We start from the raw sequence: 139,535 nt of genomic DNA, 5'->3' as shown, positions 1-139,535 counted from the left end.
AGGACAGACACAGTTTCTTAGATATCACTATCACATGAAACTTCAGTTTTCTAAACCTGGATTCAAATAACGAGACTATCTACACTTCAATTTTAGGAGAAAGACAAAAGAAACAGCTATCAGAGATTTAGTTAAACAAAAACTCCCAGGATCTGTCCTGGAGTTTGTATAGGAATGGCTCAAGGTCCAGACCTTCCACATTTGCTCAGTTTCCCTGTGAAGAGAACTGAAGATTGCACAGATGGCTCTCTCTCCTAGGAGAGGACTGCATTCTTACAAACAAAATCTCATTACATTCAGTATATTCTATTTAATTACACAAGAAAGGTTTTAGAAATTTCTTAAAAACCAGAGCAATCTCAGGAATAAGACTTAGGAATAAAAACACTAACAAAAATAGCTTATTCATCAAATAGATCATCTATTTGGCCTTTTATTGCACCATCAATTCCTCCATCAGTTTCCTCCTACCCACCCCCCACCCCCAAAAGAGAAAGGGATCATCAGGGGCTCTAAACTATCTCGTCTGTCTCTTTAATTTTATAATTTACATGTCATAAAATTTACCATTTAAAATATATAATTCAGTGTTTTTCAGTATATTTATTGACTTATTTTTTTCGAATTTTCAAATTTCTTTTATTAGAGAACATTTTTAATTTTTATTTATTTTTTGTCCTGGCATAATTTTTTTTAATTTAGTTTATTTTTTAAATTTACATCCAAGTTAGTTAGCATTTAGTGCAACAATGATTTCAGGAGTAGATTCCTTAATGCCCCTTACCCATTTGGCCCATCCTCCCTCCCACAACCCCTCCAGTAACCCTCTGTTTGTTCTCCATATTTAAGAGTCTTTTGTGTTTTGTCCCCCTCCTGTTTTTATATTATTTTTGCTTCCCTTCCCTTATGTTCAACTCTTTTTTCTCTTAAAGTCCTCATAGGAGTGAAGTCATATGATATTTGTCTTTCTCTCACTAATTTCGCTTCGCATAATACCCTCTAGTTCCATCCATGTTGCTGCAAATGGCATGATTTCATTCTTTCTCATTGCCATGTAGTATTCCATTGTATATATAAATCACATCTTCTTTATCCATTCATCCATCGATGGACATTTGGGCTCTTTTCATACTTTGGCTATTGTGATAGTGCTGCTATAAACATTGGGGTGCATGTGCCCCTTCGAAACAGCATACCTGTATCCCTCGGATAAATACCTAGTAGTGCAATTGCTGGGTTGTAGGGTAGTTCTATTTTTAGGTTTTTGAGGAACCTCCATACTGTTTTCCAGAGTGGCTGCACCAGTTTGCATTCCCACCAGCAGTGCAAAAGTGATACTCTTTCTCCGCATCCTCGCCAACATCTGTTGCTGCCTGAGTGGTTAATGTTAGCCATTCTTTCAGTATATTTAAAGAGTTGTTTAGGGGCGCCTGGGTGGCGCAGTCGGTTGAGCGTCCGACTTCAGCCAGGTCACGATCTCGCGGTCCGGGAGTTCGAGCCCCGCGTCGGGCTCTGGGCTGATGGCTCGGAGCCTGGAGACTGTTTCCGATTCTGTGTCTCCCTCTCTCTCTGCCCCTCCCCCGTTCATGCTCTGTCTCTCTCTGTCCCAAAAATAAATAAACGTTGAAAAAAAAATAAAAAAAAAATAAAAAAAAATAAAAAAAAAAGAGTTGTTTAGCCCTCAATTTCACGACCTTTTTTTTTTTTATCCCCCAAAGAATCTCCTTACTCATGTTAATGAATTTTTTTTAGCAGTTAGAAAAGATCTCTCCCCTTCCCCAACCCCTGGCAACAACTAATCTACTCTGTTTCTATGGATTTGCCTCTTCTGAACATTTCATATAAATGGATTCATAGAATATGTGGCCTTTTGTGTCTGGTTTCTTTCACTTAGCATAATGTCTTCAAGGTTCATCAATGTTTTAGCACATATTAGTACATCATTCCTTCTTACTGCCAAATAATATTCTATTTATGGATTATACCATGATTTCTTTATCCATTCATTAGTTGACGGACATTCAAGTTGTTCTACTTTTTGACAATTACAAATAATGCTGCTATGAACATCTGTGTACAAAATCTTACATGGACATATGCTTTCATTTGTTTTACATACTGTATTTGTCTGATTTCTCTAGAAAAACAGAATACATATGTAAATATATATTATTAGTTTGATATGTAAATATATATGTATTAATCTGATACATACATAAGTATATATGTATATCTGATATACTATAAGGAATTGGCAATTGACTCACACAGAGAGTCTCTAAGAAGCCCAAGATAGTCAGGTCTGAAGGCAGGAGAAGATAGATGAAGATTGATGTTCCAGCTCAAAGACAGTCTGGCAGAGTGAAGTCTCCCTTACTAAGTTTTTCTCTTCTATTCGGGCCTTCAACTGACTGTGTGGAGGCCCATCCACATTGGGAAGGGCGATTTGCTTTACTCAGATTACCAATTTGAATATTAATTTCATCCAGATACTCCTTCGCAGACACACCCAGGATACTGTTGAAGCTAGTTATCTGGGCTCCTCATGGCCCAGTGAAATTGACACATAAAATTAACCATCACAGATATACACCTTAGGATTGGGATTGTTCCATCACAGGGTCGGAGGGTAACTCTTTTAACTTTTTTGAAAAACTGTCAAACTGTTTTCCATAGTGGCTGCACCGTTTTACGTGATCTCCAGCAAGGTATGAGGGTTCCACTTTCTTCACATCCTTTCCATGGCCACCCTGGTGGATGTGAATTGGTACCTCATTGTGGTTCATTTGCACTTCGTTAATGATCAATAATGTTGAGCATCTATGCATGTGCTTATTAGCCATTAGTATATCTTTGGAGAAATGTCTTTTCAGATCCTATGCCCATTTTTTAATTCAGGTATTTATCTTTATATGAGTAAACTTTAAAATTCTGGGTAATAGACCTTTATCAGATATTTGATTTGCAAGTATTTTCTCCCATTCTATGGGTTGTCTTTTTTACTTTCTTTTTTTTTTTATATTAACCCTTTATTTTATTTTATTTATTTTTTTTCAATATATGAAATTTATTGTCAAATTGGTTTCCATACAACACCCAGTGCTCATCCCAAAAGGTGCCCTCCTCAATACCCATCACCCGCCCTCCCCTCCCTCCCACCCCCCATCAACCCTCAGTTTGTTCTCAGTTTTTAACAGTCTCCTATGCTTTGGCTCTCTCCCACTCTAACCTCTTTTTTTTTTTTTTTTTCCCTTCCCCTCCCCCATGGGTTTCTGTTAAGTTTCTCAGGATCCACATAAGAGTGAAACCATATGGTATCTGTCTTTCTCTGTATGGCTTATTTCACTTAGCATCACACTCTCCAGTTCCATCCACATTGCTACAAAAGGCCATATTTCATTCTTTCTCATTGCCACGTAGTATTCCATTGTGTATATAAACCACAATTTCTTTATCCATTCATCAGTTGATGGACTTTACTTTCTTGATAGAGTCCTTTGATGCACTAAAGTTTTTAATCTAAAATGGATCTTTAAGGGGTGCCTGGGTGGCTCATTCGATTGAGCATCTGACTTCGGCTCAGGTCATTATCTCGTGGTTTGTGAGTTCAAGCCTTGCGTCGGGCTCTAGCTCGGAGCCTGGAGCCTGCTTCGGATTCTGTGTCTCCCTCTCTGTCTCTGCCTCTCCTCTGCTTGTGCTCTGTTTCTCTCTGTCTCTCAAAAATGAATAAATGTAAAAATAAATAAATAAATAAATAAATAAATAAATAAATAAAATGGATCTTTAAATTGAGCAATATAAGCTCCCTACTCCTCTCCCCTACAGAATCTTGAGTCATATCCACATTGCATTAATATTAGTACATTTTTTTTAATCTTTACACCATAAGAAAATAAGTCTCTTTGAATTCACAGAAATCTAGAGGCTTGGGCTTCCCCACACCACAGTACTAGAGTTGGAGGAAGTTTAAATCAGCTTATGGACCAAGGGCCCCAGCTCTCATTTGGGTTATACCACTATTAAGGACATCTTGGTTACTATGCTTTATTGCAAATATTGGTTACTACTTTTATTTCAATTAACACACTAGGTTAGCAATACTTTGGGTAAAATAGACTTTTGTGGTTCAACTTGAGACTATATGTACAGCACTATTCCTATGGTGAAGTGTTTTTTTGAGTTCTAAACAACCACATGGTAGAAACACACAATCCACAAACAAGTTGGGAACTACCTGCATATGATTTCATGACTTATTTCAGTCTTACAACTTGGTAGATTTTGAGTACTAAATTTCCATCTCTTGCAATATGTATTTATTCTTAGGGAGTAAACTCTTACCTAAAAGCAGAGATTGAATAAATAGACAAAAATTGTTGAAACAAGATCTTTTTCATTGAAAGAAGACATTTTTATGTACTTAATATTTACCAGCTTTTAAAACTTCTTACTGATAAATAGAATATTTTCCTAATTATAAAATCAATGCATGCTTATTGCAAAACATTTAGAAAATACAAAAGAGCATAAAGAAGAAAATAGGTATCATCTATAATCCTTATAGCCAAAATGAAAAGCTGTTGACCTTCTGGTGTAATTCTACCCATATATGTATATACATAAATGTATGAAATTCTAAAATGGGAGGGCGCCTGGGTAGCTCAGTCAATTGAGCATCTGACTCTTCACTTGATATTAGCCAAAAGGCCGAGAAGTGATGAGCATCTGACTCTTGATTTCGGCTCTGGTCATGATCCCAGGGTGTGAGATCAAGCCCCATGTCGGGTTCTGCACTGGACGTGGAGTCTGCTTGAGATTTTCTCTTTCTCTCCCTCTCTCTGCCCCCTCCCCCTCTGCTCTTTCTCCCTCTCTCAAAATAAAATACGTTTTTAAATTGAGATTGTATTGTATGCAGAATTTTGTATCTTTTAGAAACAATTCTCTAATTATATAAGTGATGAATACACTCTCACTATAAAAAATATAAAGAATACAGATGGAAGGAAAATGCTTCCTCAGTTCAACCTTCCTGTCAAGCCCCCTCCTCTCCAGAAAGACCACCATGCAGGTTTGTCCTGTATCCTCTCAGACTTCCTGTGTATTCCCATTATGCAGGAATTCAGTAGGTCTAGCTTTCTATTAAAACATCCAGTAGAGGGAACTGTTAGACTGTTTTCTCCTTTGACATGTAAATTATACCTCCTTTTGATTTACAAAAACCTAAGCATTTTGGATGTCATTTACACAATGCAGAATGGTACATTGATTTAAAAATATGTTATTTCTACTGACTAGTTTCTAACTTAAATAAAAAATTTAAATCTTATTTTCTCCCTTCAACTATCTTGTTGGTTTGTTTTTGCTTCCTTGGACCTTGAAATTATGTGGTTTTTTGAGGATACTTCTACTGGGTAAATTTATGAGGGAAAAAAATCCTTGCTGTTGGTAGAAATGTAGTTGTCTTTTTTTTTCCCCTTTGAGAAGAAGATAAGTCAGATACAATAAAAAAATAGGTGAAGATGAAACTTAATGTGACAGTAAATAATTCCATTCAAAATCCTAAATAGATTAGAATAATTGAATAGTCTCTTCATTTAGATACTCTGAAAATGGTTTATTCCAAAATGATAAATTCTGTGTATGTATTTCAGTAATACTTTATGTAAATAATATTCATATTTTTAATTCCACAGCAGTTCTCAAGAGAACCAGATAAAACCTGTGAGTATATTCGGTCTATTGTGCTGATGCTGTGGTGGTTTTGTTCTCATAGCCTTTGTTGATTTGCATTTTAACTAAACTACCCTGAAAATGGTGGTTAGGCAATGAGGTGTCCTAGTTATGAGAACTCTCCAAGTAACAGACTCTCTTTCAAATGCCAACACTTTTAATGTTTAACCACTGGAAGGAAACGTTTCCAATGAGTATTCTATGGTTCACCCAGCTTTCTAAATAGAGGATAGTGAACCTAAGTGTTTTTATTGTTGACTATGTTATATTTTTAAACCCTGTGCAGTTGTCTCTGTGAACCTTGATTCGTTTTTCTCTCCTAGACAGCTAGGCGTATCTTCCTAGTGCTGGTACATATCATATGCTTAATAAATGTTTGATGGAAAGAAAAAAAGAATGATGGGAGTGTCCTTCTACTGTCATTTTGTGTGTAATTAACAGTCCCTGCCTCAGCCATTCATACTGTGTCCCCCACCATGATTCTTTCACCCCTCCCTGACCCTTGCTCATCTAATCTGCTGTGTACAAAAATAAAATAGGCAAGCCTATTTCTTAAAACTGTAGTATGTAACAGTGAATTAACAGCCAGTGGAGCTCAGAATGAAAGCCTGAGGGACCTGGTTTGGAGCTGTGTGTCAGCCACTACCCTCTCTAAAACACTGATTCATCCTTCTGAAGTAGGTGGCCCAAGACTGAAGCATTTTGTGAAATCCATGTGTAATTTATCTACAGACGTGTTATAAACAAGATGTCTTTGGAACAATGAAAACTTAAAAACAAATGAAATTGGAGATTTGTTAAATGTAAAGTTGGGACATCTATAACATCTTTAAAAATGGTCTTAGACAATAGTTCACAGTGACCAACATGTAGAAATCAATGGAAATCTGTTGGAAATGATGTATGTATGAAATGAGTGTCTATTTTATCATTTACCTTGAAATTAAAAAAATTTAATGTTTATTTTTGAGAGAGAGAGACAGAGCATGAGTGAGGGAGGGGCAGAGAGAGAAGGAGACACAGAATCCAAAGTAGGCTCCAAGCTCTGAGCTGTTAGCACAGAACCCAACATGGGGCTCCAACCCACTAACCATGAGATCATGAACTGGGCTGAAGTCAAACACTTAACAGACTGAGCTACCCAGGCCCTCATTTATCTTGAATTTTTAAAATTTTGTTTAACATTTTTATTCAGTTTTTGAGAGGCAGAGAGACAAAGTGTAAGCAGGGAGAGGCAGAGAGAGAGAAAGAGACGGAGACAGAGAATCTGAAGCAGGCTCTGAGCTGTCAGCACAGAGCCCAATATGGGGCTCAAACCCATCAACTGCAAAATCATGACCTGAGCCGAAGGCGGCCATTTAACCCACTGAACCACCCAGGTGCCCCTCATTTACCTTGAATTTTGATGCATCCATATACATTTCTTTAACCACAAAAACATGTTATAGAAGAATAATGACTTGAAAAAAATGTTCATTTAACCATATGGTTAAATCAAATGGATTACAAAACACTCTATCATATAATCTCAATTTAGGGGGAGGAAAAATATGTACACTATGGCAAAAAGTTGGGGTAGCTATTTACCAAAATGTTAGCAGCAGTTATTTATGGCTGATGTTTCATATTTTTCTATTTGTTTACCCACAAATCTTAAATTTTCTAGGGTTAACATACTGTTTTTTGAAGTAAAGGGGAGAAATGTTATATCCCAGAATACTTTGCTTTGGAGAACTTTAGTGCCTGAGCCATAGGGGGCGCCCTCAACAGCAGACACACAAGTACAACCACCACCCACAAAGGAACCAGGTTCTTAAAGGTAGCAGGTTGCTGAAATCAACTTGATGTTCTCATTGTTTCAATATTGCCACTAAATGGCAGGAGTTACTTGTGCTTTCCATACTTCCTTTTGAGCCAGACTATAGTGTCCTCATATTCAGAAGAAGGCAACATTTTCCAAATATAGTCTAAAGGGATTGATATTTCATGGGAACAAAACAGGCCAATTTCAATTAAAGTGATAATTTAGGAGAAAAATCTGGAGTTAAAGAGGTTGCCCAGGAAACAGGTTGTGATGTAATCATAAATTTACTTACTATCTTTGGTAAAATGACTCCAAGAAGAGAGTATAAAGCCAGAGGTACAGTAACTAGAACATGCTTTGTACGTGTTTTTACTTATGAATAAATCATGTCAGATAATTTGCATTGTGAATAGGGTTTAGAACAGCTGATGTTTATCAATATATATTTGAAATGATAGAGATTTTTTTAAACTTCAATATTTAATATCTTCAGTACCATGGCTTAAAATTCCATCATGCTGCTGGTTCTTAAATTTATATTTCCAGCTCAGCTTCTCCCCTGAACTCAAGATGTAAACATCTAACTGCCTACTTAGCATGCCAAATTCATGGGCATGTAGGAGATATCTGTACTTCACTATGTTTAAAACCAAACTGCTGCCATCCTGGTTAAGCCAATTCCTTATCATTCTTTCCTACCCTCACTAAGGTTTTTCACTTCCTTCAGTTGCTCAGGCAAAAATCCCAGGCACCCTTCCTGTCTGTTGCATTTCACAAATGCACAATCTGTCAGCAATCCCTGTAGGCTCCCCTTTCACCATATCTACAACTGACCATGTTTCACCATCTTCACCATCACCTGCTGAGAGCCACCATCATCTCTAGAAGAATTGTCTCTTTGTCTCACCTCACCAGTCTGTCCTGCAAACTCTTGTTGGGGATTCCCAAAGGCTAAACCCCTGGAAAGGAGTGGGCAATGGAGCCTGCAGATGTGGTCCTGTCAGAGTGGTCCTACGGGAGGGAGACAGGACAGAGAAGGGTGGACAGAGGACCCCAGGCACTTACAGAAACAGGGGGCTGGTGACTTCATACTTGAAGAGCATAACTTGACCCATCGTGTGGAATTTTCAACTTACAAAGTAGTGTAGGAGAGGAAAAACAATTTTCCCTCTACCCTTCTAGGTTCTTGGCTGAGGAATGCTCCTCCCAATAATAAAATATGGATTAACAAGACAAAAATAAACAATTTAAATTCTGTATGAACATATGTGCATACAGGAGCACCACCTTGTATACCTTTAAGACAAAGAAACAATAAATTTGTGAAGAATTGACAACCCAAAAGGGTTTGGGCTAGGAGTATTAATATGATGACGATGTCACAGGTTTTCTGTATACAGTCTTCTTTGCCTTAAACTCTCTGTCTCTGGTGATAAGGAGGGCTTCTACCCTCCTGGTACAGGAAGATTATCTTTCACAAAAAAGATTTATCTTCTGCTTTCAGGGGGGCAAAGGAGGATCAGAGTATCCTTTGTGCACCAGCTGTTTCTTAAGTTTGTTTATTTCAAAATAATCCATATGCCAAAGTTACATATACCATATGCCAATATTTTGAAATGACATTCTGAACCTCTACAGTATCATTGTTGGTCAATCTCTTATCACATTAGTTATTTCTAAAACTTAAACAGTGCCATACATTCGAGGGGTACAACATAATTTTCCATTTAAAATTATGTTGGGTAGCTAGTAACATTACTGGTCACATTTGAGGCATTTAAATATACTGTGGCACCAGGGAAAGGGGAGAGAAGTTGGTGGAGAGAGGTGGGCTCAGTACCCAGTGATGATAAGGGAATGAGTGGAGGCAACTTTCTTACAAATTCATACCAAGGTGGCAAAGGGACCTGCCAAGGAAGGAAACATGGTTCACATTCATGACCTCCATTTCCAGGACTGGAAAAACAAATGTACATCCCATGGATGGCAATGAGCAGACTGCATCTGTGTAGGCAGATTGTTCTTATTTAAAATAAATCATATCTAGGCACCTGGGTGGCTCAGTTGGTTGAGTGTCCAACTTCAGCTCAGGTCATGATCTCACAGTTCCAGAGTTTGAGCCCTGCATCACGCTCTGTGCTGACAGCTCAGAGCCTGGAGCTGCTTCAGATTCTGTGTCTCCCTCTCTCTCTGCTCCTTCCCTGCTCAACACTGCCTCTCTCTCTCTCTCTCTCTCTCTCAAAAATAAATAAACATTTTTTTTAAGTTAAAATAAGTGATGTCTTGGCACCTGAGTGGCTCAGTTGGTTGAGCATCTGACTCTTGATTTTGGCCCATATCTTGATCCCAGGATTGTTGTGAGATCAAGCCTCACATTGGGCTCTGTGCTGAGCGTGAAGCCTGTTTAAGATTCTCCTCTGTTCCTCTCCTACTCACTCTCTAAATAAATAAATAATAAAGTCACGTATGCTTTCATGTGAGCATGTGTGTGCACACACTTAAGATGATACACTTAACGTTTAGTATTCAGGCATGTTTTCTTTTCTTTTTTTTAAAGTTTTTAATTTCAGTTATGTATTTTAACAAACAGTGTTATGTTAGTTTCAGGTGTACAATATAATGATTCAACACTTCCACACATCACCCAGTGCTCATCATGACAAATGCAGTCCTTAATCCCCATCACCTATTTCACCCAACCCCCCCCCCCACTTTCCTTTTGGTAACCATCAGTTTGTTCTCTATAGCTAAGAGTCTGTTTCTTGGTTTCTCTCTCTCTCTCTCTCTCTCTCTGTCTCTCTTTCCCTCTGCTCATTTGTTTTGTTTCTTAAATTCCAAATAAAACTTAAATCATATGGTATTTTTCTTTCTCTGACTTATTTAGCTTAGCATAATACTCTCTAGCTCCATCCATGTCATTGCAAATGGCAAGATTTCATTCCTTTTTAGGACTGAATAACATTCCATCATATATGTATATACCACATCTTCTTTATCCATTCATCTATTGATGGATAGTTGGGACTTCTTCCATAATTTGACTATTGTATATAATGCTGCTATAAACATAAGTATGCATATATCACTTTGAATTAGTATTTTTGTATTTTTTGTTAAATGCCCAGTAGTGCAATTACTAGGTGGGAGGGTAGTTCTGTTTTTAACTTTTTGAGAAACCTCCATGTTGTTTTCCACAGTAGCTGCACAGTTTGCATTCCCACCAACAGTGCACAAGGATTCCTATTTCTCCACATCCTTGTTAACACCTGTTGTTTCTTGTGGTTTTGATTTTAGCCATTCTGACAGGTATGAAGTGATATCTAATTGTAGTTTTGATTTGCATTTCCCTGATGTTGAATGGTGTTGAACATCTTTCCACGTGTCTGTTAGCCATCTGGATGCCTTCTTTGGAGAAATGTCTGTTCAACATGTCTTCTTCTCATTTTTTAAGTTGGATTATTTGTTTTGGAGGTATTGACTTGTATCAGTTCTTTATATATTTTGGGTAGTCACCCTTTATTAAGGATATGTCATTTGCAAATCTTTTCTCCCATTTGGTAGGTTGCTTTTTAGTTTTTATGATTGTTTCTTTTGTTGTACAGAAAATTTTAACTTTGATGTAGTCCCAATAGTTTAGTTTTGTTTTTATTTCTCTTGTCTCAGGAGACATATAAATGTTGTTATAGCTGATGTCAGAAAAATTACTGCCTGTGTACTGCCTCTTCTAGAATTTTTATGGCTTCAGGTTTCACATTTAGGTCTTTAATCCATTTTGAATTTATTTTTGTGTATGGTGAAAGAAATGGTCCAGTTTCATTCTTTTGCATGTAGCTGACCAATTTTTCCAACACCATTTGTTGAAGAGATTGTCTTTTTCCCATTGTATATTCTTTCCTCCTTTGTCAAAAAACTTTTTAAATGTTTATTTATTTTTGAGAGGGGGGAGACAGCATGAGCAGTGGAGGGGCAGAGAGAGAGGGGCACAGAGGATCCAAAGCAGGCTCTGTGCTGATAGCAGTGAGCCAGCAAACCTGATGGCTCAGGCTCACAAACCATGAGATTATGACCTGAGCCAAAGTTGGACGCTCAACCAACTGAGTCACTCAGGCACCCTGTCAAAGATTAATTGGCCATATAATTATGGGTTTATTTCTGGGTTTTCTATTCTGGTTCATTGATCTTTGTGTCTATTTTTGTGCCAGTACCATACTGTTTGATCACAATAACTTTCTAGTATAACTTGAAGTCTGGAATTGTGAGAACTCCAACTTTGAGGTTTTTTTGTTTGTTCGTTTGTTTCCAAGATTGTTTTGACTATTTGGGATCTTTTGGGATTCCATACACATTTTAGGATTGTTTGTTCCAATTCTGTGAAAAATGCTGTTGGTATTTTGATAGGGCTGTATTAAATCAGTAGATTGCTTTGGGGAGTATAGACATTTTAATAATATTTATTCTTCCAATCCATAAGCATGGAATGTCTTTCCATTTATTTGTGTCTTCCTCAATTTCCTTCATCAGTGTTTTATAATGTTCAGAGTACAGTCTTTTACCTCTTTGGTTAGGTTTGTTCCTAGGTATTTTATTATTTGTTGTGCAATTGTGAATGGGATTGTTTTCTTAATTCCTTTTCTGCTGCTCCACTATTAGTGTATAGAAATGCAACAGATTTGGGACACCTGGGTGGCTCAGTCAGTTAAACGTATGACTTCAGCTCAGGTCATGATCTCAACCGTTCACGAGTTCGAGCTCCATGTTGGGCTCTGCTGACAGCTCAGAGCCTGGAGTCTGCTTCACATTCTGTGTATCCCCCCCTCTCTGCCCCTCCCCTGCTCACACTCTGTGTCTCTCTCTCAAAGATAAATAAACATTAAAAGAGAAAGAGAAAAATGCAACAGATTTCTGTATGTTGATTTTATATCCTGCCACTTTACTGAATTCTTGTATCAATTCTAGTAGTTTTTTTGGTGGAATTTTTAGGGTTTTCTTTATATAATATCTTGTCATCTGCATATAGCGGAAGTTTTACTTCTTCTTTACCAATTTGGATGCGTTTTGTTTCTTTTTGTTGTCTGACTGCTGTGGCTGGGACTTCCAGAACTATGTTGAATAAAAGTAATGAGAGTGGACATCCTTGCCTTGTTCTTGACCTTAGGGGAAAAGCTCTCAGTTTTTCCCCACTGAGTGTGATGTTCACTGTGGGTTTTTCATATATGGCTTTTATTGTGTTGAGGTATGTCCCCTCTAAACCTACTTTGTTGAGGATTTTTTTTTATCATGAGTGGATGTTGTACTTTGTCAAATGTTTTTTTCTGCATCTATTGAAATGATCATGTGGTTTTAATTTTTTTTTCTTGATGTGATATATCATGTCGACTGATTTGTGAATATTACACTACACTTGCATCCCAGGGATAAATCCCACTAGATCATGGTGAATTATTTTTTAATATATTGTTGGATTCTGTTTGTTAGTGCTTTGTTGAGGATATTTGCATCTGTGTTTATCAGAGATATTGGCCTGTAGCTCTCCTTTTTTGTGGTGTCTTTATCTGGTTTCGGTACAGAGTAACGCTGGCCTTATAGAATTAATTTGAAGTTTTCTTTCCTCTTCTATTTTTTGGAATAGCTTAACTCTTCTTTAAATATTTGACAGAATTTTCCTGGGAAGACTACTGGTTCTGGACTTTTGTTTGTTGGGAGTTTTGTTTTTTTTTTTAATGTTTATTTATTTATTTATTGGGTGGGGGCGGGTTTCAGAGAGAAAGGGAGAGAGAGAATTCCAAGCGGACTCTGTGCTGATAGCACAGGGTTCGTTGCAGGGCTCAATTGCACAAAGTGTGAAATCATGACCTGAGCTGAAACCAAGAGTCAGACACTCAACCATCTGAGCCACCCAGGTGCTCCATGTTGGGAGGTTTTTTTTTTTTTTTTTTTTTTTATTACTGATTAAATTTCATTGTTGGCAATTGGTCTGTTCAAATTTTCTATTTCTTCTTCTTTCTTCAGTTTTGGTAGGTCATATGTTTCTCGGAATTTAGCATTTAAGCATTTTAAAAAATTTCTTTAAGAGAGACAGAGACAGAGAGCACAGGTGAGGGACAGAGAAGGAGAGAGAGAGAATCCCAAGCAGATTCCGTCCGTGCTATCAGTGCAGAGCCCGATGTGGGGCAGCAACCGTGAGATCATGATCTGAGCTGAGATGAATAGTTAGGCACTTAATTAACTGAGCCACCCAAGTGCCCCTAGCATTTAGCATGTTTTAAGGCTTTTTTATACAGTGCTGAATGATCAGTTTTCCCAACTAAATTCAACATGCTGAGTGACAATTCACTGAATATTTATTTGGAGGAAGATAATTAGTGGCTTCTGAATAGAAGCCAACACTGTGATCTCTTCCAACTCCTACTCCTTCCCACCCACAGCATGGTTTCCCACTTCCCTTCCAGTGTAAAATGATTCCTCCCAACATTGCTGTGACCAGCATTTTCCCAACCTAACCACTGTTTTCTCTGTCATGGCTTTTTTTTTTTTTTTTTTTAAGTCAGAGAGTTGAGTTTCATAGAAATTCATTCTTACTTTTTAATATCTCACTTTTCAGTATTTGACATTTTGAACATTTTTGGTCTTGAGACAAATTTGAAAATAGTAATTACTCAGTAAATATTTATTTAGCACCCACTATGTGCCAGGCACTTTTCTAGGCCCCCTTGGGAAACTAACATTCTAGATCGGCCATAAGTAAGAAGCATAGGAAAAATGTACCCTGCGTAACATGTTGAAAGGTGGTTAAGTGCTATGAAAAAAAGTAGATTCGTCTGGGAAACAGTCACCATTGCCAGATCACTTTTTTATGTTCCTGTCTCAGAAATATCTAATGCTTCCTTCAGTGTGTCACCCAAGCCTTTCTGTCTGTTCCCAACCTACTCTCCCACCTCATTTGGTCCTGGGCCATCTATAAAAACTCACGCTTGGGCCCTCACTGTCTCCCACTGCCCTCCCAACTCCAAGCATTTGTTTGGATTGTCTCTTGAGTCTTGGAATGTGTATGGATGTGGTCTATAAAAAATGGTGGTCCACTCCCTAAAGTGTTTGGAACCGCTGGAGCACACAAGCTTAGCCCATTGACCTTTGAACTTCCTGGTGTTTCTTGTCTGTCCCTGACATTCATGCCCCTAATCAAGTGCTTCCTTGAATTGCTACTTAATGATTACTGAACCGTGTGTACAGATTATCTCCCTGTGTAGATTATCCACTCCTGGGGGGCAGGAATCATCCTTCGGATTTAACTCAACTGCTTTCTATGTATATAATAGGTCCTCAGAAAAATTCCTGTTGGTGAATAAATGAAGGATAAACCATGTAAGTGGAGACATTTGTATACAACTTCTGAGTTGATGGACCAGACCTCCTTCCGTACTCCCCGAGGATGAAAACAAGGAAAAACAAGTGCTGATTTTGTCATTCTGTCTGCCAAACACCAGTTTTCAGTCTTTGCGCAACTGCTTATAAAACTGATTTGACACAAGACATGGTATTTCCAAGCCACTTATATTTTCTAGGATTTCTCTCTGAAAGTATTCTGTAAAGGATTTTTGGTTGCTTGCTTCTAAAATTCCAGCTAACGTATGGCCTGCTTGGTTGTTAAGTAATTAGAGTCTCATTCAGTCAAGTCCCTGTCTTGGCTGCAAACAAGTCTCACTGAATTCAGTTCACCTTGCACAGCCATACCCAGCGCCATAATAAGAAACTCTGGGGGCACTGGGGTGGCTCAGTCGGTTGAGCATTTGACTTCTGCTAAGGTCATGATCTCCCTGTTCATGGGTTCAAGCCCGCCGTCGGGCTCTGTGCTGACAGCTTAGAGTTTGGAATTTGGATTCCAAATTTGGATTCTGCTTTGGATTCTGTGTGTGTCTCTCTCTCTCTGCCCCTTCCCGAACATGCTCTGTCTCTCTCTCTCAAGAATAATAAATAAACATTAACAAAATTAAAAAAAAAAAAACTGAATGCTGTCATTACAATTCAGAACTTGAGAAGCTTTTTTTCAAGAGGCAGTAAATGTCAACATCTTTGAGGACATTTCTTCCAGGAATTGTTTTTCAGTGACTGTGCACGCAAAGGATGAAGAGGTGAGACCACAAAAGGTGGTCCGTGTCTTGGCAAAGTCAGCAGCCTGCTCCGGGAGATGTGGGGTTTGCATGAGGAAAACCCAGCCACACCATAGGTTTTATTAACAGTACCCTCTTGAAACTGCTCTGAATTTAAACACACAGGCCGAAAATAATTAAAGCACCAATTGATGAGCTTTTAAAAAATTTGTTAAAAACGATCATTTGGAAGCCCCTGGGACAAAGAGTGGTGTCAAATGTCAAAGAGGAGTACAGTGGTCAGCTCAATACTCTAAGTACAGACAAACTCAGGGCTGTTGCAAATGATGCATGGAATCTTTGAGACTTTGGATAAAATCTGCAAACGAAGCCATGTCCAGTGAAATCATGAAGAGACAGAGCTGTCCTCGGAGGCCTCTATTTCCATGTCTGATCTGTCACCCTTTTTTCCTGGAACCTCTTAACTTCTTCACCTTCTAGCTCTCAGGAAAATGCAAGATATAGACTATGGTTTTACATAGAGTTATTGGTTTTTGCAAGAGAAGTTGGAGACAGGTCTTTGGGGTAAAACATGAAACCTTGACCTTGGGAGCTCAGGGAAAGGCCTCATGAGAATGGCCTCACACTTCACGTGTGGAAGGTGAACTGTACAGCTGCACTGTGTCAGCGAGTGCTTCCCTGGTTGGGCTTTGGGTTTTTCTTCCCCTTTACCCTCAGAGCACTGGATTTGGGCCTCCAGCCATAAGAGATGCTTCTCACTGTCTGAACTCTTCCAAATGCTTCCTTCCACTGGGGTGCTCCCAGTCACAGTGGGGTCTGACAGAACAGAGAATCAGAGCCCATACTCACGTATAGGTGTTTGGAAGAAAAAGAGCCTAATGGAATTGACCATCAATCGCGAATTAAGACAAATATTTGAAAATGGTTAGCCAACCATGTAATAGCTTACACTTTAAAAAAGTGAAGCCCCATAATTCTGCCCTGAGTTTCACTAAAAAAAAATGTATTTGGCCCACTGCTAGGGACATGTGGTATTCCCAGACTAAAACAAGTCCAAGATGGAGCTCTGTAAGAGGAACAATTGCCTAGTTTTGCTTACCCACCTTGTGTTCCAGAACCACAGGAAAATAGAGACCACATGTCAAATCCACACAGAGGGATTCTTTAACTTGGGAATGAATACATAGAACAAGGAGATTTGTTAAGAATGGGTGACTCCAAATTCAAGAACAACATTGCATGTAGTTTCCTGTATCTTCATTTTAGAACGTGTGTGTGTGTGTGTAGTGTAGCATGGTATAGTACAATAAGGTAGAGTGTAGTATAAATGTGACTTTTTGCTTGTGAATGACAAAGCCTCAAAATGGTGTAAAGAGCATAAAAGGAGCACTTTTTAAAACTTAGTAATAGTAGAGAGAAGCAGAGTCTGTTGCTTCAAACACACTGTCACCTGGGCTTGGTGCCTGTCCATTTCTTAACCCTGCTGTGTTGGACTCACTCTTGGTCAGATCCTCTCCGGGGAACGTCCCAGCAACTCCAGGCTTACACCCTCCAGTCTTAGGACCAGGGCACATTCTTCTCTTCTCCAAGGGGCCTGCTCAACCTGGGAATTCAGGCCATATCCTGCACCAGTGACCACATCTGGGATAGGCCAGGAAGTCCACTTGAGTGATAAGAAGTGGTGGCAATCAACCCCACCAAAATGCATGCACTGAGTGTGCATAAGGAAGATAAAAGAGTCATACCAGAGAGAAGTGGTAAGATGCTGAATCAGCAAAGATAGCAGGGCCTCACTAACAGGCATTCTAGATCCGTTCCTGGGATTTCTGCCTCTCCTGGATGAGGACACATGCAGCATTGGCCACCTGGTAACTTCAGCGGGCCTTGGCCTCAGGGTGAGTCAAAGCTGTGGACAGGGACACAGGACCAATCTAGGGCCCCAGGAACTTTTTTTTTTTTGCTTAGTTTCTTGATGCCTTTACTAGTCTTCTAGGATTTCTCATGATGCCACAGAAGATACATTAAAAATTGGGAAGTAAAAGTTCATGATGGATCATAGCAGGTAAATTCAATAGCATGTGTTCAGTCTTCACTCTTAAGTTTTGTCTTATTTAATTTCTAGAAATGTATTCTACTGCCCTTTGTATTTCCTAGATTTTGAAAATAAATATAACATAAATCTAGAATTAACCAACCTCTAATCTGTGGCTCTGCAATCTGGTTCTCTCATTCCTTTTTTTTTTTTTAATATGAAATTTATTGTCACATTGGTTTCCATACAACACCCAGTGCTCATCCCAACAGGTGCCCTCCTCAATGCCCATCACCCACCCTCCCCTCCCTCCAACCCCCCCCCCCATCAACAGAGAACACTGGGGCAAGTAGGGCGCCATGTATTAAGACACGGTTATAATTAACTTGGATCCTGCCCTACTTCTGGACCCTTCTGTGAGATATAGTTCTCTTATTATTTAAGCAAGTCTGTGTCAAGTTTGTTGCTCACAGTCAAAAACATCTTAACCGATAGATCTATAATCTGAAAGATGAAAGACAAAAGGCACATTGATTTTTAAAAAACGATATCTTTTGACCCAAACATCTGGCTCTTGACTTCAGCTCAGGTCATGATCTCACGATTTGTGAGTTCAAGCCCCATGTCGGGCACTGCGCTGGAAGTGCAGCGCCTGCTTGGGATTCTTTCTCTCTCCCTCTCTCTCTGCCCCTCCCCAGCTTATGTGCTCTGTTTCTCTCTCTCTCAAAATAAGTAAATAAACTTAATAAAAAAAGAAAAAGAAAAAGAAAAAGAAATTAAGAAGTGATATCTTTGTTATATCACAAGTTTTCTGAACCTGAATACTGAGCTGTGTCTCCTACGTGACAGTTTGTTTTGGTATACTTTATAAATTCTCCTGCTTTACCTCAGCTCATTAACGGAAAACATTTAGAGCAATCTGGGACTCTGAAAACAACTTTATGAATATCTGAAATAATTCAATCAAAAGTTAAAAGCCATATTGGGGCGCCTGGGTGGCTCAGTCGGTTAAGCATACGACTTTGGCTCAGGTCATGATCTAGCAATCCGTGAGTTCGAGTCCCACATCAGGCCTGCGCTGATAGCCTTAAGCTTGGAGGCTGCTTTGGATTCTGTGTCTCCCTCTCTCTCTGCCCCACCCCACCCTTGTGCTCTCTCTCTCTCAAAAATACATAAATGTTAAAAGTCAAAAGCCATATGGACATTTTTTCAATGGGGAGATCAGCTCATACCACCTGAAATGAACAATTTAGCATCAACTGTGGAAAAAACAGGTATCGTGTGTAGTAATTAGAATGCAATATGAAGTATACAGCATCATTCATGAAGACTTGTCAAAAGTATTTAACCTGAATTTAAGTAACCTTTTAGATCTAATATGGAATCTAATATATGGGAAACATAGGGGATAGAGGAGTAAGTTAAACACCACCATGAGGAAATAGATGAATCTAAAAGGTGGGGTATTTTACAGGACAATAGTTGTATTAGTTCAGGTGCCATAACAAGATACCACAGACTGAGGGCTTTAACAGACATGTATTTTCTCCCAGCTCTGGAGGCTGGAGGTCCAGGGTCAAAGTGCCAGCAGTGTAGGTTTCTGGTGAGGCCTCTCTTCCTGACTCAAAGACAGGTACCTTCTTGCTGTGTCCTCATATGGCCTTTCCTCTGTGTGTGTGTGTGTGTGTGTGTGTGTGTGAGGGGAGAGAAAGAGAGAGGTTTCATGCTTCTTCCTCTTCTTATAAGAACACCAGTCCTATCAAATCAGGACCCCACATTCATGACTTCATTTCACCTTAATTAGCCCCTAAAGCCCCTACCTACCTCCAGATATAACTAGGGATTCAACATATGACTTTGGGGGAGACACAATTCAGTCCATTCAACATTCGTTGTTCAGTCTCTCCAACAAGTCAATAACATTAACAAAAAAGGTAAGGGGGCCTTACCTAGGAAAGACACCTAGAGATACAACAGCCAAATGCAATGTGTGGTCCTTGATTGGATCCTAGATTAAACAAATCAGTTATAAAAGATACTTTGGGGACAAAATTGAAGAAATTTAAATTTTTTATTTTTTTTAATTTTTAAGTTTGTTTATTTGAGGGAGAGACTAAAAGCATGAGTGGGGGAGGGGACAGGGAGAGACAAGAGAGCAAGAATCCCAAGCAGGCTCTGCATTGTCAGTGGAGAGCCCAATGCAGAGCTTGAACTCACGAAATGTTGAGATCATGACCTGACCTGAGTTGAAGTCTGACACTTAACAGACTAAGCCACCTAGGTGCCTCCACTAAAGTTGAAGAAATGTTAATATGGATGGGATGTTAGATGGCATTAAGGAATTCTTAATCTTGTTAGATATTATAATGGTGTGTGGTTATGTAGGATGTTTTCTGCATTTTTTCAGAATTGTATAATAAAGCATTTAAAAGGACATGAATGATTTATGTAATTTATTTCACAATACTTTACAAACAACAGACACAGCAAATATGGGAAAAATATCTTTTTTTATTTTTAAAACATTTAGTTTTTTTATTTTTTTATTGTTGGAGAGAGAGAGCATGTGCAAGCAGAGGAAAGGGGCAGAGGGAGAAAAAGAGAATCTTAAGCAGGCTCCACACCCAGCATGGAGTCTGGTGAGGGACTCAATCCCATGACCCTGGGACCCTGGGATCATGACCTGACCCAAAATCAAGAGTAGGACACTCAATCAACTGAGTCACCCAGGTGCCCCAGGAAACATTATTCTTAAATCTAGTTGATGGGCATATATTTATATAATTCTCTCTATTTTCTCTGTATTCAAAATTTTTATAAGTTAAAAAAATGCACACAATTATTTTCAAAAATAATGTCCTTATAAAATGCTACTGTGTCATTTCTATATGAAATTCTGCTAAAATTAAAAGGTGCCTTATATAGTTCTATTAATACTTTTACAATTAAAAAACAGACATTACACATTTGTTTTCTAGAGCTGCTGAAACAAATTACTGCAAACTAGATGACTTAAAATAACTGAAATGTATTCCCTCATAGCTCTGGGGGCAGAAGTTCAAAATCAAGGTGTGAGTGAGGTCATGCTCTCTCTTAAGGCTCTAGAGGAGGCTCTTCCCCTGCCTTTTCCAGTCTGTGGTGGTGGCCTGCAGTCCTTGGTGTTCCTCAGTATATAGTGTCATCGCTCCAATCTCTGTCTCTGTCATCACATGGCCCTTACCCTGTGTGTCTGTGTCTCTGTGTCTTTTCTCCTTTTTTATAAGGACACCAGTCACACTGGATTAAGGGCTCACCTATTCCAGTATGACTTCACCTCACTTAACTAATAACATCCCCAGTGACCCTACGTCTAATTAAGGTTCTGGCAAGAACATGATTTTGGGTGGACACTATTCAACCCCCAGTATTCATTACCTCAGAGGTTCTGCAAATCCACCTGGACATATTTGGCCAGGTTATCCCAGTAGGCTATTCCTGGATGTATTTAAAGTTCCTGAAGGAACTTTAAAGTTGTTCCCCAGAAGTATTGAAATAAGATGTAAACTGATGGCTTAATATAGGACCAGAGATAATAGGTTCCCTATTTGCATCAGGGGTACCATGAGGATAATCTCTGAATACCCTTCTTTACCTCTTCATGTCAGTATTTTATTTTTATTTGTATTTAATTTTTTTTGTTTTCCTTTGTTTTTATTTATTTATTTATTTTTATTTTTTTAAATTTACATCCAAATTAGCATATAGTGCAACAATGATTTCAGGAGTAGATTCCTTAGTTCCCCTTGCCCATTTAGCCCATCCCCCCTTCCACAACCCCTCCCGTAACCCTCAGTTTGTTCTCCATATTTATGAGTCTCTTCTGTTTTGTCCCCCTCCCTGTTTTTATATTATTTTTGTTTCCCTTCCCTTATGTTCATCTGTTTTTTCTCTTAAAGTCCTCCTATGAGTGAAGTCATATGATTTTTGTCTTTCTCTGACTAATTTCACTTAGCATAATACTCTCTGGTTCCGTCCACGTAATTGCAGACGGCAAGATTTCATTCTTTTTGATTCCGAGTAATACTCCATTGTGTATATACATATATATATGTATATATGTATATATGTATGTATATATGTATATATGTATATATATATATACACACCGCATCTTCTTTATCCATTCATCCATCGATGGACATTCGGGCTCTTTCCATACTTTGGCTATTGTTGATAGTGCTGCTATAAACATGGGGGTGCATGTATCCCTTCGAAACAGCACACCTGCATCCTGTGGATAAATGCCTAGTAGTGCAATTACTGGGTTATAGGGTAGTTCTTAGTTTTTTGAGGAAGCTCCATGCCGGTGCAAGTGGCTGTACCAGCTTGCATTCCCACCAACAATGCAAAAGAGATCCTCTTTCTCTGCATCCTCATCAGCATCTGTTGTTGCCTGAGTTGTTTATAATGTTAGCCATTCTGACAGGTGTAAGGTGGTATCTCATTGTGGTTTTGATTTGTATTTCCCTGATGATGAGCGATGTTGAGCATTTTTTCATGTGTCAGTTGGCCATCTATCTGGATATCTTCTTTGGAGAAGTGTCTATTCATGTCTTTTGCCCATTTATTCACTGGATTGTTTTTTGGATGTTGAGTTTTAAGTTCTTTATAGATTTTGGATACTAACCCTTTATCGGATATGTCATTTGCAAATATCATTCTGTCGGTTGTCTTTTAGTTTTGTTGATTGTTTACTTCGCTGTGCAGAGGCTTTTTATTTTGATGAGGTCCCAGTAGTTCATTTTTGCTTTTGTTTCCCTTGCCTCCGGAGACGTGTTGAGTAAGAAGTTGCTGCGGCCAAGATCAAAGAGGTTTTTGCCTGCTTTCTCCTCAAGGATTTTGATGGCTTCCTGTCTTACATTTAGGTCTTTCATCCATTTTGGGTTTATTTTTGGGTATGGTGTAAGAAAGTGGTCCAGGTTCATTGTTCTGCATGTCACTGTCCAGTTTTCCCAGCACCACTTGCTGAAGAGACTGTCTTTATTCCATTGGATCTTTCTTACTTTGTCAAAGATTAGTTGGCCATACGTTTGTGGGTCCATTTCTGGGTTCTCAGTGTTTTATTTTTTAACAATGTTTTTAATGTTTATTTTTTTGAGAGAGAGAGAAAAAAAGAGCAAGCATGAGTGGGGGAGGGGTACGGGGGGGGGCGCAGGTTCAGAGGATCCAAAGCAGGCTCTGTGCTGACACCAGAGAGCCTGATGTGAGGCTCAAACTCATGAGCCGTGAGATCATGACCTGAGCCCAAGTCACATGCTTAACTGACTAAGCCACCCAGACACCACCATATCAGTGTTTTAAAACAAGAAAGTTCTGGGGAGCCTGGGTGGCTCAGTCATAAACGTCTGACTTCAGCTCGGGTCATGATCTCAGGGTTCATGACTTGAAGCCCCACATCAAGCTCTCTACTGTCAGCACAGAGCCTGCTATGGATCCTCTGTCCTTCTCTCTCTGCCCCTCCCCCATTCATGCTTTCTTGCTCTCTCCCTCTGTCTCTCAAAAATGAATTAACATCAAAAAAAAAAAAACAAGAAAGTTTAGAGATTTTTATAACTTTTAAAATACAAAGTATTTTGGTTTTACAATTTATTTGCTTATCTGCTTGGAAAGAAGTTAATATCGTGTCACCTCTGGAACCTGGTAAGAGAGAGTAGAGTACAAATTACACAAGTATTTGGTTTTAGGATGAGGAAAAATGTGTCCAATTGTGAACTAAATATGAAATGGTTTGTTCTCAAATACACAAATGTACTCCGTGAAATAAGACTGCATGAGTCTATTCTTAGGTCATTATAATTAGAAGATTCTTTCCCTGGAATTTGTGTTTGTCACTGAGTTTCTCAGTTATTTATTTTATATCAGATTTATAAGGTCCAGGAATCCTACTTAATGCAAAGGATTATCTCCGGTTCCATTTAAGTCAAACAAAATTGAATAATAACATGGATACACTATCAGAAGTGTATATATTTATTAGCAATGTTTCCACCTTTCCTCACCTCACCCTCCTGATGAGTTCCTCTCAATACAGGAAACCATTGCTAAGATTTTGAGGTCTGTCCTTGAAAACCTTTAACAGGAATATATAAAATGACTTCTATGTTTCTCAGTATGAGTGAATATGTGTGCTTCTTATTTGTTTATACAGAAATTGAATTATATCATATGTATTTTGGGACAATTTGTTATTCTTCATAACTAAGCAATATGTCATGAACACTGTCCTGTGTCAATATATAGTATTCCATTATTCATATATAACAGTTTATTTAATCCAAGCCCCTTTTGATGCACACTTAAGTTGTCTCCAATTTTGGAAAGCCTCCTTTTAGTCAAGAGTTCTCAGCTGACAATGACCTTTCATTAGCAGTAGCTGTAGTTCAATCTCTTTAAAGGAATCTGGAAAAATAAGATTGGCATGGAGCAGTCAAGGACTTAGTTAAAGGAACGTTTAAAACTTTGTTTTTCCCTCCTCAATTTTATCATTGACACTAAAATTAACAAAATATTCAAAAGGAAAAAGCAAAAGGGACTTATGATTTCTGGCCCAGCATGTAAGGAGCTTGAAAGTTGTCACTGTGTTCTAACAAGTAAAAAGTTTAACAAACTGAAAAAGTAACTCTTCTTAGATCCGTCAGAGAAATAGGGTCACACTGCAAACCTCTGCTCTCAAAAATAGGCAGAAAAAGAGAATCACAAGTTACCAGAACAGAATCCCAAGTGCAGAAACCCCTGGCGGAACAAATGCCAAGGTAGGAAAACCTCAATTATAACTGAAAATCTGCTGGAGGCTCACTGTGGGCTAGTCTGAGAGTTAAACACTTCAGGGGGAGTCATAGGGAGGGGCCTTTTGTTAGCTTTACCTCCAGAAGTTCTACCAGTTGCTCACAGTGAATACTGGAGAAAAATATCCTCTTGTTTCTAACAGAGGGAAGGGAAAAGTAATCATTTTTAAATTCACCAGAGCACTCTATTCTTCTTAACAAAGTCTGTTCTCAGGAGAAACTATTTGCCAGAGCCAAAGCTGCTGGGGTTTTATCAGAGCTTAAACTACCTGGGAGAAAGGAAATATCCAATTTCAGTCCACTCTAGCCACCCAGTTCTGGGTAAAGTGGTAGAGGTGGAGGTGGGGGAATGAGAAGTACTTGGGAAGATCAATCCAGGGACATAAGTCCATTTAAAGACTGAGACACAAGGGCGCCTGGGTGGCTCAGTCTGTTAAGCATCAGACATCGGCTCAGGTCATGCATGATCTCGTGAGTTTGAGCCCCACGTCAGGCTCTGCGCTAACAGCTCAGAGCCTGGAGCCTGCTTCTGATTCTGTGTCTCCGTCTCTCCCTGCCCCTCCCCCACTCATGCTCTCTTTCTCCTTCAAAACTAAACATTAAAAAAAAAAAAGACTGAGAAACAATTATAAGTCTACAGAATGCTTTCCCTCTCCCCACACCTTACCACATTACTAAAGACCTACTGGTAGCAGTTCTTTTTACTTGGTACACATATATTGCTATAAAGAAAAAATTAGAAGACATATTGATGGCAAAAAACACAATTTGAAGTTTATAGCAGCATTGTCAACAATAGTCAAATTATGGAAAGAGCCCAAAGATCTATTGACTGATGACTGGATAAAGAAGATGTGGAATACTACTCGGTGATGAAAAAGGATGAAATGTTGCCATTTGCAACAATGTGGATGGAACTGGAGGGTATTAGGCTAAATGAAATAAGTCAGTCAGAAAAATACAGATATCATATGTTTTCACTCATATGTGGAATTTGAGAAACATAACAGAAGACCACAGACGAAGGGAAGGAAAAATAAGTTACAAACAGAGAGAGGCAAATCATAAGAGACTCTTAAATGCAGAGAACAAAGAGGGTTGATGGGGGTGGGGAGGCAGGGAAAAGGTGTAATAAGCACTGAGGAGGGCACTTGTTGGGATGAGCACTGGGTGTTGTATGTAAAGTGATGAATCACAGGAATCTACTCCCAAAGCCAAGACTACACTGTATACACTGTATGTTAGCTAACTTTTTAATAAATTATTTAAAAAAACAATTTGAAGAGACAAAGAAAGCATTAGAAGCAGATATGGCAAGTATATTTGAATTATCTGACTAGGAATTTAAAACAACTCTAGGGGTGCCTGAGTAGCCCAGTTGGTTGAGCATCTGGCTCTTGATTTTGGCTCAGGTCATGAAGAATCGTAGGATGGAGTCCTGTGCTGGGCTCCATTCTTAAGATTCTCTCGCTCTCACTCTCCCTCTGCCCCTTCTTCCACACTCTCTAAAATAGTAATAAAAAAACCCAACTCTAATTAATATAATAAGGGCCTTAATGGAAAAAGTAGAATGCATCCAAGAACAGATGGGCAATATAAGTAGTGTTGAAAATTCTAAGAAAAACCCCAAAAGAAACTAAAGACCAACAATACTGTAAGCAAAATGAAGAATGCTTTTCATGAGCTCATTAGTAGACTAGAAACTGCTGAGGGAAGAATCTCCAAGCTCATGAATATGTCAATAGAAACCTCCCAAACTGAAAAGCAAAGAGAAAAAATGACTGGAAAAAAAAAGCCCAACAAAACAGAACAGAATTTCCAATAACTGTGGGATGACTAGAAAAGGTGTAACATAGGCATAATGGGAATACCAGAAGGAAAAAAATAGAGAAGGGACCAGAAAAATACAATTTAAGCAATAATACATGAGAATTTCCCCCAAATTAATGTTAGATACCAAACTATAGATCCAGGAAGCTCAGAAAACACCAAGTATGACAAATGCCCAAACAAATAAACAAAAGAACAAAACCCCCCACTATACCTAGGCATATCATTTTCAAACTAGAGAAAATCAAAGATAAAGAGAAGATCCCTGGGGCACCCGGTTGGCTCAGTCAGTTAAGTGTCCTACTCTTGATTACGGCTCAGGTCATGATCTCACAGTTTGTGGGATCAAGCCCCACATCGGTCTGCACACTGTCCGTGCAGAGCCTGCTTGGGATTCTCTCTCTCCCTCTCTCTCTCTGCCCCTCCCCTACTCACTCTCTTTCTCTCTCTCTTCTTCTCTTTCTCTCAAAATAAATAAATAAACTTTATTTTTTTTATTTTTATTAAAAAAAAATTTTTTTTTCAACGTTTATTTATTTTTGGGACAGAGAGAGACAGAGCATGAACGGGGGAGGGGCAGAGAGAGAGGGAGACACAGAATCGGAAACAGGCTCCAGGCTCCGAGCCATCAGCCCAGAGCCTGACGCGGGGCTCGAACTCACGGACCGCGAGATCGTGACCTGGCTGAAGTCGGACGCTTAACCGACTGAGCCACCCAGGTGCCCCATCAAAATAAATAAATAAACTTTAAAAAGAAAAAGAAAATCCTTAAAGAACCCAGAGGAGGAAAAACACCTTACTTATAAAGAAGCAAATATAAGAATTACATATGATGTCGCCTTAGAAAGCACACAAACATGAAGAGGGTGGAATGAAATATTTAAAGTATTGAGAGAAAAAAATCTACCTATTAGAATTCTGTGACCTGGTAAATTATCCTTCAAAAGTAAAGGGGAGGGGTGCCTGGGTGGCTCAGTAGGTTAAGTGTCCAACTCTTGATTTTGGCTTGGGTCATGATCTCACAATTCATCAGATTGAGCCCTGCATCAGGCTCTGCACTGATAGCAAGCAGCCTGCTTGGGATTCTCTCCCTCTCTCTCTGCCCCTCCTTTGCTCTCTCTCTCTCTCTCTTTCTCTCTCTCTCTCTAAATAAACATTTTTTAAGTGAAGGGGAAAAGGATTCTGGAAAGATGGTGGAGTAGGAAGCACCAGGAATCTTTCTCCCTATGCAGACAGCAATTGCACTGGTAAAATATGTCTGATGTAACTGTTCTGGAACTCTAGATTGTATTGAAGGCTTGAAACTTCCACTGGAAGACTTGGATGGTAAATTGTGCTTAATTTCAGTCAATTTCAGCTCTTAGCACAATAACAGCTACTCATGCCCCAACATGTAGCAGGCAGCCATGCACATGTTCCAGGAGCAGCTTTCAGTGTGTGTGGGAACCAAGGTGGTGAAAAAAATCCAAATATCAATGATCTGTGCTCTGACTTATGAGTGATCAGAGAGCCCTATGAGGGGCTTAAACTCACAAACGATGAAATCATGACCTGAACCAAAGTCAGATGCTTAACCAACTGAGCCACCCAGGTGCCCCTATGATTGCTTTTTCTGATGTACACTCAACAACATTATTGTTGTAAGTGAAACTCAGGTGATTTAATAGGCCAGTGGATTTTCCCTGCTTCAGTTTTATTCTTTTCTCACTTTTGGGAGCCAGACATTAAAGACTAGGACAATCAGAAGCAACTTCATGTATGGGGGGAGTTGGAAAGTCACTATATGCCAAGAGAAAATGCAGGCTCAGAAAAGACCTGAAAAGACACTAATTTACACTTCAGTCTTGTCCTTGATATATAGAGAGCTGACAATAATAAACAAAGAGGAAGAAGAAGGAGGAAGAGAAGGAGGAGGAGGGGGGAATGGGGGAGGAGGAGAAGGAGAAGAAGAAGAAGAAGGAGAAGAAGAAGAAGGAGAAGGGGAGGAGGAGGAAGAAGAGGAAGAAGAGGAAGGAGAAAGTGAGAGAAAAAAAGAAAGAGGAGGAAGAGGGGGACGAGGAAAGGAAAATAATGGAAAGAAAATTAAAACCCTGGGGAAAGGGGGAAAATCTGATATCCAGAATTATCATTACTAGATTCAAATGTCCAAGTGTTCAACAAAAAATGACAAGGCATATAGAAAGTATGGCCAAAACAAACAAACAAACAAACAAACAAATAAACAAACAGACAAAACTGTTCCTTAGAAAGAGTTGATGGCAGATCTACTATACAAAGACTTTAAAACAATTATCTTAGGAGCATCTGGTTGGTTCAGTCAGAAAAGTGTGGAATTCTTGATCTCAGGGTTGTGGGTTCAAGCCCCACACTGGGGTAGAGATTACCTAAAAAAATAAACTTAAAAAAATTATCCTAAAGAAGTCAAGGAACTACAGGAAGTTATGGAGAAAATCAAGGAAATGACATATGGACAAAATGGAAATAATCAATGAAGAAATAGAAAGCCTAGAAAATAAACAAAAAAAATTCTGGAGCTGAAAAGCACAGTAACTGAAATGAAGAATTCACTAGAGGGATTCAAAGGCATATTTGAGCAGGCAGAAGAAACAATCAGTGAATTTGAAGATTGGAAAATTAAAATTACTGGGTCTGAGTAACAGAAAGAAAAAAATTGATGAAAAGTGAATAGAGCCTAAAGGACTTGTGGGATGCCATCAAGTGGGACAGCACACACATTACAGGAGTCTCAGAAGAAGAGAGAGAAAAGGGCAGTGGGAATATTTGAAGAAATAATTGTCAAAAACTTCCTAAATTGGATGAAAGACATGAATATAAACATCCATGAAGCTCAACAAACTCCAAGTAAGATGAACTCAAAGGGATGCACAAGACACATTATAATTAAAGCGTTGAAAGGCAAAAAACAAATTTGAAAGTGGCAAGAGAGAAGCAAATTGTCACATACAAAGGGCCCTTAATAAGATTTTCAGTAGATTTTTTTATCAGAAACTTTGGATGCCAGAAGGCAGTGGACTGATATATATAAGGCACTAAAAAGAAAAAAAAAGTCAACAAAGAATCTTATGTCTTGTAGAACTATCCTTCAAAAGTGAGGGAGAAATGAAGACATTCCTAGATAAACCAAGCTGAGGGAATTCATTACCACCAGATATTCCTTGGAAGAAATGTTGACCACAAAAAAAAGCTACAGAACACACACACACACACACACACACACACACACACACACAAAGAGAAGGAAATTAAAACATTCTACTACTAAAAAATCAATAAACATGAAAGAAGACAGTCATGCAGAAAATGAGCAATGAAACCTATATGACATATAGAAAACAAATGACACAATGACAGAAGTAAGTACCTTCTTCACAAGAATTAATTTAGGGGTGCCTGGGTGGCTTAGTCAGTTGAGCATTGGACTCTTGATTTCAACTCAGGTTGTGATCTTGCAGTCATGAGATTGAACCCTGCATCAGACTCTGTGCTGAGAGCATGAAGCCTGTTTAGGACTCTCTCTCTCCCTCTCTCTCTGTCCCTCCCCTGCTCTCTCTCTCTCTCTCTCTCAATAAATAAATAAACTTTAAAAAATATTTTAAATATAAATGGGTTAAATGCTCCAATCAAAAGACACAGATTGGCAGAATGATCTAAATATAGGCTGTCTACAAGATATACTTTATTTTAATGTTTTCTTGAGTGAGAGAGAGAAGGTGCAAGTGAGCAAAGGGCAGAGAGAGGAGAGAGAATACTACAAGAGTCTGAGAGAGAGAGAGAGAGAGACAGAGACAGAGACAGAGAGACAGAGAAAGAGAAGTGGGGTTCACCTGAAGCAGGGCTCGTGTTTACCCAAAGTGGGGCTTGTGCTCACCCAAAGCAGAGCTTGAGCTCACCTGATGTGGGACTCAAACTCACAATCAAATCATGACCTGAGGCAAAGTCAGATGCTTAACCGACTGAGCCACCCAGGTGTCCCTACAAGAGATACTTTAGATCCAAAAACACAAGTAAGTTGTAGGTGAAAGAATGGAAAAAGATATTCCAAGTAAGTAATAATTAAAAGACAGCAGGGGTGGCTATACTAATATCAGACAGCATAGACTTTAAATTTTAAAAGCTTACAAGAGACAAAGGACATTATACATTGATTAAAGCTTCAATACAGCAAGAAGATAAAACAGTTATAAACAATTACAGACTTAATGACAGACCATCAAAATAGGTGAAACAAAAATTAATATTTGAAGGCAAAAATACACAGTTCTAAAATAATTGTTGTAGACTTCAATATTTCATTCTCAATGGATAGAACAACCAGACATGAAATAAGAAAACAGAGGACTTAACACAATAACACAACTAGGTCTAACAGACATATGCAGAACACTCTACCCAACAAGAACAACAGAATACATATTCACCTCAAGGGCACATCAGACATTTTCCAGGATAGATCATTTGTTGTGTCACAAATTAAGTCTCAATGGATTTAAAAAGACAGATAATATACATAGTATCTTGTCTGATCACAGTGGGATAAAGTTAGAAATCAATTACAGGAAGGAAATTGGAAAGTTCACAAATTGTGGAATTTAAACAACATATTTTAAACAACCAATAGATCAAAGAATACATCACAAGAGAATTTAGAAAGTAAATAGAAATAAATGAAAACATAACATAATATGTCACAACTAATGGGACACAATGAAAGCAGTGCCAAGGGGGAAATTTATTGCTCTGAAGGCTTGCATTAAAAAAGAAGAAAGATCTCAAATGAGCAAATGCATTCAGGTAATAGACAAAGAAAATTAAACCAAAAGCTACCAGAAGAAAGAAGGAAATAATAAAGATTCGAGCAGAGATAAAGTTGAGAATAAAAACAACTGAGAAAATCAGTGAAACTGCACATTGGTTCTTCTAAAAGATCAACAAAATTGACAAACCTTTAGCTAGATGGACTAAGAAAAGAAGAGTCAAATCACTAAAGTAAGAAAAGAAAGTGGGGACATTAATGCCAATTCTAAAAAATAAAAGGGATTATAAGAGAGTACTATGTACAATTGTATGCCGTCAAATTGTTTAACCTAGGTGAAATGACAAAACCTGTCAGACTAAATCCGAGGAGATAGAAAATCTTAATAGAAATAGATGTGTAACTAGTAAGGAGATAGAATCAGTAATTACGAATCTCTTAATTAGAAAAAAACACACGAAAACAAACAAACAAACAAAAACAAACCCTGGATTTAATGGCTTCACTGGTGAATTTTACCAAACATTAAAGAAGAACTAACTTCAGTCTTTCTCTAACTTTTACAAAAAATTAAACAGAGGGGAACAACTTCCTAATTCATTCTATGAAGTAAGCATTATCCTGCACTAAAGCCAGAAAACACACTCCAAAAAAACCTAAAGACCAATATCCCTTATGAACATTGATGAAAATGTTATGAAAATCTTCAACAAAATACAAAATAGCAAACAGAATTCAGCAACATATTAAAAAGATTATATAGCATGAAAAATAGGATTTTCTTTCTTGGAATGTAAGGATGGTTCAACATAAGAAAATCAATCGATGTAATACATCATATTAACAGAACAAAGAACAAAAACCACACGATCATCTTAATTGATGCAGTAAAAGCATTTAACAAAATTCAACACCCTCTCATGACTAAAATACTCAACAAAGAATAGAAGGAAAATACCTCAATTAATAAAAGCCATATATGAAAAACCCACAGCAAACATCATACTCAAATAATAAAAGACTAAAACCTTTTTCTCTAAGAGCAGGCACAAGGCAAGCACATTAACTTTCACCACTTCTATTTAATAAAGTAGTGGACGTTCTAGCCAGAGCAATTAGTTAAGAAAAAGAAATGAGGGGCTTCTGGGTGGCTCAGTCGGTTAAGTGTCAGACTTTGGTTCAGGTTATGATCTAACTTATGATTTGTGGGTTCAAGCCCCATGTCAGGCTCTGTGCAGACAGCTCAGAGCCTGAAGCCTGCTTCAGATTCTATGTCTTCCTCTCTCTCTTCTCCCCCACTGCTTGCATGCTCTCTCTCTCTCTCTCTCTCTCTCTCTCTCTCTCTCAAAAATAAATAAACATTAAAAAACATTTTTTTAATGAAAATGGTATTTGAAGTCAGGAGAAGTCAGGAGATGATATGCAGTTGATATTCACAGAAGATTAGGACTGTCGTCTTTCCATCAAGGAAAACCTTTTCTTCTGTGCTTTGAAGCTCTGCAAAACTGTCTCGCAACTTCATCTAAGCTAAAAAATAGTTTATAACTCTTTTTTTGGGGGGTATGCTAATTTCCTCCTCAAATTTAGATGGAGCTAGAGATGTTATTATTGGTCTTTTTAACAAGCTCCAAAAATTATATTAAATTACAAAAGAACAGAAGATACCAGATCATTCTTCTTTCTGATAGCACTGTACTCAAGAATGTGTGTTGGTAAAACGAATTGCACATTGTCCTTTTGTGTCCCCCCAGAACCACCCTGTGCAGATGCAGCTGGTAATAGCATGTGGCTGCCCTTCTCTGTCCTCTGTGCTCTCCCTGAAGATGGGAAGAAGCATCACCTTGGTTGCAGCATATAAACCTCTAGCCCAATGTCACATCACCAAAACAATAAAACATGTCAGAGACCTATTAGTGCAGTATAGAAAGACCAGGCCTCCAAATGCACAAATATAGATTGATAGCAATGAGAAAGAATCATGAAAAAATAAAACACCATGAAATGTTAAGAAACAGCCTCAGTGTCAATAATTCTGAGGCAAGGCATCAGGATAGATAATATCTTTCCTTTGAAAAATCTGCTTGACATCCTACAAAAATTTTATTAGTTTTCCTTTAAAATGCCTGTGTCTGCCACCACAGCCTATATCTGGTATAAAAATATTTCTGTGAAATGGTATTTTATCAGAGTTACCACTGCTGTCCCTTTCCTCTCATTATCTTTACACCCTAGCCAAGTCTTTAAAATAATCTGGTCTAAAACTTCTACTGCTTCAAATTTCTTGAAAATGGGTGGGGTCAGGGGGAAGGACCCTACAGACTTCCTTAAAGAAGGGAAATCTGAACTGAATTCCCAGTTTGGCTCCAGTTGCAACCTCAGTGACTACAAGGCATGTTCTCTGTGAATGCATGCTTTAGCTTTTTGGTATCACCTCCCATGCGTTACTTCCCAACTGGAGTTCCCCTCAGTGTAAAGGGTCTGAATCAGCCACTAAAATGTAGCTTAAAATTCTTCATGAAATTTCACATATTTAATAGGAAAAGGTCAAACCCAGAATTACTCCCACCAGCAAAGTATTTTGGTCAGGAAGAAGTTGTCATTATAAAAGTAACACAGGCTAGCTGCAAAAATTTCAAACAGAAAAGATGTGTAGAAACAAAAGGGATAAAGCCCAGTTCTATCTTAGTCCCCAGGCTTACATTTTGGAGTGATTCTTTCCAGCTGTGTGTGTGCAAGCAAGCAACGTGATACTCTTACTACACCCACTGTTACTGAATTTTCTCTTTTGAATTCACAATATGTCATGGACATCTTCCATGTCATTTTTAGCAGATCTTTTGAAGTATTATTTAACGGTGCAGATGTTACTTTTTATGTAATACATGGCCATAGTAAAATAGAAATATAAGTATATATTTAAAATATAAATATTAATATGCTTAAAATATAAACATGTATATGTAACAGTACCAAAAGCTGTATTTCACCCCTACCTTCTCAGGCTGCTAGTTCTCCCGTCGTGCTATTTGAGTTTTTCTTCTTGGTGGATCCAACCAAAGATACTGCTACTGCTATGTAGATATGAACTGACGCCCCCCTCCCACCCTTCCCATCCTTCTGCAAGTCACAAGGTGACCTTCTCCCCTTTCAGTCAGACATATCCAAACCCAACTTCAGTCTCAGGAAGGATTGTCCTGAGAGGAATACAACAAGAGAGGGCCCGTGCTTAACGTTGGACTTAAAATCTAGGTTATGTAGGCTCCTGAAACCCACAGAGTCATCATGAAAGCAAATGTTTTGCTAATAAGAGTTGGGCTTCTTTAAAAAAATAAAATAAAATTGAGTAGTAACCTACCGATAGTGAAGTACACAAATCTGAACTTTACAGTTTGGTTAAGTTTTAAATATGTCAACTTCTGTGTAACCTTCTCCAAAGTTAAGATAGGAAACATTCCCAGACATCTAGAAAGGAGTCAGGCTTTTGAGAAAGGAATAGAGGTTTGAGTGCCAAAATGCTAAGAACCCAAAGGGATTAAAGCAGAGTTTATACATTCAAATGTCTTCAAAAAGAGATAAAATGTTCTAGGAGAAAACATTTGTCTCCCAGGAGACACCCTGCATCCCATTAGAGCCAAGAATGGGGTGTTGCGGACTGAATTGTGCCCCCCTCCCCAAATTCACATGTTGAAGCCCTAACTCCAATGTGACTGTTTTTGGATACAGGGCCTTTAAGGAGGTACTTAAGGTTAGAGGAGGTCATTAGAGTGGGGCCCTAATCCAACAGGGCTGGTGTCTTTGCAAAAAGAGGGAGATTCCGGACAGCTTGCTCTGTCTATGCACGGGCGCCCAAGAAAAGGTCATGTGAGGACACAGATAGAAGGCAGAAGTCTCCAAGTTACCAAGAGAGCTCTAGCCAGAAAGTGAATTTGTGGGCACCTTGATCATGAGCTTCTATCCTCCAGAACTGCGAAAAAATAAATGTCTGTTGGCTTTTCTGCCAACCATCTGTGGCTTGTTTTGCAATACTATGGGCAAGGGACAATAGAAACCCCAGAGAGAGTCTGAGAGATAAGAGGCCTGGGCCCTCTTTTCAGGGTACAGCCTGGGGGACTGCCAGCCCCCCAGATGTCCCTGGTATCACAGGACATGGCAGCAGAGCAGATGTAACAGGCAGCAGTAGGAGGTGGCCCCCTGAGCCTCCCTCCCCATCCTCAAGCTTCCTGAAAGGCTGAAAGAGGGCTGCAGGGGCCTCAGGACTGTGGTTCCAGCCAATGCGCCCCAGGCTGCACAAACCGAAGCCCATGCAGGAGATGTGCCAGGACCACAGTCTCACCCTTCCCCACCCTGTGTGCCAAGATGCAGGTGAGAACTTGGATGCCTCTGCAGAGAGAAGGAGGGATAGAACCTCGGGTTTGCACCTTCACCTGCCTCCACTGACCACATTTACCTGAAAGAGAGTACTTTGCTCTTCTGCTTATCAAGCAGATCGAACACTCAAGGAAAAATTAGGTTCAGTTATAGGAAAATATTAACAGTTCTCTAAACCTAAGCTGTGACCTGTGAAATGTGTCCTAACAACAAAACCAATTATGTGGATGTGGTTTATGCATGTATATGTGCATGCTCATGTGTGTGTGTGTGTGTGTGTGTGTGTGTGTGTGAATACACCTTTATATATCCCTGACCTACCTATCTGCAGTTTTTCTAGTTTACAAGTCTTTTAGATTTGGTTTCTGGGAAACCCAAGATAGGGGCCGGTTACTAGACCATTAAAAGCTGAATATCTTCTTTCCCTGCAGATTCCAGGACCATTAGGGCAAGGACTATTTAACAGGAGAGTCACTAAGACAAACTGTACCACACACCAGAATACTATTCCTTCCCCCCAGAATTGGATTAGCTTTAATTGAAGGCAGCACGACTTGCAAATTCATAATGCCAGTGTTAGCAGTTTGGGGAAGCACTTGATGGTAAATACCATTGCAAGGAAGGATTCAGGATAAGTTCTTTCCATTCTCTCTAGAGAGTGGTCTATTTCAGCAGTTCTGCTGATCTGGTACCAGAAATCCTTCGTGATATCTAATCCTAGTATACAAATATTAGCAATGTGGTGGCTTTGGAATATGTCCAATTTTGTTAGGCTGAACTACATTTCCCAGAATTCACCTCCCTGTACATTTCCAGTTAAGGTGGCCATAAGAGACTTACGGGAGATTTGGAGGGTAGACTTGAAGCAGTAGGCATTATGTGGCTTGTACACATTGCCACCTACCAGTGGGCTCAACTTGCGGGTATGGGAAAGCAGTGGGCTGCACTGTTCACCTTCCCTGAACCAAGCTCTGGGTCATGGTTGGACGTCAGCTTTGTGACAAATGGCACCAGCTTCTCCTGCAGGACACCCATACCACTAGAGGCTGACAGAGCTGTCACAGCTTCCAGCCCACCCTCACGGGTCCAGCTTATGCTTCTCAGTTCCCACTTGTCCTTGCTTTCCCACTTTATAACATTTTATAACCATGGCCCACCCGTGAACCTCAGGTTTTAGCTGCAGGTGCTGAGACAACAGCTTTAAAGAGCCTGTTTAACTGGCTTCCCCAAGGTACAAGAGGCCAAATCCCTTGATAGTTTCATTTATGCCTACATATACCCATACCTCCCAGTGGTTCTGCTTCTCGAATTGATCCCTGACTGATAACAGAATCTGGTACTGGAAGTGGGGTGCTTCCAGAGGAACAGAATCTTGTTTTTAAAAATTTTAAAAATGTTTATTTACTTTTGAGAGAGAGAGAGACAGAGTGTGAGCAGGGGAGGGGCAGAGAGAAAGGGAGACACAGAATCTGAAGCAGGCTCCAGGCTCCGAGAGGTCAGCACAGAGCCCCGATGCCGGGCTCAACTCACAAACTGAGATCATGACCTGAGCCAGTCAGTTGTTTAACCGACTGAGTCACCCAGGTGCCCCAAAGAATGGAGTCTTAAAGCTGAATTCTCTCAATTGATTCTGGGCTTTCTGAATTTGGTTGTCTGGTCTAATTAGATTTAAGGATATTAATGACTCTATTTCCAGTGGTAACAGGGACACTGACAGTCTGTGGCATGCTCTGGCAAAACAGTTTACTCAAATTATCATTTGTAGATACATGTAATCAGATAGATACCTAGAAAAGGCAAGGCTCTAGATGACCAAGCACTTGCTGCCACAGATGACATTAGTAAAAATAAAGACTATAATAAAGCTATTGTTTGTTTCTAAGTGTGCTGGAGAACTTGGGAAGAAAGAGAATAAGAATCTTAAGGCTTTAAATTCCCAGCTCAAAGTCCACATAAGGAATCTGAACATTTCTATGGCTGCTCAAAACCCTAACCACAGGGAAGGCTAAGGTTTCTTTTTCTTTTCTTCTTCTTCTTTTTTAATGCTTACTTATTTGAGAGAGAGAGAGAGAGAGAGAGAGAGAGAGAGAGAGAGAGAATCCCAAGAAGGCTCTGCGCTGATAGAACAGATGTGGTGCTCGATATCATGAAACTGTGAGATCATGACTTCAGCCGATATCGAGAGTCAGACACTTAACAAAATGAGCCACCCAGGTCCCCTAGGGAAGGCTAAGATTTCTGAAAAGCACACCCCAAGTCTAACCTAAGCATGGCTGAATTACAACATGGATTGAATTTCCTCCCAGGGTCTCTTGTGTTAACACGAGTTAACTGACTAGAAAGGATGCAGACAATTGGAATGGGGCCATACGGCAGGTCTACTGCATCAGACAAAGAACAACATTTCCTAGAATCTCCCTCTCTGTACAGCTCCAGTTTGGAGATTGCCAAGGACAGAAACATCCACAAAGTTGTGAGTGTGGAAGTGAATATCCCAAACACAAGCAAATTAATATTAAGAATTGCTCAAGATACTTTAGTAACATAAAAAAATTCAGTGGGAATAATTTCTTTTGACTCATATAGCTTACAAAAATGATGTCTGGGTCCTACAAGTATCAATTCATAAAAGACACTGGCACATTTTGATAATAATATTGCATTGTTATGTTTATCATCCATTCTTCCATACATACCATACCCTGCACCCAATCCTGGCTGGAGTAGTGGTGTCCTTGAAGTTTCTATTAGAGACAGTACAGGTCATAGAAAACTCAATACAGAAACATGAAGCCTTACATGGACAAAATGGTGCCATGTCCATTCTTCCAATGTTGCATTCTAGAATTATTACTTGAGCACCACAGGTGAAATGTAAAGACACTGTGTCCTGTGCTACATGGACCCAGAAATGCACTGATTGTTCCCCAAACCAAACACATTTACCAGGCATTCAGCTTCCTGCTTGGATGTCAGCAGAAAAGGGCAATGGATTTATTTTTAATGCCTATACTAGGTTGTGTGTGGGTGGCTGAACTCCATTTATACAGAGCAGCAATATACCTAGCTGAAGTATTTAGACTTCCTTGCAACTAAGTGCGTGCATGTGGACAAATTCTGGCAAAGGAGGTGAGAGTGGAATGCCAACTTCAGGAGAGCCTGCTTAACGCAAGCTGAGCCAGGGGGGCTATTGCTCTCCTGGAATGTGAATGTGATAACTGGAGTTCCAGCAGCTATCTTGGACTTCAGATAACATTGAGAATAAGACCCATGCATGGTGGAGTAGAGAAACAGATAGCATGTGGCTCCCTGAGTTGCCCAACCAGTCCTGAACTACATGTGCCTGAATTTCTATCCTGTAAAGGCCATTCTTTTATCCAATCTGTGCATACTAGCCACAATATTTCTTAACTGGTATACTTTGTGACCCTGAGGGATTTCCATGTTCCAGGTGAACTAACTGCATTGGGGCTGTTATGGATAATGGGACAGGCCAAACCCATTCTATTGTCACCTCCACAAATGGCCACTGACCATTTGGGGTGAGAAGGGGTGAGAAGGTTATGAGAATTTGGTCTCCTCTCAGGGAGCAGCTGACAACTCCATCTGGAAGCTCATTATTCTGAGAAGTAACACATCCAAACCTGATTCCATTTCTCCTCACTTGGCAGCAGGGGATTGCATTATCCCCCCACATCTCATTTTACTTCCTGCTGTCATGGCTCTTTCAGCCCACTGTCAGTGCCTAGACAGGCACTGTAAGCTGCTTCCAAGGCTAGAAATGGCAGCATGGCTTGGCTGGGTGCTCTGGGATTATGGTCTCCCAAGGCTCAGTGAGCCTCCCTGGTCACAAGGGCTCTCTCTCCACCTGCTCCTCTCTCCCAACCTCTAAGAGGTGCCATGGCCCCTCTAGTTCCATTTCCTCCAGTGCTTTGGTTTGTTCCCTTCACCAGGTACTCGTTTTTCCTTTACCCCAACTTTACACATTCTTACCAATGAACACCAATAATTTGTCCTCCTCCAAGACAAATGATTTCCTCTTTGCTCCACAGGGTCCATAACATTCTTCCATATCTGTAATAGTCTGTATATAGCCACACATAATATATCTTTTAAAATTTCTATCTCTCTGTAGAAAGAAGTCCAGCTCTGCATTTTAAATCTAGGTGACAGATAAAAACTTAAATGTAGAATTCACTCAGTTTGAATAGATCAATATAAATGTTTGGTAGAAAGTAGTAGAATTGGGCGGGGGGAAAGGGGAGAGGGAAGCAAACCACAAGAGACTCTTAATGACAGAGAACAAACTGAGGGTTGACAGAGGGAGGTGGGTGGGTGATGGGGTAGATGGGTGATGGGTACTAAAGAGGGCACTTGCTGTGATGAGCACTGGGTGCTGTAGTGATGAATCACTGAATTCTACTTCTGAAACAAATGTTGCACAGTATGTTAACTAAAATCTAAGTTAAAATAAAGTAGAATCTCTGGACTGCATTACAACAATGTTTTACTCATCTCTTCCTCAGATTAAAAGCCCTGGACTCAAGCAAAGTTTCCATAAAACGCAAAATATGCACATTGCCTTCCAACCCCAACACTTCTAGTTTATTACCATCCTTTTCTATCTAAGTTGTCTATGTTATGGATAAAAAGCAATCTCAAAGTATCAGTGGCTTAACACTACAGTTCATTTCTCACTCTCATTACACGTCCCCTGAAGGCAAGGAATTCCGTTTGATATTATCACTTTTAGGGACTCAGGCTTGCAGACTCTGCCATCTTTTAACTAAACTATCAAACACCTGGCCTCAGTTGTCTGGGCAGGGGAAGGGCTGGGAGAATTGCACGTGGGCTTTCCCCACCTCACTTCTTTTTCATATCTCACAGTCAGAACTAGTCACATGCCCAATGCAGCTGCAGGGGTGGGGCCGGGGAACGGAAATTCGAAGAGTAAACAGAATATTTGGTAAGGAGTAAAGGTCCCCATCCCTGCCATAAGTTCTACATAGAACTAGACTGAAATCAGATTTAACACTTAAATGGAATCATCTTACAGTTATTTGAATTAAGAATATTTAATTTTCAGGGACTCATGGATGGCTCAGTCAGTTAAGCGTCTGACTTCAGCTCAGGTCCTAATCTCATGGTTAATGAGTTCAAGCCCCGGATCCAGCTCACTGTTGTCAGAGCTCAGCCACTTTGGATCCTCTGTTCCCCTCTCTCTCTCTGCCCCTCCCTTGCTTGTGCACTCTCTCTCACTCTTTCAAAAATAAACATTCAAAAAAAATTTTTTTAAAGAATTTTTAGTTTTCTACTTAGAAGCTGTTATTTTTCAGGCATAATATTAGTTTTTATTCCTTGTTTTAATATCAACTTTTTTTTTTTTGTCTCGCTCTTTTAACATGCACAACTTACAGAGCTTTAGCACAGATCTTTCCAATCTTACCTGTAACAACAGCAAGACTGATTCACACAGGTCAATGTAATTACTATATAAAGGAATCTGATTCTTTTCCCCTCCTTGCAGTTTCCTTCTGTACCCCACGGCACATTTCTCCCCACAAGACCTGAAAAGTTACCACATTCCTCAGCTTCATTCTCTCCTCCACACCTAAAATGGTAGTTATTCAATTTCTGCTTGGAATGCCACTGCATGGCAGTCAGAGGGGGTGTTGCTGGGACCTCTCTGATCCCACTGACTGATCAACTTTTGGCGGGGGGACCTTAAGTATTCCTACAGCCTCGATCAGGAGAAGCTTGGAATTGTGCTGTGCGCTGGGCTGCCTTGCTGTTATCTCGGTTTCCTTAAGCTGTTCACTGGGCCAGGCAATCTGAAGTACTGATCAGTGGGTGAATTTTGCTGTATGGTTTGCTCTTAATGAGTCCCTCAAACCACCCAGATGTCTCATGCCACATACCATCAGGTCTCCACCTGGGAAGTCAGGTCACTGCTCACTTCTTGGGTTTCTGAAAATGCCATCCAAAGTACAATCGTGGTGGTGGGGTTTTCACATCAATCTCATTTTGACAGTAGCTGCAGCATTTCAAGTGGGTTAAGAACTGCTGGGCAGAGATCCATCCAAAGACCCAGCAGGTTACATTAAATTTCCAATTCAATTAAGATAAACTTTTATCAAAAGGTGATCACCACAGGGCCGTGGCAGATATAGTTTATTTTAGAGGAGCTTCCCTTAAACGCCAGAACCCTCAGGAGTTATGTGCCTGTGAGTCTCAAAGACCACAGGGCAGTGTCTCACCAGGTCTGACAGCTTTGATTGTTGCCTTGCACTGCTCTTTCCAAACTGGGGGCTTCTACTGCCATTCCAAAGAACAGACAGGAGCAATCTAAGCACTTTTCTTTAACCTAATGCCATCACAAATTGGTCTCTCCTGTTCTTGAGCCAAACTTCTTGTGAGGCCCTATCCTTATCCAAGGAGAGTAACAGAATGTGCCAGCATCCCTGAATAATAACTCTGCCTCTGATTTCCCAAGTCTGAAAAGCCCTCTTCTCCACATCTAAGTAGGTACCTCTGTTCATCATGGCACTTTAACACCAGTTTTAACTGCATATTTGCTTATTTACATGCTTACTGTTTAGCTCTCCCACAAGACTGTAGTCGACCACAACCATGTTCTCCCCCGATCACTGAATACGAAAGCCCTAGTACAGTGCTTACCACATAAGCGTTCAATAAATATTCATTCAACAAATGAATGAGCAAGGAATATTCCACTAATTCCAAATAGTTTGGCATAGCAGCCGCTTAGGGTGCCCATTAAGAACAGGCAGGCACGCCTAAAACATAAGCAACAAAAGCAAAAATAAACAGGTGGGACTGCATCAAACTAAAAAGCTTCTGCACAGCAAAAGAAATCATCAGCCAACTGAAAAGACCATCTACAAAGTGGGAAAAAGATTTGCAAACTATGTATCTGATAAAGGGTTAATATCCAAACTGTATAAAGCACTCACACACCTCAACAGCAAAAGAATCCAAATAATCCAACTAAAAAATGGACAAAGGACCTGAACATTTTTCCAAAGAAGATATACAAATGACCAACAGGTACATGAAAAGATACTCATCGCCAGTCACTAAGGAAATGCAAATTAAAACCACTGCGATATCACCTCATGCTTGTTAGAATGGCCATGACCAAAAAGACAAGAGGATGGACGTGGAGAAAGGGAACCCTGGTGCACTCTTGGTGGGAATGTAAATTGGTGCAGCCACTATGGAAAACATTATGGAGGCTCCTCAAAAAATTAAGAATAGAACTACTTGTCATCTAGCAATTTCACTGCTGGGGGGATATATCCAAAAATAAACACTAACTCAAAAAGGCATCTGCACTCCCATATTCATAGCAGCATTATTTACAATAACTAAAACATGGAAACAACCTAAGTGTTCATCAATGGGAGAATGGATAAGAATGATGTGATATGTGTGGAATATTATTCATTCATAAAAAAAAAAAACGAAACAAAAAAACAGTAACAGGAAATCCGTGTTCGTGGCATGGATGGACCTTGAAGGCATTTTGCTAAGTGAAAGAAGTAGAGAAAACCCAAATACTGCATAATGGCACTTAATATGTGGAGTCCACTTATATGTGTAAACCAAACAGCAAACTCAGAGAAAAAGAGATCAAACTTGTGGCTACTAGAGGTGGATGGTGTGGGGAGGGAGAAGTGAGAAAAGGTACAAACTTCCAGTCACATGTATTAGGGATGTAATGTGCAACATGATGACTAGACTTAACACTGTTGTGTGATATGTATGAAAGTTGTTGAGAGAGTAGATCCTGAGTTTTCAGCACAAGGAAAATTTATGTTGTTTATTGTATCTATATGAAAAGGTGGATATTAACTAAACCTACTTAGGGATCATTTCACAATATATGCAAATCAAACCATCATGCGATACACCTTACACTTACAGAGTGATGCGTGTCAATTATTTTTCAGTAAAACTGGGGAAAAACAAAAAACAACAAAAAAAGGAGGATAGTCAGGAAACAGCCAAAAGATGAAGTGGTGTACGCAGCATGCTGGGGCTTTGGGATTTAAAATGAAGGCAAATTTTTCTAAGGTGCCATTAGATCATCTTAAGAAGGGTGACACTCAGATCTTTAAGTCACTTGGGGAGGCTGTGCAGACTGGATTGGCACAAACAGGCATGCCACAGGAGGCACGAGAGTCTACTGCTGTGTTCCCCATCTGTAATGAAAGTTTAAAGAAAAATTAACAGAACTTTGTGACCGGCTGGATGTAGAGCCTAAGTAGAGGAACTTACGATGAATCTCCAGTTTCTGGTGGGTGGCACCAAATGAACTAGAAAATACAGGAGGAAGGTAGCATTCAGTATTGGAGTTTAAGAAATTTATGCCACTACCATTTATGGAATTGGGTACATGGCTTATAACTCAGAGCTGACATTGGAGCAGGAGTGGAAGAAGTTGCATATAATCAGCACAGAAGAATCAGATAAAGACTTGGGCAAAGATGAGATCATTCAAGGTTAAGTGTGTTAAAATTAAAATCCAAGGCCCAAAGATGGAGTCCTAGAGTCAGAAGAGAAACAGAATGAAAAGACAACCTACTAAATGAGAGAAAATATTTGCAAACCATGTACCTGATAAAGGTTAGTCTCCAAAATATATAAGGAACTCCTACAATATCAGAAAAAACTAACAAACCAGTTGAAAGGCAAAGAATAGACATTTCTCCACAGAAGACATATGCATGACCCACAGGTGTAAGAAAAAATGCTCAACTCCACTAATCATCAGGGAAATGCAAACATACACACACACACACACACACACGATATCACCTTATACCTGTCAGAATGGTATTATCAAAAACAAGACAAAATGTGTTGAAAATGTGGAGAAATTAGAACCCCTGTGCTCTGACAGTGAGAATGCAAAATGGTGCAACTGCTATGGAGAATGGAGGTTCCTTCAAAAATTAAAAATCCAACTACCATGTGATCCAGCAATCCCACTCCTGGGTATCTATCCAAAATAACTGAAATCAAGGTTTTGAGGAAATATTAGCCATCCTATGTTCACTGCAGCACTCACTATTCATGACAGTCAAGATGTGGAAACAACCCAATAGTCCATCAACAGATGAATGGATAAAGAAAATGTGGCATATACAGTTGACTCTTGAACAACACAGGTTTGAACTGTGTGGATCCACATATTAGTGGATATTCTTCAAAATATATTACAAGTATTTTTTGGAGATTTGCAACAATTTGAAAAAACTCACAAATGAACTGTGTTGCCGAGATACATCAAATGTTAATGTTTCTAATACTGTATTATGAATATGACTCTAATGCAATATGCCATAAAAATTTTATAACAGTTCATTCATTTCTGTAATGTTAGGCTATCTTGCAACAATCATATTGATTACACCAAGCCACTGTGAAATAACCATACTGATCACATTAGGTTACCATAACGCAATCATATTGCTGCTTGTTATCAACGCATGAAATCATTATTCCTATAAAGAAACATTAATTTCTTTTCCACATTATGTTTTCATTTTTGATCTAGTGTTAGTAATATGTATCACATCTACAGTTTTTTGAATCATGTAAGACAATACTGATACAGGTTCTGACAGACAATTTCATCTTACACACACAGAACATAAACTTATGGTAACAATATAGTATAGTACTTGAAATGTATTTTCCTTATGATTCTAACATTTTCTTTTCTCTAGCTTACTTTATTGTATGAGTAGTACATAACACAAGTGCGAGATATGTGTTAACTGTTTATGTTATTGGTAAACCTTCCAGTCAACAGTAGGCTTTTAGTAATTAGGTTCTGGGGGAGTCAAAAGTTATAAACAGATTTTCCTGTGGGGGTTAGCACTCCTAATCCATGTTGTTCAAGGGTGAACTGTATATATACAATGGAATACTATTCAGCCTTATAAAGGGAAATTCTGCAGTATGCAAAAACATGGATAAACCTTGAGAGCATTATGCTAAGTAAAACAAGCTAGTCACAGAAAACCAAATACTGCATGATTCCACTACATAAAGTACCTAAAATAGTCTAATTCATAGTATCAAAGAGTGGAATGGTGATTGCCAGTGGTGGGGGTTGGGGACCAGGAGGAAGTGGGAATTATATTCAACAAGCATAAAACTTCAGTTAAGCAAAATGAAAAAGCTCTAGAGATCTATCAAACATTGTAACTACAGTCAACATAATTTACACTTAGAAATTTGTTAAGAGGGTAGATCTCATGTTAAGTGTTCTTACCACAATAAAACAAGAGTCAGGCAGAAAGACAGGTAAAGAAAGCAGAGAGGTCTTGTTGAGTCTAAGGAGAAAGTTTCAAAGAAGGAGTTCTTAATGTTGCTGTCAAGAAGTCACATAAGGTAAGAATTGAAGAGTTAACTATATTTGGCTACAATACGAGCTAAGATGACTTTTCTGGGGCATTTCTGTAGTGATACAAGACGAAGTCAGACACTCTTGGGGTAAAGAGTATATGGGTAATGAGGAAATAGAAGTAGTTAGTTGAGTGTGGATGACCTTCAAGAACTTTGTTGACACAAAAGATGGATTATCCTGGGTGGCTCAGCCGGCTAAGCATCTGACTCCTCGATGTCAGTGCAGAGCCTGCTTGGGATTCTCTCTCTCCCTCTCATCCCCTCCCCAGCTCGCACACAGGCGTGCGTGCTCTCTCTCAAAATAAGTATTTTTTTAAAAAGGAGGATTATCCTCCTGCACTACTTTATGGTATAATGAATTTTTCATGCATTCTTTATGAAAGATTTACTAGGGATCAAGAATTTGCTTACTCCCAAAATAAACCAGAAACACTGGAAAGCAAGGCAAAATGAACATAAGGAGAGTCATTACATTTTTAAAAGATGAAACAGATGTATTCAATAAACAGTATTATAAAAATTTCACAGTTGGCAAAACAAAACCAATTATGAGTTTGTTATACTGTTAAGGTGATACTCACATGACACACAGGCTTGTGTGTGTCTAGACAAGAAGAATATCACCAGTAACCTGACAACTGACTGCATACACAGCCCAAACATATCGCTTGGTTGGGAAATTCGATGGTAAAGAAGCCAAAAGCTTCTCACTCAAGAGGGAACCCTTGGTCTTTTTATAACAGGAAGTGTTTGAGGAACACACAACATCCAACACAAGAGTAACACTATGATTTTAAAAACTGCATTGAGTTGCTACACTTACTTAAAAATAATTTAATACCATAATCCATATTAATATTTTTTCCAAGTAACAAAAGGAGTATTATAACTTTTCTTCTGTGCTTTCATCTAACCTATTCTGACAGGAAGACTACTTGAGAGGTAACTAAAGAAAATTTTTAAAAGTAAGTGACCAACATTTTGAACCGATTTCAATTTAAACGTCGATTATGCGTTATAAAAAAGTGAGAGTAAACTCTTAAGGAAACATTCATTATCTAAAGCAGTGCTGTCCTAAGATAAGGCACACAAACCAACATAGTCTATTTAATAAAAATATTTAATGCTGCCAAAAAGTATAAAAATACAGTAGGAATGGCAGTACAATACAAAGTAGTCTCTCCTAATTTATTTCTTTTACATCTTTCTACATTTCATACACACATTAAAAAAACTTAACAATACATCAAATTAGAGGGTTCTGCAAAGTCTTCTGCTGGTGGTGCTCTTCTTTCCCTGGATGTAAAGTTTACTCTGTAAACAGACAAATGTGAGGCAATCTACAGGTTTATCAAGCCTCACTTTAGTTTCCGGAGTGGGCTTCAGGTCTTGCTTTGCACATCAATGGTTCAAAATTTATAGCTGCAGAATATTCTCAAGTCATGAATATTTAGGTGTCTGTCAATCTTGGCCTAAAACATAAAATAAGAAGTCATCTATTCAATTCAGATTTACCAAACACACAGACATACATAGACACACACAAACATAAAAGGACTAACAACGAACTAAAAAAGCAACTAAAAAACATTCCAACGTATCACATTCAACCACACTAAGTGCTTCACTGTTATCTTGGTAAATCTGCTTATGTGCTCGATTTTCAAACAGAATTGGTGGTGTGAGGGAGACTCATGTTAAAGCACCGTAACTCATACGGCTTTATCAAGAATTACTAACTATGAATTTCTCAGGTCATCCTGCATTACTCAAGAAATGACCTCCATGTGAAATACTGACAGACAGACGGGTTTAAAAAAAATGTACCCACAACAGTTTAGCAAGATTATATGGTATGTGCTAGACTTACCAATACTTTGGAATTCAATGCAAAAGTCTAATCCAATTTGGACCTCCACTGTATCATACTGCTAAAAATATTATGAACGTAAGGTCTGAACATAAAGTTGGCTTATATCTTTAAGTCACGGACTGTTAGCAGCATGCTTTTTTGTCCTGAAGGATAACACTAATGATTACAGCAATACAGAACTGAAGTGACATCATTTAGGTTACTACCAATATAAAAGAAAACACAGACATAAAATAATTGACATATTGTATTTTAATGTCAAAAAAGTAAAGATTAATGAGAGTTTAAACAAGCAACAGACAGATGAAATAACTATTTTAAGGGCAGTTTTTGATGGTATTTCACAATATTTGCAAGTAACTAAACTCTGGAGGTAAATGTTATTTCCATTCTTCCCCTGACTTCCTTCGCTATGACACACACAAAAAACCCCCAAATCTAAATAAATACTTATTATTGTCTCCATACGTATAAATAGGAATATAAACCATACCCACACATTCTCCCATAACGTTTAGTCAAAAACTTTCAAATACTACAAACTGGGCTTTTTCCTAATGACCGGCTCTTCCTACTGAAGAATAACAATACCAAGCACCTGGTCTTCTGAATACCCCATTTCTCTTGATTGTCCAGCACAGAGAAATGTCAAGTCACCAAGAAACATTCTCATTAGTTGTCTGTGAGTCACAAAACCTACTACGGATGCTTACTGCTGGGTTCTGCTGAGCCCTCAACCAAAGCAGACATAGTAAGGAAAAGTGCTTCTTACTGACTCTGATTGCTGTAAAAAACATTTATTTCCCATGCATTGAGAAAATCTGCCCATCAAAACAAAGCAATTTAATCCACTCAATCAAAGTGAATCAAATAATGGTTTGCTTTAGAGAATATTCTGGTGTTGTTCAGTGGCAGTTCAACCTGTTTTCACAAAAATTTTTGGAGGAAAAAACTTCGATTTGTTTCACTTAAAAAACAAGAAGAGGGTTACTTTGGTTTTTAACAAGTGGTTGTCTAATTTTTTCCACTTAAGTATTTGAATATTCCATAAAAAACAAAGTCATAATAGAAGCAGAGTGAGGTATGGAGCTACTGGAATTTCACAGACAGGAGTCTGAATTTCAGCTGTCATGTACTAGCTGTGCAACTGTGGGCAAGGTACTTATTCTCCTCTGACTTACTTTTGTTATCTTAAAATAGGGTAATGTATGTAGAAGAGGTGTTAGGCAGGTTAAATTTAGATTATGCAGTTAAGCTGACTGGCAGAACTGCAGGTGTCCAATAACACATTGCCGTCTTCCCCAGCAGTGTTAAAGATTCACTTACCAATGGCAAACTATTACTTGTAACGACTAAAAGAATTTGACAGCATTTTTAAAAATTCATTTTTTTCTTTGTAAATATTATTCTGGGGGATAGGAAAAGTCAGATGGAATCATTGGCAGTGTTAACTATTTTAAAAGAATGTATTTGTTTGCAGGACTGAGAAGACAGGCTTTATTTTAGGAAAAAACATGTTCACTTGAATCACTTTTTGCTGATTTAACAAGTCAAAGGTAAAATGGGTTCAAACAAATCAAGTGGAATTAGCCGTGCATACTGCAAGCTTTCTGTGGAGAAAGCGCCTGTGCACACTGCCCACTGTCATTCTGGAACAGGGCCAGATTTACAGACTGAGCATGATCTTCCCAAGCTGGCTCCATACCTGAAGTAATAGAAAGTCAAGCTGCATCCGAAGTATTTTTTGCCACCAGATATTCACACTATTTTTTACTGAAAAGAATCACAAAACCTTTTGTAAAGGTGAGCAAAGAAAGCATTGCCTTATAAAGAAAACAAACATATCTAGTCTCCCTTTCCTGAATTCACCAAACTCAAAATAACTTCGGTTTTTTTATAGTAGTAATCTGAAATACCGACACCATCACATCTACAAAAATCTATGTCAAATTAGAGCAACAATAAAGAATTGATGCTTTTCTTTAAAAAATGGTCTCTATAAAGAAAAAAACCTTCCATGCAATTCTTATATACTATAAATACTATGTATATAATATATACTATATATAACACACTATGTATATAATAGGTACTATATATATATACATATACACACACATATATTAACACTACCTAATGAAAAACCACAGTACTAAAGTAGACTCTGTAATATCGCCACTATATCCTGTAATTCCTATATTCCGCTCTACATTATGAAACCAAAATAGAAGGAGTTCAAAAGATTGAACTTTGCAGTCTCCCAGTGGACTACCCAGAGATGGTCAGAGCTCTTTAAAATTTTTCACTGTCAGGTTGTTACTGATAAAGACGAAGCCTTTCATACCAAGTAAAAGCTTCTCATCTGAGTCACTGCTTCCACCTGGCAATGCCCTGTGATGGAATAAATGACAGTGAGGAAAACATTTTCCCCAAAGAAGTTTCCAAAATTTAATGGCTATTTCTCTGAAGAATGTTGAGGAAAAGCACTTGTGCAGAATTGCTGTTGCTGGAGCAATCTGAATGTGGTAAATATTGAGAAAATGCTTGCTGATGAGGGAAAAATGAGATGGCTAAACTCATAACCATTTTCCTAGAAGTTTGTTCTTTAGAACACTACCCATGGAAGTGAGTGGCTTAAAATTCCCAAATTAAAAGCTTAAATTCTCAGGTCTGGAGGGACAGTGAAATGGCCATCTCATGGCGAGGACATGGAAGTAGCTGAAAGCATGCAGTATCGGGACTGGGGAGGCCCAGGCAGAGCAGGCACTGTGCAGCTCACACAACCCGAGTCTCTTCCCACCGAAGCAAGTCAGCACTTATGCATCACAGACCTGATGGAACAAGAGAGAGCTGAAGTTCTAACATATTCACTCTTGTAGGAGCTATGGATGACGTCATCCTGAAATAGTGCTTTGAAGATAAGTATTAAAAAAATGGAATCAAATCTAAACAAATGAACTAGGGAAAGAGATGAAAGAAACAGGTCAACTCCAGGATAAATCATTCAAGGAATGACCAAGACCCACATATTAAGTCAGTAGAACTTAGTTTGGTTATGTGGAAGAATATTACCTTCAAAATATTATTTGTAAGATTTTGTGCCCCTATCCTCTAAATAGTCAAAGTCAAATGAAAGGTTTCTTAAGAGAGACTTTATTATTAGCTATTGATGTAGAAAGCAGAACACAGAACAGACACTTCTGCACTTAGTTTCAGACCAGATCACTGCACCAAGGTCTGACCTCAGCTCCCCCCCACCATTGGGGTGCAACAGATTTCCGACATCCAAGCCCTTAATCCTTATTCCCCACTCCCCTGCCAAACCCACATGGACTGCTGGACAAAAATAACCCACAAATAGATGTTTACAGAAGGTGTGATTCCTCAACTCCTGCCTGAACATAGGAAGAAGTGGATGACATACATAATGGCATTAGGCTTATAAGAGACTATATTAAGAAAAACCTCTGTTAGGTTTTGTGTCTGAAAGTAAAAACCAAGGCAGACCAAATTTTAAAATCTGTACAATAACCAGGCAGGCACCCTGGGGATGTAGGTACTTGCTGAAATAGAATATACAAAGGTTAATGACAGTATTTCTAATATAATCAGGTTCTGGCCTGTGTCTATTTACATAGAATCTAGTCAGATATTTTTCTAAGAGGGAAAGTACTTGTAGGAGGTAAGTCTTTCTTTGAGAATGATCGATTCTAATCTACAGAGCCTTTGCAATGACTGCAGCATAAAAGAACCTAGCAATGTTAAGTCTCAGGTTGATTATGGCTTAATAACAACACCTACTTCAAAAGCGTATTGTAAGGATTTAATAGGATAATCTATAAAAGTGCATATTAGCACAGTGCCTGGTACATAGTAAATGATCAATAAATGGTAGCAGTTTATTGGTACCAATCAATAAATGGTACCAATACTTTGAACTGACACTGAAAACAAAGGACTTGATATAAAAAGTGGAGGCTGCTCCATTCCATAAACTACTTTTTAAACCAATATGTATTTTTTGATTCATACCATCAATTCTTGTGTATTTAAAATGAAAGGGACAAAAGCACAAATGTACATAAAATTAACTTGTTATAATTACTTCTCGTAACATACCTGTTAAGCAGAGATATTAAAAAAACAACAACAACAACAACAAAAAATCAATGCTTTTTTACTTCCTCTTTTTTGTTCATTCCTTTTGGTAGAAATATATCAATGCAGAGTCAGCATTAATTTGAAGATAGAAGAGGAAAAGGACAGAGTACATATATAAAATATATCCTAAACATGAAGAATGGTCTTTATATTGATCTAAAGTTCTCTATACACTTTCACATGTTACTTTTTTTTTAATCCTCTAAGGATTCAGGAAAAGGTATTATTTTTATTTTATATACAGATAAACTAAAAATGGAGAACTGTTTTTACATGTTATATATAAGCAAGCATAGATAAAAATTGCTAATAGGCCAGCATAAAATATTTAGCTACACTTGGAAACAAATACGTGACCAGTTGGTATAGCCAGAGAAGACAGCATTAAATCAAAGACAGCTGTCAGTTTATCAGCAGGGACAGATATGAACACAAATGCACTATATATTAATGTAGATATCCTTTCTTAAAAATGATAAAGCCTCTGGCTTTTTAAAAAACCTTTTTTTCGTCCTTAACCTATTCCAAAAATAATACTACCTCATTAAAGTCAAACTACACAACTGACTTTTAAAATCTGTTATAATTAGAAAATATTAGGACACACAAATTTTGTAAAATGTAAAACCTACCGCGGATTGCTAACTTTGTCGTCTGGCTGTTACCCGAGAAGGCAGGAGCCCGGTCTGTGTCCTTCCCTCTGACTAGCACACCGCTTTCAATAAAGGGGCCAGGATGATGACCCTGGGCACCACAGCACATGTATTTTTAATAATTAGTACATGGAACCCACCAAAAATATTATTACTGGTAAAAACTTAACACACTATCCTTCAGGATCTGCTTGAGAGGAAAGATGACTAACCCCTGCAGAAGTTTATCAACAAATGTTTACTACACTGAACATGATTGTTAAGATATATGACAAAAAACACCACTCAGAAGGAAAGAAAGCAGACAAAAAGCAAAGCTAAAATCCAGAATCCAGGGAAGCACATTTACCCTGCAAAGGGGCATCATTATCAGCATTCGTTTTTTGTAAGAAGTTTTTACCTTTTTGTTTAAGGCAAGGCTACTTTCAATTGGACACTCAGTATGATCTACCCGTATCTTACTTGCAGAGTAATATACTGCATTTTAGCAAATATAAACCAAGGCAAATTAGAAAGGTTTTAAACCAATAATGACGGGTCCCGGTACCTGAACACAGGTTTAATGCAGACAGACATAAAAAAAAAAAAAAAAGTCCCTCTTACCTCCTCTCCATTTAAAGGTTACAGGGCACAGTAATACTGAATTAGGACACAGGCACAAGTTACGTAAATCTTATTTAATATGTAGTACCACCTACATCCTGCTTTCAGACTTTCAGCATAATTTAACACATTCAAGAAGGCTACTCAAATCAATTCAAAATACCTACCTATACCAATGGTTTTCAAACTGTTTTTAAGATTTTAACTGTCCCCTTAAAATAATTAAACCTCATGCAGCGATCTTATGTAGTATATAAAATAGATAAAGCAGAGATGCTCTGGTTGAAAGTAAAGGCTGGTAGCTTGGAGTCCTTCCAACCACCTCGGGGTGACCCTTCAAAAATCCAGTAAGCGTAGTTCGAAAACCAGTGAAATAATGTGATTTTATTATATCAGTAATTAAATTTATAACAACTATTTAAAGTTTAAGCTAAACAAGTTAAACACTGAATGGAATGTTGGGATATGAAGAAGGCTAGCACTCAAATGAGCAGTTAAATTCACCAGACAATATGCTTTAAAAATACCCATTAAGAAGTTAAAGGGACAAGGTCAGGTTTGTACATCATCATACTATTTATTGAAGTAGAAAGAACTTGAAAAAATTTTACTTCAAAACTTCAGTAGAGTAAACTGAAACTGTGGATAATAAAATGCTGCTCCTTATTTTTATTTCCTAAAGCATGGTTTACCCCAACTGTAAATTAGGGTAATTACATTGAAATGTTCATGAAAAATAAACAGTATCCATCATGGGCTTTACAGAAACCAATTTCTTTACAAAGTCTTGAGACCAAATGTTACCTGACTATGCCAGTAAGGAGAATTTTCCTTCAAAGATATTTTTAGGGAAAATTTTTGTTTCTTTGTTTGTTTTTCTTTTTAAATTTGGGAAAACTGTAAAACATAAAAGAAATGCAAATATATAGTAAAAAGTGCTTATTTAAAGTTAGTTCTAACTGCTCATATCAAACTTCTCTTTAGGAAAATGTATCCAGTACAATTGAATCAACATACAATTTATTTTTTTTATGGTAACAGATTTTGCATATTGAGCTTTTAAAAAGTACATTTAACTACAAAAGTAAGATTAAATACTTATAAAATATATTTACCCTGAAATGATTAAGAATATAAAATGTTGATGCCCATGTCAACAGTACATTATACATTACACGCATTATTTAAAGGTCATTTTCTTTCCAGTAATAATGTAGATAAAACCACAATATTTATTGCTTGTTATCAAGTGCAGGTTAAAATCCAGATAGCCTCCAAAAACAAATCTTTGTTTTGAGGATTTCTCAATCTGGTCAGGTGAAATATTACACTGAACATGTACGAATACAGTTGCAAAATGTACCAGTTTTCAACAAGCATTCAAGTCTTTATTTCAGATAGCTGTTTACAGTTTGGGGACAGTGTCCTGAGATGTTGGGCTGGGGACTGAATATATCACTTGTCTGGTTGGTGTCTATTCTACCGCACCATTTCTGGGGTGTGAGGAGTTTGCTAACAGACAAACCCTTGTGACTAACGCAACACTGTCAGCTATTAGTGCGGGAGCTTGCAGGGCAGAACTGTTATTTATAGGACATTCTGCTGAAACAACAGTGTCCAGCCAACAAAAGCGCCCACCAAAATGACTGACACAAACCCCATCTTAGTGAGAATAGGTTGCCAATATAACCACCTTTTCCTTTTTCGTTCAGTCTCATTTAGCCTCTGTTTCATCTGCTGCACCTTCTGAGCCGTGTTAGCTTTTCTGTCCTCTCGAATACGTTTCCGTAGAACGCTAGAATACATAAAAACAAATGAAAGGAAGTGCATGGTAAGACTTAGTTACTCTAATGCAGAGGACCTAAGCCCAAATACCCACCTCCCAAGCCCCACATTTTTAAACTCGTTAAAACACTAGAATGAAAAAGGGGAGGATTTTCAATATTCTAAGTGGTCCAGAGATGTACTCTAATAATTCAACAATTTCTGGTACAATTTTCTATTAATAAATACTTTTGGCAGGACCTGAAAATAAGTATGGTGCTTTCTTTTGTTGAAATGTGAGCTGGAGGCTGTCAGCTTGTTTTCTTCCTAAGCAGCTGGAAGAGGTGAGGGATAAGAGTCCCTGGCATCTAAGCCACTTTTGTCTTCACGTGATTTTCCACAAAGGCCACTCATAAAAGCTATCTGCTTCAAACTTCCATGAAGATGCTACCATGGGATGCCTACCTATCTGTTTGTGAGAATACGTTGCTTATTTCACTTATTTGACACTTATTTCTAGCATCCATCTTCCTATTCAATACAGAATGTCTGTTCCAATGGAAGCTCTCTGACTCCCAAGACACACAGTCCTAGGGCACTGTAAAGAAGAATGGCTAATGGCAACATGTACATTACTATATCTTGCCTTTAAAAAAATTTCACAAACTCCATCTCCTCTTTTCACTTATTTCCTATAATACAGCAAAAACCTAACTAGTTTCCTTGCCTCTGAATTAAACATTATTGCCACAGTAAGTGTTCTTAAGTCCAGCTCTCTAGTTGTGTAGCTTGATTACAAATTTTGAATGCCTTGTCAGTCTACTACAATAAGAGCCAACTTCCCCCCCCCCCCCCCGCAGCTGAAATGTTTACCCTGAATCTAATAATGAGAAACAATCAGAGGAATCAAGATTGTGGGGTGTTCTAGAAGGCAACTGGTATAGCAGCTGCAAAGATGTCAAGGTCAGGCAAGGGGAAAAAAAGTGGTGGTGAAAAGTTCCAGATTAATGGAGACTAAAGACTAACATCAATCAAATACAATCCATGATCCCTGATTAAATCTTGAATTATTTCTTTAAATAGCTACAGAGACTGGGATCATGAAAATATTCCAAAATTAGATTATAGTGATGGCTTCACAACTCTATAAATGTACTAAATCCACTGAACTTATGCTCAATAAAATTATTTTTTTTTAAAAAGCTATAAGGTGGATCTTTTAGACAACTAGAGAAATTTGAATATACACTATGTATTAGATTATTTTAACAATGTTCTTTTCAATTCTGTTCTTCCATTTCTCCCTCCACTCGACCCCTAGAATCCCTCTATTCTTACCTTACAGCATTTAATTTACAGTAAATAAGTCATGTTGCTAATTTGGGATCTTGTTTTACTCCCTAAATATGTTGGCAACTTGAGGCTCTATTTTGCTTATCTCTGTGTGCCCTTTGAATTTTAATGTCTTCCTCACTTTACCTATCATATACCTGGGTATCTTTGGCAGTCTGAACTCTGCTGTAATGACTTGCAGAAATTATTACCTGAATTTAAAATTCATTATTAACAAATATGTGTGTACCTGCCAGTGAAAAGAAATTAAGTTGTATCCAAGTGCAGGTGAAACATATATAAAATATGTAAAAGATTACATGTACTTTCTCCTGCCAGAAGCCTGAGGCCAAACAACCAGTTTGCAATTCAGATAGAATCTTTAATAGATTATTTCATTTAAAAATTTCATTGCAATATAGAAGATAATTACAATTTTTATCCAGTGTTGATATTTACCATATAACTCCAATATGAGTTCACTGTTACATGATTATGTAATTAGTGCTTTAAATATTATGTAAGAGTTTAAGAGGTTTTCTTTCTTTTTTTTTTTTTTTGAGAGAGAGAGAGGGAGGGAGATAGCAAGTCGGGGAGGGGCAGAGTGAGGGGGAGAGAGAGAACCCCAATAGGGTCAGAGCCCAACACAGGGCTCGAATCCACGAACCATGAGATCATGACCTGGGAAAGAAGTCGGATGCTTAACCAACTGAGCCACCCAGGCACCCCATGAGGATTTTTTAAAGAGGATTTTTATGATATTTAGAGAAACTGATTGTGGTTTTGATTGGGTTGAAAACAGAATTCTTTCCCATGTAGAATAATGGAATAGAGGCTCTTGCTTTCCAAAAATGTACTATATGTTTTCAGGAATGGAACGAAAACAAGTACCAAGAGATGACATTACTTAATTTAAGAATGCAATTTGAGAGAAGTAAGAACTATTCTCTATTTGTGAATCTTTATTTACTTAGTTGGGCCTAAGGAAATTATGCCCATGTAATAACCTTCCCAGGTCTAAACAATTCTATGATTCAAAAGCCACAAATCGGTAGGGAACGATTCCTGTGGGCCCTTGCCTTCGGAAGGCCACGTGGAATTCCTTACAGTGGCACCAACAGCAGGCTACTACCAATACATGTCCTGACAGGCATACTTCATGCTATGCAAACACAAAGGAGAAGGATCCAAGTAACCCGACTTTTCATTTATCCAAACTGCTCTCCACTCAGTGACCTGGGTTTATGGGTTACACTGTAATTGAGAACACTGGCTTTTAAACTTTAACGGTCATCACACAAAAGTAGCCTCACACATAAATACACTTATACATGTACACAATATATATGCCAATGTATAGAATTACTATATTATGTAAAGATGTTAAAGTACTTAGCTATTATCTGTGATACTCTGATCTATTTTATCCTCTAATTTAAACTCTAATTTCTATTTTATTGTATTCTATTATTTAAAAAATGCTTTTTTATAACTCACTAAATTATTTCATGACTATAGGAATGTGACCTTCATTATGAAAAAACTGACTTGAAGGATATTTAATAATGAAAATGAAAGAAAACGTATTGTGTTCTATTCCCTTGAAACTGAAATTCCTTCAATAAGATCTTGATTTATTTTATTAGCCTCCCTAATGCAAAGCTATAAGATCAGTATTAAAATTTATTAGGATTGAACAATACAATTTTTCATGGCAATCTTTCTTTTATGCCCTTTCACTTTTCTACAACCTTGCTCTGTCTTCTCTGCTCACAATCCTTACTTTCCTACTGGGGCCCTGCCTCTGCTTTCAAGCCCGACCTGGTCTGCTCTATCCTGGGGGTGGGGGAAGCAAACAACCTACGTATGCACACACCACTTCCCCTGCCCCCAATAAAACCACCTCCGCAATCACTCTGTAACTCCTGAGTGGTTTTCCTCTTTAGGAAAGATTAAAAATCAACACTTTTGAAATACTAAGGATACCGATTCAATCATCAAGCCTGTGTTCCATTTAATTCTGCACATGGTACTAGCCAAAACAACAACATTAGGAACCTGAGAATCTTATTACCGATAAAGACAATTTAAAACAATTTTGATCTCTTGGTTTAAAAGTATTCTAATTAAAGTGAAAGAAGGAATAAATAAGCAACTTCATGCTTTAACTTTAGTTTAAAACCACTAGAGCCATAAAAAAGGAGTAACACTGCTAAGTCACTAAACTCTTCAGTACAATACATAATAACACATATGTATTTATTGTCATGTTACCTGTCATAGGATTTCAGGTAATTTTTACACTGGTGAAACACAGAAGTGAAGCTACTGTAATGTATAGGAGAACTCAATAATTTTCATGGTGCCCCAACATCCCAATGTTAACAAACAGGACTACAACATGCAATTTTCCACAAAAAGCTATTTGACAAAAAGAAGAGAGAGAACATCACTGACAGATGAAGAGAGGAAATGAATGAGCTCTTTCACTCATACCTGAGGATACCAGCTTCCTAACTGGTGAGAGATAATCAGAGCCTTAGAAATGGAAATGTTTAATTTAAAAACTGAAATCGTTTACAGATTCCTATGGCTTCAAAACTCAAAAAGTATAAAAGGGCATTTTGTGTAATTTTTTTTTTTTAAAAGACTCTTCCCCTTCCAATAATGGAACGATGTTTAAATATTCATTTAACTATTTTATCATTTCATTAAAGGCATATTATCAATTCCATTACAACCATAAATATGAACATGAATACTTGTACAAATGTTAGGTATTCGTACAACTTATTTTCTATATACTGTACGTTTTAGCATCTAATTATATTAACTTTATCGCACTCAAGTTAGTATTGAGTTAAGCCATTTTCCAACTGGTTTCTATCAGTACTGGCCTCATAATAGGGCCAAAGCGCTTTTGAGATCAACAATGTCATCATATACTACTCAAATACCCTTAGGTAATAAATAAGTGAATAGCTACATTAATTCAATAAACAAAAGTCCTATATTAGTTCATATCCACTGAATTTATTAAAATAAAAAGTCTCATCTTTTTAAGCATGCTATTGCCATCAGCTTACCTCTCGCTGTTCTCCTCCATGGTATCCTGCATTTTAGAGGATAGTCCTGTGTATCTGTCACCTGTCAGTTTTTCTTCTTCTAGGCCTATCCTATTCCCATTGTATTTTTCAGTCATTATTTTGGTTGGTGAATGATCAAAAGCAGGACATAAGTCTTCCTTAGAGAGTTCTTTCCACCGTTTCTAGGTAGGGAAGAGAAATGAAAAACAAATGCAAATACTAAAATTGTGGTTTTCTTTAAATAAGAAGGATATATGAATTGAAATTCTAGATTCAACTTAAGAAAACCCTGTGATGCTGACAAATAAAAAAAAAAGGCATTTTACCAAAACCTCTTGTAGATGGGTAAGTTCAAAATTAAAAAATAATATAGCATTTAATATTTATATACATCACTATATAGTTGAATCTTAATGAAATTTAGTGGACTTTAACCTATTTAAGATAAACTATACCAGGACCTCACCAAACTATGAGTCATAGGAAGATTTTAGCCAAAGCCGGATTCTGCTGGACTCCTAACCCACAGGTATGTTATCACTGGACACAGTGACCAAGATGGCAGTTGAATGTGATCTAGCATGTCCTAGTTCCTTGCCACAGTCTGGTCTGGTGGAGAAACAACAGTGAGATCTCCAGGCAGGTCTCTCTGATGCCAGAGGACTTTAATTTGGTTTTTTCCTACTACATATGCTAGCAGATTCAGGTAGCAAGCCCATCACCAGGCTAGAGAAAACTCTGCTAGCATGCTTGGACTTTATAGAGGAGGCGGGATTTAGACCAAGATGAAGAGAAATTCCATTTCCTTCATCTGTCAAACAGGCTGTCATTACCTGTTGTGATTGAGACATAACATGCCTAGCACCATGTCTGGCAAATGTTAGATTCCTTTGCCCTCAATGTCACCATCCCTTGTAAGAGAGAAAGAGGTACAAAGTGTACCTGGGCACCTGGAAGATGAAGGCAGTGACAAAGTGTTAGCCAGAGAGGGAGAAGACAAGCATAACCTCGGCATGGGAACACCTCAAGTCCTTCAAGGGCTGGGAACACAACAATCCATCTCTCTGACAATGACAAGACTAGAAAAGGTGGCAGCAAGAGCCAATGGTTTGGATGATCTGTGACTCTGAAACTGGTGCAAAATGACCTGGTATGGACAGGGGTGGCCCTCTTAGAAGATCCTATCACAGAAGCATGGAGTCTGGAATCTAATGAATAAGAGACTCTGTAACTTACTGCCTGAGGATTTTAATGTTCTTGAACAGAGATGTAACACTGTAATTTACACTAGTCTGGAACGTAGTGAAACAATCTTTCCCTGGAGTTGCTTTGGTTAAAAAACTGCATGGTTAAAAACAATGCTTATATACTCAGATTAAAAAAAAATCCCCGGAAAATTCACTGATACACTGATAAATTAGTTTTGAACTTGTTTCACTACCCTACAACAGAGGACTTAAAAAGGAAAAAGGCATTTTACCACATTCCACCTTTCCCATATATAGCTATTTTATTGCGATGCATAATTAATGTGTCTCTTTTTAAAAGTAATTTACAAAACACTTAGAGAATGTAAAATTTTGTAATTTGCTACATTTGGAGGACAGGGTGTAATACAGTATGGTACAATCTGACTAAGCAGATGAAGAACATGTGGAGCTTGGCCCTGAGAGATGAGGCCAGAAAGAAAGACATCAATGAAAGAAGTCTCTGAACTTATGTGAGAAATAATGGAACGGAACCAACCTCTCCTAAGCAAGGACCTCATAGGATGTGATGTAAACCACATCCAGAAAGAACATTCTGCCAGTATTTGAGAAACAGTTGTAATGAAACGTAAGAATAAGAGGTGTTTTTTAAAGTTTATTTATTTATTTATTTTGAGAGAGACAGAAACAGCATGAGTAGGGAAGGGAGGGAGGGAGGGAGGGAGGGAGAGAGAGAGAGAGAAAGAGAGAGAGAGAGAGAGAGAGAGAGAGAATCCCAAGCAGGCTCCATCCGCACTGCCAGCGTAGAGCCCAATTCGAGGCTCGAACCCACAAAGCCATGAGATCATGGCCTGAGCCAAAACCAAGAGTGGGATGCTTAACTGGCTGAGCCACCCAGGTGCTCCAAGAGTAAGATGTTTTCACTTCAGATGACTATGTCAGGTTTCTTTCTTCCCCTGTTTTACATTTTTGTTACTCAGTCCAGACAGCATTTTGTATATTGAAGATGCATGTGGGGAAACTTTTCAAGCACTTACTATACCCACACTGACCTAAAACTTCAACTGCACCAGCTCTTAATCCTCAGAAGAACCTCAGGAGGGAGGTGCTACCTCTGCTATGATTATCCCCTTTTACAGATGAGATGGGCTGAAAGAACAGAAGTAATTTGCCCAGGTTATGCAGCTAATGAACAGCAGGCCCAGATTTTAATGCTATAATCCCTGATTAACTGTACCTGTGAAAAGCTCATCAATTTCAGATACCACATAGTTTAAGAAAGTACCCAATAAAAATGTGAAATTGTCTCCAGAATTTAGGCTGTTCAAAAAAAAATTTTTTTTAAATTTCAATTCTTCACTGGGGTCCTAGTTATAACAACTTGGCCTTATACTTGGACAAAACTCAACAATGTCAATAAACAAAACAATGACAAAAATCAAGTCTTACTGGACCATTTCCCAGAATATGCAACAAATTTCAGAATCTGTCAACATGAAAAGGATTCAGCAAAAGGGATGGGAGTGGAGGAAAGGAGATATTTAATGCTAGTGAATTTTTAAAGAAAATGTCATTTTGCCATGTCTCTGGGCAGCAAACTCACTCAACTTTGCCTTCCCTGTGACCCACAAGCAAGCAGGCACTCCAGAATCATCTGCCTAGGCTTGTCACTGCTGACTGGTGAAGCCAAGGAATCAATACTGCATTCAGCTACTTCATTCAAGCTCTCATCTGAAGCTGTCCTGGAGGACAGCTTATCTGGACTGAGAGTTTCTCATCTCCCTTTCTAATTCTACACTCACACTGAACGAAACCCTACACATCACGTGCTGCCTGCACATCACCCTGCACAGTGCCTGCAACCCTACCCTACCCATCTTTCACTGAAGAAAGTCACTCGAAGGAGCAGTTAAACTTGAAACCCACTATAATTTGTTAAAAATAAATCATTTGCTTTAGTAGTAGTATCAAATTACCAACTAGAGATCTTACAAGATTAATTCTGAATTGCCAATCTGGATATTTTACTCTGTGAAGTTTGCTGTCATCATGGATACTGGGAGTGTGCTAATATGTGGTCATACCAGTAACTACAATGTGTTTTTATGCCCAGCCATGTGCCAAGAAAGATGTACGGTAAATGATATGTTTTTAGAGACAACTAGAACTTACCTGTATTTATCTACGTAGGTCAAGGTCATTGGAAATTCCCAATGATTACAATTATGTAGCATGTATTTATTGATTTCAGAAACAATCACCTTTGATGTGTATATTAACAGCTCTCCTTTCTCCTGACAGGTTCTAAATCACTTTCTATCCATATATGTCAAAAACCTTCATAGGAAGACTAACATAAAACTGTATCCAATAATGAAAATACCACTCACACAATACAAATCTAAATTAAGACTGAAGGTGAAGACAGATATCCCCTTTAGGAACAAATAACAGAGACTAAGAAATATGGTTTGGGTGCTGCTGAACAGACAGTTCTCTGGGGGGACACAGGTTCAGAAGTATCACCCTCCCACACCCCTGGCCACCATGCTCACAAAGAAAGAAGCTTCCTTCTTCTTACAAATATTAACTTTCCCTAAAATTCAGAGGTAAAGAGGAGGAGGTAGGCATATGGAGAGAAAGAAGAGTCTTTTTATAAATTGGCTATCATATCCTTGTATGTCAAAAGAGACAATTTCATGGGCTACAGTTATATTCATGCAGTTTGGGGTTTCTACATTAACTTTAGATCTTATAATTTAGGATCTTGGGGAACTTTCCTTTTCTTAGATTTTTATTCTAAGCTAAGGTTCTAGAACAGCACTGTCCAGTGAAATATAATATAGTGACATTTACAATTTTCAAATGTCTAGCAGCTGTGTTAAAAAAAGATGAATTTTAGCTATGTTTTATTTAGCCCAATATAAAAAACACTGTCATTTGAACATACAATCAATATTTTAAAGTGTTTTTTTTTAATTTACTTTGAGAGACAGAGAGGAAGGGAGGGACAGAGAGAGGGAGACAGAGAGAATCCCAAGCAGGCTCCACACTGTCAGTGCAGAGCCCAATACAGGGCTCAAACTCATGAACCGTGAGTTCATGACCATAGCCAAAATCTAGAGTCAGACAACCAACTGAGTCATCCAGGTGCCCTAGATATATAATCAATATTTTTTAAATTATTGAGACATTTTATACTTTTTCTCCCTGTATTTAATCTTCAAAATCTGGTATGTATTTTACACTTTAAGCAGATCTTGATTCCAACTAGCCATAATTCAAGTACTCAGTAACACATGTGGTTAATGGCTACAGTATTATAGCAAAGTTCCAGGAGGAGAAAAATATCTATGTAAGATAAACCCATATATATTTACTCATTAAAATACAGATACTCATTAATTATCATTATAATTAAAAAAATTACAGCACATATAAATTATAGGAGCCTTAAGATCATTTCTGTGGAAACTGACCCCTCCAAATGGGTAATAGGCTTTTCTGATCCTTAATACCTGAAAAATACAGAGACATTTCCAATGTCTTCCTGAAGAAGGGGCAGAGAATGCCTTGGGTTTGTATGAAGTGCTAATGAAGCCAAAAGGAGATTCTGATGGCTACACTGTACCAGATAAATTGAGACAGAAAAAACTCTCCCAAGTCACAAACTACACTGTCATAATAATAAAGACCACAAAAAGTATGTTCATAAAATTCATCTCTGTAGTGAAAAAGATTCTCAAAGTAAGTGTGTATATATTCTGAAACTAAAGAAACTTGAAAAAATTTTAAAGTGGAGGGAGAGATACTATCCAAAGGATGGCACACTTTCCCTACAATTAGTGTGTTAAGAACATCCAGGAGATGAGCAGTGAAACAACTAGGGAACATACAAGTGTGTGAAAAAAGTCTGGTATAACTACTTAACTTTTTTAAACTCCAGATTTAAACTGGAGAGTTCACTGGGATAAAAAAGACCTTTTCCTAATGGAAGAAGGGTCTCACGCTTTGTGGGCTAAGCTAAGCTACATACTACCTTGTGGACTGATGCAATATTTTTCTTTACTAAAGAGTATTCTTTAATGCTATATAAATATTTGAAAAAAACATTTTAAATGAACTTTATTTTTTTCTTTCTTCATTTTAAAGGTTTTATTTTCATTCCAGTTAACATACATTGTTATATTAGTTTCACGTATATCATTTAGTAATTCAACAATTTCATACATCACTCTGCACTCATCAACACAAGTGCACTTCCTAATCCCCATCACCTATTTAACCCACCTCCCCACCCACTTCCCTTCTGGTAACCATCAGTTTGTTCTCTACAGTTAAGTCTCTTGGTTTGCCTCTCTCTTTATTTCCCTTTGCTTGTTTTGTTTCTTAAATTCCACATATGAACGAAATCATATGGTAATTATCTTTGTCTCTGATTTCGCTTAGTATTATACTCTCTAGCTCCATTCATGATGTTGCCAATGGCAAGATTTTAATAAAACTTTAAATTTTTTTTTAACGTTTATTTATTTTTGAGACAGAGAGAGACACAGCATGAACGGGGGAGGGTCAGAGAGAGAGAGGGAGGCACAGAATCTGAAACAGGCTCCAGGCTCTGAGCTGTCAGCACAGAGCCTGACGTGGGGCTTGAACTCATGAACCGTGAGATCATGACCTGAGCCGAAGTCGGACGCTTAACCGACTGAGCCACCCAGGCGCCCCATGATTTTAATAAAACTTTAAAATCTCACCGGTAATAGTTTGTCTTGAATAGTTACAATTATACTAATGATGAGAAGAGTTAGCTGAGAAACAGAACTGCTTAAGAATATTTAAATGTCTCTGAAATCTACACGACACCTAACGTATATTTAATTCCATTATGACAGATGGTCTGATCTGAGTTATAAAAGGCGGTTTATTCAGAATATTCCTGTCTTGGCTAGTAATCACAGATATGAAAGAGCCAGTATATGTGTTCATAAGAGAAACATAAAGAGATTTTATCGACTTATGTTCAATGCTATGTGATCAGATCAGACAAGAAATGGGGGTCTGTTATTTCTGTTTCTATTGTACATTTTATGTTAGTACATTACACAGATTTCTGATTATCAGTCTTTGAACGTAGTCTTTGCAAATGTGGAATAAAAATATCTTCATGAGAGTACAGCCAGCAACCCAGAGAAACATAACTTTGTACTGGAATTTCATTATGTCTGCCATAAGTACTCAAGTTGCTCACTGTTATAAAATTATTTATTACATGAATTATTCTATAATCACAGGTCAGGTTTTTAATGAGCTGAAAGTACGAACAATTTCTGGTTTATTTTAATACTTAAATGCTTATACCCTCCTTACATAAACATTTCGCTTTCTTTAATGAAATCTTATTCCCACTGGGGCTTTTGAGTAACAGGAAGGATTTAACATGAGGCTGAGGTATGTATGAGGCAATAAGCTTAAACTTTAGTTTTAAGACAGCCAGCTGGATTTACCACGTGAATGTAAATATGCTTTTTGGAAGGAAGGGAGAAAATATGTGCTTAAATGAAGTGCAGTTATTTGATGCTAATCATATATAATACACAGGTATTTTTGCCCCTAAAAAAATTTACCTGTATATTTGAATCTCCCTTTATAAATTTTGCTCCTTCTATTATAGTCATATATGAGAATCTGAGTTGGTCTGGTGTCTGAATAAGTCCCATTCGATATTTTCTCATATTCAGTAACAGTTGTTTAATGTTAATATCATCTCCTTTTTCCATCTGCAAGAAAGGTAAAAATTATTCACGCCTTCTGTTGTTAGGGTCTAGGGAAAAGAAGCAATACAGGATAGCTGCTAAGCGCTTTACAATGAGCAGTGTGTGTCCCCCAAGAACAAGAAGTTACCACTGCAGCTGTAACTCTTTCTGTACAAATCAGGCACCCCAATCCACCATCACCCCCACAACTCAACTGTTCAAGCAGTAGGTGGAAGCCTTTAGCTGATATACAACTGATTCCAAACCAATCACAGAAATCTCATTCAGTTTGGCCAGTGTTTGCCTAAGGAAGATTTATGGCCAGTTCTGGCTTAATGTAAAGATAAACCCACTGAGATTAGTGCTCTTCTTTTTTTCTTAAAGGTCTTGGCAGAAATAATTTTTTTTTTGCCCAGTGCCCTTCTGCCTTCATGTCTGTGTCCAGTAGCCACCTAGAGATGGTGGAGAAGACAGAAAGAGCCTAGATGCACTATGACACTGTTGAGTCGCCCCACCAGCCCTGGACTATAGATCTGGTATTATAACCACCGTACTCCTCACCACAAATGAAAAACAAAAAGTGGAAGTTATGTTTGGCAGGGAATAGGCACAAACACACAATCCAGTTTTTAATATTCACCATTAACTGCATAGACACCAGAGTTTTTAGACATGTCAAAGTTCACTTTAATGTAACACTCTGGCTTTTTTTTAAGCATCTTTTTAAAAAAATTTTATCTTATTTTTAAATCAAGTATGTTCTATGCCCAACATGGGGCTTGAACTCATGACCCTCAAGATTAAGAGTTGCATGCTCTATTGACTGAGCTAGCCAGTAACAATTGGCTACATGTAACAATTGTTACATGAATTGCCATATAACAATTCAGTTTCTGATTGAGGTATATTACATATAGGCAGAGTGGTAAAGTAATACCGTAGGTGTATTAAGACTCAACTATTCTTATACTCTAGAGGTGCTCTGTACCCAAGTAAGGAAAAATGGACATTTAAAAAATGTCCTGTATCCAGGCTGGGGCTGGGAATGGGGTGGTGAGAAAGAATACAGCCCTTGGGGGCACATATCAGAGTCTCAGGGGACTAACAATACTAACATCTATTTGTATCTCACAAAATACCAGAGACTCTTCAGAGTACTCTAAATGTATTAATTCATTTAATTCTCACAACACCCCCGTGAGGAAAAGTGCCATTATCCTTAGTTTGTAAATAAGGAAACTCAGGCAAGAGAAATGAAGTGCTTGTCTGAGGAGGCAGGAATTCAATATTACGTATCAATTTATATTTGAGAAACAAAGAGGGAGGAGGCTTATTGTTTTTGTAATATAAAGCTACCAGGAAAAAACAAAAAAAAAGTCTTCTGGGACATCTCTAGAATCACCTTGGACACAGGACCAGCACTCTCACAAATAAGAGGCAGTTCAAAGGGTATGAATGAGGTTTGTTTAGGTTTTTCTGAAAGAAGGCAGAAGTTTGAAAATCACAGTTCTGGGATAGTGGTATTAGAGCTTACTTCTGCCAGTGGAAACAGTAAAAATTAAACAAGACTAAAATTAGATCATAAGAAGCACTTACCAGAACAAGACAGGTATCTACTAGAGAAAAGGTGCCTGACCGCCCAATGCCTGCACTACAGTGGATCACTGCAGGCCCATGTTCAGGATTCAGGGAACCAGATTCTCTCACTTTAAATAAGAAATTGAGAAATGAAGCTGGTGATTCAGGGACTCCAAAATCTGGCCAGGTAGTATAATGAAAGTGAGATATTGTTCTGGTTTCACCACTCTACAAAGTGAAAATCAAGGGGGGAAAAAGTTAGTTCTAATTTCTTAAAAAAAAAAAAAATTATTTCAGAGAGATTATGTATTTTGTGTAATGCTTTTAATCCTTATGGACTTTTGTACCATGATTTTTCATTTGGTTTCTGATAATCACTCACACAAGTTTGGAGTTCTTTAGGAGAATCTGGAATTTATTAATAATAGCTAACATTTCTAAAACATTATTTCACAGGCATGTTCTAAGCTTTTTATGTATTCAACTCATACAACAATCCTATTAAAATTCATTTTCTAGATGAGAAAACCGAGGCCAAAGGTTAAGCAATTTACCCAAGGTTACAGATTTAGAAAACAGCAGACCAGAATCGGAAGCAGTAGTCTGGGTTCTTAGCCACTAACCTGAACCATACATATTGCCAGGATTTTAATTCATATATCGTGGGTTTTTTTCTTCCATTAAAAAAAAATTCTACCAGTATAATTTTACATTCTTTAGTGGTTTCCTTTTTAAGCACTCCCAAGATTTTTCAGATATAATTTTTCTCGTTATACCAGTCATCTTGTAGATTGTGCTACCCAGGCTCAGAGAAGCAACTCAAGAATTAATTTAAAGAAACAATCTTCACATTTTTTATTGAAATTGCTCTTCTAATTGCTGCTTTTCCCCATGGCAATAATTTCCAATCCTAAAACTGTTTATATGACTCTGTGATGTGCTAAAATGGTTTACCAATATGCTAAATGCTTCCTGTCTCTTAAAGCCTGCCTGGCATTCACTATCACTTCCTGGATATTCCTGATGAGCTTTATTTCTGACTAACTCATTATGAAAATGTTCCTAAGCTTCTGCCAGCTGCTTTTGCCCCAAGGAGCACTTCGGTGCCTTCCTGTCTTCATTTCTGTAAACGAAGCAGTAACCCTCAAGCATGTCTTCTGCACAATTTCTCAGTTTCATTATAGGACGTTTTTGGAGGGAGAAGCCATATAAGCAACATTTAAAAAAGTTATTTTTAATGGTTAAGAGCTAAAGATTATTATTACAGCATTGTGCTTTTGGTACCAGTTTTCAAAATTAAGGTTAACTTTCATTTTTTAGAAAATAAATTTTCCTTTTTTTTTTTTTTAAATTTTTTTTTTCAACGTTTTTTAATTTATTTTTGTGACAGAGAGAGACAGAGCATGAACAGGGGAGGGGCAGAGAGAGAGGGAGACACAGAATCAGAAACAGGCTCCAGGCTCCGAGCCATCAGCCCAGAGCCTGACGCGGGGCTTGAACTCACGGACTGCGAGATCGTGACCTGGCTGAAGTCGGACGCTTAACCGACTGCGCCACCCAGGCGCCCCCTTTTTTTTTTTTTTTTTTTTAAGTAGAGATTAAGACTCCCAAATCCCAAATTTGGTTAAAATACACTGCAGAAACTTTTTAATTTCAAATTATATACTTCCAGTGATTGATTTTTCTTAACATTTGGCTTTCACAATTCCAAAGATACTCTGATCCATAGGTTCTCAATATACTGAAGGTACTAGATGATTTCTCTATTATTAACTAAAGTGACCATTGGGATTACTAGATTTCAAATCATTTCCTTTTAAATTCCAAAGTAAGCATGGTAAGTGAAAGAAGCCAAACTCTAAAGGCTATATACTATATAATCCTATTGATATGACAGTATGGAAAAAGCAAAATTATAGGGATAGAAACCAGCTCAGTGGTTGCCAGCAGCTGGGAGTGGGGTAAGGCTGACTGTACACAGGCAACCTGGGAAAATTTGTAAGACTCACAGGGGGAAGGTGATGGAGCTGCTCTGTACTTTGATGGGGGAGGGGTGTTATACAATTGAATGCATTGTCAAAACTCAGAACTGTACACTGAAAAGACTGTATCTTACTATATATTTAAAAAAAGGGAATTAAAAGTACTTTATTAAAAATGATATTTAAAACATTCCAAATTAAGAAGGCTAAACTTCAGTTTACTCTTACAAAGCCATAAATGGACACATAACAACACAACACCAACAGAGGAATGGGCTAAAGTGGCTGGTCTCTGGCTGGCTCAGAGCCATAGAGAACTCAGTCACATTTTACTTTAAATGGGGTCTAAGACTTCAGTGGGAGTGTTTAACCCCTTTTCTCCCCTGACAACTGCCCTGCTGTGGTCATCTGCCACTATGCAGTGCTGACAATACACAGCAGGGCCAGACTTGATCCATATGAGCTCCAAGCAGGTCCTGTGTGGACCTGCTGCAGCGCCCAGGTCTCAGAGGGGTGGCACCAGAACCCCGCTCTCCTGCGAGCCGTGCTCTGCAGGGTGTGACTCAGTGTTCCCAAGTGGTTGTATGCTCACTTATTGCATCACCTCCTGGCTCAAAACCTATAGCCAACCCACAATCCTGAGCAACTGCTTCCTTTTTCTCTGCTTGTATGATTTTGGCTCAAGACTAGCAGTCTCTTGATTTTTTTCAAATTCAGGTCATGCTGTCTGGGATACTCAAAGTCGGTTTCCAGAAATGTTCACGACTGTTTGTATGATGCAGTCTTCCCCACTAATAGATTTTTGAGAATCAGTCTTTTTCTTTCCCCTAACAGGACCAAATTAAAGAACTTCTTGAGAAGTTTAGTTTTATTAATGTGCCCCTACTGAAACAAGATTCAAAATCACAGCTCACAAAAATCATACAGTTCCCAACGGACCACTTCATGAAGCAATAAGATCCATATGTTTAGTACTGAGATAAAAAAAGGAATGTTTATATGCTTGATTAGATCTCTTTTCCCTCCTCTTCATGCTGGAAAAAAAATGAGAGGAGGGAAAAAAGGGTAGCCAAAGACTAGAGAGCTAAAACAAAATTCATCTTTATTCCAAACAAGCTCTACACGTAGACTTAACAATTTTTGACAAACTCCTTATTTCAAAACTAGTGGAAGCAGCCTTTTCTTCTCCCAGGTTACCAAATCACATCAGTCCTCCTGTGCTGCCCAGTTGGCGTCTTCCATTCCCTCCCACTGCTGACCTCACACCCCATGCACACCTGGTTGCAACCGCAATTAGGTGGCTGCCCCCGTCTCCATCCCCATGTGCACATGCCTGCCAAACCTTCTTTGTAAAATGCTGTGTTATGTATACCACACTGCAAAAATGTCAGTGGTTCACTGCTCTTTTTAAGACAAAATCTTATTTACAGTTGTTGAAGGAGAATTCTATCCTTGAAGGATATCTAATTCATTATATATGGAAGCCAGGAAGATAATCTATGAATTGAGTCAGCTATGGCAATTTAAGTGTATGCTACCTAAAGTGATTCAAATTCAAGTTTAACTATTATTTTATACAGATAAATAAGATTATGAATTTTCTATTTATATTTCTATTATAAAGAAATCTATATAGTTCTTTGGTCCTAGGCCCAATTATTTTCACACTTCAGGTATTTACAGAAGTACCAAGATAATATTCCCAGAAGACTTTCATTAGCCCAATACTGTCATCTGTAAATGGTTACAAACAGTACTTACCTTATAAGGCTATTGTGAGGAATAAATGAAACATTAAATGTAAAGTACCCAACTTATGCCTGCACATGGTAAATGCTTAACAGATACCTTTTCTGAAATAATTATACCAATTGCTTCTATTGTAGCTCCTAAAAAGCTCCTATCAATTGTAAGCCTCTCCACATTTCCAATGTTTTGGAAATATGTACTTAATACTTCCTCTACATGAAGGAGTAGCGAAGTTTGGGAACCTTATCTCCTAAATGCAGATTTTTTTTTTTTTTAATCAAATCTGTATCTCACTGTAAGTGCCTTAGTTCAGTCCCTCATCAATTTTTGCCACGATCATTGTACAATCTGTATTAAAGATTTAGTTACTGCAATTCATTTTGAAAGATGAACAGAACTCACTAGATCAGGAGGAGAGTGAAAGAAACAGGTAGGCATGGGGCTTGCATTCTAAGCAGAGAGAAAAGCAATACACAGAGGTGCGGGCCCCCAACCAACAACCTGTTTGAGAACAAACCCTGAGTGCCTGAAGGAGATGGAGGTGGACAAGTAGGAAGGACCAGGCTGTGCTGGGCCCTAGACTTCTGCATTGTCCACAGAAGGATTTAAAAAAAATTTTTTTTTTTTTAACGTTTATTCATTTCTGAGAGACAGGCTGTGAACAGGGGAGGGACAGAGAGAGGGAGGGAGACACAGAATATGAAGCAGGCTCCAGGCTCTGAATTATCAGCACAGAGCCCAATGCAGGGCTTGAACCCACGAACTAGGAGATTCTGACCTGAGACGAAGTTGGACGCATAACTGATTAAGCCACCTACACGCCCCTGCAACAGAAGGATTTTTTAAGAGCAAGGTGGAAGGATCATGACTGTGTTTTAGAATACCACATACTCAGTGCAATGGCAGAGGGGAGCACAAAGTTAACAGGTAAGGACTATCCACAGGGAGCTGAGAACCTTGTTATGGAGTCAAAGTAAATACCTATACTATAAGATGGTAAAATTTAAATTATGGAGAGAAGTGTAAGACGATCATAGCTGTCAAGAATGAATGTGTCAGAGATAAGTTGAGAAAGACCTAAGTAAGGAATGGGTCACAAGGTGGTACTGAAGGATGTGCAGGATATAAATAGGCAGAGAAGAGAAGATAACATTCCAGGTGGGATAAACTGTTTAAACTATTCTGAATCAAATCCCAGCTGAGCATCACAATAATTAGGCACTCATCCTGTTTTGGGCAACTCTACAGGGACAGAGAAATAGAAGGCAGCCAGCATTACAATAGTATTCCTGGAACTTGATAAACATAAAGCTGGCCAAAAATATTATGGAAAATAGTGAAGGGCTACTGAAAAGAAAATCCTGAAAGACAAATAAGCACTCTAGATGACCTTATATTTTAAAAGCCCTGCAAAAGCTCCTTCGTAGCTTAAGCCACGGGGCCACTTTAAAAGCAAAGATGGAATCTCTTCATTCAGGGGCAAAAGTTCAGACTCTTAGCTCTGATGAAGACACTGAGAAGTGTCACTGGCGTGCAGCTTTACTGCTCTCTTAGACCAGAGGCCTCTAAAAAAGCAGGGTCTGCACAGACAATAGCCCTGGCCTCAGACCTGTTAATACATACAAGTCAGACTCCTTTAGAAGCAAACTGGTTCTCTGCAGCTCAGGGTGAGGTGGGTGACCACTCACCTACTGCACTATCACCTTTCTCTCTCTTTTGGTATTTGTCTCCCTCAACTTGTTCTGGTCAACTGCCCTTGCTCCTGCAGTCCTTCCCAACTCAATAATATTACAAAGGAAACAGACACACACAACTAAAGCTAATAATTATAACTCTTGCATGGAGTCTTAGGCCTATTAACAGCATTAATTCACTTGACCCTTACAGCAACCCTCTGAGGTACGTGCGTCCTTATCCTCATTCTGTAGATGAGAAACTGAGGCATAGAGGGTAAATAGTGGGACCAATCATACAGCCAGGATTGGCAGAGTTGGAATTTAAACTCAGACCATCTGGTTCCAGAACTGAAATACCTAGTTAAATGCAATTCTGCTTCTCACACTGAAATGCTACTTTATTCTTCTAACATTCCTAGCTCTTACTAAAGATTGTAAAGTAGAAGGTAAACATAATATTGCTATTAATTATGGTGGACTCTGAACCAGGCCAATAAGAAATCTCACAGTTGCTAGCAACTAAAACACATTTTTGGCCAATGGTTGGCCGGCCAGTTCACATGCGGGCCTCAAATCCAGAAAGATGCTTCAAAACCAAGGGTTTTCCTTTACTTTGACAATTCATACTTTTTTCAAAAGACTTAGCCCCATATCATTACAAGTCAGGAGATTTGGATTTGAGTTCTAGAGCCTGTCACTTATTAGCTGAATAATCTATTTATGGAAAAAATCCTATAACCTAATGGATTTTAGGTTTTTAAAAAATACATGAGGGTGCCTGGGTGGCGCAGTCGGTTAAGCGTCCGACTTCAGCCAGGTCACGATCTCGCGGTCCGTGAGTTCGAGCCCCGCGTCAGGCTCTGGGCTGATGGCTCGGAGCCTGGAGCCTGTTTCTGATTCTGTGTCTCCCTCTCTCTGTGGCCCTCCCCCGTTCATGCTCTGTCTCTCTCTGTCCCAAAAATAAATAAACGTTGAAAAAAAAATACATGAAATACAGAGATATTAAGAATATTTACTCTATCAAATCATAGGAAGAATATGGGTCAAGTGATATATACGTAAAACTGCTTTGCAAAATGATAAAATACAAAAGTCATTCTATTTTATCATGTTAATCAACTCTTAATTAGGATAGGTTTCAGAAACAGGGAAAAATATCTATGACCCTCTCCATCCAAATTAATTTTAAAAAACAAAAAATTTTTTTTTCAACGTTTATTTATTTTTGGGACAGAGAGAGACAGAGCATGAACGGGGGAGGGGCAGAGAGAGAGGGAGACACAGAATCGGAAACTGGCTCCAGGCTCTGAGCCATCAGCCCAGAGCCTGACGCAGGGCTCGAACTCATGGACCGCGAGATCGTGACCTGGCTGAAGTCGGACGCTTAACCGACTGCGCCACCCAGGCGCCCCAAATTAATTTTAATGCCAAAGCAGATGAGGTACTTGGGATAAATACCAAGAGAAGATGATTCAGAGAACTATGAGAAGTTTATGGAAAAGCAGTTCTGTTTCTGGGAATAAGCACTGCACAAACAGTTACTGATGTATCTCAGGGCAACTTAAGACATACGTAAATGGAATAGCTGGTGCAAAATAACTACAGTAAGGGAAATTTATAAATAAATCTAAGCCTTGTAATTCCCAACCCTGAGACTTCTTTTTTTTTTTTTTATTTTATAAATTTTTTTTTTCAACGTTTATTTATTTTTGGGACAGAGAGAGACAGAGCACGAGCAGGGGAGGGGCAGAGAGAGAGGGAGACACAGAATCGGAAACAGGCTCCAGGCTCCGAGCCGTCAGCCCAGCCTGCGGCTTTATGTTTAAAGGCCAGCTTTATGTTTATCCAGCCTGCGGGGCTCGAACTCACGGACCGCGAGATCGTGACCTGGCTGAAGTCGGACGCTTAACCGACTACGCCACCCAGGCGCCCCTCAACCCTGAGACTTCTTAGATAACCTAAGAGATCACATGAAAAGCTTAGTTATGGATGTCATGGGCAGTTGGGAGTGGGCCCTAAGCACACTATGTGCACCTGTGCTTAGAGTGGGCAGCAAAAAACAGAGGGGTTCCAAGAGATCAACTATACAAAGTATTTCTACATAACTAAAAGTGTGTGTATTTGTGGTGTGTGTGTGCATGTGTGTGCGTGCGTGTGCATGCACGTGCACACTTTATATATCCCTTCTCTATAAAGCTTTTTTTGGACAATGATCACATATTAATCACTTAATTCAGTTAATGGTTAACTGAAACAGATGTATTCCTGAAATTATTTTTTGGCAAACATTTTCCTATTTTCTAGTTTCCCTAGCTCCTAAGAGCATCTCAGAATCACTCTCATTTCATATTTTCCAGTTATCCCAATTACAACACAAGACAGGTAGATGGTAAAAGGGGGGAGAAACGTCCTGATCCCCAGCTTAACAGCAGCAGGTTCACAATCCACCATGTACACATATCTCAACCAAAAAATAAGGAACAATTCTTATATTTCTGGAAAAGATCCAAATAAATGTTCTTGAGACCATATGCTAAACTTATTTCACCATTTCCCTCAAATTTCTCTGTGGTGAATCATTCGAATGAACAACATTCCAGTAAGTTATTTTCTTGAATAGCCTGCTACTCTTGTAAGTACCAAGTGCCATGGTGTTTACTGGGCACCTATTCTGCATCAGGTGCTTTGCATACACCGCTTCATTTGATTGCCAAAACAGCCCTGAAAGGGAGCTATTACAATCTCCACTTTACAGATGAGGAAAGTTGAGAAACAGGTCCCAAGGACATTTAAACTCAACAGCAGAGCTGGGATTTGAATCCAGGGTGGCCTGATTCTAAAGCTCTCTCCCTCTCAATCCCCAAGAAATTTTAATAAATTATCTTCAATCCTCATATATCAAGCTGAACTTTAAAATTCTTAACTTCTAGGTTTTCTCAGGAGTCCTCAGAGAGCTACCATAAATATGAAACATAATGATTATGATTATATAGTATTATAGACAATATCGAAATGTATGTGCAGCCCCAAGCTTCAAATCTAATGACAAAGAATAATTCAGAAAATCAACACATAAGGTCCAATCTTTTGGGATGAAAAGTCTTACATTGATATTTTCTAACTGCAGTAGATGTACTGTATAATATGACTTCACATCTTCTGACAAGAACTTCACACTGAATCCTGTTTCTTTAAATAGCATCTCTCGGTCATCTTTTGTTGGCCAGTACTGTGCACATTTAACCTAAATTTAAGAATATGTATATATTAGTTCACAGACATGATGAAATCATAAAAAGCTGGGAAAGGAAGACAAACCACACACATTCATGCTATATTTTTTTCAAGTACCCAAATCTATGAACAATTACACTATGTTTGATGCTTAATGTATTTTAAGAAGATTGACATTTTTATAAAGCAGGTTTGCACAATGTTCCTGTAACTTATACTAAAAAAGCCATAAACAGGTAGGTATGTTCATAAAATAAAAATGAATCTGTCACTTCTAAAGCATGGTAACCTACAGTTTAACATCATATTGGTATTCACTTCACATTTCTAAAAGTATCAACCTCTTGTACGAATCTTTTTTCAAACAGTATTGAAAAGGCTTTATTTTACAAGTATTTTCTAAAAATATCCACGAATCTGCTACTAAATACTACTTATTCTGAAAATAACATTGTATATTTACTTACTAAAATTAAGTCAGAGAAGCAAATCAGAAGATAAGCTCCCTCTACCTAGAGTTGTTACATTGTGGCAGAATTACTGATATGGAATTCCTATTTGTGACAATAAAAGCATCTCCCCCAAAGCCAAATTATGAGGGCACCAGACTGAGGCAAGGTGAGATAAAGAGCCACTTCATCAGGAAGAATGCACCAGAAAAACAACGTTATAAAATAGGGCCACTTCTCCCTGTCCAAATCAGAAATGACTACAAATCACAAACAGTAACAATACCTCCAAACAAATGAATACTATGAGCTGGTACTTCCAAAGGTGCTAAAAGACATTTTAAATATGATACAAGAAGTGAAGAGAGTAAATGAGAATGAGAACAACTCAGAAATGATGTCACAGGAAACATAAAAAAAAAATTAGGAATCAAAGAACATATCAATTCTGAAATGAAGACTAAATTGAAAGGCAAAGAGGTGTGAATAAATGCTGCAGATATTGTCTCTGGAGAAAAAGATGAGGAAAGGAGGACATTTCTGAAATAAAAAAGAAATGAAGAAAGAGACATAGGATTTGAGAGAAAGTGACAAATATAAAAATAAGCAAAGAAAACCTAACATGCGTAATTGGAGGACCCAAAGAAGAACATCAAAGCAAGCAAACAGAAAATACTTACAAGTATAATCAATACATTTTTCTTTAAAAATCATATACTGAAAGACCACACTACACACTTGGAAAAATCTGAACCAGAATGACCAACCCAAAGACATATTTTGGTAAAGTTAATGGAATTTGAAGAAAAAAAAATTACTTTGAGTAACCTAGATAAAAAAAACAAAAACAAAAAAAACCATGTGACTTATAAAGGAAATAAAATACGATGTTCAATTTACTTTGGCAGTAATTTGCTATGCCAGGAGGAAATGGAGTAATAATGTATTTAAGTTGCTCAAAGAAAAGCAAATGTGAGCCAAGATTTTATATCCTGCCAAAGTGACTTTTAAGCATTAAGACAGCAGATAAACTGTCATTGACAGGTAAGAAATCAGGAACTCTAATGCCCATGAGTCCTTCCTTAGGATCCACTAGAGAATGAGCTATCGACAGGACAACTGGAGAGACATCAACAACACTGGCAATGAATATCAAATATATATTTACACGTAGAACTAAGAGCTTAAAAGGGATATGAAAGAGACTATAGTATGTTATATACTCTGAAAACGTAGGTAAAATACAACTTAAAAAACAGAAGAAGATGGAAAAAATTTTAAACTTTTTTAGTAATTACTTTGGTATTGGAGTTGATACCCTAATTATGAGTATTTTTGGTGTGTAATATGGAACAAAGGTAAAGAGTCATTATAAGATATTCTTTATCCGTAGTGTCTTTGAGGAGCAGGATTCATAGTATGGAAAAAGGAGATAACAGATACAAGGTAGAAAGGGTTAAGCCAACCCCTACAGTTCTAAATTTGAGTCAGAAGTATCAGTATGAACCCTTGAAGTATGTTATCTAACACACAAACATATTTTTTTCTTAGCTGTCTTCACTGAAAAGCTCTAAAAACAATGACCAGTCCAACATCAAACATCCCTATTTTTACTGCCATCTTGAAATACCATTGCCCATTAAAAGGAAACCAAGGCTCCTTAGAGACATGGTTGACTCTATGAAGAAGAGGTTAACATAAGCTTCAACAAGTAGTCATTCCAGATATTAAGAAAATTATTAAAGACTCTTTGGTTTTGACTCTTAGGTTTCTGACTCAGAGCCCAACTTGAAGAGATTTCTGCCAACCAGTGGAGGGTTAATTAGAATACTAATAAGGATAATACTATTATTATCCTTATTATTATTAAGGATAATAAGGATAATAATATTAGAATACTAATAAGGATAATAACTGCAATGGAGTGAAATGAATCAAGTATGTTTGAATCTATGAGTTCATAATAATTGATCCCCTCCAGTGCCTGCCCCACACCAAAAAAAACCTACCTGGTCACCTGTTGAGGACACTAGGAAATGAACTCTATTTTGAAAACTGCTTTTCCTATATAAAAGTGGTCAACTAACAAGAATGGAAGTTTCTCTTTATAGAAGTATTCCAACAAAAATTCAAAAAGGAATGATAAAATTGAAATACCACTATTTCATAACCCCTAATTAATTAAGGAACTAAGTAAGCCCTGACCAGCAATGACCGCTAACACCATAAAAAGACATTATGGGACTCTTCACAAAGTAATACCACCCATCTTCCCCAAAATAATTAAATTTGAATCTTATTAAGTATCTAGATCCAAGCACTATAAATATGATTTCTAATTTCCATGGGCAGTCTTCTTTTATTAATTAGTAATTATACTCCAAAAAGAGAGATGAGACTTATAAATCATCTAGTTTGCAATGCTGCTCAAACTGTTCAAACAATGTCATCATCACTTAATTTTTAAGTCACACTGAAAACCATGAAAAAGCCACCATAAAAAACTATGCTGACATTGCTGGACATTCTGGTATGTCAGTGCCATTTCAGATTAGAAAGAGAGTAGAATAATTTGTATCACTATTAAAAGCCACCAACTATGAATTTAGAAGATAGTAAGAATCAGGCATCTGAAGAAGTAGAACAGTCCAAGATCTTAAGGCTGGAAGAGATCTTACAGACAATACTTTCCAATTTGCTTCTTTGACAGAAAAGGAACCTAAAGCTACAAAAGTTAAAGACTTAAATAATTATTAATACTTGTTTAGACTGCACCTAAAGTTTTAATAAATTTATACATTTCCATACTGATACATGTAAATTTACACGTCTCATGGCCTAAGAGCCAATTAAAATTTATCAAGATTAAAAAAAACCAACCCTGTGACTTTAATCTTTTATAAAATTTTCACGATTTTGATAATAGTAAATTATAAATTTTTAGAAATTTATTTATTTTGAGAAAGTGTGTGAGCAGGGGAGTGAGGGGCAGAGAGAGAAGGAGAGAGAGAAGGAGAGGGAGAGGGAGAGGGGGGGAGAGAGAGAGAGAGAGAAAATATTCCAAGCAGGCTGTGGGGCCTGAACCCACAAACTGTAAGATCATGACCTGAGCTGAAATTAAGAGTCAGACACTTAACTGAATGAGCTACCCAGGAGCCCCAATAAACTATAAAAATTCTAATAAAGCCTAGGGATTCCAAAGATCTATGTATCACTACTGGTCAATATTTGTTTCATGACATTTACATCTTGGAGGGTAGTGGTGTGCAATCGTTACCTAAATGCTTACAGCAAGAAAGGAAAAGGTTATACTAGAGTTCTTCTGGTCAGAAACAGACTGACCTCCAGGCTTCAGCAATTCAAAGCCAAACTAATGAATGAATCAATATCCCAAAACAAATATGAAAACATTTATAAGCTAATGATAACAGGGAGTACGCCGAGTTGTAAATATTAAGTATTACTTACCGATTCCTTCTCCACAACTCGGTTTAGCATGACAACTGCCTTGGTCTTTTGCTGCCAAACCATGAGCCAGAAATGGCAACCTGTATTAGGAAGTGGACCCTGTAAGAACAGGCAAGAAAAAGTAGGTAAGAGAAAGGAGATGGAACAAGGCTCAAAGAAAATTCCTTCAAGTATGTTTCTGGTTTGAAACAGTTTATTGGATCATAGTAAGTAAATCATAACTTTAAATCTACTTGATTTAAAAAATAGGTCTGTACTAGTTGTTTATAAGTGATCAAAACTGACTTTTATTTACTTAGGCAGAAAAGGAATTTTTTAGGCTATCAGATGACTTTCGGTGTTGAGGGCTGGAGAGCCAGGCTTTGGTGGGAACCAACGTCCAGGCAAGATTCTGCTCAAACCAGTCAGCTTGGTACAGTGCTCCTGACACTGGCACTCCTTATCACCTTGCTTTGCTGGCATCGCCATACTAAGGTGGCTGTAGCATTTACGCATAACCTATAAATAAACCAAAGTCAAGATCACAGGCAGGAGTATCTGACTAGTCCAGTTCTAGCTGCAAAGGAAATTTCTGTCCCCTTCAGCTTTCATATTAGGAAAAGAGGCCCTGACTGTCATGGATCATGGCAGTCTTACAAAAGAAGAAATCTATGCCATCACTAGCCAACCAACCACCCCGAGTTAACTGGCAAAAGATTTCCAGAAAAAGCAGAAATCTCAAAGTACCTGAACCACTACAAAGCTGCTAATTTACAAAAACCACAGCATGTACAACCTCAATAGCAGACTTAAAAGGGGCAATGGTTCATATTACAATATTGTCATGGGGGAAAAAAATCAAATCATATTATGCACTTCCAATTATCTTCACATTTTGCTTAATGGTAGCATAGGGCAGAAGAAAGGGCAAATAAGAGATGAAAAGGCCACGGCCAAATTGGAACTAATTTTAAAGGTGAAAGTGAATGAGGTTCTACTGCAGCTAATAAGGCAGCATGCGTCCCTTTCACAGGGCAGAGTGACAGGCAGCATCAGGGGCTGGAGGCCAGGTGTTCTGGAACATCAGCTTCCCATGTCAAACAAGACGATTCAAGTGGTTCAAGGCTGAAAGCATCTTTTAGGCAGTTGTATTCCCTAGTATATAGCAGATGCTCTGAAATATTATTTGAATTAATAAACTCTAAGCTTCTAAATTATAAAAAGGTTGGAAATCTCAGAATACTGAGAAACTGCAACCAAATGTTTGAAGATACTGTTGTCCTCAATGTACATTATCTATTACTTGATCTACTTCTAAAACAAAGTGTAAAAATAAAAAAGAGCAATGAGAAAATCCCCAGTAAAATTAATGCCCTTTCTTTCATCTAAATAAATGGATCTATCAATTCACCAGAGAAGTCACTCCTTAGTGTATACACACACAAAAAAACAAAACACACTCCACTGGTGGCTCAAAAGGGAGGGGGGTGGGTTTATTGCTCAGTTTTCCCATCTACAAGCAATACTATCAATTTTTTTAAAGCCTTTTTTTTTTTTAAGTTTATTTATTTGAGAGACAGAGACAGCGTCTGCAGGGCCTGAACTCACAAAACCATGAGATTATGACCTGAGCCAAAACCAAGAGTCAGACACTTAAGAAACTGAGCCACGCAGGTGCCCCAATACTATCAATTTTTTCCTGCAAAATGGAGATTTAAACCAAGGACTGATATATATATATATATATTTTTTAATTGCAAAAACTCAGAGGAAAAAGATGATAAAAATAATAAGCTACAAAGGACAATCAGAACAGCTGAGGTTTTATTAAACATATAGCATCTCTAGTTTTCTCTGTCCTTTAAAATATTCCCAGCCTTCAAAGAGCTTACTAAGTAAAAAGGCAAGAAGTCCTTGTCCTACTAACTGAAAAATATCAAGTGCCATAAGAGTAAGGGGTAAACCATCAGATCTTCAGGAGTAGGAAGGATGCTACAGCAGGGCCTTAAAAATGACAAGGGCACTGATACAGGGAGGCGTCATGGAAGGATGGGGAGTAAGGGTGCATTCCAAGCAGAAGGCAAGGCACACGCAAGTTCAGGGCAAATGTGGGAGAGACAAAGCAATCAATGAGGATGAAGTGGAAGTATGGAAGTGTGTACGAAACCAGAGTGAATACAGGAAACAGTCACCAAAGTTTTTAAGAAGTGGTATGATCAGATTTGTATGTTACAAAAATAATTCTGGTGGCATTGTTAAAGATGGATTAGGATGGGAGGGACTGGTGGCAAGGAAACAAGTTAAAAAGCTATTGCATTAGGATTCAGTACATGATGAGGACAGCTTTAGCCCAGGTGAGAAAAACAGGAAGGGAGATGGCTTGATTAAAAAAGAGAGGGGCACCTGGGTGGCTCAGCCAGCTGAACATCCGACTTCAACTCAGATCATGATCTTGCTGTCTTTGAGTTTGAGCCCCACATCAGGCTCTGTGCTGACAGCTCAGAGCCTGGAGTCTGCTTCAGATTCTATGTCTTCCTCTCTCTCTGCCCCTCCCCAACTCATGCTCTGTCTCTCTCTCTCTCAAAAATAAACTTAAAAAAATATCCAGTAAAGACCTAGAAAATATAGGGTGGAAATTCAGAAAAGAATAAAAAACTGAAAACAGTCTTCTGATTCTGTCAGGACATGCAGAGCAGTCCAACAGGGACAGGATGCTTAAACACAATTAGGAGTGCGTTAATCAGGTATTTTCTTTATTGTTATGGACTTTATAATATTTTATATTTATATAAGTGTTTATATTCTAATATTTTAATAAATATATTTATATTCTAATATTTTATAATTATTATCATTATTACTGCTACAAATAAAAAAGTAATAACAAATGCCACAACAAATAATCACTGGAGGGCTTACCATAGTACCAGGCACCATAAAAATTTTGCTCAACATCGTTCCATAGATAATATAGATATATTTATATATCAATAATATAGATATATATACAAGCTTGGAGAGTTAGGTAGCTTGTCCAAGGTCACACAGCAATTTTATTATGCTAGTAGAGCTGAATGATTAAGAGCATGACCCATAGTGTCAATGGGGCTTCAAATTCTGGCTTCAGCTCACTTCCCGTATGACCTTGGTAAAGTTGTTTAATGTTCCTGGTCTCTTTAGATGATTCCTCATGCATAAAATCAGGGTGATGACAGTATTTACCAGAGAGAGTTAGCCTGAGCCTTAAATCATACAAAACATAAAGTACAGAACAATGTTACAAAATTCCTAGCTCTTATTAATCTTATCTCCCACTACAATGTAAAGTTCATAATGGCATTTTTACTTAATGTCTATTTTATTTAATGCCTACCACACAGTAGGTACTCAATAAATCTTTGTTAGATGGATGAATACCCAGTGAAGCAGTGGGACCAGGATTTGGGCATAGATACTATGAATCCAGAGTCTACATTCTCTTAAGATACGAAGGTTGAACATATGGTTCCAGAGAGTCTGAAGCCTTGAGTGTAAACTGAAAAGGGGAAAAAACTCCTAAATCAGAATCCTGAGAAACACCTACAGAATTTGGACTACAATAAGAAGAACCAATAAATGAGACTGGGAAAATGGGAGAAAGGGAGAAAGGGAGAAAGGGAGAAAGGGAGAAAGGGAGAAAGGGAGAAAGGGAGAAAGGGAGAAAGGGAGAAAAGAGAAAGAGAAAGAGAAAGAGAAAGAGAAAGAGAAAGAGAAAGAGAAAGAGAAAGAGAAAGAGAGGGTTGTGATAAGGGATCTAGAGTAATTATTCTTTTCTATTTTTGAACATTATAGCTTTTTCAAATAGAAAATAAACTGAAATTCTAAAAATGAGTTTATCAAAAATGTCATGAATGCGGGGTGTGCCTGGGTGGCTCAGTCAGTTGGGCATCCAACTTCGGCTCTGGTCATGATCTTGCGGTTTGTGAGTTCAAGCCCCACGTTGGGATCTGTGCTGACAGCTCAGAGCCTGGAGCCTGCTTCAGATTCTGTGTCTCCCCCTCTCTCTGCCCCTCCCCTGCTCACGCTCTGTGTCTCTCTGTCAATAATAAATGTTAAAAAAAATTAATTAAAAATGTCACGAATGCTCATAAAAAATGCCAAATATTACAAAAGGGCAGGAAATGGCAAATTAAACTCTATGTATTCCTAATTCTTAGAAATAACCAATATTAATGGTATATGTATAATTTATTTAGCCAGTCCCTCACAAATTATTTCTGTCCTATTCTTTCTGGTCCGGTACTATTAAAATTAAGTTTCAATAAACACCCTCACATGTATCTTTATGTCTATACATATGTAACCACTGAGTATTATAAACTTTTAAATCTCTGCTGTTCTGACTGGTGAAAAGTGGTTATTAAATGTATATTCCCGGGGCGCCTGGGTGGCGCAGTCGGTTAAGCGTCCGACATCAGCCAGGTCACGATCTCGCGGTCCGGGAGTTCAAGCCCCGCGTCGGGCTCTGGGCTGATGGCTCAGAGCCTGGAGCCTGTTTCCGATTCTGTGTCTCCCTCTCTCTCTGCCCCTCCCCCGTTCATGCTCTGTCTCTCTCTGTCCCAAAAATAAATAAACGTTGAAAAAAAAATTAAAAAAAAAATGTATATTCCCTCATGACTAGAAAAATTGAGTATCTTTTCATATGTATATTGTCTACCTTTATATTTTTCTTTGAACTATGAATTTATGTTCTTTGCCAGTTTTTTTTTTTTTTTTAAACTTAGATTGTTTCTCTTTTTCTTTTTTGACATACAGGAGCATTTTACTTTAAGTAAAATTATTTTCATTTCCTGCCAACTAGAAATAGTCTAATCTTTTTACTATATGAAACTGTTTTCTCTGTTTTGTTTTTAATGTTTATTTACTTTTAGGAGGGGTAAGCAGAGGAGTGACAGAGAGAAAAGACGAGAGAATCCCAAGCAGGCTCTGCACTGTCAGCACAGAGCCCAATGCAGGGCTTGCTCTCATAAACCATGAGATCATGACCTAAGCCGAAATCAAGAGTCAGACACTTAACTGAATAAGCCACCGAGCCACCCATTTTCTCTTTCAATAATAGGTTATTCTGATCTACATTTTTAAAAACCTCAAATATTATGAACATACAGCTTATACTTAAAATTTAAAAATCAGTAACTGGGGGATATAGCAGTACTATTCATTAAGTCTCTGTCATTTGATAAAGGGAAGCTGGTGTGGATAAACCAAAATAATTTTTATTATCTAAGAATGGAAGAGTAGTAGTGCTAGAATATGGGTGTGGCCAATGTGCCAAGAAGCAATCAGGCAGAATGCCAAAGGGAACTGTTACGGTCTCTGGCTTCCTAGCCAGTATTCTGGGCACCTGGTCTTACCACCCTCACTCCAAACAAAGGGCAGATACCCATCAAAGGCATGTTCAAACTCTCTGAAACTATGTCAGAGAAGTGGGTCAAGAAGGGCTTTCAAAGGGCCTCTGGTTATGATACAAGTTATGTGAAGAGAACTTAACAAAGCATTAACAAACGCTTTGTATCAATATAAAGCAAGGAAGATAATTTGCCTGAAAAGAATTGGCCTAAACCATTTCATTAAAACATTTTCCTTCTTGGAATGTGCAACATTAAAAATTACTTTCATGTTCACATACAAACCTGCAAAACATTAAAATGTCTACACTCTACTATGTAACAACAGAAAAAACAAACAGCATCTCATTTCCAAAAGAAGTAAAGACATACTTTTAGCTATGTTTCAAAGCATACCAACCACACAATAACTGCATTGCCAGGCATCTGCTCGACACCACATCACTTGCCTGTGTTAAGATGTAACTCCTTTTCGCCTCTTCTATGTCAACTAAACTGGCATTAATATAATCATTTTCAGCATTTTGCAGTTTAACACGACTGTGATCATCTGAAATAGAGAATGACAAACCATAATTGTCATTTCAAACTTCTCATTTTTATTGATATTAATGTTCTAGGTATTAATAAAATGATAGAAGAAACAAAGCAAAGAAAAATAACAGCACCACAAAAGAGTTGAATCAAGTCCTAAGTTATTCCTTTTTTTGGAAGTATAAAAATGAAATCTTTTTGTTTGTTACTGTGGTATTGGAAATGCTTTTGTTTGTACTTGATTAGCTACTGTAACTAGAAAAACTGACCAAAGAGTAAAATATGGTGAAAGGAATAAAGCACCTACCTTCCTAAAAGTAAAAGGATCATTTAGAGTCTTGGGGTCTAAGAATTGATAGGTCTATCTACAAAAAAAACAAAAACAAAAAAACAACAAAAATACCAAAAAAACCACAACTGGCCTCAAATAGAGGAGACTTGATTTCCATGGTAACTACATTTGCTTCATTCCTCAATAGATCTGCATTCAACTATATTTAAATAATTTTTAGTATTTAACTATATTTAAATTAAGTGCTAAAAATATTTAAATACAGAGAGAATATTCTAATTTTTTTTCAGTAGGCCCCATGCCCAACATGGGGCTCAAACTCATGACCCTGAGATTGAGACACATGCTGTACTGACTGAGCCAGTCAGGCGCTCCAGAATATTCTAATTCTTTACAAGACAACTAAAGACGCCTCATTACTTAGACTGTGTTATAGCACAATAGATAAACATATCTAGTTTAGACATATTTCTAGCTTTTAAAAGTAAAAATTTCACCATCTACAACAATATGGATGACCTAGAGGGTATTACACTAATTGAAATAAGTCAGGCAAAAAAAAAAAAAAAGGAAGACTGTATGACGTCACTTATACATGGAATCTAAAAAATTAACAAATTAAAAAAAATAGAAAGACTCATAAATACAGAGAACAGGGGCACACAGGTGGCTCAGTTGGTTGATCATCTGACTCTTGATTTCAGCTCAGGTCATGGGATCAAGCCCTGTGTCGGGCTCCACCCTGCGTATGGAGCCTGCTTAAAATTTTCTCCTTCCCTCTCCCCCTTCTCTCCCTCCCTCTCTAAAAAAAAAAAAAAAAAAAAAAAAAAAAATTAAAAATTCAAAAATTCAAAATAATAAAATAAATAAAATGAATAAATATTGAGAACAAACTGGTGGTTGTCAGAGAAAGGAGGGTGGGAAGATGAGTGAAACAGATGACGGGGATTAAGAGTTACAAACTTCCAGTTATAAAGTAAGTAAATGTCACAGGGATGAAAGGTACAGCATAGGGAATACAGCCAATAATATTGTAAAAACTTTCTCTGGTGACAAATGGTAATTACACTGATTGTGGTGAGCATTTTATAATGCATATAAAATTTATATATAAACATATAAATGCTGAATCACTATATTGTACACCTGAAGCTAGTATAATATCATATGTCCACTATACTTCAATTAAAAAAAGAAAAAGCAGGCCTCAAAATTAAGAAAATGTATTTACAACATATACAACCAAAGAAGGATTAAGATACGAAGAGTACTTACAAATCAATAAGTAAATGACAGAGACCCCATTTTAAAAGATGAACAAGGACAATACACAAGAGACTAATAAATATGAAAAAAAAATTAATCTCACTATTAATCAAAATATAAAAATTAAATTGAAGAGATAATTTCTTTTTTAATTAAAAATTTTTGTAAAGTTTATTTTTCCAAAACCTTTTTGAAGTGCTGTCCAGGCCATGGCTAGCCCCTTAGTAAGCACTAGATGAGACTATAAGAGAACTTTCAGATGTCTGGTTTATAGGCATAAACTCTTACAAATCCAAGGTTTCCGTTTCTGTGAATGAAACCAATGGATATACCCAGAGATAAGCACAGTCTAACAGTACAACACACACACAAAAGGGGAAATAACAAATTTCCAAAATGCCTAATAACAGGTAAATTACAGTATATATGAAAGATGCACTACTTTAATGGAGCCCTTAAAAATCATGCTTTGGTGGGGGGGAGTAAAAATCTCACAGATTTAGAAATTATGCTGATTTAAAAATGTGGACTACAAAACTTTACCTTGTATCATTTCTTTAATGTTTATTTATTTTTGAGAGGAGGCAGAATGGGGCAGAGAGAGAGGGAGACAAAGATCCTAAGCGGGCTCTGTGCTGACAGCAGAGAGCCCAAAGCGGGGCTTGAAATCACCAACAGTGAGATCATGACCTGAGCCAATGAAGTCGGACGCTTAACATTAAACGTTGGACGCTTCATGGACAGAGCCACCCAGGCACCCCAACCTTGTAGCATTTTGATGGAAACGGAGGAGAAGGTTTCTCAGGGACAGAAGGCATGTACATACAACAGAATTAACACTGGCTTAGTATCCTAAACATACAACTGTTAGAAGAATATAACTGAATTATAAACTGAACAGATGTTTGATGTTTAACTCTGGAGAATACATTCAATTTAAGCTGCTCCCCTGAAGGAAATCTATACTAAATGTCCTTTTTCTCCCCACTTTTAAACTAAAAAAACTGTTCACATGATCTCCATATGAAAGAAAATGTTAAATTGCTACAGTTTCACACATCAATTTATCTGAACTGTTTCTCCTGGACTGAACCCAAGACCTCTGTAAATATTACATGTCATTTGCCAACAGGAAAAACTAAGATCTTGTTATAGTAAATCACTTATACTAGTGTTCTCGGAAAGATGATGTCAGCAAGCACTTTTTTTTTTTTTAAACACTTTTTTTTTAACAGCTTAATCACCCTTTAACTGTTAAATTATGTGAGATGGTAAAAAGGTCAGCTACCTAATTAGCAAAATAAAGACCATACATCTCCTGTATAACATGTATCAGGAGATGTATGCTTTTAGAATGCTACACAATCCCTAAAATTCACATTCCACTAAAATATAATACAAAAGGAATGTATTTCCTCATGTTGTAATCACAGAAAACACAAACCCCAAAGGTTAATCATATCTATTGCACAAGTGAAAAAAGCAATTTGGCCAACAGAAGCAAGAATCCATAAAAACCGGGAAGATTCCTTCCCAGGAACCTCCAGGAATTCAGTTATCTTGCAGGTTGCCTTCTGGGACCCTTCCACAGTTATGGAGGAAATAAGCCCAGAGAAAGACCTCTGGCAGATTGTTTTTAAGAGTTCTGCCATCCTCCCCTCAGATCCTTGAACTAGAATTCAGTTATTTTCCCTTCAGCTTCAAAATCTATACCAGCTGTCATTCCAATACATGGAAAACACTGAATCACACAAGGGTAAAAGCACAGATACATTCCCTGGAGCCCTGGGGTCTAGCCAATAGGTGTTACCTGAAGGACACCCAGTGTCCTGCACAATCTGGCCCCAAACAGTGGCCCTACTTCCCTCTAACATTTATTTATATAATCAACAAAAGCAAAAGAACACTGAATTTTCTCAGGAAAAAAAGTTATTAATTTTTCTAGATTAAGACTAAAAAAGAAAGGTAATCCTTAAGGAAAACTCTATAGCTATTTAGAAGTGGCTACAAATGTTCCCTGAACCTATATTTTCTCCTCAGGACTAATTACAAACAAAACTCTCAAATTCACCTACATTATTAGAAATTTATTTATTTATTATTTATTTATTTCAGTATATGAAGTTTACTGTCAAATTGGTTTCCATACAACACCCAGTGCTCATCCCAAAAGGTGCCCTCCTCAATACCCATCACCCACCCTCCCTTCCCTCCCACCCCCCATCAACCCTCAGTTTGTTCTCAGTTTTTAACAGTCTCTTATGCTTTGGCTCTCTCCCACTCTAACCTCTTTTTTTTTTTTTTCCTTCCCCTCCCCCATGGGTTTCTGTTAAGTTTCTCAGGATCCACCTAAGAGTGAAACCATATGGTATCTGTCTTTCTCTGTATGGCTTATTTCACTTAGCATCACACTCTCCAGTTCCATCCACGTTGCTACAAAGGGCCATATTTCGTTCTTTCTCATTGCCACGTAGTACTCCATTGTGTATATAAACCACAATTTCTTTATCCATTCATCAGCTGATGGACATTTAGGCTCTTTCCATAATTTGGCTATTGTTGAGAGTGCTGCTATAAACATTGGGGTACAAGTACCCCTATGCATCAGCACTCCTGTATCCCTTGGGTAAATCCCTAGCAGTGCTATTGCTGGGTCATAGGGTAGGTCTATTTTTAATTTTCTGAGGAATCTCCACACTGTTTTCCAGAGTGGTTGCACCAATTTGCATTCCCACCAATAGTGCAAGAGGGTTCCCGTTTCTCCACATCCTCTCCAGCATCTATAGTCTCCTGATTTGTTCATTTTGGCCACTCTGACTGGCGTGAGGTGATATCTGAGTGTGGTTTTGATTTGTATTTCCCTGATGAGGAGCGACGTTGAGCATCTTTTCATGTGCCTGTTGGCCATCCGGATGTCTTCTTTAGAGAAGTGTCTATTCATGTTTTCTGCCCATTTCTTCACTGGGTTATTTGTTTTTCGGGTGTGGAGTTTGGTGAGCTCTTTATAGATTTTGGATACTAGCCCTCTGTCTGATATGTCATTTGCAAATATCTTTTCCCATTCCGTTGGTTGCCTTTTAGTTTTGTTGGTTGTTTCCTTTGCTGTGCAGAAGCTTTTTATCTTCATAAGGTCCCAGTAGTTCATTTTTGCTTTTAATTCCCTTGCCTTTGGGGATGTGTCAAGTAAGAAATTGCTACGGCTGAGGTCAGAGAGGTATTTCCTGCTTTCTCCTCTAGGGTTTTGATGGTTTCCTGTCTCACATTCAGGTCCTTTATCCATTTTGAGTTTATTTTTGTGAATGGTGTGAGAAAGTGGTCTAGTTTCAATCTTCTGCATGTTGCTGTCCAGTTCTCCCAGCACCATTTGTTAAAGAGACTTTTTTCCATTGGTTGTTCTTTCCTGCTTTGTCAAAGGTTAGTTGGCCATACGTTTGTGGGTCTAGTTCTGGGGTTTCTATTCTATTCCATTGGTCTATGTGTCTGTTTTTGTGCCATAGAAATTTATTTTAATTCTTCTTTTCTATTAAGGAGATTAATAAAACTTTAAAGTGTATTTAACTTTTTGATTTCAAAGGAAACAAAAGCAAGACAGTTTCTAGTGTTAAATAAAACATCATGTTATAACTATCTACAAAGATAGTAACTATACAGAACATTTCAGGAAGTGAAACTATCACAGCCTTTTTATGAGAAATTGTGACTTTACGATTTCTGTAACAATTATAACAGGCAATGCCTCTTCCCCAACTCAGAATCACTTCATGTATGGTTTAAAATATCTGTGAGAGGGGCGCCTGGGTGGCGCAGTCGGTTAAGCGTCCGACTTCAGCCAGGTCACGATCTCGCGGTCCAGGAGTTCGAGCCCCGCGTCAGGCTCTGGGCTGATGGCTCAGAGCCTGGAGCCTGTTTCCGATTCTGTGTCTCCCTCTCTCTCTGCCCCTCCCCCGTTCATGCTCTGTCTCTCTCTGTCCCAAAAATAAATAAACGTTGAAAAAAAAAAAATTTTTTAAATATCTGTGAGAGTGGACACAGGTCCCCTCACAACCTGGGAGTCAAATGTCCCCTTTCTCTGCCCTGTTATTATCAGGCAGCCCCAAATCTGTGAAATGTTCATTCCAAACCAAACTTCGGACTTCTGAATTAGTACAAAAATGCAAAAACAAAAACACCAGAAAGTTAAGTGCTTTCTCCTCTCCTAGAGTTTATTCTGCCCAGAAACCTCTGAAATGCGATTATCAAAGAGACGGAGTCCTCTAACACCTGGGCTCTAAGTAATAAGCCCTAAAGCCCACAGTATTATTATCATCATTCTAGGTAAGTATATGGTTATCTCCCTCTTTTTTATTTTTTAAAAAAATTCAGCAAAGGGAGAAAAATGAAGACAGTTCAAATTACATTGCAAGAGATACCAACAAGCAATCAAACCATGCTTCACAGGAAATCTTATTTCTCAACATCTAATAACACCAAAAGCCGAACTATCAACAACATATGCTTTTTTTTTTTTAATGGGGGCATCATCTGCTCTTAATTCTTGTCACCAAGAGAATAAAGAAATGCAATATCCAATAGAATTGCAGCTTGTAAATTGGATAAAAATTAAGCAAACATCTGATGAAGATTCCCTTCACCTCCCACCCTCAAACAGTATGTTTTCCGAGAAATGGTTTCATCTGTCAAGAAATGACGCTCTAGCTGTGGCCTGAGCTGACAATACAGATTAGCTTCCTCTTTCACTAATGTCATAATAAGCCTTTTTTTTTTTTAACACCGCTTCACTGGTTCACCTTTTATCATAATTGTAAAAAGATCTTCTTTTGGAAAGTTGGAAAGTCTTCCAGGTCAAACAGGAAAATGGATTTACATCCATTATAACTATCCTCCCTAGGTTACACCAAGGTAGAGATAAACAATCACTATCATCAACTGGGCAAGAAGACCATGTCTCCATTAGTAAGTACAGCATTGAAAGATGTTCCCCATTGATTCTCCTGTTCTCAACCAGGAGGAAACTGTTAAGTTTTCAAATACTGATGTCTATATTCATGTGTTACCTCCCTGCAAGAATGCAAAGCACTTCAGGGCACCTGGGTAGCTGAGCCGTTAAGTGTCTGACTTTGGCTCAGGTCATGATCTCACCATTTGTATGTTCGAGTGCTGAACTGGGCTCTGTGCTGACAGCTCAGAGCCTTGAGCTTCTTTGGATTCTCTGTCTCCCTCTCTCTCTGTCCCTCCCCTGCTTGCACTCTGTCTCTCTCCCTCTCAAAAATTAATAAACATTTTATAGACATGTCAACCATCTTCGACTCTGTAAGTTAAATACTTGAGACAAAAATATAATTTTCTCTCATGAATCAAGCAATGAGCCAAAAAAAGCTAGAACTAAAATCCAAGTCATCATAAGCACTAATGAAGAAACACATACAAGAGTTTAACATTTCAATTGTTTCCTCTGAAAATAAAACTCAATTTGATGAATAGTTCCTTTACTGACAACATAACCAACTAGGACTGCTATATAGGATTTAGTGCCTATATGTGTCAGTTATTGTATGACACATCTTACCGCATTACTTCTCTCAGTCCTCACAACCCTATGAAGTTGACATTATCATGCTTATTTTACTGACACTCAGGGAGTCAAGTCATAACCATACACACACTAGAGGAGCACAAGAGGAGATTCAAACTAGGTCTGTAACTTGAGGGACTACATAATTCCCACACTACATTATCTCTGATACGTCCAAGTTGGCTCCTTTACCACCCTTTTCACACACCCTAAGTTCTTCCTCCATTGCCTTTCACTGTTCTTCACATCAGGTACGATTTCTGTCTCATCTCTGTCACACAAATCTCACTTCCATGAAGATCCAGCCTATGAATGACCTTCTCTAAATAGCCCGTTTAAGGGAACCCTCACCATGAAGTTCTGTTCTTCACATTTAATACCCTCAACAACTTTTATGCAATTTTCATTCAACAAATATATTTTAGGAGCCAGGCAACAGCAACATAAAGATAACAATAATTTGTTTAAAGCTTTTTAAAAGAAAAAAATTCTATTAAGTAGTAATTCCTACCACTATCTTAATTGAACTGCGTTGTGTGAAGAAAGCTGACCAACTGATCCCTAAGGAAGCCAAGTGAGATGAGCAGGCTTCGCTACCTAGAGGAAGAAGGAGCACACACACACAAAAGGAAAAAGGAATGGTGTATCATGGACTGGCAAATTCAAAAAGGCTCAAGAACTGGGTAGCCAAAAGAGATCCCAAAACATGTTAAGGCCAGACTCTGAAGGGTCTTGTGTGCTGCACTCCAGGCACAGGTTACCTTAATAAAGCTCTTTAAAGGACTGACACAAGCACATTTGATTTCAAGAAAATAACTACGCGCACTCTAGAGGATAGACTGGAACAAGAAGACAAGTTAACACACTGATGCACTAACAATTTAATCAAGAGATGATGAGTACAGAGCCAAACAGCGGCAGGAGCAGAGAGAGTTACAATGAAACACATCCCAGTGCACACCACCACCAACTTGCTAACCAAGTAAATAAATACATGTTGTTCCAGTAGGTCCCATCTTTTTGAAACAATAGGGTAGGGGCGCCTGGGTGGCGCAGTCGGTTAAGTGTCTGACTTCAGCCAGGTCACGATCTCGCGGTCCGTGAGTTCGAGCCCCGCGTCGGGCTCTGGGCTGATGGCTCAGAGCCTGGAGCCTGTTTCCGATTCTGTGTCTCCCTCTCTCTCTGCCCCTCCCCCGTTCATGCTCTGTCTTTCTCTGTCCCAAAAATAAATAAAAACGTTGAAAAAAAATTAAAAAAAAAAAAAACAATAGGGTAACTGTCTGAGACTTCCAACTCATTCAAACTATCAAGATTTCAAGTTTCTACGCTTGATAGGGCAAGGTCATTGATTAAATTTGACTTCCACACATCTCCAAATCTAAAAACAGGTCTTTAATCTACCCCTAAACGTCTCTGCAATGGAAAGAACGCCTGAGAAGTATCCTTTAAAAATGTGTAAAATACATTAATATACTCTGGAACACGGATATCCTTCCTCTTTAATAGTGCGTATAAAATAAGACATACGAAACTTTAGTTTAATATTATCAGTCAACACCTCAACCGTCTCCTTGAAACTCGTAATTGCCTCTTCAAGAAGAGAGAGAGCATGGAGAGTAGAGGGAGTTGGCAGAAAGTACCTTCCTTACATCCAAAAGTCCATGGGACACCATAGAAACAATACAGACCAAATATTTAGTAAATCCTTCCACATTCCAGGCACTGCTCTCGGCACTCAGGACCCATCCATACTCTTGTGGAGCTCACCTTCTCAGAAAAGGAAACAACAGCCAAAACAACTAAGTAAATGATATGTTATACAGCACAAATGCTATGGGGGAAAAATGCAGAGTGAAGGGGAACATCATGCTGGGGAGGAGGAGCAGGATAGGTTGCAATTCTAAATAGGGGGGAAGGTTGGCCTCATTAAGACAGTGACATTTTAGCAAAGACCTGGAGGAGTGGAGGAGGTCAATCATATGGATATTTTGGTTAAGAGTGTTCCAAGCACAGAGCAAAGTTAATACCTTAAGGTGGGTATGTGCTCAACATGTCTGAGGGACACAAATAATGGAGCTTGAGCCCAATGAACAAAGGGTAGAGAAACAGCCTGCAAGTTAGGTTCAGAAAGTTAAGAAAATCTGTACTGATTAGTCACACCTCCTAAATTCAACTCAGAGAAAAAGTTTCTACTTCCATCTTCTTAGCGTCTACCCAGTACAGCGCCATAACAATTTAGGTTGGCAAGTGTTCAAGCATTGTTTATACACTGAATTCCAGAAAATTTTCATATTTAAATTGTTAAACTACGGTAGAATTTTGTTAGAATGACAAATCACTATTAAACCATTGTGAAACCTATGCGGGAGATGAGGTTATGTTAATTGACTTGGAGAGTAACCTAATTCAGTAAAAAGGTTAGAGCTCAGACACCTCCAGAACTTTCCAGCATAGGCATCTGGAACTCTGTGGCGCAGATGAAAGACCATCTACGGGGCCTAAAGATGTAGATTCTGATGTGTGTCCTGGCTCTACCAACCTACATGACCACAGACACAGCTGTGATTTCACAGTTGTGAAAAGAATAACCTGCTACTTCAGAAACATCATCAGCATCCAACTTAGTTACTACACCCTGTGATAACAGCCACATCACTAGTCTCAGTTTTCTTGTAAGATGAAATGGCTGGACTAGACAAATCCTTCTTGATTATTTTTACCGACTGACCCTAATATAGTCCAAGTATCCATTACAAAACTCCTTGGAAAGTCCTATTTTAAAAATATATAGGAACTTAAAATTTCTACTTCATTATGCATCTGTATTTTAATATATAAGCAATCACACCTTCCCTTCCCATGTTCCAAGTATAACCAATGGTACTAGAAGATGTGCCACATTTCCCCAGGACATTAAGTTCCCTCCCTGTACATTTTTGCTCCTTCTTCCAGTGTAAGTACTCTATAGGTGAGCTGCCCAAGTGATGAGCCATGGCTACAGTGGGGGTCCTCTCTTAGAAGGCTACCATTATGATAAGATTTTGATACACTCAGAAATTGGGGCAGCAGCAGTGCCCAGACCTCCAGCCATCTGTGGCCTTCTGTTAGGGTTAACCTCTGTGTAGCCAGGGACCCTGTCATGTTCATTACGTATTCCCACTGCCTAGCACAGTACCCTTACCCAGTACCCAAATCAAGAAGCCATCAAATTCAGAAACCTGGAAAGATACTGGTATAATCCAGACTGTACTCCAATTTCTCGTTTTATGGGCACAGATTTGTGTGGGTGTGTACAGTTCTATGCTATTTTATCACACGTGGAGATTGTGTAACCACTACCACAATCAAGATACAGACAGTCCTGTTCCATTACCACAAAGATCCTCTGTGCAATCCCTTTACAGTCATACTCCCCACCAACCCCATCCCTAACGCATTAATCTGTTCTTTATAATTTTATCATTTCAAGAATGCTGTAAAAATGGAATCATATAATATGTAACCTTTGAGATTGGATTTTTTGACTCAGCATGAGTCTTCTGACATCTATCCAACTTGTTGCATGTTATCAATAGGTCATTTCTTTTTACTGCTGAGTAGTATGCCATGGTATGAATATACTAGTTTGTTAACCACTCACCTGTTGGAAGGACATTTTGGCTGTTTCCAATTTGGAGCTATTACAAATAAAACTGCTATGCACCTTCACCCACATATTTCTGTATGGACATAATGTTGCAATTCTCTAGGATAAATGCCCAGGAGTGCAATGGCAGGGTTGTATAAGGTATGTTTAGTTTAAGAAACTGCCAACCTATTTTCCAAAGTGGCTACACATTTTACATTCTCACTAGCTTTATATGAGATCCAGTTTCTCTACATTCTTAGAGTATTGTGGCTTCATTATTTTATCTGTTCAGTGGGTGTGTGGTGATCTCTCACTCTCACCACCATTGTTTTAATTTTCATTTCCCTAATGGTTAATGATGTTTTTAATATGCTTATATGCTTACCTGACATCTGTGTTCATAATCTTTTGCCTATTTCCTAATTGGACTTTTTTTGTTTTACGCTTTAGTCTTTTACTATTGAATTATGAGAGATCTTTTTATTTTCTAGGTCTGAGTTCTTTGTGGCTTGCAAGTATTTTCTCCCAGTCTGTCCTTGTCTTTTCATCCTCAATTCCCTAACAGGGTCTTTAGCAGAGCAAAAGCTTTTAATTCTGGTTTAGTCCAATTTCCTGATTTTTTTCTTTCATGGACAGTGCTTTTGGTGTCACATTAAGAACTCTTCCTCTAGCCTTAGGTCCTGAATTCTCTCCTGTTTCTTCTAAAAGTTTTATACTTTACATTGAAGTCTATGATCCACTTTAATTTTTGTATAAGGAATATTAGGTTGAGATGGGGGGGGCTGCTGTGGATGTCCAATTGCTCTAGTACTGACTGTAGAAAAGATCATCCTTCTTCCATTAAATTTCTTTGCACCTCTGTCAAAAATCAATTCACTATACTTGCACGAGTCCATTTCTAGGTTCCCTGTTCTGTTTTCCAGTCTATGTTTCTACTCCTCTGCCAATATTACATCATCTTGATACCACAGTTAATACAGTAAGTCTTAAAATCAGGCAGAATGATTCTTCCTCACCTTCTTCTCCCTTTCTGAAATTGTTTTAGTTATTTTAGTTCCTTTGCCTTTTCACACACATTAAGAGTAAGCTTGTTTGTATCTACAAGAAATCTTTCTGAGACTCTGATAGGAATTGTGTCAAACCTACAGAAAAATCTGGGGAGAACTGACATCTTTACTACATTGAGAGTTCCAATCTGTGAACATGGTATGTTTCTCTATTTAGATCATCTTTGATTTCTTTTATCAGTGTTTTGTTGTTTTCAACAGACAGGCCCTATACATGTTTTGTTAGATTTATTCCAAGATATTTCATTTTTTAAGAGCAACTGCAAATGACCTTATATTTTTAATCCTGTTTTCCTTGTGTCCATTGTTAGCATGTAGAAAGATAATTTAAAAAAAATTTAATGTTTACTTATTTTTGAGAGAGAGACAGAGCACAAGTGGGGGAGGGGCAGAGAGACAGGGAGACACAGAATCTGAAGCAGGCTCCAGGCTCTGAGCTGTCAGCACAGAGCCCAATGCGGGGCTCGAACCCACCAACTGTAAGGGTTAGTGTAGGGCTAACCTGTAGCCTTGAGAAGTAACAGCTTTGTTTTGACACTGTAGGTTAAGAGATAACAGCCTTGTCCTATCAATCAAGGGAACAAAAAGTTCAAGGAAAATCAACTGGATTGGTGATTGACTGGACTGGGGCAAGGGCATGTTGAGAACTTTGAAAAGGTGGTGCCAGAGGCAGGGACAAGGATGTCAACTGGTTGTGGCTTAACGGCAGAAGGTCTGAACTGTTTCCACCCCCATCTGGGAACTATTTCTTTGTTCTCTTCCCAGGTGATGATAAGACAATGTGGTCGGCTATAAAAACTCTGTACCCCGGCTGTTCGAGGCCGCACTCTGATGAAGAGTGTTGGTGCCGATCGGTCGGCCTTGCCTCTAGTTGCAATAAACTTTGTTGTGACTGTCACTGGTGCCCGTAGCATTCTGTTTCAGGAGTCGTGTGGACGCAACACAACCACGAGATCATGACACGAGATCATGCGAGTCGGACGCTTAACTGACTGAGCCACCTGGGTGCCTCAGAAAGATAATTTTATATGCTGCTCTTATACACAGCAACCTGGTTTAACTCACTTATTAGTTCTAGGAGGTTCTTGGGATTTTCTATGTAGACTATCATGTCTAGACTATCTGCAAATAGAGACAGTTTTATTTCTTTCTTTCAAATGTGTATGCCTTTTATTTCCTTTTCTTGCCTTCACATGTTGACTTGGATTCAGTATCCTCCCCTTTAAATAATCTTTAAAAAATTTTTCAGTTGAAATAACTTCAAAACTTACAGAAAAATGCCAAGAAAAATACAAAGAATTTTTTCCCTAAATCATGACAGCAAGTGCAAGCATGATACCTGATTATCCCTGAACATTTCTGTGTGTATTTTCTACAAAGAAGGACTCAATTCTACTTAACCACAGTACAACCATCAAAATCATAAAATTAACAATGATACTTTACTAATTCAGACCCCATTCAAGTTTCACCAAATGTCCTAATATCTTTTCTTTTTTTTAAACTTCTTTATTGGAATCTTTCAATGATCATGTGGTACTTAAGGGAATATACATTTTTTTTTTGAGAGAGAGAGAGAGCACGTGCGTGCGCCCACACATGCAAGCAGGGAAGGGGCTGAAGGGTAGGGAGGGGGCGAGAATCTTAAGCAGGCTCCATGCCCAGCACAGAGCCCAAGGCAGGGCTCAATCCCACAACCTTGAGATCATGACCTAAGCCAAAATCAAGAGTCGGACACATAACTGACTGAGCCACCCAGGCACCGTTTCCCACTCCCCCATAATACCTTTTAAACAAAAGGATCCAATACATGATCACATGTTACATTTAGATGTCATATTTCTTTAGTCTCTAAACTGGAACCATTCCTCAGTCTTCCCTGGGAAGGGTTTTATTTTATAACCCTTTGAAGAACTACAGAGTGTCAATCCATTGGAGTTGTCTGGTATTTCCCCATGGATGAGTTTAGATAATACACATTTGGCAAGTTCAGCACAGAGTAATGTTCTGTACTCACTGCATTCCATAGGGGAAGTTCAGGATTTCAATGTGATGGGTCCCATAATTGGTCATGATCACCTGTTTAAGGTTGGTGTCTGCCAGATTTCTCCACCGCACACTTACTATTCTCCTCCTGTATTAATAAGTATTTTGTATAAGGACACTTTAAGACTATGTAAATATTTTGTTCCTCATCAAAGTTTTACCCACCAAGTTTAGCATTTATTTCAACATTACTTGACATCCTACACTAAGGTAGATCTTTCCTTTCTCCCCATTTATTCATATTACTGATAGAAGTACAAACTCATGGATTCCTACTTTATTCAGTAGGTTATAATCATTATTTATTTCAATGCTCAAATCACTCCCAAGTTTGGCCCATGGGCTTCAAGCTGGCTTCGATATCCGTCTGACACAGCCTCATCATTTCTTCAGCATCCTTAACCTTCTGGGACTATAAGACATTCCAGGATACTTTTTTTTTTTTAATGTTTATTTCTTTATTTTGAGAGAACAAGAGAGTGTACGAGCATAAGTGGGGGAGAGGCAGAAAGAGACGGAGAGAGAGAATCCCAAGCCGGCTCTGTGCCAAAAGCACAGCCTCATCACAGGGCTCGATCTCCCAAACCATGAGATCATGACCTGAGCCAACATCAAGAATCAGGAGCTTAACTGACTGAGCCATGCCACTGAAACACTAATTCTAATCTAACATCATAGGGCTCACTTCACCTTCCCTCAACTCTTCAAATATGCCCCCCCAAGATGCCCTCCCTTACCTACATGCCTTCCACATGTGGGTCCCCAACCCCAAGGGCTTTTAGACTGAATTATTCAGAGGACAGAGGGGAGGCTTAATGATGTCTTTAATACCTTTTGTAGCTTCCCTATTAGAGATAACAGAAACTATAATTTTTTAAATAATGCCCTAATTGAAATAAAAATAAATGCAAAGTAATTTATATGTTAACATATGTAGATAGTTGAATAGAAATACACCAGAAGAAAAAAGCCCCCACAAATTTCCATAATGTCTCCTAGGAGATGGCAAGCATCCTTGTTAAATGTCACTGCTCCACAGAGTAAACGCAATAAATAAAATTATAAGGCAGTAAGATTAGAACCAGAATACAGAAATAAAGTGCTATAGAAGCAAACTAGTAACTTTCAGTAGGTACCTCTCAGAGGAGTGATACCTATGTCTTGAAGACTGAACAAAACTTTACTGGGGGATAGGTAGTCCAATTAAAAAAACAAAAAAAACAAAAAAAAAACCAGGCTGCACCTGTTAAGGAATCAACAGTGTAAGAGGAGAGAATGGCAAATGGGGGAAGAAAGTGAGGAAGGGATGAGGAATGGGGCAAGAAGTGAAGCATACAAGAGATATTTCAAAATTATCTAACCAACCCTCTACAATTTATTCACAAATGCTCTTTAGAATGTCTCTAATGAGAAGTCCACACTCTGAATAAAGACCTACAATAATGAGAGTGCACTAGTTCATATGGTTCATTTGTATGTTTAAATAGTAGCTTTTCAGGGCAAGAAAGATCCTGCATATTCTGACCTGAAATTCACCAACTGTGCTATTCACTTGTGAACTTCAGTTCTATTGTTTGAGCTTAATACAGGATAATGAATTCCTTTTGTCATTTGAAGTTCAAATATCTGAAGTCAGCTATCATGTTGTTCAGTTCAAGTTTTCTTTCCCCACCTAATCAATTCTAGCTTCTTCACCAAGAGTTCTAATTCTTATACCTTGGATCCCCTCCAGTGCAGTGACCTGTAGAAATAAATTATTAAAAGTCCAAAATAGCTTTGATTTTGCCTTGATTAAGATCAAAGATTAAAAACAACAACAACAGAACAAAATTAAAGACAGAACCAAAGGCCAAAGTCCTAACAAAGAATGAGAAAAGAATGAACAGAAGCTGACAACAGAATGGATTTTGAGAATACGAAGCGCATTAGGTCTTTATTTTTGAACTTCAGATGGGATAAGGAAGAATACTGACAAATATTTACATAAGAGTTACTATAAAACTTAAGTATATCTATACTTGCTCTGATTACTATTATACAACAGCTTTTATTTAAATCTGCTAAGGAAGATGATAAGCATATCCCTGTCAGGTATAAAGACCTATTTTAATAACTCAAATATCTGCTGTCATATAATTCTGAGACTATCAAAATGGTTCCTTGTAATTCTTTGATATATCTGTGCTTTTGGATTACCAAGAAAACAGTATCATCTATAATTTTGATGGTTTTGAAACATGTCCACAATTCTTTGGTTAATTCTTCCACCTAATGGCGGAGCTTCAGTCCTCTCCCCTTGAACCCGAATGGCCACTAATGAACACAATGTGATGGAACTGGAGTGACTTCTAAGTCTAGGTGGCACAAGGCAATGCAGTTTCTAGCTGGCTCTCTCTGAACACTCACTCCTGAAACCTGGCTACTGTTTGCCAGGAAGTCCAGGTCACATGGACATGCCACCTGTAGGTGTGCCAGCTAACAGCCCACAACTGAGCGAGGAAGGCCTCAAGGGGACTCCAGCCCCAGCTACCATCAGCATGAAAGACCCTGAGCAAGAATCTCCTGAGTCCATATATTTGTATACATGATAACTGACTGCTATTGTTTTAAGCCACTGTTTTGGGGTGGTTTGTTATGGCACCAGATAAAATGACAGCTTTGTTTCTGTCTTAATTTTTTTTTTCCCCAATCTGTATGCCTTTCATTTCTTATTCTTCTTTCTGTAGTGACTAGGACTAAAGCACAATGTTAAGCAGAAGTGGTAATAGTGGGCATCCTTGTCTTCTTCTTCATTTTTAAAAAAATGTTTCTAATGTGTTATCATTTACACTTATGTTATATTAAGTTACAGAAGTTCCCCCTCCCGTTCTAATTTGCTATGTGTTTTGTTTTTAATCATGAGCAAGAACTGACTTTAAAAAATCTTTCTGCACCTACTGAAATGTTCATATGACTTTTTCTCCCTTACCTAGTTACTGTGGTGAACCAACATTTTAAAGATTTTCTAATGTTAAGCCACCCCTATCTTCCTAAAATAAACTTACAGACTCTGCTGTATTCAGTTTGCTAATCTTTACATCTATATTCATGAGGGAGATATGCCTGTAACTTTTAGTCTTCTTACTAACTTTTTTTTCTGGTTTGGATATCAAAGTTCTATAATGAGCTCACAGAAAGAACTGGGGCACATTCTTTGCACATTAATTTTTATCCTTCTGTTGTAATACATTTAAGACAACATATTTTCTTTGTATTACTATTTTGCTGCTTTATTAAAGTTTTAGGTTTTATATATTATTTTATATAAACATTGTATATATTGTTCACTTTTTATTTACATATTTTACATATTATTCACTTTTAAGCATTTTAAAGTTTCCAAGACACATGAATTACTTGGAAATCTTTAAATCTCCAAATTTATGTGATTTTTTTATCCTTTTATTAATAATCTATAATTTAATTGCATTCTGGTCAAAGAACATGGCCTGTAAGACAGCAATTTTTAAATTGTTAAGATTTACTTTACAGCCTAGTCAATGGTCCATTTTTTATAAATATTCCAAAGTCCTAGAAGAAAATGGACATAAGGTTTTACATATTTTTCTTATTAAATTAAGCTTAATTGTGTGGTTATATCTTCTATTTCTTTACTTATATTTCATCTTATTAAGAAGCCCATGAATATGGACTTGTCAGTTTCTTCCTATAATTCTATTCTTTTTTGCTTAATCGATCTTGAGGTTATTTTATTAAGTGAATACAAATCTCAGAGCTAATACTGGCATTTGCATTCAGAGTAGCTATGCCATTTGGTGAGTTTTTTGGTTTTTTTTTTTTTTTGGAGGTGGAGGGGCACAGGAATTCTGCAAGTTTTCCTTACTTCCTCCCCACCTAGTAACTTTTTTAAAAGTTTATTGAGAATCTTCTTGTTTTGTAGCACTAAAGGACTATGGACTATATAACCTGTCACACTACCAGAATCATAGTCTTTGTGTTACTTTCCTTTAAAAACTGACAGTTTCACATGGATGGACCTTGAGGATATTATGCTAAGTGAAATAAGCTGGTCACAAAAAGACAAATATTGCATGATTCTATTTATATGAGGAATTTAAAGTAATCAAACTGTTATAAACAAAAAGTAGAATGGTGGTTGCCAGGGGCTGAAGGGAGGGAAAACTGATGTTGTTCAACGGGTACAGAGTTTCAGTCATGCAAGATGAAAAGATGGGTTGTACAATATGCATATGGTTAACAGTACTGTAGCATACACCTAAAAAATTGTTAAGAGGGTCAATTTATGTTATATGGTTTTTTTTACCACAATTAAAAAAAAAAAAAAAACTGCTTCAGAGCCAGTGAAAACAGGTGAGTTAGACCAAATACAGGATTTACAGAATTTCTACCTGTAAAGCAGAGTAAGAAACTTTTAAAATTAGCAGTAGTCTCTAAAAGTATAAATATAATTCTTCAAGTGATTATTACAATCTTTTACTCTCTTCTAAACCAACCAAGTTCTTGCCTCTTTCACAACTGTCTCACAGTTAATGGAGACAATAGAGGCATCTTTTGGTTGTGGCAATTATAGGAAGATTGTGGACTTCTTCAAATTCTATTTCAAAATATCCCTGTTTGAATACAGTTTTCATATTCACACCTCCAAATGTAGTTTCTATATGTCAGTCTGAGGACTGGTGCCAAGCTGGGTATGTAAGAATCACATAAGGAAGAGACTGTTTAAAAACACAGATTTCCAGACCTACTGAATCAAAACCTAGAAAAATCTGGGACTCATAAGAAAATAATTTATGTTCAGTTCCCCTTTATTTAGCTGGTTACTATGTATTTTTTTTTATTTTTTAATGTTTATTTTTGAGAGAGAGAGAGAGAAAGACAGTGCAAGTGGGGGAAGGGCAGAGAGAGAGGGAGACACAAAATCTGAAGCAGGCTCCAGGCTCTGAGCTGTTAGCACAAAGCCCGATGCGGGGTTCAAACTCACAAACCATGAGATCACTGACCTGAGCTGAAGTCGGACACTTAGCCGACTAAACCACCCAGGCACTCCACCATGTATTCTCTTAAAAGCCACCCCTAACTCCTCAGACACAGCTCCACCAATACACAGTACTAGCTCATGATACATAAAGCACAACAGGTCTGTATCTCCCACTAGACTATGAATTATCAGAGGGCATGGTACACATATTCACGGTATTCTCAACGCAAGCATATTGTCAGTAGCTGGTTTTCAATACATGTTTTCTGAACCAAATCAACAACTGTCAAGTATTATGTATGGAAATATATTTTTAAATGATAAAGTGACTATCAATCAGGTAAGGTACATCCACATCATCTTGAGAGTGTTTAAAAAATACACATTCCTGGGGCTGTCTAGATTTAGTGAGAGTCACCACCTTCATGACCTCCTCCACTGTGTGAGAATAACATCCAGGGGAAGTGGTTGTAGATAATTAGAAGAATATTTTGACTGTTCTGGGTCAGAAAGAGGAGGATGTTCCAAAAAAGTAATGATACCAGAAACTGGTCACACTGGGGGATGCCTGGCTGGTTCAGTTGGTGGAGAATGTGATGACTGATCTTGGGGTTGTGAGTTCAAGCTCCACAATGGGTATAGAGATTACTTACAAATCTAAAAACAAAACAAAACAAAACAAAACAAAACCCCACACATTGTGAAAATGTAATTATAATTACTTAGTTATCAAGTAGATATGGGACCTGAATGGGAAAGGAGTCTGAGTTTCTAGCTGCAGTAAATGTGCCAACAGTGGCACCATTTATGGATGGGGAAAAAAGCAGGTCTCAGGGCTGGGACCAATGGACTGTGTGGGAGGAATGCTAGCTCAGTATCTAGACATATTGAGTCTGAGGCAGCTACAGGACATCCACACAGAGATGAGTGCCTTGCATAAATGGGTTTATGGCTGAGAAGAGAGACCTAGGCTGAAGATGAGATTTAGGGTGATAAGCAGAAAGATGGTAACAAACCCACAGAATGAGACCACTCATACATACAATTGTTAAGAGTGAGAAGGAGGAGAGACAGAGACAGAACCCTGAAGAAGACAAAGTCAACTGAGGAAGGTAAGCTCTGAAATGAGTGACTAGCCAGAGAAGTAACAGCAAAATTAGAAAAAATATGGTTTTAGGGAAGGAAGGCAGAGTCAACATTATCAAAAGTCACAGAGGGATAAGAAAAGAAACCAATGGAAAGTCCCTCACTGCATTTCAAAACTAGAAAGCTTGAAAATGGTACTTTAGAATAAAGGTTTCAGTGGGGAGGTTGGGGCAGAACCATGGGCTGAAGAATGCATAGGTGATGAGGATGGAGAGGCAAATAGTATGATGTCTTCTTTTGAGACTCTGTGCACACAGGTGTGCACATGCTTATGTCCACACAGGTAATAGGACAAGTGGGGCCGAGATGAGAGAAGAGGGTTGAGATGACAAGAGGCTGAAGCACATTTATAGAATAAGGAAGAGGAGATGTGAGAAAAAGGTTGAAGACACGATTAAGAGTGGTAATGACAGAGAATGAGGTCCCTGAGGAGGAATGAGGCATTGGGATACAAACCTAGGATCAGAACAGGGAGGTTCTTCTCCTGGGACTTAAGATGAGCACAGAGAGAGATTAACTTTCCAGGTGGTGGAAGCTGAAGAGTTATTTCCTGATTTTTAAAATGTTTCTCTGCAGGACTGAAGGCAGATCACATTCTGAGAGTACTGGGCATGAAGGTGGGTTGAGAGCTGGCTTCCTCTGGGACAAGCCAGAGCGGAGGAGCAGTGGGAATGACAACGGTGTGTAGGAGGACAGTGAGGCACCCCAGGTCCAATCAGTGCCCAAGCTTACCCAAGTGCACACATGAACCCAACGATAGCTTACAGAAGCTGAACAACAAACTACTTGAGGCAAAGTTTCATGGGGTTCGGGAGAATTACAGACCCACAGAGATTATTTTTCCAATATATTAGAACAATAAGAAAGTCATTAAGTAATAAGTAAGGTGGGGAAGGAAGTAATGTACTACAATAGGTGAAAAAATCAAGGAACTAAAGATCCTGGTGAGGTCAAGGGCTAAGAAGACAGAAAGTAGCTGTCAAGATAGCGGCGTTTAAGGTTTCAGGTTGTGAGCTGAGAGGTCCAGAACCGTAAGTCTACGGCATTACATGGTTCCTTCCCAGGGACACGACGCCATCGAGGCACAAAGAAAGAGGTACTGAGAGGAGAGGGCAAAGAGGAAGACAGTGAATGGCGTCCTCAGCATTCAAGCCTTTGGCAAATATGTGAGAGGAGGCTGCGACATGGGGACTGTGAAGTTGGGACAGATCCAAGGGCAGCAGTGTGATGTGTCTGGATGGCATGAGTCTCAGAGGAGATCATTTTAATATGCAAGTTGGAGAGTAATGGCTTGGACTAGGAAGTTCTGTGGTTACAGGGGAAGCAAGAACAAGTAGCCTCTACCTGAGAAAGACAGAAAGGTAGTTTACTCAGGGGAGAGCCAGGCTTCTACAAGGAGAAGATGCAGGGACAGGGTTCACTGAGTGGCATGCCCATAGCAGAGTGCAGCTTTGGAGACCACCATATATAGAGAGTGGCCAGAAAGACAGCAGGGGGCATGGGGCCACACCTCCTCTGAGGAAGAAATGCCTGTCCCTAATACTAGGTACCCATACAAGGTGAATGGCTCTCTTCCTGAGAAGACTTACAGAAAAAAGAGCCCAAGCCAGTGAGGATGGACGCAGGGTTACTAAGTACACTTGGTAACAACCAAGCTCTCCTTGCAGCCTTCAACTTGGCCTGTCCAACAGGTAGTTGGGTAAATAAGTCTAACATTTAAGGGACAAATCACAACCATTTCATTGACTTGTATAGTTGAGAGGAATTTAAGTTACAAATGTCTTACTTTTAAGCATCTCAGTTCCAATTTTTACCAATTCCTCGATTTAGATCAATTTGATCAAACTAATCAGGGAATTCAAACATCAATTATCACATCCAGTGATTGCAATTACAACAGATTTATGTAAAAAAACAAGGGCAACTAGGGACTTGGAATAGGAGGAAGGGAGCAAGGTGGCTGGGGCCACAAAAAGGAGGGATCTTGTGGTGGGGCTGGTCCACTGGTCTGTGCCCAGACTGTGATCCCACACACTACCGTGTAACAGAGCCACAAAGAACTGAACACAGCCACAAATAAGTGCAGGTAAAACTGGGGAGATCTGAATAGGTTGCATCCACGTGGATTTCCTGGTTGTAGTTATGTAAGAGGTTACCACTGGGGAAAACCAGGCGAAGATACCCTTGTGCTATTTCTCACAACTGCATGCAAATCTACAATTATCAAAACAAGAAGTTTGGTTTTTTGTTTTTTTCTTTTTTTAAATTAAAGGCAACAAAGCAAAGTGTACACCTGGAACATAGGGTCTTCAAAGTCATGGTAAACACTGGAGATTAGTGTCTCTAGCTCAAGGATATTCAACCAGAAATTTGAAGAGGGTGAAGGAGCACCTAAATGTTACAACCACTGCCCACAACCCCATTCCCTGCACACACACCCACACCATATGGAAAGAGAAACCTAGTATTTAATAAGTAATTGATAACAGACATGAAATATTTTAACAGATTAGTCCATCTGATTTGTCCAAGATTAGCCAACATACTTTTCATGGAAATGTACTTGGTTGACAGAAGGAAAAACATTGTTCATGGAAGAAATGAAGTATGGACTTTCCCCCCAGTAATTAGATTTTCAATGGAATGTCCATACCCTTCTAACAAGGAATACAACATACATAAGGGTATATAATCTGCGACCTTGAATAGAGTGAGATTATTCAGTCTATACAGGAGGACTCAGCACACTAACACCGAACCATCATTGCATGTACATGAGTGGGTACATCAGAATCCAAATGGTCAACCACAAGGGAACCGTTACACAAAAGAATGGCACATCCAAAGCCACTATTAAAGCCACTAAAAGACTTAATATAGGAAAATGTTTATAATGTATTGCTATGTGGGAAAAGAGCTATAATCAATATGTGAAGGATTCTAATTTTAAATTTAAAAGAATGTGTATATGTTTGTTCAGAAAAAATACAAAAAGAATATAAACCCAAAAGTTTTTATTTGTTTTTAAATTATAGGTTTTTTTCCTTTACATATTTCTGTTTTAAAAGTTTTCTGTAGTGAGTACATACAACTTTTATAATTTGGGGAAAAAAGCAAACTATACTGATAAATATTTTAAGTAAAACTTACAAAGCCTATGGAATAATAGGAAAAGGAAGTATGTTTATGAATACACATACACACATATATGACTACAATTATTTTAAAGAAAGGAAATTATGCATAAGAAAAACAGATTAGTAGAAAGTATGCCAAAGTAACGGTGGCTGTGTTTGAAGGATGAATTATGAGCAGTTTTCCTTCCTTCTATTCTAGACCTTGAAATTTTTCCTTAAAGAACGTTTATTATGTTAATATGCAAAAAAAACACTGTATTTATCAACCCTATCCCAAACTTTTTCACCATAACCTGCCTAAAACAAACCAACATACACATGCACACAAAACCACAAATACTTACATGGGCTTACATCTCTGTATCTGTTTCGATTTCTGTTTTCTGGAAACTTGGCCACTCTATGAGGATAGTCATGGGACTCATTGCGAATTTCCTTAAAATAACAAAAATATATTTTAATATTCCTCTTAAATTGTATATAGCAAAACAGATACCTTCCCAGCCAGTATAAAGTAACATTTATTGAACACTTATGATATGCCAAGTACAACACAAAGCACGTTGCCTACGTTATCTATTTCAATTCTGACAACACTGGTAGGAACAGTTATCCCTGTGAGGGATGACAGACTCTGAGAGATAAAACAATCTGTCAAAGGTCACAAAACCAGTAAGTGGCAGGACAACAAAGGTCGTTCAGGCACCAAAGTCTCTGCTCTTGATGAATTTATATATTGCCATGCAATATTCAACCCCTACAAGTAACCTTAAACACGTTATGTAATACAGAACTAATGCAATGGAGGTATCTAGGGTAAACACATCACACTCAGATTTCTGACTAAACTCTCAATAATACCCATCTCTATTTTGGAGTTTCTACCTTAAAACTTTAATCTGTTTCTTCATCTTGGGCACCTGGGTGGCTCAGTTAAGCAGCTGACTTTGGCTCAGGTCATGATCTTATGGTTTGTGGGTTTGAGCCCCGTGTCAGGCTCTGCTGACAGTTCAGAGGCTGGACCCTGCTTCAGATTTTGTGTCTCCCTCTGTCTTGCCCCTCCCCTGCTCACACTCTATCTCTCAAAAATAAATAAACATTAAAAATTAAAAAAAAAAACCTTTAATCTATTTCTTCATCTTTATGCCACTTTACTGTTACTCTGAGTCCAGAAATATTCTCAAATTTTATTTCTAGAGCCATAAGTGCTTAGCAACCATCACTAGGCCAGAAGCTCATTTTAGGACCCTTACAGTTTTCTTTGTTCTACAATGGAAGAAATTCTGTGAGGACACAGCTGCACTAGGCACTCAGCTATTTGGTGTATCACCCAATTTGTTTTTTCACCCAAATAGAATACGTTTTTTCTGAGAATTCTGGTAAAAAGTGAGGGGCAGCTGGGTGGTTCAGTCGGTTAAGTACGCTGACAGCTCAGAGCCTGGATCCTGCCTCAGATTCTGTGCCTCCCTCTCTGTCCCTCTCCCACTCACACTCTGTCTCTCTCTCTCTCTCTCTCTCTCTCTCTCTCTCTCTCAAAAATAAACATTAAAAAATTGTTTTAAAGTGTGCATTAACAGGAAAAATTAACTGGGTCTTTGGTCACACTATCACATGTGAGAAAAAGCATTTTAAGTTAGGCACCAGATAATTTTATAAATTAAGCATAAATAAATTATTGAAGTCACTTAGCAAATGACCTTACTGTGGGTTCTACACCCTCTTATATGCCACCAGCCCCAGAACAGGTAACTTTATAGTTCGTATTTTCACCCACTGAGCCTTCTAAGATGCAAAGAGTAGTGAAACACAGACCACCTCTCAGTGGGAGGAACTCTCAGTCACACTGTGTATGCAGAGAATGTATGTTGGTTTGGCTACTTTGGAAAATGCAATCTGCGCCCCCCCCCACACACACACCCAATTGTTTCTACGGACTTTTAATGCTTCTCTCTCATCCAGCAATCTAGCTGAGCTCTCTATTATTTTGTAGTGACTCTGAATTTCTCAATATAACCAAATAGTGATCATTCTGTCTCTTCCCTATATTTCATATTTCTTATTTATTCACACCTCTTATTTCCCTTACTTATCTAATTTCATTGGCTGGGACTGCCTAATCAATATCAAATATTCCCCTGATTTGTAAACTGCCTCTAAGGTTTAACCACTAAACATAACATTTGCTTTGGGTTTCTGACCGATATACCCTTTTCAAATTAAGATGGTTTCTCTTCAACTTCTAGTTGACTAAACATTTTTTATCATGAATGGGTGTTGAATTGTATTCAATGTGTTCCCTACATTTATGGAAGTGATCATATAGCTTTTCTCCTTTACTCTGGTAATGTGCTAAATTACAATTAACAGATTTTCACTTAGTAATATGACCTCAAGTTTCCTCTATGTCTTTTCATGGCTTGATAGCTCACTTCTCTTTATTTAAAATTTTTTTTTCAACGTTTTTTATTTATTTTTGGGACAGAGAGAGACAGAGCATGAACGGGGGAGGGGCAGAGAGAGAGGGAGACACAGAATCGGAAACAGGCTCCAGGCTCTGAGCCATCAGCCCAGAGCCCGACGCGGGGCTCGAACTCACGGACCGTGAGATCGTGACCTGGCTGAAGTCGGACGCGTAACCGACTGCGCCACCCAGGCGCCCCTCACTTCTCTTTAGTGCAGAATAATATTCCACTGTCTGGATGTACCATCATTATTTAATTTAAAATGTAAGCACCTATGTTTTTAAGTTAAACTGACCTCTAATTTTCTATTTGCATGTTATTTATTCAGTTTTAGTACCAAAGTTACACAATCTCATATAAGAAGTTGGATAGAGGGGTGCCTGGGCGGCTCAGCTGGTTGAGCATCCGACTTCAGCTCAGGTCATGATCTTGCAGTCTGTGGGTCCAGGTCCTGCATCAGGCTCTGTGCTGACAGCTTGGAGCCTGGAGCCCGCTTAGGATTCTGTGTCTCCCTCTCTATCTACCCCTCCCCACTTGCACTCTGTCTCTCTCTAAAAAATAAACATTAAAAAAAAAAAAAAGTTGGCTAGAAATACTACCTTTCCAAAAAAATAAAAAGAAATACTACCTTTCAGTTTCAAATACTTTTCCATGAACGCATTAACAAATAATTGTAATTAGCTGAAAAGATGAAAAAGTGTCAACTATTTCCACACATTAATTATAAACATTCTTAAACATTAAGTAATAAATTTTATATGTAAAATTAAAGTTAGGTCTCAGCTTATATTTATTTGCATAATCTGAAACACTTTATAGAGTTGAAACACTACAAAGTACAAATAATTTCATATTGCAAGTTAGTAACATATAAAAAATATTAATATGAAATAATACTAAAACATACGGTTTTCTGTTAATAGCTCTTCTGTATCAACTGTAGAGACACAAATTGGTGAGAATAAAAAATTCTGAAACACTATGCAGGTAAGAGTGAAGAAGCATTCTCATACATGACTGACAGAACGTACACAGATACAATGTTTGAGAATGATTTAATAAGATCATAAATTTGATTCACCCTCCTTACCCTCTAGGAGGGTTTTATATCACACAGCCACACAGGTATGTGTGAAGATGTACACACAAGGATGTGCACTGTACATAACAGTGAAAAATTAGCAAGAATGTTAAGTGTCCTTCAGGAGTGAACTGGGGAGATAAATCACAATGCACCAATGCAGCAGAATACATGGGAATCAGGAAAAAGGACACTAAGTGCTACAGTGATATGACAGGATTTCAAAGATACACTGTGTAGTGAAAGAAAGTACAAAAGAATAGGCTCTCATGGGGGGAGGCAGCACTCCACTCAAACATATATATGCCTGAGAATACACTGAATACTTCTAGAAGAAGATGAGAAGTTAGTAACTTCCAGGGAGGAAAAGTGAACATCTAGGGAAGGGTACAGATTTATGTAACTAAAGAGTTGTTTTAATAATGAAAGCTATCAAACAAAAATATATATCACATTCATGTTACCATCAGTGAAATTAAACATTTATTGCCACTTTTGAGTATCTCATTCAAATCTTTTTAGAAAAGGAATAAAACACATCATTGCAGCATTATTTACAATAGCCAAGATGTGGAAAGAACTTAAACGTCCATTGATAGATGAAAGGATAAAGAAGATGTGAAATATATGTAAATAAAACAATGGACTACTACTCAGCCATAAACAAGAATGAAACCTTGCCATTTGTTACAGCATAGATAGACCTTGAGGTATGCTAAATGAAATAAGTCACAGGAGAAAGACAAATACTGTATGAGTCACTCACATGTAAAATCTAAAAACAAAACAAAACAAAATAGGGGCGCCTGGGTGGCGCAGTCGGTTAAGCGTCCGACTTCAGTCAGGTCACGATCTCGCGGTCCGTGAGTTCGAGCCCCGCGTCGGGCTCTGGGCTGATGGCTCAGAGCCTGTAGCCTGCTTCCAATTCTGTGTCTCCTTCTCTCTCTGCCCCTCCCCCCTTCATGCTCTGTCTCTCTCTGTCTCAAAACTAAATAAACGTTAAAAAAAATTGTTTTTTTAATTTTTTTTTTTTTAACATTTATTTATTTTTGGGACAGAGAGAGACAGAGCATGAACAGGGGAGGGGCAGAGAGAGAGGGAGACACAGAATCAGAAACAGGCTCCAGGCTCTGAGCCATCAGCCCAGAGCCCGACACGGGGCTCGAACTCACGGACCGCGAGATCGTGACCTGACTGAAGTCGGACGCTTAACCGACTGCGCCACCCAGGCGCCCCAAAAAAATTGTTTTTTTAAAAATAAAAAACAAAACAAAACAAAATAAAACCTCACAGATACAGAGAGCAAACTAGAGGTTACCTATATGGAAGGGGGTTTAAGGGTAGGTGAAATGGATGAAGGAGGCCAACTGCATGGTGATGGATGGTAACTAGTCTTGTGGTGGTAATCACTTTGTCATGTACGCAGATGTCAAACAGTAAAGTTGTACACCTGAAACTTACATAATTAAAAAAAGAAAACCCCATAAATCAGATATAGCTAAAGGCTTTCCCCCTACCCTGCCCCTCTTTCTTTCCAAAGTAACCTGTCCTTTTAACTCCTTTTCATTGGGCACTTTTTGTGCCATTTGGGTTTTAAACCATATATTTATATATTCTTGAGTTCATATATTACTTTAAAATAAACTAAAATTCTAATAAATACAAGTATAATATCAGTTCTAATGCTATATAGTTTTAAAATCAGATTGAAAAGTTGCTGCAATCCACAGAATGGGAGAAAAATCATTGCAAATCATGTATCTGATAAGGGATTGCTATCCGGATTATATCAAGAACTTCTTCAATTAAGAAAAAAAATTTTTTTGTTGGGCACAGAGGGTCCCTCCATTATATGAGCCCTTCTTCAATGCTTGTGTTATACATATAAGCCTATTTTCCGGGGGCACCTGGGTGGCTCAGTTGGTTATGATCTCGCTCAGGTCATGATCTTTAGGTCCGTGGGCTCAAGTCCCATGTTGGGCTCTGTGATGACAGCTCAGACCCTGGAGCCTGCTTCAGATTCTGTGTCTCGCTCTCTCTGCCCCTCCCCTACTTGCTCCCACTCGCGCTCTCTCAAAAATAAAATATTAAAAAAAATTTTAAACCTATTTGCCACAGTTAAGTTTATCTGTCAGTTTCTGATTCCAATTTTTAGCCTAAAGAAACACACTTATTTGTGTACACTGTGACAAATCATTACTGATGTTACCAAAAAAAAAAAAAAAAAATTAAATAGATGGAGCCCCAAGTATAGAGGTAGGGAAGAAATTTTAATTTACAAAACACCATAAAACAGCCAAGTTCTTGGGTTAAGAAATATATTCATAACAAATACATTCTATTTTCTCAATTAAAATAAAAAACCACATAACTCTTACAGGGTCCATTCTCTCATTTCCAATGTTATTATTTGTTCTTCTTTACCTTTCTTTAATTTCAGTGCATTTAGGAAGACTAGAACCCCTAATACTTCTTTTTCTTCACCATGCCAGACTAGAGTCGACTCAACACAGAACCTATCCAATACTTAAAAAAGCAGCTCCAGAGGTACATACTAGTCGCCTATCCCAATACCCATTCTTTTTTACTCAAAGTTCCTAATTTTACTTTCCAACTTACAGTTAGCCCAACTAAAAACCTGTATTTCCCAGTCTCCAATACAGGTAAGAATAGTCATGCGACACAGTTCCAGCCAGAGAACAAGCAGAAATCGCTGGGCTGGGTTGCAGATAAAAAGGGCTCTGCTGACCTGTGTCCTTCTCACGTCTGCCTGCCCTGGGTACTGGTTTTGCCACTAGGGGTCAGGGGTGGAAATGGGCAGGAGATATCCTGTGCCAACAAGGTAAAAAGCACATTCTTTTTTTATTTTTTTTTCAATTCTTATAATAACTTTATTCTTTTAAGAGAAAAATCTTTAGCATAGTATTTGGGACTATTTATAGCACTAAATAACTGTTCAGCAGCTTAAATGCGAATACTACCTACTGCTCTGGTAGAATCCATTTTTTTTTCTTTAATACAATTTTTTAAATTGTACTTTTTTTTAATTTACATCCAAATTAGTTAGCATATAGTACAACAATGATTTCAGGAGTAGATTCCTTAATGCCCCTTACCCATTTAGCCCATCTCCCCACCCACAACCCCTCTAGTAACCCTCTGTTCTCCATATTTAAGAGTCTCTTATGTTTTGTCCCCCTCCCTGTTTTTGTTTCCCTTCCCTTATGTTGATCTGTTCTGTCTTAAAGTCCTCATATGTGTGAAGTCATATGATATTTGTCTTTCTCTGACCGACTTATTTCGCTTAGTATAATACCCGCCAGTTCCATCCACGCAGTTGCAAATGGCAAGATTTCATTCTTTCAGATTCTGAGTAATACTTCATTGTATATATATCCCACATCTTCTTTATCCATTCATCCATCGATGGACATTTAGGCTCTTTCCATACTTTGGCTATTGTTGACAGTGCTACTATAAACAGGGTGCATATGTCCCTTTGAAACAGCACACCTGTATCCCTTGGATAAATACCTAGTAGTACAATTGCTGGGTCATAGGGTAGTTCTATTTTTAATCTTTTGAAGAACCTCCATAATGTTTTCCAGAGTGGCTGCACCAGTTTGCATTCCCACCAGCAGTGCAAAAGAGATCCTTTCTCCACATCCTTGCCAACATTTGTTGTTGCCTGAGTTGTTAATGTAAGCCAGTCTGACACGTGTAAGGTGGTGTCTCATTGTGGTTTTGATTTGTATTTCCCTGGTGATGAATGATGTTGAGCATTTTTTCATGTGTCGGTTGGCCATCTGGATGTCTTCTTTGGAGAAGTTATCTATATTCATGTCTTTTGCCCATTTCTTCACTGGATTATTTGTTTTTTGGGTGTTGAGTTTGATAAGTTCTTTACAGATTTTGGATACTAACCCTTTATCTGATATGTCATTTGCAAATATCTTCTCCCATTCCATCGGTTGCCTTTTAGTTTCGCTGACTGTTTCCTTCGCTGTGCAGCTTTTCATAGTTCATTTTTGCTTTTGTTTCCCTTGCCTCCAGAGATGTGCTGAGTAAGAAGTTGCTGCAGCCGAGGTCAGAGGTTTTTGCTGCTTTCTCCTCAAGGATTTTGATGGCTTCCTGTCTTATGTTTAGGTCTTTCATCCATTTTGAGTTTATTTTTGTGTATGGTGTAAGAAAGTGGTCCAGGTTCATTCTTCTGCATGTCGCTGTCCAGTTTTCCCAGCACCACTTGCTGAAGTGACTGTCTTTATTCCACTGGATATTCTTTCCTGCTTTGTCAAAGATTAGTTGGCCATACGTTTGTGGGCCCATTTCTGGGTTCTCTATTCTGTTCCATTGATCTGAGTGTCTGTTTTTGTGCCAGTACCATATTATCTTGATGATTACAGTTTTGTAATACATCTTGAAGTCCGGGATTGTGATGCCTCCAGCTTTGGTTTTCTTTTTCAGGATTGCTTTGGCTATTAGGGGTCTTTTCTGGTTCCATACAAATTTTAGGATTGTTTGTTCTAGCTCTGTGAAGAATGCTGGTGTTATTTTGATAGGGATTGCACTGAATACGTAGATTGCTTCAGGTAGTATTGACATTTTAGCAGTGTATGTTCCTCCAATCCAAGAGCATGGAATACTTTTCTTTTGTGTGTGTGTGTCTTCTTCAGTTTCTTTTATAAGCTTTCTATAGTTTTCAGTGTATAGACCTTCACCTCTTTGGTTAGGTTTATTCCTAGGTATTTTAAGGTTTTTGGTGCAACTGTAAAACCCAACACATTTCCTAAGTATATTCTTAAGTATTCAAAAAATTTTTGTTGCTTAATTTTAACTGATCTCAATATGACTACACTTTTTTTTTGTCCTTTAATCAATGAGGATGAATTCTATAGTGTTACTATATAGTGTTACTATGGTAACACTATATAACTATGTAACACTATACAACACTATATATAGTGTTACTAATTCTTTATATCCCCAGAATAAATTTGGGAATGGTGTTTTATACTTTAGATAATATCTGTCGATGACACATTAGTTTTAGGGCTATAATCATAGGTAAAATTGAACTACCTATTTGGAAGGGGAGAGGAAATGCTTACTCATTCATTTCTACCTTTCCTGTGTATTCAATCTGCCCTTCTAAAGCTTTGTTTCATTTTATCATTCTTCTAGCTTGAATACAATACTTAGCTCATTAATATTCTTTTTTGTTTTTCTTACTTTAAAGACTGTCCAAACTTCTAAACTTCAAATCCTCTAAGTTTAGAATAGTGTCATCTCATTATTTTCTAGTCTTTAATGGCAGTCTTGATTTATTCTTTCACCCAGAAACGATTAGCTGTTTTCTATGTTATGCTTCCTTATTTCCTTTTCCCCGTTTTTTTCTGTATTAATCACATTTTCTTTGTTCCTCTTTACTTCCAGTAATTTAGAAGTAAAAGCACCATTCCTATTTTACCAGGAATTAAGTCTTAAAATTTTGCAAAAGCATGTTTGGACTTATATATTTCTATTAATGTGAAAATATCTATTAATAAATCCCTACTGGTAAATATATAGTACAATTACTATAGGTTTCACTTCTCTCTTCCTACAGCTCAATCCCCCAAATCTTCTTGAAATAAGCTAGAACTTTGCATCCATATTTTTTAACATGTGCAATTATTTCAAAAATAGTTATCATTTAAGTAAGGTTTACAAGTATAATTATAACTCTTTAGCGTTAACTCTAGATTGTATTTGGCTTCACTGCCCAAACCTACTTTCTACACCTATTCCATTTCTCTCAGCTCTTGGGTGACATCTCTCCATTATCTTCTGGCATCCAATGTCAGAGTGCATTTGTCTGATGCAAATGTCATTGGTTCTTCTCTAAAGATTACTTGTTTTTCTACCTTGCAGGGCTTTTTCTTTATCCTGAATACTTAGAAAAGTCATCAGGATGCATGCAGAAATTCATGCAGGTTTTCCTGCTTTTTAAATATATTCCTGGTGAAGACTTTCTGGTCCCCTTTGATCTTGAAATTCAAGGCTTTCTTCAGTTCAGAGGTATTCTTCCATTATTTCTTTGGTCATTGTATCACCTCAGGGTCTTTCTTTCAGAACTGCCTATCACAAAGATTTGAGACCTTTATGTGTTTTAAATGCTTTCTCAGAATATTCAGTTTAAATATCTTTTTCCCAAATGCAGAGATATTTGTCAAGCTAACTTGGTATTTTGCACTATTTTGCTAGTGAGTCTTAAATTTTTTAAGTCTATTAATTTATTTTGAGAAAGAGAGCTCGTGCACATAAGCAGGGGAGGGGCAGAGAGAGAGAGAAAGAGAGAGAGAGAGAGAGAGAAAGAGAGAGAGAGAGAGAGAGAGAGAGAGAGAGAGAGAGAGAGAGAGATGGAGAGAGAATCCCAAGCAGACTTCTCAGTGCAGAGCCTGACACAGGGCTCAATCTCACAAACTGAGATCATGACCTCTGACCAAGAGTCGCCGAACCAGTCAGGGCCACACAGGCACCCCGTTGAGTCTCTGAGGAGCTGAATTTTTCACATGCCTAACATTTGTTCATCTTCACAGAAAACGTAGGCATCAGCTCTTACCCAAGTTTTTGTGGATGCTTACACTGTTTACTATCAAAATCCCCTCAGTTTCAGAATTGGAGGAAGGTGGTCAAAAGATACAAACTTCCAGTTAACGAGATAAATAAGTACCAGGGAGGTAATACAACATGGTAACTATTGCTAACACTGCTGTGTGATACAGAGAAATGTTGACAGTAAATCCTAAAAGTTCTCATCACAAGAAAATTTTCTCCTTCCTTTCTTTTCTTTTGATTGGATTTATACAAGAAGACGGATGTTAGCTGAACCTACTGTAATTATTTTCCAATACGTGGAAATCAAACCATCATGCTGTACACCTTAAATGTATAGTGATTTCTCAATAAAAATGAAAAAAAAATCCTCTAAGTCTCAAATATATGGGTAGGACCCTTCTCATGTCAAATAATAATGTAGATTTTTTTCTTATCACTGTATTTTGGTCATTTCAATGATAAATAAGAACAACAACAACAAAAAGCCTCTACTGAATGAGATTAAGAACCTGGAAAATTATGTCCACTTATCATTATCTATCACTATTCTTGCTGTCAATGTTTACTGCTATTTGTACAACTGTATCTAATGACTTTTTCTTTTTTTATAATCAAACTTGAGAATTTTCATGAGACTATCAAGGAGCCAGTCTAATAAGTACCATAAGAAAAGTATGTCCACATTTAAAATAAACAGAGGGTTGTCTGGGTGGCTCAGTCGATTAAGCATCCAACTTCGGCTCAGGTCATGATCTCCTGGTTCATGAGTTCAAGCCCCGTGTCAGATTCTGTATCTCCCTCTCTCTCTGCCCCTCTCCCACTTGCATTCTGTCTCTCTCAAAAATAAACTAAAAAAAGAACACACAAATAAATAAAATAAACACAGAAAGTGGATTTATTTTCACCTGGGGGAGTGAAGATCACAGTGCATGAATAAACCTGAACAATGACCAGGAGTATGCCACGTAACAAGTAGGGAATGACATGTCTAAGTAGAAAAAACAGCTTGTGCAAAGTCACAAAGATGTGAAGGTACATAAAACATAAATGAAAGCATGAATAACTGGTATCTTACAAGAAGTATAAGCAACACAAAACCTGTGGTGCTTAAGAGAGGAAAATACAAGAAATGGGGATGAACAAGTGCAGAGAGATCAGATTATACAGGCATTTGCTCATGCTTCATTCACCCAATACACACATATAGGAATTTTGCAAATTACAAAGATGGCAAATGGGGGGAAGAGGAAGGAGAGAGGTATACGATACTCAACAAACAGTATCATAAAAGCAGGCAGTTATTTAGGAGGAAAAATGGTCAGAGACAAGACACGGATTCCCACTTTCATTACTTTTTTTTTTTTAATTTAATTTATTTTTCAAATATTTTATTTTTAAGTAATCTTTGACACCCAACACGGGGCTCAAACTAATAAACCCCCAGATCAAGAGTTGCATACTCTATCAACTGAGCCAGCCAGGTGCCCTCCCACCCCACCCCCCCATTTTCACCACTTCTATTCAACACAGTATGGAAGTTCTAGCCAGAGCAACTGGGCAATAATAAAATAAAATAAATAGGCATCCAAATTGGAAAGAAAGCTGTTAAACTATCTTTATTCACAAATGACATGATGTTTTATGTAGAAAATCCTAAAGAGCCCACACAAAAAAGCCTGTTAGAGCTAATAAACAAATTCAGCAAAGCTGCAAAACACAAAATCAACACACAAAAATCAGTTGTATTTCTATACAGTAGCAATGAATTCAAAGAGGAAATTAAGAAAATAATCCCATTTACAATAAAATCAAAATACTTAGCAATAAACGTAACCAGAAAGATGAAAGACTTGTATACTAAAAAATACAAAACACAGCTGAAATTAAAGGCAACCTAAATAAATACAAAAACATCTTATATTCATGGATTGGAAGATTTAAATACTAAGATGACAAAATGACCCAAAGTGATACACTAATTTAATGTAATCGCTATCAAAATACCAGCAACAATTTTTGCACAAATGAAAAAGTCATCCCAATATTCATATGGAATTTCACAAGACCCTGAAGAGTCTAAACAATCTTGAAAAAGAGTAACAAAGTTGGAGGACACACACTTCCCAATTACAAAACTTACTGCAAAGCTATAGTAATCAAATCAATGTGGTATAACATAAAGTCAGTCACAGAGATCAATGGAACAGGATATAGAATTCAGAAATAAACCCTCAGATCTTGATTTTCAACAAGCAGGCAAAAATCATTCAGTGTGGAAAGGAAAATCTCTCAACAAATGGTTCTGGGAAAAATGGATTTCCACAAGCAAAACAATGAAACTGGACCATTACCATATGCAAAAGTTAACTAAAACAGATCAAAGACCTAATGTAAGAGCTAACTCTACAAAACTCTTAGAAGAAAACACAGGGATTGAAAATCTTCATAGTCATGGATATGGTAATAGTTTCTTAAATTGTGATACCAAAAGCACACGGTGACAAAAAAATACATAGGACTTCATCAAAATTAAAGGCTTTTGAACATCAAGTAACAATATACACTTAAAAGGAAACACATATTGGGAGAAAATATTTGCATATCATATATCTGATAAGGGATTAATAACCACAATATACAAAGAACTCCTACCATTGAACAAGAGAACAAACAACATAAAAATAGGCAGACGCTTATTAGAATCGCCAAAATCTGGAACACTGACACCACCAAATGCTGACAAGGACATAAAACACAGTAACTCATTCATTGTTGGTGATAATACAAAATGGTACAGCCATTTTGTTTTTTTTTTTTCTTCTTCCAAGATTTCATTTAAATTCAAGTTAGTTAACATATAGTGCAGTATTGGCTTCAGGGATAGAATTCATTGATACATCACTTACATATAACACCCAGTGCTCATCACAACAAGCACCCTCTTTAACACCCATCACCCATCTAACTCATCCTTCCACCCCCATCTACCTCTCCTCCAGTGACACTCAGTTTGTTCTCTATAGTCAAGAGTCTCTTATGATTTATTTCCCTCTGTTTTTATCTTACTTTTCCTTCCTTTCTCCTATGTTCATGTTTTGTTTCCTAAATACCACATTATGAGTGAAATCATATGGTATTTTTCTCAGACTTATTTCACTTAGCATAATACACTCTAGTTCCAACCATGTCATTGCAAATGGCAAAATTTCATTCTTTTGATGGCTGAGTAATATTCCATTGTGTATGTGTGTGTACACACACACACACCTTCTTTATCCATTCATGAGTCAATGGACATTTGGGCTCTTTCCATAATTTGGCTATTGTTGATAGTGCTGCTATAAACACTGGGGTACATGTGCCCCTTAAAATCAGTATTTTTTTATACTTTGAATTAATACCTAGTAGTGCAATTGCTGGGCCATAGGCTAGTTCTGTTTTTAACTTTTTGAGGAACCTCCACACTGTTTTCCAGAGTGGCTACACCAGTTTGCATTCCCACCAATAGGGTATAGTTCTAAAAAAGTTTGGCTGTTTTGGCCTACAAAACTAAACAGACTCTTACCATATGATCCAGCAACTGCACTCCTTGGTATTTACCCAAAGAAGTAAAAAATTTACATATACACAAAAACCTGATGTTTATAGCAGCTTTATTCATAACCGCCAAAACTTGGAAGCAACCAAGATGCCCCTCAGCAGGTGAGGGATAAACAAACTATGGTACATCCAGACAAATGAATATTATTCAGTGTTCAAAAGAAATGAACTATCGGGGCGCCTGGGTGGCTCAACTGGTTAAGCGTCCAACTTCGGCTCAGGTCATCAATTCACAGTTTGTGAGTTCGAGCCCTGCATCAGGCTCTGTGCTGACAGCTCAGAGCCTGGAGCCTGTTTTGGATTCTGTGTCTCCCTCTCTCTCTGTGCCTCCCCTGCTTATGCTTTCTCTCTCAAAAATAAACATTTTTTAAAAATTAAAAAAAAAAAGAAATGAACTATCAAGCCATGAAGACACATAGGAACCTTAAACGCATATTACTAAGTGAAAGAAGCCAATATGAAAAAGCTACTTACTACAGGATTCCAACCATATGACATTTTGGAAAAGGCAAAACTATGCAGACAGTAAAAGAAATCAATGTGGTTGCTGGGGTTGGGAAAGGGAGGTAGGAATGAATAGGGAGAGCACAGGGTTTTTATGTATGATGCCATAATGCTGGATTCAAATACATTTGTTTAAACCCACAGAATGTACACCATCAAAAATGAACCCCAAGGTAAACTATGGACTTTGGATGATTATGACATATCAATGTAGGCTCATCAATTATAATAAACATACCACTCTGGCGAGGGATTTTGATAAAGGGAAGGATATACATGTGTGGGAGCAGGAAGTATGTGAGACATTTCTGTATCTTCCCCTCAGTTTTCCTGTGAACCTAGAATTGCTCTTAAAAAATGAAGTCTTAGGGGGAAAAAAAAGTGAAGGACTTGAATAGACATTTTTCCAAAGTTTTACAATCAGTCAATAAACACATTTAAAAGATAGTCAACATGCTTAATCATTACAGAAATGCCATCTAAACCATTTCATACCTACTAGCATGACTATAATTTTAAAAATGGAAAATAACAAGTGTTTGTGAGGATATGAAGAAATCAGAATCCTCAAACACTGCTAGAGGGAATGTAAAATGTTGCAGCCACTAAGGAAAACAGTTCACAGTTACTCAAAAAGCTAAGCACAGAATTACCATATTATCCAGCAACTCCACTTCTAGGTCCAAATCCAAAACAATTAAAAATAAGGACTCCAATGGATATCTGCACAGCCATGTTCACAGCAGCATTATTCATAGTCAAAAGGTGGAAACACCCTAAATGTCCATTAACAGATGAATGGAGAAACAAAATGTGGTATATACATACAAAAAAATATTAGTCAGCCATAAAAAGGAATGAAGTTGATAACAGGCTACAGCATAGTTCCACCTTGACAATATTATGCTAAGTGAAATGCCAGACACAAAGGAAAAACATTGTGTGATTTCACTTGCATGAGGTCTCTAGAATAGGCAAATTCACAGATAGAAAGTAGAGCAGAAGTTAACAGGAGGAGGGGGAAATAGGGAGTTATTGCTTAATGGGTACAGAGTTTCTATTTGGGGTGCTGAAAGGGTTTTGGAAACAGCGGTGATGGTTGCACAACAATATAAATGGAATCGATGACATTGAATTGTACACTTAAAAATGGCTAAAATGGCACATTTTATTATATATTTTCCCACACAAAAAAAATTTAATTGGATGGCTACCTTAGATAGACAAGGTCTTTCTAAGTCATGGCACAAAAACCTAGAAAGGCTCATAAATCTGATTTTGCAAACACGTAAGTTTTCTACATGAAAAAATACCATAAACAAAGTCAAAGGTAACTGATAGGTTGAAAAGTATTTGCAATATATGACAAAAGCTTAACTTCTTCAATGTGTAAAGATCTCCAACATATCAAAAAAAGAAAGGAAATACAAGTGGCTTAAAAAGAAAGAAAAAGAAAGAAAGAAAGAAAGAAAGAAAGAAAGAAAGAAAGAAAGAAAGAAAGAAAAAGAAAGAAAAGTGGGGAACCTGGGTGGCTCAGTCAGTTAAGCATCCAACTTCATTCAGCTCAACTCATGATCTGTCTCACAGCTTGTGAGTTCAAGCCCTGCATTGGGCTCTGTGCTGACAGCTCAGAGCCTGGAGCCTGCTTCAGATTCTGTGTCTCCTTCTCTTTCTGCCCTCTGCTCACACTCTCTCAAAAATAAATAAACATTAAAAAAAAATTTTTAGGGGCGCCTGGGTGTCTCAGTTGGTGGGTTAAGCATCTAACTTTGGCTCAGATCATGATCTCATGGTTCATGGTTTGAAGCCCCACGTTGGGTTCTGTGTTGACAGCTTGGAGCCCGGAGCCTGCTTCGTGGATTCTGTCTCCCTCTCTCTCTGCCCCTTCCCTGCCTGTGCTCTGTCTCTGTCTCTCAAAAACAAATAAACATTAAAATCAAAAAATTGAAAAAGAGGCAAGCTAGAAAGGCTAGGGGACAACTGTGACTGTCTGAATTTCACAATTGCAGACAGGCATCAGTACTACAGAACATATATCAGAGGCAAACCTAGTTATAACTTCCAGTTATGTATTCTCTATTGGGGCACCATTCCCAAGGCTGCTCTCTCTTAAAGCAGTGGTCCTTACCTATTGTCATAGAGATCCATGTGAGAATGTGACAAAAGCTATGGAATCACCTAGAAATGAAATACTCAGGTCCACTCACACATACAGTTTCAGGGGACTTGGAAATCACTTTCCAGTCTAATCGATGGATCCTAGATACTGTGTTAGAGGCCTCCAATCCCCAAAATGACCCCACCTATTATAACACATTCCACTCCCTCCTTGCTATGAAAAATTTAAATGACTCCCTCTGTTCCATTAATCTCAAGTAGATCTTAAGGAGAAAGCAATGTAAGCAGTCACACTGACAAATTGGGGTAACACAGAAATGAGAATTATAAGGACAGGATTCAGGGTCGCCTGGGTGGCTCAGTCAGTTGAGCATCTGACTTCGGCTCAGGTCATGATCTCGCGGTTTGTGGGTTCGAGCCCCACGTCAGTCTCTGTGCTGACAGCTCGGAGCCTGAAGCCTGCTTTGGATTCTGTGTCTCCTTCTCTCTGTGCCCTTCCCCCACTTATGCTCTGTCTCTTTCTATCAAAAATAAATAAGTGTAAAAAAAGAAATTTTTTTAAATAAAAAAAAATAAGGACAGGATTTGGATCCCATCTGTACCACCACTGGATATGGTAACCTTACAGAAATCATAACCTCATGTTGGACAGGTGTCTCCTCAGCTGTGAATGAGGGGGCTGGAATCAACCAAGGTGCTGACATTTTTTTTTTAAGATTTTATTTTTAAGTAATCTCTACACACAATGTGGGGCTCCAACTCACAGCCCTGAGATCAAGAGTCATATGCTCCACTGACTGAGCCACCCAAGTGCCCCAAGGTGCTGACATTTTAAAAGGAAACAGTATTATTTTGTTTAGTGACTACTGGGCATCTAACATCTCAGAACTACAGGCTAATGGTGGGGAAACAAAAACAAAGCATTCCTTAAGGAGCTAACAGACAATTCTAAAACGATGTGATTTATACTCCAATAAAAGAACACAGAGGGTTCAGGAATCAAAGAAGGAACATATAGCTTTGCCTAAAGAGACCACAGTCTAGTCTTAAAGAGGTTTCCTAGATAGATAAGGTAGGCACAGAACATATCCAACATGTGCAGACTCCAAGGTGTGAGAAAGCAGGCTATTTTCAAGGAAATTCAAGGAATCTGATACAGCAAGAGCACATGCAATGATGTGAAACCCCAAACCCTAAGATTAAACAACTGCAGGGCAATGTGTAGTACACAATGCAAAGGGAAGTGTTTTAGAGTAAGCAGGCTTTGCTTTTTACCCTATGACTACCTACTATAAATACTAGAAGACTTCCCTTGATACCTTACTTCCAAAACGTAGTTGACGCCCAAGTAGTAAAAAACTGCTCTTGGGGCGCCTGGGTGGCTCAGTAGACTGAGCATTAGGCTCAGGTCATGATCTCGTGACTCATGGGGTTTGAGCTCCGCATAGAGCTAGCCGCTGTCAGCGCAGAGCCTGCTTTGGATCTTCTGTTGACCCTCTCTCTGCCCCTTCCCTACTTGCTAGTGTGCATGCTCTCGCTCTCTCAAACAATAAATACATTAAAAACAAAAACAAACAAAAAAACCCCACAACCTGCTCTTACTGACAATATCTGAACTACAAATTTCTTTTTTTTAATGTTTATTTATTAGGGCGGGGGGGGGGTAAGGGTGGGGGGAGAGTGTATGTACACACACGCAAGCGGGGAAGAGGCAGAAAGAGAGGGAGACAGAGGATCCAAAGCAGGTTGTGCGCTAAACAGCTGAAAGCCAGATGCAGGCCTCGAACTCACCAACCGTGAGATCATGACCTGAACTGAAGTTGGACGCTTAACTGAGCCACCCAGGCATCCTGAACTACAAATTTCTAATAAAGAAAAATGACCAGTTAAGAGTTCCATGGTTCCTAAACTCTGATTAGTCAACCAAATTCTTTCTGAGCCACCATTTACTAGAAACATTATTCCATGGCTTACATTTTTTGTTTTTTTTGCTATTTCCCTACAGTTGTACTCCCTTCCCTGAAAGCTCACAAAACTCCATTCTTTCTCTGCCCCTCTCATGCCCCAGCCTGATTCAGACAGCAATCAGCAGTGACTAAAAGCAAAAAAGCAATCATGAACATTTCTCAAAAAGCGAGAGTTAACCTCAGACTACATTAATGTCATTAGTTAGTCAGTCAGACCAAATTAGATTTTTCTAGCAATCTCACTACTGCTAGTTGTGCCCTTTCAAGGCCAGTTCTTCAACCTGTGTGCTCTTACTCCCATCAGCACCTGCTTTCCAAGGTTTCTGGCTCCAACAGTAATTCCTTTTATTTTTCAACCTCCAACCTCTCTCTTTAGGCTTATCCTTCCCCCCACCCCCACCCCAACATGTAAACATATCAAGTCACCCTTTTCTGGTAAGAAGTCATTATTCAACAATATTTACCATGTACCTACTAGGTGCCTGATGCTGTGCAAGGCACTGGCACTGCCTGCATGAAGCTCTGATGAGGTAATGAAAAAGATAAATTCATAGTCTGTTTGGCTCTGACACAAAATCTCCTATTATCAAAAGCTGTGTTATAAAACCAACTTTTCAAACTGGGTGAAAAAAAGTAAGGGGCTAAAGAGTTTCAGACTCAAATAATAAATTCACTGTTCCTGCAAGACTTTCAAGAAGGTGTAAAGTAAAAATTCTCATACCACTAAGCAAGTCCAATTTCTAGTTACATCTACTTTTTGCTCAAGAGCAAAGCTTTTCTTGGGGCACCTGCATGGCTTGGTTGGTTAAGCAGCTGACTTGATCTCGGCTCAGTTCATGATCTTGCAGTTCATGAGTTCCAGCTCCACACCAGGCTCTGTGCTGATGGTGCAGAGCCTGCTTGGGATTCTTTCTCTCCTTCTCTCTGCCTCTCCCCTGCTTGTGCTCTCCATCTCTCTCAAAACAAATAAACATTTAAAAAGTTAAAAACAAACAAAAAAAAACAGCAAAGCTTTTCTTTTCCTAATCCAGTTAGCACTGCCGAAACAAAAAACAAAAACACCACACACACAAAAACAACAAAAAACCTAACACAAATACCACCCTGTCTTGTGATAATCAAAGCAGAGAGCCCACTTAAACACTTTTCCCTACTCAAGTTAACAGTGGTTTGCTTAATGCAAATTTGTGTTCCCTAAATAATCTGCTGCTGCATTGCATCCAACACATTGCTATGAAAGGGGAAGTCATGTGATGCTATGGAGTATGTAACAGGGGATTATATCCTGCATGGGAGGGTCAGGAAGGCACCCCCTAAGGAAGTGAGACTTCAGGGATGAGTAGGAGGCAGTTAAGCAAAAGTGCGGGGGAAAAGGGGAGAAGTTGTGCTAAGGCAAAGACAGCTACAATTATGAAGGCCCTCAGGGGAGAATGGTCATGCACTTTTCAAGGAACAGAACCCAGGGGAAAAGAGGGAAGAAAGTCATATGGGCAGGCAGGCCATGTGGTCTTGCAAGCCACAGAAGGATCTGAATTTTACATTATGAGCAATGGGAAACCACTGAAGGTTTTCAGTAGTGAAGGGACATAAATGTGCTTCATTTTAGCTACCTTCCCCACTCCATTGGTCAAGCTGAGCTTATTTAAAAAAACAGTCTACACTTGCTTGGTTGTACTTCTTCCCACCTTCTCTTCTCAATGTTCAGCATCTGACTTCTGTACTCCACTGAAATTGCTCTCTTTAAAGATATCTGTTGGGGCTCCTGGGTGGCTCAGTCAGTTAAGCGTCCCACTTTGGCTCAGATCATGATCTCACGGTTCATGGGTTCAAGCCTCGGGCCGGGCTCTGTGCTGACAGCTCAGAGACTGGAGCCTGCTTCAGATTCTGTGTCTCCCTCTCTCTCTGTCCATCCCCTGCTCACCCTCTGTCTCTCTCTCAAAAATGAATAAACATTAAACTTTTTTAATTTACAAAAAAAGGTATCTATTGATCATCCACTCCTTAAGTCAAAAGGCCCTTTCAGTTTTGACTTTGTGCCATCTGCTGCATGTGGCCCTCCTGACCATCAACTCCCTTCACACCCACCATTGGTTGTCTCCCCACTTCCATGGCTATTCCTCTCCACTCTTTTTAGCAAGCTCCTCTTTCTTTACCTATGCCCTTAATTGTTGTTGGTGGTCAAGATTTCTGTTGTTGGCCTTCAGCATTTCCAAACTCTCCCTATTTTCCCTGGAGGATCTCATCCACATCTAGGACCTCAAAGACCACCTACGTGCTCATGATTTCCAAAATGCTATTTACAGCTCAGACCTCTCCTGAACTCCAAATTGATATATTAAACTATTTCCTTCCATTTTGATGTCTCACAGGTATCTCAAACTGAATTGAACAATTTCAAGACCAAATACATCTATCCCCCTCCCACTTCAAATGTGTATCCCCCCTTCCTTCATTCCTCCTGCCACTGCCTTAGTTCAGGAGGTCAACATTTCTCCTCAGGTTTATTTCAAGAGACTACTTCTCCTGTGCTACTTGCCTACAGTTAGCCCCATCCATCACACTAGTAGAATGATCTTACTAATTTGTTGGTAGTCCTCATGGGATTTTATGATCTGTGCCTTTGTACACATTCCTTCCTTCTCTGGAGCACTAATTCTTTTCCCCTCCTTTTTTCTCTACACCTGGCCAACCTGTCCTTCAAGACTTTGGTAAGGTCATCCCTTCTCCAGGAAGCATCACCAGAATTCCCAGGTGCACCCCTCTGGGTGACTAGGCAGCACCCTGTGCTTAACACTAGCTTTTGCATTTCTTACTTTATGTTTTCATCTTCTTACCTATTTACTACTCTATGGCAGGGTGGATCCCTGAGGCTGGGACTCAGTCTAATGCTGACACATAATAGATGTGTTACAAGTAAATGAGTGAAAATGGGGAATTGCAATGAGGCCCTCAAAAGAACAAGTCCTAGAATGTGAACTCCTCAAGAGAAGGAACTCCGTTGCATTCTCTGTTGAATCTCCAAGGCCCAAAGCTAGGGACTGGCACACCACTGATGCTCAATACATTTGTAGTGTGGCTGAATGGATATTCTAGAGTCAAAGGAAAATCTCTTCCTATACTTGCTTTCCATTACTAACTTTCTTGGTTCGTGACCTACGTTTACTGTAATAGCATGTATATTGCATGATTTCTTTTTTTTTTTAATTTTTTAAAATGTTTATTTATTTTGGAGATAGAGACAGACAGAGCATGAACAGGGGGAGGGTCAGAGAGAGAGGGAGACACAGAATCCGAAGCAGGCTCCAGGCTCCGAGCTGTCAGCCCAGGAGCCCGACACGGGGTTCGAACCCACTGACTGCGAGATCACGACCTGAGCCAGAGTCAGACGCTTAACCGACTGAGCCACCCAGGCGCCCCCCTTTTTTTTTTTTAATTTTTTTAATGTTTATTTATTTTTGAGACAGAGACAGACAGAGCATGAACGGGGGAGGGTCAGAGAGAGAGGGTATATTTATTGCATGATTTCTACTGACCAAACGAGTGCTCTTCTTCTTCCATTAGGAAAAAATAATAAGAGCAATGAACAACCCACTAAAGGATTCCTTGGCATGAGTCCATGGAAGGGTTTCCTGAACTCCTTGAAACTAAATGTGAAATTTTCAGTGGATGTAAGAAAATACATTTTTCTGGTGAGAGGGATTACAGTTTTCATTAAATTTTCAAAGATATTAATGATACCCCCATCCCTCCCCCAAATCAAACTGTCTAACCAAAATGTTAAGCTGAATTAAGCTGCAGCATTCACCTTTCTCTTCTCAAAGCTGTATTTTGATATACTGCTAGCAACTTGGAAACAGAAGCTTCTATTTAAACAAATGTAACTGGAGAAGAGACAGCTGGCAGGCTCTCACATAAAGATTCCTACTAGAATTTGCATTTAAAATGTTCTATAAATGGTAAAGCCCTTACCAACATTCTTAAAAGTTAGTACTCTATTCTAACATACTCTGTACTCCTGTGAATCAGGGTATTTATTACACTTCCTGATAATGTGTTCAAGAAGAAAATGTTACATTCTAATCATAATGACCAAGGAAACACTTTTTACTGTCATTTAACTAAATGAAATGGGGAAAAACCCAGGATCATCCAAATTTACAGGAAAACTTTTTTTTTTTTTAATGTAAAAAGAGTGAACCGAGCAGCAGGAGCAGCAGCATTTAACTCACCAACCACTCAATTCAATCTCAGGAATAATATGGTAATAATTAAACAGTACAGAACAAGCATCTAAATCATTTCAAAAGGCATAAAATCCTATTTGAATTAAAAGGTTCTCAAGTTGATCTAGCTAGTCACAAAAGAATTCAACTACATGATTCCATTCAGATGAATTTAACAACAAGCAAGATTACTGTATGGTGGTAAGAAATCAGAACAGTGGTCTCTGGGATGGAAGAAGGGCATGACAGCACCTTCGAGGTAATGGAAAAGCTCTTTATTTTGACTTGGGGCTTGCACAGGTATATACATTTAGAAAACTCGCTTAATCCCATGTATAAAATCTGTGTATTTTACTGTACGTTAACTATTCCTCAGTAAAGAAAATTTAAAAGAGAACATCCTTATTCTTTCTTTTAACTAACACAACCAAACCCTATTCTCGCGTCTGGAAGCTGTTTGTGGAGGACGACCCACGCGCTGAAGACACTGCGCTCTCTGAAAACACGATGACTGCTGATTCGCCAGGAGCTTCCGCCACCACTACGGTTAGGCACTGCCATTTCGAGAGGCCCCGGAGTCACCCACAACAACCGGGGCAAGAGCCGGCCGCGCCTTTGGAAATGGGTGCCGCGGTCCGCCTCCGCCCGCGCGGCCACAGAACACCTGGCCAGCGAAAAAGGTGTCCATGGGCAGAGCCTGGCACCGGAGCGTGCGAGCGACCGCGAGGCTGCCGCCGGCTCCCCGCCGCCCGCCCGCGCCCCCCGCCCAAACCTCGCCAGGTTCCTCACGGCCCCCAGCAGCTTCTCGGATCGCCCACGGGTCTCACCGGTACTCCCCAGCCTCCCGGGGTCTCCCCTCCCCCGGCCGCGGAGCCCGTCCTAGCCCGCCACCAGGTGCCGCTGTGGAGCCGCCTTCGAGAACCGACTTTGCGCTTGCGCTCACGAAGAACACCCCCCCGCCCCCCATCTAAAGTCATTTTTTTTCCAAAGGGATCAGAGACTCGGTCGGCGCACGCGCGCCCCTGACGCGGCCCGCGCTCCGCCACTTCCGCCCGGAGCAGAAGGCGGGGGAGGCGGGAGGGAGCCGGCGAGCGCGAGCCTGGGTCCTCGGCGGAGGACTGCGGCTGCTGCGCGAGCCCGTGACTCACCAAGTACAGCTGCTGCCAGCGATTCTCAGCATCCAACTCCTCAAACTCCCGCTCGACGGTGGCAGACATAGCGGCGGGAGCAAGCTGGCGCGAGCGGAGCCTGCGCCGGCAGAGAGGCTCAGGCCCCGCACGATCCGGGGAGAACGCTGGCGCTGCGGCGCATGCGCGCTCCGCACCCCGCCCCGCCCCCACGCCGGGCCCGGCCGGCCGCGGGGAAAGTACCTGGAGCGTCGGACGTCAGCGCGCCGACTCGCGCCTCCCGGAATCGGACGGCGGCGGGGCGGGGCGCCCTGGGGAGGCGTGGCCCATAGGGCGCCCAGGTGGAGGGGGCGGGTCCAAGGGGACCACCCTGAGGCTGTTGTCGGGAAGTTGGGCGGAAGGTGACCCGCTCTCAGGACTTGTGCTCACCAGCCCAGGGGAGGTGAAGCAGTACCGCGAATTTCCCGGGAATGGAGCGGACCAACAAAATCCCTTGGGAAGACCTCCTTACTTATTGCTGTCCCATTTCTCTTTTCTCTTTACTCCTAATTTTTTTTTTAATGCGAGATTGTCATTTTATTTTAAACGTCATCTAGGTCAGTTTAGCAGCCTGTGTCCAATTTTGAAACAAATTTCTCAGCTCTCACAAGAGAGTATAAACCAGCCCTGATGCCAGCTCTTGTATACCTTAGGGGTTTGTGCCAAATAAGCCACTATAGCAAAAGGAGAGGCAGCCTCTCCCGGAGTTAGGAAGAATACAGGTGGTTAAGTAAACGTGACATGATTAAAAATTAATGTTACCTATAAAAAGGACAAGTCATCTATTACAGCCCAAACATGCTGGTTATGGAAATCATCTCTTTTCAGGTTAAGGTAATTCATTGTTGGTAAATTCTAAATGCTTATAGTATCTTGTTATATCATCATAAAAAATGTGAAGGGTTAGAAAAATTTTAGCTATGCTGTCTAATATTGAAGTTTAAATTTTAATTAAAATTAAATGAAATGACAAAGACTCACACCTTGACCAAATTCTATACAGGTTCCTCTGAGTACTTTTTCAACTAGGCCTTGACTTTTGGACTTTGTGTTTCTCTGCATTGTCTAATTTTAGGAAGAATCTTACTAAGCCAATTTATCCAGAATCCCCCATTCTCAATATCTGTTCACCCTGGACATTTAATCAGGTTCCTCATCTTCCACTATCCCCCAGGTGATGTCTGATCACCCTGGCCTGCCTTCAGCAAGAATCCTATTAGGTTAGTCAGAATGTAGATTGTTTTCTGTGTTAAAAACAAGACAACAGTCCTAAAATGGAGTTGCTTCTTAAGCCCCCTGTCACCAAACCTACCCTTAATTACTGTTTTAGCTCTCCCACAAATGGGATCTTAAATGAGTCAACTAGGAGTCACCGGATCAGCACTAGTTAGGTAATCTGCCTAATAGACTGCTGCCATCCTCTGAAGGAAAGTAACTTTGCAGTAAGCAATCTCCTTTTCTGCTTAGTATAAGTAATTTGTTCCTGCCCCCTCTGCCTCTAAAAGTTTTTCGATTTGTACAGCTCCTCAGTTTATCTACTTGATTGGATGCTGTCCCATTCAAAGTTGATTTCAATCTCTCCACCACTGCATAACCCATTGCAGTAGTCCTATACCTATTGCAATAGTCCCCCTCACTTTGAATAAAGTCTTCCTACCTCACCATTTTCAACAAATCTCATGAATAATTTTTTTTTCTTTCACAGAAGAATTCAGTTCCTCAGTTGCACTAGCCACATTTCAAATGCTCAATAGCCATATGTACCTAGTAGGTAATGTATCACAGAGCACAAATATCATCAAAGTTCTATGAGACAGAGCTGCCTGAAAGGATTAAAATATGGGGCAAAAAAAAAAAAGAGTCCTTATATACATAGTGAAAATTTTTATCAGTAAAGACAATACGCTGTGGGAAGTAGAAGAAATCATAGTAACAGAAAATTAAGCAGACAGCCAGCCTTTCTCCTTACATAGTGTAATTTACAAATAAATACATGAAATGTCCCTCCAGAAATATCCCACAATCTAATAGTCCTGGTTTCTAAGGTTCTGTCACTGAAACCGATTATTTATGTTAAAGACATGGTATCTCCCAAGATTGTTGAGAGGGAAAAAGTTTTCCTTCTACCCTTCCAGTTTCTTTGGCTGGTTCTAATAATCAATATAAAACAGATTAACAAGAGAATAACAAGTTGGTTACCTGCATATGGGAGCCCCATAAGGCCGTGAAACTCAAGGACAAACCTGGCAATTGAGGCTTATATGCCATCTTAAGCTAAGGAATGGGATAGAGGTCAAGGGGTTCAGAGAGGAGGAGGGTGATTCACAGAACAATTAGAAAAGCAGAGAAGATATTTGGTAATTAGATGTTTATCCTGCCGTATGGGAAAAAAGTTATCGCTTGGTAAACTTCTCTTTCTGAGCCAAGCCCCCTATCTAAATTCTTTCAGGTAGTTTAAGGAGAGGTAAAAATTTTTCTTGAGTCTGCTGGGTTTTAAGTGCCTTCAGCTGAAAATAGTCCACATGCCAAAGTGGCACATTTTGGGGAAACTTGTCCTTTTTTGTTTTTAAGTTTATTTATTTTGAGAGAGAAAGCACAAGCAGGGGAGGGGCAGAGAGAGAAAATCCTAAGCAGGCTCTGTACTGTCAGCACAGAGCCTGACTCAGGGCTTGAATTCATGAGCCATGAGATCATGACCTAAGCCAAAATCAAGAGTTGGACATGTAACTGACTGAGCCACTCAGGTGCCCTTGGGGAGACTTGTTCTGAACCCCTTCACTCGTACCTTTGAAACTTCCCCAAGAAGTTTCACAGTCCAGAAGTTAAGCTGGTTGATTACTCCAGCTCAGTGAACCAGGCTCTTAGTCTTGAGAATAGGCCAGTTCAGTTAAACAGTTGTGTCTCATTTCAGGGGTGCCTGGGTGGCTTAGTCACTTAAGCCTCAACTTCAGCTCAGGTCATGATCTCACAGTTCATGAGTTCAAGCCTTGTATTGGGCTCTGTGCTCACAGCTCAGAGCCTGGAGTCTGCTTTGGATTCTGTGTCTCTGTCTCTCTCTGCCCCTCCCTTGTTCATGCTCTCTCTCTCTCTCTCTCTCTCTCTCTCAAAAAAAATAAACAAACAAACAACAACAACAAAACCCTAGTTGGGTATCATTTCGAAAGACAGTGATTGAGGTGGGCTCCAAATATTAGGTCTATGGTACAAGCAATCACTTATTTAATAAGAGCCATTGGGGGGGGGAGGGAAACAAAGGTTCATAATTGGAGCAGATTATAATCCCAGTTTCTGAATTCTGAAGGCAGCCAGGCAAGACTTTTAGATGTCCAGCTTGAAGCATCTTTGGATGGAGTGAGGGCAGGCAGTAACAATCTGATAGATTTTTCTGATTTGCAGTTTGAATGTCTCTGGTGGTCTTTCTGAATGGCGTGCACAGCAGTGGGCATGAAGATTATCTGTACATTAATGGTTGTGGTGATTTATCTGAAGTTTATATCAAGTTGTCTAGCTTTGGCTTGCATGGGTTCAGGAATAGGACAGTTTTAATTCTCAATGATTCCAAGTCAGAAGAGTGAGAGAAAATTGGAAATGTCAGTTTGAAGAGTTATAGATGAATTTTGGAGTAAATTAGAAGAATTCACTCTAGTCCAGTTTATAGGTAGGAAACAAAATCTCAAAGACAATTAACAGCACTAGAATTTATTGGGGCGCCTGGGTGGCGCAGTCGGTTAAGCGTCTGACTTCAGCCAGGTCACGATCTCGCGGTCCGTGAGTTCGAGCCCCGCATCGGGCATCGGGCTCTGGGCTGATGGCTCGGAGCCTGGAGCCTGTTTCCGATTCTGTGTCTCCCTCTCTCTCTGCCCCTCCCCCGTTCATGCTCTGTCTCTCTCTGTCCCAAAAATAAATAAACGTTGAAAAAAAAAATTAAAAAAAAAAAAAGAATTTGTATCCACAAAAGTATATTACTGAAACATAGTTTTTCCCTGTACAATTGCTCTCATTTTGATCAAAGATAATCACAGCAAGACTAATTCATCTGCAAAACAAATCTAGTTTCAATAAAGTTGGCCTGATTATTTACATAAGTACATCAAGGATAGTAATTGACCACTAGGCTCTTTTAAATCTACTTGGCTGGACCTTTTCGTAAAGAATCTACGATTGAATTTTTAAAAGCCTCTTGAGGCTAAGAAGCCACACCAAGGACTTGCCATAAGACTTTGCCTGCAATACGTAGAGATTTAGACGAATTCTCCTCTTGTCAAGGTCCCCAAAATATCCTGAAGTTCCTGTGCTTGCCCTGAAGTGACTTTTCTTACCTAGTAAGGCTTCTGGGAACCCTGTAAGCTGGTACCAGGCCAATTTTGACAATAGGCTTTATTGGCTCCATAAGGTCAATGTTAGCTCCTTAAAGCTATCTGGTTGCATCTAAGTCTATTTATATCTCTCTCAAATACAATATTTAGTTAAAGCCTTGGTATTTTAACCAATGTTTCCAATTGCGTCCTGTTACAAGGAGAATAGATTCTTATTGAACTTATGTCAATAACTATATTGCATGAAAATAAGAATACTCATTAAAAGTTTTTGAATTCTGGAGGGATCCAGTAGGGAGAAAAAATAGAAAATTTTCAGCTCTACTTACAAGGAGATAATTTACCAAATTTCTTTTTTTGTTTGTTTATTTATTTACTTAGAGAGAGAAAGTGAGCAGGGGAGGGCAGAGAGAGAGAGAGAGAGAGAGAGGGCAGAGAGAGAGAGAGAGAGAGAGAGAATCCCAGAAGGCTTCACACTTCCAGTGCAGAGTCTGATGCGGGACTCGAACTCACAAATTGTGAGATCATGACCTGAGCAAAAGTCAAGAGTCTGATGCTTAATCTACTGAGCCACCCAACTTACCAAATTTCTGTAAGTCATAGTTAGCTTGACAGGAAAGATTTCTTATATCTGAAAAATAAAAATTTTTAAAAACAGCAATATTTCCTTTTTTTTTTCCTTAAAGTTTGTCTGTTTGTTTATTTTTAAGAAATCTCCACATTCAACATGGGGTTCAAACTCAAGACCCTGAGATCAAGAATCGCATGTTCTTCTGACTGAGCCAGACAGGCACCCCAAGAATTAGCAATATTTTAAACAAAAACTCATAAATAATTATAATTATCCTCCTTAGATCATGTAGTCCCATGTAATTAATAATTGTTTTATTTGAATCCAGGTTTTTTTCTTTGCCATTAGTTCTGGAAATTCTTACCCAGTTCAGTTTTATGACCTTAAAATTACCAGAAACCTGTGTTAGTCAAAATCCTTTCCACGAATCTCTTTGAAGATGAAACACATTTGCAAAAGCATCAGAGTAAAACAATAACTGTCTATAAATAGCAAAAAACTTAAAAATGCCATGGTTAAAGATATGATGAGAGTTCATTATAATGTAATTGACAAGGGAATTGGGTTGTTTTTATGACATACATCTTAAGAGAGTAACTAGAACTATGACTATACTAGGACATAATAGAATTTTAAGAATTTTATACAATATCTAGAACTCTTGTATTAATAATATTTGCCCATACAATATAACTTAAGAAAGTTTATCATCATTTATTTGACAATGCTTCCCATGTAATTTAACATACCACGTAAGTTTAATTAGTTTAATATCTCTCTTTTATAAAAAGAGATAAATCCTTTGAGATGTTCCAGGGATCCTCTGGAATATCTTATATCTCAAAGTTAGTTCTAAGTCAAAAAGCCATTTTTTAAAAAATGTTTTTTATGTTTATGTATTTTTGAGAGACAGAGACAGAGTGTGAGTGGGGAAGGGACAGGGAGAGAGGGAGACGCAGAATCCAAAGCAGGCTCCAAGCTCTGAGCTGTCAGCACACAGCCTGATGCAGGGCTTGAACTCATGGACTGTGAGATCATGATCTGAGCAGAAGTGGGACGCTTAACCGAATGAGCCACCCAGGTGACTGAAAAATCCTTTGTTTAGAATTTGTATTATGGGAAATTTGTCAAAAATATCAAAAGGTTTGAACATTTGATTAAATGGGATCATTGGCCAATATGAAATAATACTTATCTATTTAACCAAAGTGACAATAAACATTTTAGAGGCAAATACAGAAGATTACATAGTTGTTAGCAAAACCTAGCTCTTATAATATGGAGAAGATTGAGTTTTCTTAAGTAATCAGAGACCTAATCAAGACAAAGCAAAGGACATTATTTTGATAAAACACAGAAATTTTGTTCTCTAGGTAGATTACTTTAAGAGCAAAGAAA

The 139,535-nt window shown here is 38.5% G+C and overlaps 1 protein-coding gene across 2 annotated transcripts; it reads right to left on the bottom strand.

Moving 5' to 3' along the window:
- Nucleotides 1–47,012: 47,012 nt before the first annotated feature.
- On the bottom strand, nucleotides 47,013–133,394 carry PTPN2 (protein tyrosine phosphatase non-receptor type 2). 2 transcript variants are annotated; one of them, XM_047090209.1, is made up of 10 exons: nucleotides 133,233–133,393; nucleotides 109,877–109,967; nucleotides 86,295–86,395; nucleotides 80,480–80,578; nucleotides 76,435–76,572; nucleotides 67,940–68,149; nucleotides 66,215–66,367; nucleotides 59,383–59,564; nucleotides 54,894–54,995; nucleotides 47,013–47,382 (listed from the first exon to the last, which is right to left on the bottom strand). In XM_047090209.1, the coding sequence occupies exons 1-10, from the start codon at nucleotides 133,299–133,301 to the stop codon at nucleotides 47,361–47,363; spliced, it is 1,167 nt and encodes a 388-aa protein (XP_046946165.1). In that variant the 5' UTR covers nucleotides 133,302–133,393; the 3' UTR covers nucleotides 47,013–47,360. The 2 variants fall into 2 exon arrangements, with proteins under 2 accessions (XP_046946165.1, XP_046946164.1); XM_047090208.1 differs by lacking the exon at nucleotides 47,013–47,382 and having other exon boundaries at nucleotides 54,564–54,995; nucleotides 133,233–133,394.
- Between the last annotated feature and the right edge of the window lie 6,141 nt (nucleotides 133,395–139,535).

This window comes from Lynx rufus, unplaced genomic scaffold, assembly GCF_022079265.1.
Source record: "Lynx rufus isolate CCGP_SWC_20201006 ecotype Redwood Valley unplaced genomic scaffold, mLynRuf1.p SCAF_29, whole genome shotgun sequence".
NCBI classification, from domain to species: domain Eukaryota; kingdom Metazoa; phylum Chordata; class Mammalia; order Carnivora; family Felidae; genus Lynx; species Lynx rufus.
The sequence above is the reverse complement of the archived record's forward strand: the minus strand, read 5'-3'. Positions and strand labels throughout refer to the sequence as shown.

Coding starts and splice junctions, on each gene's coding strand:
- PTPN2 (XM_047090208.1), bottom strand. CDS start 133,301: ATGTCTGCCACCGTCGAGCGGGAGTTTGAGGAGTTGGATGCTGAGAAT. Junction 86,396..109,876: donor ATACAGAGATGTAAGCCCAT/GTAAGTATTTGT, acceptor TCTCTATTTCAG/ATGATCACAGTCGTGTTAAA. Junction 66,368..67,939: donor TAGATACCTGTCTTGTTCTG/GTAAGTGCTTCT, acceptor CCTTTCTTGCAG/ATGGAAAAAGGAGATGATAT.